General features: G+C 42.6%; 4 protein-coding genes across 17 annotated transcripts in view; 2 read left to right on the top strand and 2 right to left on the bottom strand.

The window, feature by feature from the left end:
• The window catches only part of LOC106602561 (sorbin and SH3 domain-containing protein 2), a 93,540-nt gene extending 81,340 nt beyond the window's left edge, over positions 1-12,200 (bottom strand). For 4 of the 12 annotated variants that reach the window (XM_082974224.1, XM_082974223.1, XM_082974225.1 and 1 more), the window contains exon 1: positions 11,596-12,199. The gene's annotated coding sequence lies outside the window, so the exon portion shown is untranslated. Of the gene's footprint in view, positions 116-11,595 lie in introns of those variants that run through there. The other 8 variants (XM_082974227.1, XM_082974229.1, XM_082974228.1 and 5 more) reach the window with 5 other exon arrangements.
• Positions 12,201-53,326: 41,126 nt separating this feature from the next.
• tlr3 (toll-like receptor 3) lies at positions 53,327-61,111 on the top strand. The gene is made up of 5 exons (XM_014195262.3): positions 53,327-53,636; positions 53,983-54,477; positions 54,789-54,986; positions 55,538-57,390; positions 58,387-61,111. The coding sequence occupies exons 2-5, from the start codon at positions 54,016-54,018 to the stop codon at positions 58,613-58,615; spliced, it is 2,742 nt and encodes a 913-aa protein (XP_014050737.3). The 5' UTR covers positions 53,327-53,636; positions 53,983-54,015; the 3' UTR covers positions 58,616-61,111.
• A 2,777-nt stretch (positions 61,112-63,888) lies between these two features.
• cyp4v2a (cytochrome P450, family 4, subfamily V, member 2a) lies at positions 63,889-78,516 on the top strand. Its single transcript, XM_014195260.3, has 11 exons — positions 63,889-64,165; positions 70,851-70,963; positions 71,700-71,785; positions 72,219-72,409; positions 72,577-72,646; positions 72,972-73,098; positions 73,363-73,536; positions 73,626-73,728; positions 75,527-75,661; positions 75,960-76,139; positions 76,533-78,516. The coding sequence occupies exons 1-11, from the start codon at positions 63,907-63,909 to the stop codon at positions 76,700-76,702; spliced, it is 1,608 nt and encodes a 535-aa protein (XP_014050735.1). The 5' UTR covers positions 63,889-63,906; the 3' UTR covers positions 76,703-78,516.
• On the bottom strand, positions 77,588-99,455 carry LOC106602558 (uncharacterized). 3 transcript variants are annotated; one of them, XM_082974234.1, is made up of 15 exons: positions 99,209-99,454; positions 98,965-99,022; positions 95,319-95,461; positions 94,131-94,244; positions 93,902-94,009; positions 93,149-93,581; positions 92,476-92,692; positions 90,524-92,294; positions 90,161-90,322; positions 89,799-89,972; positions 89,518-89,691; positions 81,901-82,074; positions 81,561-81,734; positions 81,400-81,446; positions 77,588-80,266 (listed from the first exon to the last, which is right to left on the bottom strand). In XM_082974234.1, the coding sequence occupies exons 3-15, from the start codon at positions 95,393-95,395 to the stop codon at positions 79,716-79,718; spliced, it is 4,176 nt and encodes a 1,391-aa protein (XP_082830360.1). In that variant the 5' UTR covers positions 95,396-95,461; positions 98,965-99,022; positions 99,209-99,454; the 3' UTR covers positions 77,588-79,715. The 3 variants fall into 3 exon arrangements, with proteins under 3 accessions (XP_082830360.1, XP_082830359.1, XP_082830361.1); XM_082974233.1 differs by having other exon boundaries at positions 98,965-99,043; XM_082974235.1 differs by having other exon boundaries at positions 95,328-95,461; positions 98,965-99,455.
• Between the last annotated feature and the right edge of the window lie 22,441 nt (positions 99,456-121,896).

The following is a 121,896-nucleotide window of genomic DNA, read 5'->3' on the forward strand; positions in this document are numbered from 1 at the left end:
TCCGCCTGGTCCCTGAGATGTTCATTAAGTTCCTTTAATGAACCCCTTTGGATGAGTCAAATTAAACTCACTGGTGGTCACTGATGAGGTAGCCAAGACTTATAAATTATTCAACATATTTAACAAAAGGAGTTAGTTATCGTGGACGAACCTCAATTCATTACCGCATTTCTCCGGCTCACACTCCAGTGCTCTCTCATAGGCTTCGTCCCAATATACTGTAAAACATGGCTTCATTTCCTACTTTCCAATTAAAACAGATGGATGACAAGACTGGATAGGTTTTCAATTACATTTTTTCATCAAGATGAGTAATTTCAAAATCAGTGGCAATGAAGGAAATGAGATGAGGAAATAGTGGGATAAAGAGAGGAGATTGATGTTTCACTTGTTACCATTTTGAGGCAGAGGCTTCCATAACAAACATGCCTACAGAAACTGCTGTGCCAACCACTCCCTTTTCGTGTGGATTTTGGGTGACTCCTACAATTGCCAACCACAAGAGCTACTTTGGCCATTTGGGGTGTAGCTTTGTGTGTTGAGGTCTGCCATGCATTTCTGCTGTTTACAGAAAGGCACATTGACGTACAGCACAGTGTCTATTATGGGGTTCCCACTGTGAACGTGCTAAGGGAAATGGAGAGTTTCATGTTTTTGGAGAGATGAGGACAATGCTATCCCTATCTGTGATGTGAAAGGAAAAATAAGTTGTATTTCATCCACTGCTAGAACTTCCTCTAGCGTTAAAATGGCTCCAATGGTCTGCATAGATTACTTCCGAACTTTACTTAACATCATGTATTAGTGAGCTATAAATATGGATGCCTCGCATGTGAATGTACCGTAGAATACATAGACTAATTTCATTTCACACAAAGTATATTTGTCTAACTGTAAAGTTAAGGTCATGCAACCTGAATTGCAAGTCTTTATCATCCACATGCTTTGAGTCACAGAAATCCCTGTTAATCGAATAGGTGTTTAAATGATTCTGATGCTAACTAACTAATGTGATGCTAACTAACTAATGTGATGCTAACTAATACCACATAGTTTCTAAACCCAGTAGCGCAACATCGCAAGACTTCCGGGAACATTTGTGAAGCCAACCAAGCAGACCAGGGTTCGTGGTTTGAGAAGTCAATGTGAGAAGTAGAAAATTCTTAAGTTGTTAATTTTCTCGAAATCTAAAAAGGCACAACCTAGATTGGGGCCAATGTCTTAAGTAGTCATACATGTTATTACTCCAACTTCATGAACGTGGCAAACAAGCACGTTTTTATTTTCGTCAAGTTCGGCGCGAGACGACCGTTAGACCCGATGACGTGTTTCTGCACATGAGCTTAGCTAGCCAATGTCACACTGAGAAGCAGTTACAGCCTGTCTTCATACTATGCAGTCTTTGCTCATACTTTCAACTAGTTAGCTTGATGCTAATGGATACTAACAACAAGATAACTTGCTAGCAACAAGTCAACCGCGAACTGTGCTAACAACAACAACAAACTAAGTCCTAGCAATAGAGCTACCGACAGTTGAGCCGCTACCGCTAGCTAGCTCAGTGCTAACAAGAAGGCCCAGAGAAACTCTCATCCACCTGCATGTCCAGCAACTATGCAGTGTGACAAAAAGGTAAATGGAGTATCGTTTCAGCCAGCTGCCCGTCCTGGATCAACACAGTCCGAGTCCCTCTGTCACCCTGCCAATGATGAAGTGGTAACGCTCAAATCCCCTCTAAAAAAGGTACCGACGGCCACCATGGAAATAAGCAGCGCTGACGACATGATAACATGTTTCCTGCCACTGAAGTAGTCCCATTCTAAGCCTGGCACCTTGAGGACCACGGCGATTGGGGCGTCAGCTGTCATGATTAAGCGGCAACTGGCAGCTCTAGCTGCGGTATCTCGACGAGCTGAGAATTGACATGTGCTTATGATGTAACCTTGGGGGGGAGATATTCAGACAGATCATGGACCTAAAAGGAACGGTCTGTCATTCTGTCTGTTATTCGGAGGGCCAGAAAGAGACATTTTCAGCCTGTTCCATTTCAGTTCTTGTCATGAAGAATGATAAAATGCGATGTTTTCATCCAACCTGGTACTGACCTGTCTTACGGCATTTAAACACAAATTGGGCATTGTCGCTGATTGCTGTTCAGGTAGAGACTTCAGTAATACATGATTGTTAAAGGGAGAAAATAATGAACCAAATATGTTGCACTAACAGCTCTGGAATGATCACATTAAAGTACCAGAGACGAAAAGCTGGCACACACACAAACCTATGAGCCAATCAGGACTAGACTGGGCACGTCAACATCGTCTCACCGGCCTGATTTCAACACCCAATCCATTATCAGCACCAATATGGGTCCAGCCATTCCCAGCTAAGTAAGTGACAGGTTATAAAAAGCAGAGAGGAGCAGGATAAACACAAATTACAGTGGCACAATGGCTGAGTCCCAAATTACACTATTCCCCATAGAGTGTACTACTTTTGAACAGGGACCCTATAGGGCTCTGGTCAAAGTAATGCACTATCCCTGGAATAGAGCGCCATTTGGGGCACATCTGAACTCAGTTTAGGGGTGGACCAGGAATATAAAAACGGGGCCCTAGGCCTATATTTCACCCCACTAGCCTCTATGGGCTAGGTGGGACGCTAGCGTGCCACCCGTGGTGCACTCCATCAACAGCAGGTGCATTTCAAGAGCGGCAAATTTGAATCCAAATAAATGTCAAAATTCAAATTTTTCAAACATACAACTATTTTACACCCTTTGAAAGATAAACATCTCCTTAATCTAACCACGTTTTACGATTTCAAAAAGGTTTTACGGCGAAAGCATAAATTTAGAGTATGTTAGGACAGTACATTTACAAGAGTTGTGTGTAATGTTTTGTCAATTCAAAGACAGGGTCACCAAAACCATAAAACCAGCTAAAATGATGCACTAACCTTTTACAATCTCCATAAGATGACACTCCTAGGACATTATGTTAGACAATGCATGCATTTTTAGTTCTATCAAGTTCATATTTATATCCAAAAACAGCGTTTTACTATGGCATTGATGTTGAGGAAATCGTTTCCCTCCAATAACCGGCAGTCAAGTCAGCGTCACAAATTAAATAATTAAAATTAGAAAACATTGGTAAAATATTATATTGTCATTTAAAGAATTATAGATTTACATCTCTTGAACGCAATCAACTTGCCAGATTTAAAAATAACCTTACTGGGAAATCACACTTTGCAATAATCTGAGCACTGCGCCCAGAAAAATACGCATTGCGATACAGACTAGACGTCATGTTAGGGAGATCTAAAATCGAAAATACTATGTAAATAATCCATTACCTTTGATTCTCTTCATCAGATGTCACTTCCAGGTATCACAGGTCCATAACGAATGTAGTTTTGTTCAAAAAAGCTCATCATTTATGTCCAAAAATCTCCGTCTTGTTAGCACATGATCTAAGCCAGCCGGACTTCTCGTCATGAACGAGGGGAAAAAAATATATTTACGTTCGTTCAAACATGTCAAACGTTGTATAGCATAAATCATTAGGGACTTTTTTAACCAGAACATGAATAATATTCAAGGTGGACGAATGCATACTCTTTTATAACGTATTGGAACGAGGGTACCCAACATGAACTCGCGCGCCAGGTGTCTAATGGGCCATCATCGTTCCATGGCTCTTGTTCGGTCAGATCTCCCTCCAGAAGACTCAAAACACTTTGTAAAGGCTGGTGACATCTAGTGGAAGCAATAGGAAGTGCCAAAATATTCCTCAGCCCCTGTGTTTTTCAATGGGATAGGTTTAAAGGTAATACAACACATCAGGTATCCACTTCCTGTCAGAAAATGTCTCAGGGTTTTGCCTGCCAAATGAGTTCTGTTATACTCACAGACACCATTCAAACAGTTTTAGAAAATTTAGGGTGTTTTCTATCCATATGTAATAAGTATATGCATATTCTAGTTACTGGGTAGGAGTGGTAACCAGATTAAATCGGGTATGTTTTTTTATCCAGCTGTGTCAATACTGCCCCCTAGCCCTAACAGGCTAGCAAACATCCCAGAAAATAACCGTAAGCCAGTGACAGTTTAATTTTTGGGTGGTTGGCTTCATACAAATATAATTACTCTATGGTTGGCTTAATGTATGTCACCTACGGATAACAAGGAACACTGTCCTAGTATGTTGATTATTTAAAACCTGTTATAATAGCCTATTTAAACTAGGCCTAAGTTAAATCATATAGATAACCTACTACTGTATACTGTAGCTAGGTGACCTTCGCCATGTAAAGGCTAGATACAGCCCTATAAGATTAATGACAAAATGGCCCCAAATAGAATTCAGAGTAGGCTATGGCTAAAGTTAACATAGCCTTCACATATAAAATAAACTGCATCCCACTGTTGAGCCTGAACCTTATCAAAAGTTTTGGGACGTGAAGTGTTTGGAGATCGATGTCACAAGTGGGAACATTATTCTCCTATGATAGAGTGCCGTAAGAACTTTATGAACATTATGACACGAGTCATCCATCAACCCTGCTCAACCTCTCCCAGACTCCCTCACACCTCTGTTCTGGGACCCACCGACGGGCCCATTTCCTACCACCTCGCCCAGCAGCCAATCGGGCACCCACGCTCACTACTTCCCTCGCATTCTGCCCGGTAACGGGATCCAAACTGTTGACGGCGGCGCCCAGGCATTTTGGCTTAGGACGTGTCAACCCCGGGATTTACACATACTTGACTGGTGCAGGGTTTAGAGACGGGAAGGCTTTCTTTAGCGCTATACCTCTCATCAAACCGGAGAGACAGAAGCAAGGGAGGGAAAGAGAGAGGTGGTGTGTGTGTGTGTAGCCCTTACTTCCTCTACATACCCCGACGCCAGTTACGCCATATGGGCACCTATTGCAGAGTCGTTGGCGCAAAACTACTCTCGCAGCTGGTGCACCGTCCGGTAGTGTATGTCATCGCGACAATAGAATACACAGAGAGAATGAGAGCGAGAGCGCGCGAGAGAGAGAAAAAGAGCGAAAGGGATGTAGGCTTGTCATTAATACTTTCCTCCTCCGTAATCCTTACCACTCATTTTCACAGCTTACCCCGGGCCCACAGAGGAACAAGCCTTGGGCCGGGGCCAGAGGGGCACCACCAAGCTCTCTCTGAAAAGGCACAGTGACCTTTGACCCCCATGAATCACTGCACACTTTTTCCACCGCTCGCAACAAACAGGACGTAAACAAATGGGACCCGGGAAGGGAGTAGCTGGTTTGACACTTTGAAAACATAATGGTCTTATAAAGAAACGTAGGCTTCGTTCATTCAATAACCTCAGAAAGAATTCCTACATTTGAAAACACTGCAGGCTTAAGCTTTCAGTACTTTATGTTGATATCTACAATATTCTACTGCGCCCTAAAGCGTTATAGAGGATTTGCTTAACTCAGCAATAGCCGTTTCTAGAGAGGGGGGGTCAATTGAAACCAACTGTAACTTTGTTACCCACTGAAGCACTTTAGAAAGGTACAATAGTCCTGCTACATGTCGAGAGAAAATAGCTTGTTTGTGTGTCCTCTTTCACACAGAGGATCTGTTGGTGTTCCGGTGACATCGACCCCTCTTGATGCTGTGAAAATAATGCCTGGCTCCCAAATGCCACCCTAACCCCTATATAGTGCACTACTTTCAACCATAGCCCGATGAATAGGGTGCCATTTGGGACACTCTACGTGTCATATCCCGCTGCCTAAGGGTAAAGATCAATGGGGTCCTTTGTCACAAGGAACTCAGCCGTGGGACTTCCTTACCCAGGTCATTTTCATGTAAAGGACCCATGAGCACCAACATGTGAAGTTCATAGGAGCATGTACAAGTGGGTGCCGAATGAAAGCTAAGAGTCTATGAAGGCATATACACTGAGGCACATTTACTGACCAGGTGAATCCAGGTGAACGCTATGACCCCTTATTGGTGTCACCTGTTAAAGCCACTTCAATCCGTGTAGATGAAGTGGAGGAGACGGGTTAAAGAAGGATTTTTAAGCCGAGACAATTGAGACGCGTTAGCAGTAAAGGGGCGGCAGCGTAGCCTAGTGGTTAGAGCATTGGACTAGTAACTGGAAGGTTGCAAGTTCAAATCCCTGAGCTGACAAGGTACAAATCTGTCGTTCTGCCCCTGAACAAGGCAGTTAACCCACTGTTCCTAGGCCGTCATTGAAAATAAGAATTTGTTCTTAACTGACTTGCCTAGTTAAATAAAGGTAAAAAAAAAAAAAGACACGGATAGTGTATGTGTGCCATTCAGAGGGTGAATGGGCAAGACAAAAGATTTAAGTGCCTTTGAACGGGGTAAGGTCGTAGTTGCCAGGCACACCGGTTTGAGTGTGTTAAGAACTGCAACGCTCCGGGTTTTTCACACTCAACAGTTTCCCATGTGTATCAAGAACAGTCCACCACCCAAAGGACATCCAGCCAATTTGACACAACTGTGGGAAGCACTGGAGTCAACATGGGTCAGCATCCTTGTGGAATGCTTTTGACACCTTGTAGAGTCCATGCCCCAAGGAATTGAGGCTGTTCTGAGGTCAAAAGGGAGTCCAACTCAATATTAGGAAGAAGTGGATACTTTTTATAGCTACTGTTTACAGGCCTCCTGGGCCGTATACAGCGTTCCTTATATCAGACCTTGTAGTCATGGCAGATAATATTGTAATTGTTGGCGACTTTAATATTCACATGGAAAAGTCCACGGACCCACTCCTAAAGGATTTCGGAGCTATTATTGACTCAGTGGGTTTTGTCCAACATGTCTCTGGACTTACTCATTGCCACAGTCATACCCTGGATCTAGTTTTGTCCCGTGGAATAAATATTGTGGATCTAAATGTTTTTCCTCATAATCCTGGACTTTTGGACCACCATTTTATTACGTTTGCAAATCTCAACAAATAATCTGTTCAGACCCCAATCAAGGATCATCAAAAGCTGTCCAATAAATTCTCAGACAACCCAACGATTCCTCGATGCCCTTCCAGACTACCTCCACCTACCCAAGGATGTCGGAGTATAAAAATAATTTAACCACCTAATTGAGAATCTTAATTGAACCTTGCGTAATACCCAAGATGCAGACGCACCACCAAAAACTAAAACATTTGTCACAAGAAATTTGCTCCCTGGTATACAGAAAATACCCGAGCCCTGAAGCAAGCTTCCAGAAAATTGGAAAAGAAATGGCGCAGAGCACGCTGACACGGTCCTCCGACACATAGGTGTGTCTGGCTTGGTTGTGTTGTGTTGTGTTTTGGAGGACGCGCGGCTCTCGACCTTCGTCTCTCCCGAATCCGTACGGGAGTCACAGCGATGGGACAATTGGATACCTCAATACTGGGGAGTTAAAAGGGGGCAAAAAAAGAAAAAAAAGAAGCTGATTGGATGGATCCCTGCTTCCTCTGTCATGCCACCTCAATTCACCTTTCTCAAATCCTAGCCTCCCATCTCCTTTTGGAATGGAATGCAGCCCACAGTCCGTTATGATTCTTATTTTGATTCCCATTAGCTGCTGAAGAAACGGCAGCCATTCTTCCTGGGGTCCACACAAAACACTAATGGAAAAGAACAGCAACACACATTTAAACTAAGAACACTCTGACTTAAGAACAATATGACTATTTAAAAACCAGACAAGAGACCATTCTCCACTGATCTAGCCTTGTGTGACTGTAATCCCACTATAGCTAAATCAGGCTAAGGGCAACTGAGCCGCTTACTATGAGGGAAGCCCTAAAGTCCACAGCATGCAACCTTCAACTTCACTTCATCATTTCGAACAATTAACAATTACCGTGATATGCAGTCGTTTTACTTCAGTTAAATTCACTGACTAAATCACTGTAAAATAAGAGTGTCTGCTAAATGACTAAAATGTCAATTTTAAACTGATGGCAAACGGTAGATAGTTGGAAGGGCTACTAAGATGAAAGTTTCTGTGGAAAACTGTCATGGGAAAACTACAGTATATCTGAATAAAATATAATTGAGTTGCTGTATTGGAGACCAGCAAATATCCTCCACAGCACTTTTATCAAAAGCGTTCTGAGAAACAGGTCAGGCAAGCTTTTCAAAGACAGACCACTTGAGCCATGACATCAGCTCTCTTCTAAAGCAGGAGAGAGAGAGAGAGAGAGAGAGACAAAGGAAGAGTGAATGGGCAAGCAAGGGAAATAGAAAGGAAGAGAGCTGGAGAGAAGAGGTAATAAAAGAGAGAAAGTGAGAGGGAGAGAGAGAATGTGTGACCCCTGTTCTGTACTTTCGAGAGAAACCGTATCGCATTCTCCAAATCCCAGATGGCCCGCCTAGATCCTGCACCACTCCCCTCAGTAACTCTAACTGGCAGGTAGCAGGTGCAGCCACATAGCTGTAGTGGCAGGACACTAACGCCATCCCTCCCTGGGAAATCAATCAAGTGAAAATGCGATGATTGTCCCATTAATGTATGGTTATATTTAAGCCATCCCTCTGGACTGTTTATTGGCTAGCTCGTCTTAGTGACATCCATTCAAACGCCAAGTTGCCAACTGTTGATTCCCATTATGAGATTCATCGGACTAGGTTGGATTTCTCTCTTGTTCACACACAAACACACGTTACAAAGTAGTTTCCAAACCCACACTTCCAGAATTACACACAAACTATCACTTCTGCAAACACGCACACACACACACCCCAGACTCGCTCTCAGGTACACGGTATGCGGTTCCCGTAGTGATAGCATTACACAGTATTCATTCACAACAAAACACATCGGAACTGAACAAGAAGAGGGGAAGGCATTAAAATGAGTGTGTGCGTCTAAATGACTAGACTGACAACAGGAAGTCACCACCGGCCTTTCACTTATTACATCATCCCTTTATTTGTGGGTGGGACCGAGTTACAGTAAAAAAAGGGATTCAATCCTCTTGAACATTTCCTGTCAGATCGCTGGGCATGGGTGAGCTCACTGAGTTACCGTATGTCAGACACAGTGGCTGTGAAAAGAGACTACCGTATCGTGTCCGACTTAAATAGCCTACATGACAGTTCAGCTGTTCTATGTGACAGCATTCATTTCACCAATTGAATGCGCCATGAAATGCCATCAACTTTCTTCAAAATAAAAAATTCTAATGTAAAACAAGTCATTTATTTTGGGCTACTGCATATAACAAATACAATGGATCAACTAATGTGATGCAAAACACCCTGAGGAAGGCACAGTGATGCCGAAACGTTGGTAAATACCCATTAAATTGCTGGGAGTTTATACATGGAGTGTGCGACTTTATTTTGATAGTTTATGCAAAACATAACCAACATCATATGATCACCTTCAGACTGATAATTATTATAATTTTAAGAATAATCAATAATTGCCTACTATGGCATATGTTAAGACTGATTGCCATTGTTGAAGGGCATAGCAGTGAGTGAAGGAAGTGAAACCCCAGTAATGCTGCAACAATTGGCCAGGGTAATCTTCTTAATGTGCACTAAGCCTTTTATGCCCATGCAGTGGGGATGGTGTAATGACACGAGACCATTCTGCTAGAGCCCAGTGAGTGAAGGGAGGATAATGAGCATTTGAATCCAAAGAAAAAGTGATTTTCTTCAGTGAAAGTGAATGGGTGACAACAATTTAAAATCCATTTCATCACTGTATTCATTGTAAAATGTTCAAAGCAAGAGGGAAGAAGAGGGCATTATTTGGAGGTATGAAAACTGGAGAAAACATAACTTAATTCACTCAATGTCTGGTTTTCCAAGTAGGTTATAATCGTTTCACTCAATATCTCCTACACAACTTACAAAGTAAACATGGATGGTGTTGATTGCTGGCTTGGCTAATGATCACCTAGTCCAAGGTTTCCCAAACTCAGGCCTGGGCACAGCCTGTGCATGGATTGGTTTTTGCCCTAGCACTAACACATCAGATTCAAATAACCAACTCATCATCAAGCTTTGGTAATATGGTGTTCAACAAGGGTTATTCTAATAGCTTTAAAGTTCTTTGAAGAACCTTAGGGTTCTTGGCACTGAAAATTGCCCCCAAAAGGTTCTTCCATGGGAGGTGAGGTTCATCGAGGAACCTCCTTAGTTGGTGGGGGTTCTTGCAGGAAACTAACACACCAGAGGATATACCCATTATATTAGGGGCTCTGCTGGGAGTTTACCTCATATTTGGATTTTTTCATTCTGCTTTGCCACTAAAATCATAATAAACACTGACAACTAAAATATGTTATTATGTATATTATTATTAAGGGGTAGTTAAAAAAATTAACCCAAAAAGGTTATTCGAGGAACCATTAAAAGGGGGTTCTTAAAAGGGGTTCCCCCAGTTTCAATTTGAAGAACCCATAAAGGATACTCCAGGCACCTTTTCTTTTTAGAGTTTAGGGCAAAAATCTAAAAGGTACACCCAGGGGCAACCTGGTCTCAGAGCATTTTGTAATATTCTGTATGTAAACCCGAGACCCTTCAATTAGTATATGTTACGTTTTGTATGGTATGTATTAATTTGTGGATGTCCATCCCCGATCACATATTTATATGTTACGAAATACAATTTGTATTATATGTTACGAATTTGCAAACGTATGATATCTTCAGAATTCTAGGTGGCTAACGTTAGCTAGCTGGCTAAAATTAGCTAGGCTAGAGTTAAGTTATACGCTCACCCATCTACCATACTTTCAATTTTCCCTAAGTAACCATCTGTTTTATGTAACCATAACAAAAAAACATATTACACTAATTTGAGTGTGCCGGATTTACATTTACTATGTTACGTCTAGTCTATGAGACCAGGCTGCCAGCGGGGGCACCGGGACCGAGTTTGGGAAACACACAAGCAAGAACAGTGCAACAATGTAATTGTTGTATTCAACAAGAAATCCACTTTTCTACTCACAACCCCCTGGGCCCGTCTCCACTAATGACAGTTTAATGATGGTCCTTGTCTAATTGTTATGTTAATTAACGTGGCCAAATATTGGCGCATCAACTCGAGCATCCTTTCTTGTTCAAGAAGGTCACGCTAGACTGGGTTACCGTAAACATTCTTATTCATTGCCAAGAACTGGCAACACCGGTCCATTGGAATGTGATCAAACCCACTTAGATCGAATATAAGTCGAGACGTGTTATCTAGAAGTTGACAAGGAGAAACTCACCATAATAAAAGCTCCAATTTGGTGTTCAAATTATGGTGAGTTTTATAAATATGCTACAGTATAGAAAATTAATTGGGATACGTAACAATAACCATTCCGCTATGGCAGAGGACATGTAGGCTAAGCATCAGCACTGTTGTTTTCGTGAATGCATTCCCAAATAAGCAAACCGCAAAACATGATGTTCAGTTAACGTTGCCTTAATTTGAACATTGGCAACATTGTAGACTTTTCTCAGGATATTGGATAATGTTTTGTCTATGATATGAAACTCTGTAGATAACCTAGCTAAAATATCGGATGTGCGCTAATTGCAGTAGCGGTAGCTTGCAGTGGCTGTTGCAACATTGCTTACCTCAAAGCGAACGCGGAGACATCTAAAGAAATTCGCTATGCAACAAAATACTGTATCAACCTCGTAGACAGGAGCCTGCTTGGCCGGAATTAAAGTCCATACACATCTGATATGAGACGGGAAAATGGACAGCTTATACGCTTTTGGCCAGCAGAATTACGAATGACACCGCACACCTGCTTTGACGTCCTCAATTGGCTCGGTCCAATTTCAAATAAGTAAACGCGCGTGGACGTTGCTACCGCGGTAGGCAAAAGCAAGGCAACACCCTTTCTCCCGGGTCACTTGCTCTCACTCGGAGCTATGGAGATAGCATTGCAGTAAAACTGTCCCTTTACTCCTGACAAAACGCCGTCTCACCACGACAACACCTCTTGACTGAAGAGGGGCTAGCTGAAGAGGAGGAGACGAGAGCTCACATTGTTCCCGCATGATCGGTGCCCGTAGCGACGCGGCTGGGTGCCGCCAATCTGACAGCCCAGGAACAGCTCGCGTTAATCAGATATCATCCAATGGCTCGAGCCTGCCTCCTTGTTTCCCAGGGAAAGGGCGGTTGTATGCGAGGATGATGCTATATGCTGTGTGCGCCTCCATGTGTAAAATGGCCTAGTGCAGTTCATTGGTCCCTCCCGTAGTCATGGCGACGACCCTGGTTCAATTATGTGCTCTTCTGGGAGGATGGGATGGAGATGAGAGATGTGCAGGTCACCTATAACAGGGCAAAATGTCATTCCCTTACCTCTGCATATAGTTTGCAAAAAGACCTTCACATGTGCTTACAATGCAGTGGCCTATATTGGAGCCTGTAGCCTATATGGCCTGTTTCTCTGTACTACTGGTTAGGATGCACAATGAGCCTGCAGTGTATGATCCATAGCTAGACAAATAGATAACTTATCTTCTGCAGGTGCTCTATCAAGATTTGCATTTTATCAGGCATTGCAAACACACACACACACACACACACACACACACACACACACACACACACACACACACACACACACACACACACACACATACATCCATATTGTATCACCATGGCCATCAAAGTATACCAACAATATTAGATGTTGTACACACAGTGAGTATTGAAAGCATGATGTAGCCTAACACACACACACACCACTGAATTATTCAGATGAAGTGTAAGGGGGTTGCCCATGACCCATATAGATGTCCTCTGTGGTTTCTGGTCATGGCAGGGGAAAGCACATTGCTTTGAGAGCAGGATTGACACATGCTGCATACACACAGTGGAAGCTTCATACTCACTACCATAACCTTGGTCACTGTCCAAATGTCTTTGAAAGCTATATGCTCTGAATTAAATTAGATACGATACTCCCTGTGAAACATTGGGCATAATTTGTGTGAAGTGTTTCACAAAATGAAATGACATTGTACATTTCAGAAAACATTTTTTTGGATACGAGTGTCTGTGACCAACCAGCTATCGAAACCCTGGCTCCCCAACCAGCTCAAGAAGGTAAGGTGACAACTTTAGCAGTCGCTATACTCTGCCAGCCTTCGATACATCACTCTGGGCCATTCAAGTGATAGAGATGACCTCAACTCCACAGTGATTATTATTTGACACTGGTGGTCATCTATGAACATTTGAAACATTTGAAGAACGATCTTGCCTTAATGGTAAGGTACTCTTATAATCTCCACCCGGCACAGCCAGAAAAGGACTGGCCACCCCTCAGAACCTGGTTCCTCTTTAGGTTTCTTCCTACACTGTAAAACTTTTCCCTGTAAATTTACAGCATTATACTGGCACCACAGTTGCCAGTTGAATACTGTAATTTTGCTTTACAGCAGTGATTCTGTAATAGTTTACCGTATTTTCCGTAATATAAAAAAATATTACAGCATTCCTGCTGTAAATTTACAGCAAGGATGCTGTAATATGTTTTACAGTAAGGAAAATCATGCTATAAACTATATTACAGCATCACTGCTGTAAAGCAAAATTACAGTATTAAACTGGCAACTGTGGTGCCAGTATAATACTGTTAATTTACAGGGAAATACATACAGTAATATACAATTATTTTACAGTACTAAGCAGCATTGCAGGTTGTCTTTAGAAGACAGCTCCCTGAAATGTAATATTGTAAGAAAAACAATACGTGTACAAATATATATTTATTCAATTTCATAACATGAATTTCACTTAAACCACAAAGAACAACATTTGAAAAGAGCAACATTAGTTGGGGAGAGAGAGATACAGTGATAAGAACATTGACAAATACTAGCAAATAATGTACTTCACCATACACAAACCAAGACATCAGAATAGGTCATTCTTGAAAATACAGGATTATGTAAGAAAAAAATACAATCTAAACAGATCAATGAAAAATAGGAAAACAACAGTTGAACAGGGAGACATTCTTACAAAAAACTATAACAAGAACTGCTTGCCTGCCTGTCTTTGAGAGAGAAACGAGAAAGAGATCGAGAAAGAAAGAGGCTGAGAGAGAAGGATGGATAGAGAGGAGCGAGCAGGGCTAGACTGGAGCCAGAGTAGCACGCTACCGCAAGCCAACACGGGCTCCGGGATGGCACAAGCAGATCATTTGCTGACCCAACCCACATGGCAGGATTTCTGAGAGATTGAAAGATGCAAACAAGTCTCAAATAAATCTCGGTGGCGTGCAGATTATCACCCCAATCTTCGAAACTCGGATCCTCCTTAGAGAGATTGGTATTAATATCACTACTACTATCAATACTACTACTATTACGATCACTACTACTATCAATACTACTACTACTATCAATACTACTACTATTACTACTACTACTATCAATACTACTATTACTATCAATACTACTACTATCACCACTACTATCAATACTACTACTATTACTATCACTACTACTATCAATACTACTACTACTATCACTACTACTATCAATAATACTACTACTACTACTATCACTACTACTATCAATAATACTACTACTACTACTACTACTACTACTACTACTATCACTACTACTATCAATACTACTGCTATCACTACCACTACTACTACTATTACTACCACTATCAATACTACTACTACTACTACTATCAATACTACTATCAATATCACTAATACTATCAATACTATTACTATCACTACTACTACTATTAATATCACTACTATCAATTCTACTACTATTACTATCACTACTACTATTACTATCACTACTACTATCAATACTACTACTACTACCACCAATACTACTACTATTATTATCACTACTACTACTACTATTACTATCAATACTACTACTATTACTATCACTACTACTATCAATAATACTACTACTACTATCACTACTACTACTATCAATACTACTACTATCAATACTACTACTATCAATACTACTATCGATACGGCTACTATTATTACTACTATCAATACTACTACTACTATTACTCGCTAGGTAAAAAGACAGATGACAACTGACAAATAAAGTTTGTGTTCATCAGGTGTGTGTGTTTGTGTACTTACATGTTGGAGTTTTTCCACTCAAACCCCGTCAGGTCTGCGAGAAAGCGTGTAACACGTGGGGTCAATTGGCAATGGCTACCTCTGAACGACCTTTCCGGTCTTCCGGATAACTCCTTCTTTCACTGTGTATTTGGTTCTTTCAGGGTTTATTCAAACCAGGAACCTGCACAACCCAACATAGAATATATTAAATCAGTTGAGGCATTGAAAAAATAACAATAATAAATATCATTGCAATCTAACAAACAAATGCTAAATGTATGTGTTGGATCAATGAATGTTCAATGCTTACCTCTGTATCAGCTCCAAGGTTGCAGAGGCCGACTCCTGGTATTCTATGTTAAAAACATAGAAAGTGCTGAAGAGCACAGAGAGGGCAGCAGCAAAGTTGGACTCACTGTCCAAAACAGACCACTCTCCCCTCGATCGACACAATCCATTTTGAGGAAACCAATAGAGTATTTCCTGAAATACACAAAAGTAAGGGTGTTAGTGTATACTTACTAGACATCTCTAGATAGGTACCACAATACTATACACAGTTGAAGTCGGAAGTTTACATACACCTTAGCCAAATACATTTAAACTCAGTTTTTCACAATTCCTGACATTTAATCCTAGTAAAACTTCCCTGTCTTAGGTCAGTTAGGATCACCACTTTATTTTGAGAATGTGAAATGTCAGAATAATAGTAGAGAGAATGATTTATTTCAGCTTTTATTTCTTTCATCACATTCCCAGTGGGTCAGAAGTTTACATACACTCAATTAGTATTTGGTAGCATTGCTTTTAAATTGTTTAACTTGGGTCAAATGTTCCGGGTAGCCTTCCACAAGCTTCCCACAATACGTTTGGTGAATTTTGGCCCATTCCTCCTGACAGAGCTGGTATAACTGAGTCAGGTTTGTAGGCCTCCTTGCTCACACACGCTTTTTCAGTTCTGTGCACACATTTTCTATAGGATTGAGGTCAGAGCTATGTGATGGCCACTCCAATACCTTGACATTGTTGTCCTTAAGCCATTTTGCCACAACTTTGGAAGTATGCTTGGGGTCATTGTCCATTTGGAAGACCCATTTGCAACCAAGCTTTAACTTCCTGACTGATGTCTTGAGATGTTGCTTCAATATATCCACATAATTTTCCTCCCTCATGATGCCATCAATTTTGTGAAGTGCACCAGTCCCTCCTGCAGCAAAGCACCCCCACAACATGATACTGCCACCCCGTGTTTCACGGTTGGGATGGTGTTCTTCGGCTTGTGCAGTTGCAAACCGTAGTGCAGTTGCAAACCGTAGTCTGGCTTTTTTTATGGCGGTTTTGGAGCAGTGGCTTCTTCCTTTCTGAGTGGCCTTCCAGATTATGTCGATATAGGACTCGTTTTACTGTGGATATAGATACTTTTTTACCTGTTTCCTCCAGCATTTTCACAAGGTCCTTTGCTGTTGTTCTAGGATAGATTTGCACTTTTCGCACCAAAGTACGTTCATCTCTAGGAGACAGAACGCGTCTCCTTCCTGAGCGGTATGACGGCTGAGTGGTCCCATGGTGTTTATACTTGCATACTATTGTTTGTACAGATGAACGTGGTACCTTCAGGTGTTTGGATATTGCTCCCAAAGATGAACTAGCCATGACATAATTTTCTGGAATTTTCCAAGTTGTTTAAAGGCACAGTCAACTTAGTGTATGTAAACTTCTGACCCACTGGAATTGTGATGATTTATTGGTGAATTATAGGTCAAATAATCTGTCTGTAAACAATTGTTGGAAAAATGACTTGTGTCATGCACAAAGTAGATGTCCTAACCGACTTGCCAAAACTATAGTTTGTTAACAAGAAATGTGTGGAGTGGTTGAAAAACGAGTTTAATTGACTCCTACCTAAGTGTATGTAAACTTCCGACTTCAACTGTACATATAAAGATATTCAAATCATGTGTAATAGTACAGTATAAACACCATTAATCATATAAACTTTATAAGTATAAAAACACTATTCCTTACATCTGCCAAGAGGAACAGAGATTCGTCCTTCTCTTTGAAGTGGGTCATCAACAAAAGAATGGCAGCAGTGGCTGTTGGATCGTCATTGCCTTTTATGTAACCGTCGATTTAATTCAGCAGGCACTGGAACTCTCTCCTCAACTTGGTCTTTTGGCTTTTAAAAAAGTTGACAATTGTCTTACCCTTGTTCAGGAGAGCTTGCGTCAGGTGACTGTCAATCACGAGTATTGAAGTGGTTGCAGAGCCATAACTTGGTGAAAAGGAAAGGCCACTGTTCCTGGAGGTCACTGATGCTTGGAGGAAAAAAAACAGGTGTCCTATCCATTGTTACAAATCCTATCCATTCTTCATTTTCTTTAAAAAAAATACAAAGAAAAAAACTGTTAGGCTATGCACTGCACTCCATATCAGCACAAGAGAACAAACAAACAATTCACAGAAACATTGGTATATTTCTGTACTTTTATGTATTTTTGTAATTTATGGCCTTTTTATTGCATATGCCTCGCTCCCTCAGCATAAACCATTTATTTTGAGGGCAAACAAACTAACTATTTACAGAACCTTTTTAACCTTGTGTGTGTGTACACTCTTAGAAAAAAGGGTTCCGAAAGGGTTCTTTGGCTGTCCCCGTAGGAGAACCCTTTTTGATTCCAGGTAGAACCCTTTTGGATTCCATGTAGAACCCTCTAGTGGAAAGGGTTCTCCATGGAACCCAGAAGAGTTCTACCTTGAACAAAAAGGGTTATACATGTACCTGGAATTAAAAAGGGATATTCAAAGGGTTCTCTTATGGGGACAGCCAAATAACAATTTTAGGTTCTAGATAGCACCTTTTTTCACAACAATGACATAAATATGTTACATTTATCAATCAAGATCACACCTCTTTGGTTGAAGGACTGAAGCAATTCCCGGCACTATATCGGCGTCAAATTGTATTTTATGTCCTCCGGCTGAACATATTCAAGGTCGTTAATATTCTCCACTCCAACATTTGCCCTCAGATGCTCCGACAAAGATCTCACCATCTCGGTCTCCAACTCGGGCAATTGGTGTTTAATGGCATCTTGAAGACCCTCCATGCCTTCACTGGTTTAAGGAGAACACACTGAGTGATGCAGGGAAACAACAGAGAAACCTGACAATTTATAAACTGGTAGTGGGTGAGTAATTATTAGACAATCTTCATTAACACACACATAATTAATCTGAGAATCTGGTATAAAATGAACCCCGTGATCGACCAGTGACACAGACAGATACACTCCAACAATTAAATGAACCTGTGATTCTGTGACCAGAATCGGTGAGATCTTTCCAAATGTGTATCCGTCATCATTTTCTCCCATTACAACAAGGCCTTTAGTGTAAGTTTTTACTTTGTAGAACATTTTTGACACCTCTGCAGTGCTTTGCTTTGTGAATCCTTTTGACTGTACAGCTCCCTGAATGGCGTTGTTATATAATTGCTCCTCACATTAATTCATGACACCAACAACTTCAATGCTATGTGGAAACAATTGACAGCTGCTTAAGTAAGATTGGAGTAACTGGTGGCACTCGGGCAAGTTTTCTGGCACACTCCTTGAAGTAGGAGTGCTTGCTCTCAAACCTCGGTGTCCACAAACAAATGCGTCGCCCAAATTGCAAGATGAGGTCAGGGTAGTGTAACAAGTAGTGAGCGTTGGTGCAAGGGCACTCTACCCCACAAGCAAAACTGTAGTTCGCCACATTGTTTTTTTTTTTTGCATGAGTAATGAACGCTTTAATATTTAGGAAACAGAAATTGCAGGATTTACACCTGTACATTCCCAATACAGCTACTTCCAGCTACCAGCCAGCCTGCAATATCAAAATTACACTACCCCCCAGCCACCAAATTTCATGGACACACGAAGAGAGCTATCAAGCTATACGTTACCATGCAACTCATGCCAACCACACAATCTAAAAAAAAATATTATAGACTACAAGGCTAAATAAAATATCAGTCTGTGCCTGATGTTTCAGAAATCATTAATTTAACGTTGCCTAATTAATGGTTGGATAAGGATCACTTCTGAAAGATTAGCAAAACCACATGGGAAAAGAAAATGCCAAGACCATCGTCCTGAATAATGCTAGCAAGCTAACCACACAATCTGAAGAAAACGAAAATTAAAAATAACTTGAATACCCTGCAGGGTAAAATATCAGTCTGTGCCTGTTGTTTCTGAATTAATTTAATGGACTAATAAGGGCAATAAAAGCATAGAGGGAATATTCCACTACACTTTTGCTAAATCACACGAAACCCGAGACTGAATAGAGTTGAAAAAAACAGAGATATTTAGAGAAAGGTGTCCAATGGAGTTCATCATCTCTGAGCTATAGCTAACGTTAGCAAGCACAATTCCCATTTCGTCTGAGAGCTTCCATTCCTCTCATTCCAACTACAGAATCACCCATCACCCAAAAAGCATACATCCCAATGCAACATGTCAGTCCGTGCCTGCTGACAAACTGAAGGCGTATTCAACAACGCTAAACTCTCGCTCCCTCTTGCTCCGAACTGTATTTTTGTCCGGTGAAGCTACGACCACTTTGCCACTAATACCATAGCGTTAGCACCATGTCACCCATGTCATGCACCCACCGGTTAAGTAGTAGGCTGAAAAGTAGTAGGCTGCTCCAGCCAGAGACAACATTACATATATTAAACATTATCAAGGATAAAATCACAACAAAGCTTGAAGGCTTATTTCCATTGTGGTCCTTTGAATGGTGTTGGTAGAAGTTGCCCCAACCCCTGATCTAGGGTCAGATGTTATCACCCCCCCTGATGGTTAAGGTTAGGATTAGGGTTCAGGGTAACTGATCCTAGATCTGTGGGTAAGGGTACATTGTATATGAAGCGTTTTGAAGCTTCCATACAGTTTGGTGTCCCCCGCCCCTCCCCCCACACAAGGTCAAAGATGGACAAATATAACCATTCGTTGATAGATGACCTTTGAGGGGTGGCAACAACATCAAAGAGTGTGTGTGTGCGCGCAGGCGTGTGTGTGTCCAAATATGTGTGTGTGTGAATATGTGTGTGTGTGTGTGTGTGTGTGTGTGTGTGGTCTGTTTAGTTTCTGCTACCATCTTGAAATAATATACTCATACTGCAAAATCCAAAAGCATCCTACTGTTGTCAAGTGGAGCCCTTATTTTGGGGGGGTGTTATCCGCAGGGCATAGTGGGCCCTTAAATAGCACCCTTATCCCGTCGACTCCAGGGGGACAGACATGGGACAGGCCCCTCGCTGGGTGTGGAGAGAGAGGGTGACGCTGCGGTGGCGTCTAGTATGCAGGGACCCGCCGGTGACAGGGACACAGGAAGATATACTTAGGGGTGACGGCTGGGGCCATTCCAATACACTGGCGGACTGGTGGTTCATGGAAAAAGCCAGCTAGTTTCATGGAGGTCAGGCTTGTCTGCTGGGTCTCTTGGCTTGATTTGCTTTTAGCTCATACCCAGTCAGGATTGGAACTAGGCCTCACTGAACCAAGGATTTAGAAACTGTAAAATGCATCTTTCTTTTCTTTCATGGGAATAATCACTGATAAGACATGACTGGATAGGTAAATACTTCCTATCTGACCCCAGAACTTGTCCAATCATCTCAGCCCAGTAGTCACTTCAATGTGGGGAGGAAAGAAGGAAATATGTATTTTCGAATTATTGGAACAAGGCCTGAGAGTCTAAGAATTAAATGTTTAGAAATAAACCCTTGGTTCTTGGGCATCCACAGACACCCTGCCTTCAAGGTGTCTGTGAATGTAGGAGCTAATAGCTGAAGGTTGATTCATAAACATAAGGGGTCCAGCACAGCAGTCAGTCTGGCAAAACTAAGGTGTGACATCTTTTGGCACTGCCCATCCCACCTCTCAAGTAGACGCCATCACAATGTGGCGTAGCGGTCTAAGGCACTGCATCTCAGTGCTAGAGGCATCACTACAGACCCTGGTTCGATTCCAGGCTGTATCACAACCGGTGATTGGGACTACCATAGGGCGATGCACAATTGACCCAGCGTCGTCCGGGTTAGGGCTTGGCCGTGGTAGGCCGTCATTGTAAATAAGAATTTGTTAACAGACTTGCCTAGTTAAAAAACAACCACAGTGTCTGTCTTTAATTTTAATTATCTCACGTCCGAGGGTTAAACATAGCGCCATGCCTCGTCTGTGGTCGTTCACACAGCCCACAATAAAAGAGCTAGAAAGGTCGACTCGACACTCCATAGGACAAAATAACTTCTTTATCTGAGATTTTCCTCTCACATGGCTGTTCCCTTCTGTTGGCTTCCAGAGGGGTACACATACCAAACATCCGATATTGTCTTTATCGGTGGCCTGGCGAGCATTAAGGGCACTGCCGTGTGGTGCTGAATGGATGGTTGGCAGGTATGCAGAGAAGGCACAGGCAGGGACATTGTTGGGACATTACACTATGTTGCCACTTCCACTGTAAATTCCAGACAGACATGTCTTTGATGATATTGCTTTGAGGGCTGGCCACGTCAAGTGCCTGACCAGAAATGTGATAGACCAAGGTTGCTGACGCAGGTCCTTTTAGGGTATTGTAATACAAATAATTAATGTACCCGATTTAGTATGACTCATTTGGAACACAGTTGATCGGGTCTAGGCATATCTAATATCTCCTGAATCGTCATGGAGTTGGTTGACCATGCTACGTTTTACCTTTAAATTAAGGACCTGTATTATACATTGTCCCTGTCATCTAGACCCTTTTATTTTCCTGTCAGACCCTAACCTCCCTCCTATACACTTCATTACCTGGTCCTAGTCAGACCTCCATCACTATTAAGAGGCATTGGCTCCTGCCAACATTTGATTAAAAACCATTAAAGCTGGCATCGATTTCCACCTCGCTCCGGTGGAGTGGAGGGGATAGAGATGCTGATTCTGTCACCCACCCACCTCCCTTGACCAGTCTAGCACAGATTATGCCCGCTATTCCTTTCCCCAAGCTCTACCCCCCTGCCTGCATTAATCCACACAGCGGGCACTGCCAGCTGAAAGTGCCAATCTAATACATGGCACTGCATTTCACATTAGGCCAGCTGGCGTTCTGGTGTTATTTGATGCACGTCAGTGGGGGACAGACAGAGTTCATAATGAGACAGAGACAGACAGTGAGGGAAAGAGAGAGGGAGGACAAGAGAGAGAGAGAGAGGGAAAGAGAGAGAGAGAGAGAGAGGTGGATGGATGGATGCCTTCGGATAATAGTGAGGATTTTGAAATGTGTCGTAACCACCACTTGTCAGCCATAGAGGGACATGCTTGTCAAGCCAAAAAAACACCTGACTGCAGCATTGTCCTACATCTCTGATATGCAAATGACAACATCCTTTTCTCAAAAGTAATTCGATTTTTTTTTAATAAATGCATTTAAGCATCAACTGCATGACATCCAGTTGTTAACTAAAGTTTACTAAAGCATTTCTGAAATGTTTATTCTCTATGGGCTAGGCGGGACGAATTCGTCCCACCTACGTAACAGCCAGTTGAATCCTGTGGCGCGATTTTCAAATACCTTCAAAATCCTATTACTTCAATTTCTCAAACATATGACTATTTTACAGCTATTTAAAGACAAGACTCTCGTTAATCTAACCACACTGTCCGATTTCAAAAAGGCTTTACAACGAAAGCAAAACATTAGATTATGTCAGCAGAGTACCAAGCCAGAAATAATCAGACACCCATTTTTCAAGCTAGCATATAATGTCACAAAAACCCAGAAGACAGCTAAATGCAGCACTAACCTTTGATGATCTTCATCAGATGACACACCTAGGACATTATGTTATACAATACATGCATGTTTTGTTCAATCAAGTTCATATTTATATCAAAAAACAGCTTTTTACATTAGCATGTGACGTTCAGAACTAGCATACCCCCCGCAAACTTCCGGCGAATTTACTAACAATTTACTAAATTACTCACGATAAACGTTCACAAAAAGCATAACAATTATTTTAAGAATTATAGATACATTACTCCTCTATGCACTCGATATGTCCGATTTTAAAATAGCTTTTCGGTGAAAGCACATTTTGCAATATTCTAAGTACATAGCCCGGCATCACAGGGCTAGCTATTTAGACACCCAGCAGGTTTAGCACTCACCAATATCAGATTTACTATAAGAAAAATGGTCTTACCTTTCCTGTTCTTCGTCAGAATGCACTCCCAGGACTTCTACTTCAATAACAAATGTAGGTTTGGTCCAAAATAATCCATAGTTATGTTCCAACAGCGAAGTTTTGTTTGTGCGTCCCAGACACTATCCCAATGGTAAATAACGGTCGTGCGCACGGCGCATTTCGTGACAAAAGATTTCTAAATATTTCATTACTGTACTTCGAAGCATGTCAACCGCTGTTTAAAATCAATTTTTATGCCATTTTTCTCGTAAAAAAGCGATAATATTCCGACCGGGAATCTGCAATTAGATAAACAGCCGAAGGAAAATATATCACTGGGTCGAATCGGGCACGCGCCTAATTCCATTGTCCTCTGATGGGCCACTTGGCAAAGGCGATTATGTGTTTCAGCCTGAGGCTGCCTCGTCATCGTTCAGGTTTTTCCCGGGCTCTGAGAGCCTATTGGAGCCCTAGGAAATGTCACGTTACAGCTAAGATCCTGACTCTTCAATAAACAGAAGCAAGAACAACAACACCTTGTCAGACAGGCCACTTCCTGCATGAAACCTTCTCAGGTTTTTGCCTGCCAAATGAGTTCTGTTATACTCACAGACACCATTCAAACAGTTTTAGAAACTTTAGGGTGTTTTCTATCCATATGTAATAAGTATATGCATATTCTAGTTACTGGGTAGGAGTGGTAACCAGATTAAATCGGGTACGTTTTTTATCCGGCGGTGTAAATACTGCCCCCTAGCCCTAACAGGTTTTAAGTACTTGTAACAAAGCCGTCACCCCGCCTCCATTTTGGTAAAAAGTGAAAGGAATGGGCCTGGAGAAATGTAACCACTCCCAAATTCATAAACAGAGCTATGGATGCAAGGGCTGACCATCCACTGTATAAAAAACAGCGATCACTGTTGCCCCTAGTGGCCGGTATCCACGTTATCTGCCGATGTCCTTAGAAATAAACTCAGCAAAAAAGAAATGTCCTCTCACTGTCAACTGCATTTATTTTCAGCAAACTTAAGGTGTAAATATTTGTATGACATAACAAGATTCAACAACTGAGACATAAACTGAACAAGTTTCACAGACAAGTAACTAACAGAAATTGAATAATGTGTCCCTGCACTAAGGGGGGGTCAAAATCAAAAGTAACAGTCAGTATCTGGTGTGGCCAGCAGCTGCATTAAGTACTGCAGTGCATCTCCTCCTCATGGACTGCACCAGATTTCCCAGTTCTTGCTGTGAGATGTTACCCCACTCTTCCACCAAGGCACCTGCAAGTTCCCAGACATTTCTGGGGGAATGGCCCAAGCCCTCACCCTCCGATCCAACAGGTCCCAGACGTGCTCAATGGGTTTGAGATACAGGCTCTTTGCTGGCCACTGACATTCCTGTCTTGCAGGAAATCACGCACAGAACGAGCAGTACGGCTGGTGGCATTGTCATGCTGGAGGGTCATGGCAGGATGAGCCTGCAGGAAGGGTACCACATGAGGGAGGAGGATGTCTTCCCTGTAATGCACAGTGTTGAGATTGACTGCAATGACAACAAGCTCAGTCCAATGATGCTGTGACACACCGCCCCAGACCATGACGGACCCTCCACCTCCAAATCGATCCCGCTCCAGAGTACAGGCCTTGGTGTAACGCTCATTCCTTCGACGATAAACGCGAATCCGACCATCACCCCTGGTGAGACAAAACCGCGACTCGTCATTAAAGAGCACTTTTTGCCAGTCCTGTCTGGTCCAGCAACCGTGGGTTTGTGCCCATAGGCGACGTTGTTGCCGGTGATGTCTGGTGAGAACCTGCCTTACAACAGGCCTACAAGCCCTCAGTCCAGCCTCTCTCAGCCTATTGCGGACAGTCTGAGCACTGATGGAGGGATTGTGCGTTTCTGGTGTAAGTCGGGCAGTTGTTTTTGCCATCCTGTACCTGTCCCGCAGGTGTGATGTTCGGATGTACCGATCCTGTGCAGGTGTTATTACACGTGGTCTGCCACTGGGAGGACAATCAGCTGTCCGTCCTGTCTCCCTGTATCGCTGTCTTAGGTGTCTCACAGTATGGACATTGCAATTTATTGCCCTTATCACATCTGCAGTCCCAATGCCTCCTTGCAGCATGCCTAAGAAACGTTCACACAGATGAGGGACCATGGGCATCTTTTGGTGTTTTTCAGAGTCAGTAGAAAAGCCTCTTTAGTATCCTACATTTTCATAACTGTGACCTTAATTGCCTACCGTCTGTAAGCTGTTAGTGTCTTAACGACCGTTCCATAGATGCATGTTCATTAATTGTTTATGGTTCATTGAACAAGCATGGGAAACAGTGTTTAAACCCTTTACAATGAAGATCTGTAAAGTTATTTGGATTTTTACAAATGATCTTTGAAAGACAGGGTCCTGAAAAAGGGACGATTCTTTTTTTGCTGAGTTTAGATGGACGTTGAATACTGACTTGTATCATGGGTGACCTGGCTGGTTTTCAGACTATTTAGTGTTTGTTTACAATTACATTCATTACTGTAACGGTCGTCGTATGTAATGGACCAAGGCGGAGCGGGTTGAGTGCTCATTTTAACGTTTATTAGAACACTGAAAAAACAAAACGAACGAACGAACGAACGAACAGTAATGCAGGCTACACACACAGCTATGCAAAAACAACTTCCCACAAAACACAAGTGAAAAAAGGGCTACCTAAGTATGACTCCCAATCAGCAACAACGATGTACAGCTGTTCCTGATTGAGAGCCATACCAGGCCAACAAAGAAATACACAACATAGAAAATCATAGAAATACAAAACATACCCCAAAAACCCCGGAACACATAAAACAAACACCCCTCTTACATAAGGACATATCCCAACAAACCCCGAACCACATAAAACAAACACCCCCTGCCACGTCCTGACCAAACTACAATAACAAATAACCCCTATACTGGTCAGGACGTGACAATTACAAACATTGGAGTAAAACAAGCTTATATTTTGGGTTCTGATACGGTATGACAGTTGAACTAAGCTCATGAGACATTTTCTAAGTTATATTCTTCAAGAATCAATGGGTATACCATTCATTTCTAGGTCCAAAAATGGATGTAGAAACTATATTAACGCACACTGTATAATATCTATGATATGAAGAACTGAATGTAGTGAAGAACTGAATAACATCCTTCCTCACATCTCTCAACACCAGCTCTTATGATAGCAGCCACACAACCACAGGCTCTCCAGGCATCAAAGCCGGTTTATATAAAATACAGTGACTTCATCCTGTATCCAGCCACTGTGAAAAGGCTTGTCCAAGCAGTTCTCAGAACAGCCTTATCAGGAATACTGGGATGTGCTGAGAGGGCTAGTGCCAGAGCCGAGGGAATGACCTGTGGAACCAGACATCACACCTACTGTAAAGGCTGTAATACACAAAATGTGACACGCACACACAATCACAAAAGTGCTTGTGCGCACATACAGGTGTAGGATCTTAATTTGAACATCCTACATCTGTACACAAAGGAGTACATGAACAAATGTGCACCAGCGTGCACACGCACACACATGCCCAAAGTCAGGCACGTGCGTACGCACACGCACACACACACACACACACACACACACACCGTATGTATTTTTGTGAAATTGTTAGATATTACTGTTGGAGGTAGAAACACAAGCATTTCGCTACACCCGCAATAACATCTGCTAAACACGTGTATTTGACCAATTTGATTTGACACACACAAACACCAGGTGCCATATTGTCAACTTCGTGCTCACCTTCCCCGAAATCACAAGTTCATAAAACACGTTTACTCTGACAGAATATCAAATGAAAAAGTCAACTCCCATTCCCACTGACAGGAAAGGTTGTACACTCGACCAATGACACCATTTCACCTTCATCACATTCACATGGTAATTTAGCTGCAGCCACTGTTTTAGCAATGTATATCTGCCTCTCACACCTCTACTCAGACAGAAATGGCTGGCTCAGTGTGTGTGTGTGAGAGAAAAGGAGAGAGAGGGAAAGAGAGAGCTTCTGTGTGTGTGTGTGTGTGTGTGTGTGTGTGTGTGTGTGTGTGTGTGTGTGTGTGTGTGTGTGTGTGTGTGTGTGTGTGTGTGTGTGTGTGTGTGTGTGTGTGTGTGTGTGTGTGTGTGTGTGTGTGTGTGTGTGTGCGCTAACCAAGGCTTTATTAGCCAGGACCAGTAAGCGTCACACATCACAACCAGGATGCTTCCACGTCTGTCTCAACCACTGTCTTTCTCTGTCTGGACCTTTTTCTCTCGATCTCTCCCTGTCTCTGATGGGAGATGGCATTTTGTCTGACAGCTGTGCCAGCAACCTGCCAGTCACTCCCCAGTAAAACAACAAAAGAAAAAGAGGACCTGTCTGGTTTGCGAAATTGCGACGCAACTGAAAATGCCAGAGGCAAACTTTTGACTAATGATTAAATATTAGATTCATAGCTCACATTGTCTCCATCCCTGGTGATACGCCTCATCCGTACCCCACCTACCTCATCACAGGTAATACCTAACTGTAGACAAGTATCTCCAATAACACACCACTCATCAGTAGCGTAGCGCAGTTTCGCGGGGCCCCCCGCAAGGTTTGAGCAAGGGCCCCCACCAAAGAAACTACATCAGGCCACAGTTAATATCCATTATTGCCAGATTTTTTCTTTTGAAACACTTTTTTGGGGAGTTTTAAATTGGGATCCTTTTTCTCCGGACAAGGACTTTTCCAGGCATAGAGCTGACATGGAAATGAATAATATTGAAAGTATTTTGAGGGGGTGTGTGCTATGCCAGTGTCACTCATACTTAACAAATTCACAACCCACCTAATACCTCTCGCTTTTCCTTAGGGGTGTAGGTTACACTTTATTAAGTAACATCCTCCTTCACATTTTCCCATGTTTTATTCAGCTTCAATAAGGTCCTGTTCATTCGGCATGGAACGTAAGAAAACTGAAAACAAAAACTGAAACAGGGAGGGACTACCTGGACTTGTCCAATTAGAGACTCAGATTGTCTTCTGTTGCAAAATGTTTTATGAAATAATTTCCCTAATGAACACAACCCAGGACTTCACACCAACACCCCTGCTAGATGGTGCACTGTAGTGTAGTTTAGTCACACGTCTAATTCTCAGCCAGGTCTCTTCAGTCTGATTGCTGGCTGGCTCGATAAGTGGGGGTTGGCTGAGAGGATGGGGCATACAGTGCCTTCGGAAAGTCTTCAGACCCCTTGACTTTTTCCACATATATATTTGTGGAGTTTCTCGCATTCTTCTCTGCAGATCCTCTCAAGCTCTGTCAGGTTGGATGGGGAGCGTCGCTGCACGGCTATTTTCAGGTCTCTCCATAGATGTTCGATCGGGTTCAAGTCCGGGCTCTGGCTGGACCACTCAATGACATTCAGAGACTTCTCCCGAAGCCAGCTGTGTGCTTAGGTTCGTTGTCCGGTTGGCAGGTGAACCTTTGCTCCAGTCTGACCGTAGGGATGGTAGGGATGGTGCCAGGTTTCCTCCAGACGTGACGCTTGGCATTTAGGCCAAAGAGTTCAATCTTGGTTTCATCAGACCAGAGAATCTTGTTTGTCATGGTCTGAGAGTCCTTTAGGTGCCTTTTAGCAAACTTGAAGTGGGCCGTCATCTGCCTTTTACTGAGGAGTGGCTTCTGTCTGTGGGACCTTATATAGACAGGTGTTTGCAATTCCAAATCATGTCCAATCAATTGAATTTACCGCAGGTGGACTCCAATCAAGTTGTAGAAACATCTCAAGGATGATCAATGGAAACAGGATGCACATGAGCTCAATTTCAAGTCTTATAGCAAAGGGTCTCAATACTTATTAAGAGAAGGTATATCTGTTTTTTTTATTGCTAATGGGGTGTTATGGGGTATTGTGTGTAGATTGCTGAGGAATTTTATGTATTTAATCAATTTTAGAATAAGGCTGTAACATAATATGTGGAAAACATCAAGGGGTCTGAAAACTTTCCGAAGGTACTGTAGCTCAACGATGCAAGGTCTGATATGTGATACCAAAAGAACAGTATTTTATCATGTTGTTGAAGGTATGGGGGGGAGAGAGAGAGAAAGAAAGAAAGAAAGAAAGAAAGAAAGAAAGAAAGAAAGAAAGAAAGAAAGAAAGAAAGAAAGAAAGAAAGAAAGGAGAGAGTGCGTGCGTGAGTGAGAGAGATAAAGTATCAACGAGAGAGACAGAGAGATATCAACGAGCGTGGCTGGTTCAGTAGTGTATCAGTTTGGCTCCCATGGCTGTTGGTTTACGTCTTGTGTCTTTCTCACTTTCACCACTTAGCGGGAACACATGCACACAACCACACACACACGCACACACACGCACACACACACACACACACACACACACACACACACACACACACACACACACACACACACACACACACACACACACACACACACACACACACACACACACACACACACACACACACACACACACACAGACAGTGCCTGTGATAAATACGTGGATGCCTGCTGTTGAATTTGGGATGGACAGCATGCCAGCAGTGCCAGGGCAGAACAGAATAGGGTGGCACAGATAGACCCAGAGGGCATTGGCATGGGGCATAAAACAAGCACAGGTTGGTGAGGGTACAACCTCAACAGCTGAAGTTGCTGACTAACTGCCTGGGCTTAGTCCTGTGCATTGGTGCTTTATTGAATCCAGTTTGATCCTGAGTGATTATAAGATCGGTCATGCTCTGTTGAGCAGACTGTCTGAAGGATGTGATGTCAAAGATAGGAATAGAATATTAGTCTCTCTCCCTCTCTCTCATTACCGGCTGTAGTAGAAGGCATTTCTATGGAAAATCAGCTTTAGCGATCGGCTTGATTTGGTCAGTAATTAAGTAATGGCTCAGTTAATCCTATCAAGCCAAGGCTGCCAGGGAGAGAGCAGCTCTATTCAGTTAGAACCAGAGGTACACTAGGGAACAAGCCAGGCATCGGCCTACAGTGGTGTTGGTACCAGGGTGAATTCTACATGGCTACACTTACTTTCGGGTATTTTGAAACTTTATTGAGACAGAATGGAAATCAGAATGGCGATACAGGCAGGTTGGAGAAACAGTGGGAAGGGTGGACGTGGGGATTTACCCCGGTCTTGTTACGTCCTGACCAGTAAAGAGGTTATTTTGTTATTATAGTATGGTCAGGGCGTGGCAGGGGGGTGTTTGTTTTGTGTGTTTTGGGATTTTGGGTTTGATCTATGTTATCTATTTCTATGTTTTCCTTTATAGTTCTTCTATTTCTATGTTGTGTATGTTTGGGTTGATCTCTAATTGGAGGCAGCTGATCCTCGTTGCCTCTGATTAGAGATCATATTTAAGTAGGGGTTTTTCGTCATGGGTTTTGTGGGTAGTTGTTTCCTTGTATAGTCAGTGCACCTTACGGGACTGTTATTCGTCGTTGTTTTTGTGTTTAAGTGTGGTTCTTTAATAAATACGAAGATGAGCACTTTATCCGCTGCATTTTGGTCTGATGATTCTTCCTCCTCAGACGACGAAGTATGTGACAGGTCTCTGGTGGGAAGCAGTATGTGTCGGGCCTGAAGTGTTACCACAGCTCTGCAAGGCAATGTCATTTTAAACCCTGATCTCTACCACTGACTGTGCAGCTTTGCAGGTGGATGAAGGTGATGAACAATGCAATTTAGTTTGTACTAAAGCACCTCAGGTCTGGTAATGCCTGGCTTTGGGGAATTAAAATGTACTCTAATAACCGACACGCGTTAAAGAATTTAAAATGACCCGGAGGCTTAACCTTATGTCAACTGGGAAAAGGGGGATGGGGGAGCAGAAGCAAGAGAGCTGGTGAGAAAAATAGAGAGTGGAGGGGGAGGTGAGGAGAGGGAGGGCGGAGAGAGAGAAAAAAGAAAAGACACTGGGTTAAGGGAGGGTAAGAGAGAGCGAGAGACGAAGATAAAAATATGTGAGAAGAGACAGGTGGTCAAAAGGTAAAGGAGGGAGAGAGACAAATACAAATATGATAGACAGAATAGGAGAGATGAAGAGGTATGAAATAAAACTGGTTAAAACACCCTCTGCAGACCCACCACAACCAATGTCTTCTGTGAGATTTTTGGGGACATTTGAGTCTTACAGCATACATTTTTAGGATGGAATTTCAAACATTGCTTTCTCCTCTCCTTTTTCTCCTTCTTTGGTATCAACATTCCCTCACTTAATTAAGAATAAAATCTACATCTGGAGATCAGTATTTGACTACATGACACAGGAAAGTAGGCGCACCATGACCAAAAAGGGCTGGATTCCCTGAAGCGGAATGAAAAGGAAGAAAAATGTTAAGAATGATGGATTTCTTCTCAGAACAAGCTTTCACATTCCGAACGGAATGAGCCGGAATCTGTTGGGAGGAACCCGATTTGACCGTTTTGGAAATTCCAGCACCTCATTTAAAAGGACTAAGACATTCAGAAAAGCTAACTGTTCTGACCCCACAGACTGATAAAAGAGAATAAATAGCTCTCCTCTTTTGCCTCCTCTGCTGAACGAATACCCCTCCTCCTCCTTTCAGAATGTTTTTATCCAACAGGCTTTGATAGAGCTTGATAGAATGTAATGGAGGTGGCATGATTAATCAATCTGAGACCTGAATAATTGTGTTAAATCCCAGGGCTAATGCCTAGGCTTTAGCTCAACGGGGTAACACTCTTGTGGTATGCAGGAGACCTGGGTTTGAACCCACACTCTTAGAACAAATGTGTTTAAAAAAATAAAAAAAAACAGATGTGTTGTTTTTTAACACATCCGTGTGTCTAGTTGGAGATGATGCATGTTGTGCTCATTTTCCAACACAGTGATCATGTTAAAAGAAACACAGCATGTGTTGTCCCTAACTAGACACAGGCCACCAGACACAGACGTCAGTTCTAGGTTTAGTTTTGATTTACACTTGGTAGAGTTTAACATAAAAAGTCGCCATGTCATTGAATTTAGGTTAAAAGTTGGGTGAAAAAAGACGAAATGCCCTTTACGTTGATTACTTTTATCAGATCCAATCAGTTTTCCGCGTTGATTCAACATCGTCGCTAGATTTGTTTGTGTTGAAATTACATGGAAACAATGTTGATTCAACCAGTTTTTGCCCAGTGGGAGGGGTGTGTCAAAAGATGTTTTATTTTTTTACACATTCTGTTATATTCCACTGTAAAACGATAGCTATTTATTCAATTAAAGTTAGACTCAGTGAAATGACGTTGCCACGAGCAGCATTGCAGATATTGGGGATGAGTGAGTCACACACAGTATCGGCCCATGTGCACGAGTTTGCTTGACGCTGGTCACAGCGTGGAAGCCAGGGAACCAAAACAGCAGAGAAGTTGAGCCTTTCTCTTTGTTGTTGTGGAAACTAACCCACTATGCTGTTTACTTTCTACATCTATGTCATATCACTGAGTACACATTTAATACAGTGTTCCACATACAGAATTTTACATGAAACACATTTTGTGCACGCAAAATATCCTTCTTGAAACATTTCAAACAATTTATTTATTCGATTTTAGCCAGTCAGATATGCTGTCCAGAGAAACCAACTGAGACAAATTTGTACCTGGGTTACAGGAGAATGGACTGAATTTGGATAGGATATGATATGTTGCAAACCCAGTACAGCTTGAAGTTTGTCAATAGCGCAGGTTCTCATCCTCCAGGGGAATGGCGACATTGTCGTCAGTGTTGCCAATTTAGCAACATTGTCACTATATTTAGCGACTCTTCAGACCCCTCCAGCGACTTTTATTGGTAAAAGAGGCTAGTGACAAATTCAGCTACTTTTCAGGCTGCCTTTGGGGAGTTTTGCCACTGAGGTTTTGTTAGCATTTTGAGACTTTTCCCACTCAATTCTGCCATAAACGAGAGTGGGAAAAGGTCACAGCAACGGCGCACACACAAGCAGCTCTGTTCCTTCTCATGTGGCTAGCTAACTACCAAGCTGAATATGTCCCAGTACCTTTAGACAAGAATGAAAGTAAAGTTATTAAAATACATTTACTGGGACGCCTCACAAATGCACACTTATTGAGAGAATTAACCAAGCTTTGTGTCAGCCTCACATTTATGAGAGTATATCGGTGTTGGTCGAACAGTCCAACCAAGCTAACTATCTAGCTAGCTATCTAACTTGACTAACCTAGCAGCAAGTGCAGGAAGAAACAGGATCAAACCCGTCTTAGACACCTAATATTTGTATAAATCAGGGCTAAAACTTTAGCAATTAAATGTTCACCTCATTGAGATGAAGAGAACGTTTTCCTTGTTTCATATTCCTCCTGCTGGCTGTCAGTTGAACTTTTCATAGTGTGCTGCTTGTGGGCCACAGTGTGGGGGCCTGGCACAGATGCACAAAGTCGGATTCAGAATGTGATTGGTCAATAATCTAACATATTTAGGGTGTTTTGTGTGGTTTTCAGCTTTTAACACATTAATATCTCAATAGCAGAAACTGGCACAAAATGTGTCTGAGTAATGAAATTGTGCTGTTCAACAACATATATTTTGTAATAGTCATGCTGGACAGATCTTCACAACGGAAGGCCAGGTCAGTGGAACAATCTGTCAGGTTTTGGCCATGTCTGCAGAAACAGGAAGACAACCATGCACTCGTGTGTTCAGAATAAGCAACTGCATGCCATTTTTTCAGTGAGTGACGAAGTCCACAGTGCGTGAACCCAGAGAGCAAGATGACATGTACTCTGTGCCAACCATGAGTCAGAAGTTTTGTTCTGCATCACAACTCTTACATAACCTCACAGAGGAAATGTGTGTGTTGACTATGGTTCCACTGCCAACAAACTCAACTGAATAGCCTCCTGGTTGACCAAACCAAAGGACATCAAAACAAATAGGAAAAGGGTGAGGGAAACAAATGTCATTCTAAACTTCACTCAATAATGACAGAGGCATATTGTTTTCACCTGTGCATCGCTTTATTATTCAAATGTCAGATCAGTGCAGACGTAGGAAAGGAGGTGAGGAAAGGAGGCCACTCTGCACTATTGAGACGCAGCCATTAATGTCACCAGGTTGACTGGAGCTGATGGAAAGCTTCCTTCCCCTCACTGCATCCCTAACAGCTGACTGAACATGTCAAGTCATGACTTGACCGGTGCTCAAATTACACATGGAAGTTTTTACCCATAGGGAGAATGGCAAAGGTCACCCTCGTGTCACTCTGTGTTGATTGAGAGAGTGTGTGTGTGTGTGTGTGTGTGTGTGTGTGTGTGTGTGTGTGTGTGTGTGTGTGTGTGTGTGTGTGTGTGTGTGTGTGTGTGTGTGTGTGTGTGTGTGTATGCAACTGGCATGCGTACGTATATGCATACATGGGGTGTGTGTGTGTGCTAGTGTGTGTTGATCAGTTATATAACGTGTTCTGTTGGACATGTTGTTTACCACTCTAGACAGACTTCTGTGTGTGCAGTCTGAAACACACAGCTCAGCATTACAAATGAACCAAGAAGTTCATCTTGACTTCTAGCCACTTAGCTAGCAAGTTAGCGAACCAAATGCCAGGCTAGAGCCCTGAGCTGGAGATAATTTCATAGGCACATCTTAGATATGTAACTTATACAGTTAACAAGGTTTTGGGCACCCCAACTTTTTTGTTGTTGATGGTATTGAAAATCATACCATCTGTATTTCAAAATACCCTGGTATACGGTATATACAGTATACTGCCCAAGCCTAGCTTGGGACACACAGATTGTCAAAACCATGGTAGTTAAACCGTAGCTTCCATTTCAAATTGCCTACTCTATTTGACTTGTAAAAACAAAACATTTCAGCAGTTTTTAAACATCATAATTTATATATTAACTGTAAAATGTGTAGTGTTTCAACTTGAAAACAATATTTCTTTTCACTGAGATAAAATGTGAAGTTATGTCAACTCGGGAAATCAAGCTGAGTTGACAGAACTAGGTAACAACATATGTGTTACATTGTAATGTACATGTTCGTACAACTGAAACAGATCTAATTTTACAGCATGCAGTGGAAAGCAAAATAATGTTGCAGTATAGTCAGTTATAGATTACTAGACCATTATCTCTGCCACAATGGGCATTTTATCTACAGGTTTAACAGGCCAACAGTTCATGTTTAATGACAGTCCCTGTCCATGATACAGTATTTGCATAATCAAATTCAAACACCAAAATGCAAATGGTTACGGCTGCTCTCATGACTCATCTCAGTACCTGACAGATAAGAGCGCCAAACATATTTTTCCTTGATATTTACAAACAGCACTATTCCTCTCCTATATAGCTCAGTAGAAGAGCATGGTGCTTCTGACATCAGGATCGTGGGTTCAATTCCCGCTGGCGCTACCCATAGAAAAATGTATGCAAGCACGACTTTGGATGTGTCTGCTAAATGGCATATTATTCCAAAAAATCTGTACAGGTTGGGATATTCTCATGTAACCCTGTCAATGACCAAGAAGTAAATCAACTGTATCACATGTATAATCATTAGTGGTGGTTTTGTCCAGGGCTTCCTCTTTTTGGCAGAGCAGATTTTTCCAATAATAAAATACTACAAAAGCAATGCACTATATAGGGAATAGGGTGTCATTTGACTTACAAATAACTTTGAAACACATATTCAGTATATTTGACCCATGAAGCAATGAAACCCACAACCCTGGTGTTACCACTCTCCATCACCATGCTCTAACTACCATCTGCCTACTCCAAGAGATGTCCATGCATCAAGCCCCAACCCAGCTGGTGGATAGACTCTGCCAGGCTGGCAGGCAAGCTAAGGGCACTAAAGATTATGATCTCTTTGGCTTTGGTGCACTAAAGCTGGGGTTGTCTGAGTGTAATCATCCCCTGATAAAGCCACTTGCACCATAGCTAGTTGCTTGGTGCTAATGCCCAGCACTCACTATCACCACCACCACCACTCACTATCACCACCACTACCACCACATCCACTCACTATCACCACCACCACCACCACCACTCACTATCACCATCACTACCACCACCACATCCCCTCACTATCACTATCACCACCACATCCACTCACTATCACCACCACCACCACCACTCACTATCACCACAACTCACTATCACCACCACATCCACTCACTATCACCACCACCACCACCACCACCACAACTCACTATCACCACCACATCCACTCACTATCACCACCACAACCACATCCACTCACTATTACCACCACATCCACTCACTATCACCACCACATCCACTCACTATCACCACCACCACCAGTCAGTATCACCACCACCACCACCACCACTCACTAACAGCACCAACACCACCACCACCAGCACTCACTATCACCACCACTATCACCACCACTACCACTCACTATCACCACCACCACAACTCACTATCACCACCACCACCACATCCACTCACTATCACCACCACCACCACTCACTATCACCACCACTACCACATCCACTCACTATCACCACCACCACCACTCACTATCACCACCACCACTCACTATCACCACCAGTCAGTATCACCACCACCAGTCAGTATCACCCCCACCACCACCAGTCAGTATCACCACCACCAATCAGTATCACCACCACCACCACCACCACCACTCACTATCAGCACCAACACCACCACCAGTCAGTATCACCACCACCACCACCACTCACTATCAGCACCAACACCACCACCAGTCAGTATCACCACCACCATTCACTATCAGCACCAACACCACCACCACCAGTCAGTATCACCACCACCAGTCAGTATCACCACCACCACCAGTCAGAATCACCACCACCCCCACCAGTCAGTATCACCACCACCAGTCAATATCACCACCACCAACACTCACTATCAGCACCAACACCACCACCACCAGTCAGTATCACCACCACCACCACTCACTATCACCACCACCACCACTCACTATCATCACCACCACCACCACTCACCACCACCACCACCACTCGCTATCACCACCACCACTCACTATCACCACCACCACTCACCACTCACTATCATCACCACCACTCACTGTCACCACCACCACTCACTATCACCACCACCACTCACTATCACCACCACCAGTCAGTGTCACCACCACCAGTCAGTATCACCATCACCACCACCACCAACAACAACACTCACTATCAGCACCAACACCACCACCACCAGTCAGTATCACCACCACCACCACTCACTAACAGCACCAACACCACCCCCACCAGTCGGTATCACCACCACCACCACCACCACTCACTAACAGCACCAACACCACCACCACCAGTCAGTATCACCACCACCACCACTCACTAACAGCACCAACACCACCACCACCAGTCAGTATCACCACCACCACCATCACCACTCACTATCAGCACCAACACCACCAGCACCAGTCAGTATCACCACCACCACCACCACCACTCACTATCAGCACCAACACCACCACCACCAGTCAGTATCACCACTACCAGTCAGTATCACCACCACCAACACTCACTATCAGCACCAACACCACCACCACCAGTCAGCATCACCACCACTACTCACTATCACCACCACCACCACTATCACCACCACCAACACTCACTAACAGCACCACCACCAGTCAGTATCACCACCACCACCACCACCAGTCAGAATCACCACCACCACCACCACCAGTCAGAATCACCACCACCACCACCAGTCAGTATCACCAGCACCACCACCACCACTCACTATCACCACCACCACCACTCACTATCATCACCACCACTCACTGTCACCACCACCACTCACCATCACCACCACCACCACCATTCACTATCATCACCACCACCACCACTCACTATCATCACCACCCCTCACTATCATCACCACCACTCACTATCACCACTCACCACCACCACTCACTAACACACCACCACTCACTATCACCACCAAGCCCACCTCTATCTGCCCAACAGACACAGCTCCCACAGCGGCAGCCAAGAGAGCCTAGGCTATGTACAGTGTGAGTGTATGTGTGTGCGTGAGTGTGTGTGTGTGGTGTATGTGAGGAAATATAGAAACATGCACGCACATTCACATGTACTTACTCACAAGCACACATGCACACACACATCTGTCAGAGCTCAGGGTTGGAGAGCCTGTGAGAGTGTGGAAAGGAGATTTTGACTTAGAGAGTGTGTTCCTTAGTCACACATACACCTACACACACATATGCACCCTAGCCTCACTGTGCATGTGATTCAGAGCAATGATCAATCAAATCAACTGGCCTTTTATCGTTTGATTTGTATATGCATCAAACTGTCATTTAAAAGGCCCTGCACACGGATTGACATTGAAGTTGTCTGCTCTCGGGCCTAATAGATCAACACTACTGATCCCAGTTCAGTATTAATGTCATTACATTACAGTACAGAGGAAAACACAGTGATGTAGATCCACGGCACTGATCCCAGTTCAGTATTGATGTCATGTAGCACCGATAGCAGATTGATTTGTCAACCATGGTTGGGCTCTCAATTAATTACATTATTACTTGCAATACACTACAGAGGGGAGATCCTAGTACTGCAGATCTACACTGCTGATCCCAGTTCAGTGTTGATGTCATCTTGTTACATTACATTACAGTGCAGTGCAGAGGGGAGAGCCTAGAGTAGCCCCGCTGCTGATCCCAGTTTAGTTATTGATGTTCTGTCGCCCCCCCAAGGCTTTAGATTGAGAAGAGACCTGACTCAGCACCCGGACAGAGATGGACTGATCATAGGGAAATTCTGGCAAATTCCAGATGGTCTGGTCCACATATAGCCCAGCAGGTCTGTCTAAGTTTGAGTTTCCATGCAGAAATAACATTATTTGGCTAATAATAGAGCCTCAAGGGAAAACAAAATGGGCAAGTGTGGGGCCCTCGAGAAAAAATATTGTGCCAGTGTTTTAGAAATGCCAGGGCCTATTTCTGGTCCCAGTCTGTCCCTGTTTACGAGCCAACAATGAGAAACACACACCATCAGCCATTGTTCAAAATCACTATGCCACTGACCTCATTGATAATAACAGCGCCTGCTGGCTACTGTATATGCAGTAGGGGCTCTTTGATTAGGGTTGATAGCGGATTGGCGGGAAATGATAATGAAGATGCAATACTTTGACCTTAAATGTAAGCTGTATGTGATGCAATAATGATGTATTGGAATTTTTTTAATCAAATTAGTCACAACTACACAGTATAAGAAATGGATGAACATGATTTCAGATTTTTGAATATTGAAAGTCACCATATAAGCATAAAAAGTTGTAATATTTGTATATGGCTATAATCCATTTTCCAGCATGTAATGCCCTTGTTGAGCCCTTGTCACTATGACTAATGGCTATGTCATGCAGTATGGCTCTGAGCACGACCATGTTTTTGTGTTTGGATGATTCCAAGATGTCCGCATACTTCCTATATAGTGCACACATTTTGAACAGTGGCCCATAGTGCACTGCTTTTGACCTGGTTGAAGGTAATGCATTACATAGAGACTAGGGTGTTATTTGGGACTCACTCTGTGTCCTTGACTTTCTGATCCAGTACTACCCAGACGGTGTCCCAAATGGATGCAATTGGGGATGCAAGCCCACTGTGTTCTGGATCCCACCGCTGCCACCTGCCTGAGTCAGACCTCTAAACATCATCTGTCAGCAAATGAGGAGGGGGAGATGTACTGCAGGGATTTTCCTTTTTTTACAAGGAGAGATAATGTAGTACTGCTGCCTTCTCCCTCCCCCTATCCCACTTCCTTTTTCTCTCACTCTGTCTCTGTTCCCATCTGTCTTTATATCTTTCGCTAGCCCTCTCTCTTTTCCTCTCCTCTTCTGCTTCACCTCTCCCTCGCTCCCCCTTCTATCTCTCTCTCGCTCTCCCACTCCCTCTTTCTCTCGTGCTAAGCTCTCCCCTCTGTCTCTACATTTTTCGATGTACCCCCTCTCTCTTCCTCTCTCTGTCTTTAAACTCTCCACACCCCTCTGTCTATCTTCCGTTCTCTATTTCTCGCGTTACTACTCTCTCTTTCCTTTCCTCTCCTGCTTGCTCTCTCTCTTCTCCCTCTTCCCTTCCACTCTCTACCCTCCTCCTTGACCAACACTTTGTGCATTCACTCTCTTTCCTCTGCTGCTTCTCCTCTGTTATCCCACCTCCCCTCTCTCTCCCTCTCTCCTCCCTCTCTCTCTCCCTGTCTCCTGTGAGCGGTCACAGAGTCCATTGCCCCAATAACCACTGGTCCAGGGTCAGATTGTTTGGTGTCCTCCTTATGGTTAAACATGATTTGGGGTTGGGAAATCTGTTGAAGGCTCTATCCTAGATCTGTTGAGGGCTCTAATTACCTCAGCTGTTCTGTTCAGTAGGAACCCTTGTTGCAACTGTCAGTTCAATTACCATGTTTACATAGAAAATATACTATATGCTAACATTATGTGACTTCCCATAAGAAGATAAGAGCACATGTGTCTTTTTGATTGCTATTTAACTAAATGTTCTTATCCGATGTAAATGTTCCTAATCCAATTGCAAAGATATTTTTCAGACACAGGTGTAGTATCTTAATTTAAGCCAGTTTGCTACAGCAGGAAAATAATCTTGCAGCAACAGGAAATGTGAATTATTATGTGGATTATAATTCATGGACATTTTTGTCAAGTCTGAAATCGATGTGGTAATTACAAACATCCGAAGCCTTTTTAAACCTCAAATACACTACAAATTTTTAAGTTCTCCCCGGCAACAGGGCGATCAAATTAATAACTACATCTGTAAGGTCCTCAGGAGGCAAATGAACGGAAACAAACAATAACAACGGTACTTGAAACAATCGTATCATCTAATTGAAATAACTATTGAACTGCAGGAAATCTTGCGGATTGTGCCTTTAAACTCAGGCAATGCACCATACAGTACATGTTATAAAGTGTTAGGTTGACCACAATGCAATTAGGAAAACAGCACTGAAATCAAAAGCCAATCACATCGCCCACAGTCGGAAGAGGAAACATGCAGAGACACATGTAAACATATAGATTCAACTGACTTACGACACAGAAACACAACCATATCACAGACACAGTGACACACACTGAGCACAAGACCAAGTGTGTTAAAAACACAAGAGAAGCAGAAGGTAAAACTTTGTCATTTGCGTGGTGTTCCAGCACCTGAGAGATGCAGTCGGCAACTGACAGAGTGGGGATTTGAACCAGTTTGGGGAGGTCAGGAGCGTGACACACACACACACACACACACACACACACACACACACACACACACACACACACACACACACACACACACACACACACACACACACACACACACACAAAATCAATGATGGATCCACCACTCCCTCAGTTTTCCCTTCTGCATGAGTGCACTCAAACATGCACAGACACACTTGCATGCACAAACACAAACACACACACGCGTGCACACACACACACAATCAATGATGGATCCACCACTCCCTCAGTTTTCCCTTCTGCATGAGTGCACTCAAACATGCACAGACACACTTGCATGCACAAACACAAACACACACACGCGTGCACACACACTAACCTCTCTTGCAGTATCTAGAACACATTGTGCCTGTCAGTAAGTACTACGATTGGGTGTACTCCTTTTCCCACAAGCCCCTGCTCACTGGCTCCAGTGCAAGTCGTTTCACTCCTGTGGGGATATCTGATCCGCATTGGAATCCTGTCAGTTTCCATCTCTCTCTCCCTCTCTCGACTCTTTTTTCCCCTCACTGTCAGTTTCTCTCTGTCTCTCTAACTTCCCCTCTCCACTGTCTCCTTTTCTGCTTCCCTCTCCTCTCTCCGTCTCCCTGTCTCCCTCTGTCTGTCTATCTTTCTAGGCATCTGCCTCCCTCTCTCCTCTTTGTCTCCCTATCTGCCTCTCTCTCTTCCTCTCTGGTCTCCCTTTCAGTATCTCTCTCACGCTCTCTCGCTATCTACCTCTAAATACTCACTCTCTTTTCTTCATATCTCTCTATTACTGCAACTATCTTGCACAGTTATAGAAACCTGTCTCAGGAGGCTAGTATTATAACAGCCAACCTCCGTTTCCAATAGCTGGGCCCCACTACTGCACCATGTCTACAAGGTACTGTTCTGTATCCACAGACGCTGTCCCAGGGTATGAGATGCTATGGGCCCCGGTCAAAAGTAGTGCACTATATAGGGAATTAGGGTATAATTTAGGATGCAACCATAAAGCGGCTCACTATAGACGGGCAATCCATCTTATTGTGGTTGTGGAGGCTGCTGAGGGGAGGACGCCTCTGTCACACCCTGATCTGTTTCACCTGTCCTTGTGATTGTCTCCACTCCCTCCAGGTGTCGCTTATTTTCCCCAGTGTATTTATCCTTGTGTTTCCTGTCTCTCTGTGCCAGTTCGTCTTGTATGTTTCCAAGTCAACCAGCGGTTTTCCCGTTCTCCTGATTTTTGCTTTCTCCTTTTTCTAATCCTCCCGGTTTTGACCCTTGCCTGTTTCTGGACTTTGTACCCGCCTGCCTGCCTTGACCACGAGCCTGTCTGCCACTCTGTACCTCCTGGACTCTGATCTGGTTTTGACCTTTTTGCCTGTCCACTACCATTCACTTGCCTACCCCTTTGGATTAATAAACATTGTAAGACTCCAACCATCTGCCTCCTGTGTCTGCATTTGGGTCTCACCTTGTGTCTTGATAGGCTCATAATAATGGCTGGAATGGAGTGTTGGGACTGGAATGGAGTGAATAGAATGGTATCAAACACACATAAATCGTGTTTGTTACCATTCCATTTGCTCCACTCCAGCCTCTATGAGCCGTCCTCCCCTCAGCAGCCTCCACTATATTGTGGCTAATGTGGATAGTGTAAGTGAGAGTGTTTGAAATTGTCATGCCTGCTCCCGCTCTTCTCCCCCCTGGCGCTCGAGGGCGCCAGGCTGCCCTGCACTCCCGCCACCATCATTACGCACACCTGTCTTCCCTCGTCACATGCATCAGCGATATTGCATTCACCTGGACTCAATCACCTGTTTATTACCTCCCCTGTATGTGTCAGTTCCCCAGCTCTGTTCCCCGCTGCTGCATTGATTGTCATCTGTCTTTGTGTTTCCCAGTTCTCACGCTGTTCCTGTCCTGTTGCATGTCTGTTCCAAATGAAATGTCAACTCCCCCTACCTGCTTCTCTTCTGCAGCGTCGTTCCTTACAGAGACATGCAATTAAACATTTTGAATGACATGAATTTTCCAACACATGTTGCTGTAATAACATTTCATTCACATTACACATCATGGAGGCAAATGTTAATTTGTACCGGAATCCTAGAAGGGTTCAAGAGGTGCACGTCTGACCATGGTTCTTAATAACCTTGAACCAATAAAATACAGTATTTACCCCAAGACCTGAAAATGTTCAGTATGTGTAAGTATGACGGTTAGAAATAAAAAAGACCAATAGAGGAACATCTGCATTGACCTATGGTCCCATTATGTTCTGCATTTCAGACACTCGCAGCATGGTTCATGCCATTTCAACTCAGTCACGGCAGGAAGTGCTGCAGCAAGAGTTGAAATAATATGAAACGATTCTACGAGAATGAGAATTAACTTCCTGAATGAACTGAATTGAAACGGAATTGAGCCAAACCCTGGTAGACTACAGTATACACCAGTACAGGCTACTACTCCAAAACCTCCAAGATATGTCCATCAGGTTGGATATAACTGCTTCAAATCACACAAAACATCCCTTAGAGAACCATTAGTGTGATTGTGTTGATGCTTTTCTGCTAGCCTGTACACCAAATTAGGCTACTACTTAATGACGTCAAATGTCAGTGATTATCTTGGATATAACTGCTTTTAATAACACAACCAAAATCCCTACAGAGAACCAACAGTTTGTGTGATTATGTTTATGCTTCTCCTTCACAGTAACATGACTCAAAGGTTTCTGAAAGAGAGAGCGAGAGAGAGAGTGTTTTGACAAAAGGTCACGGTAGGGTCACAGCTCTGAGTGAAAGGTCTCATGGGAGAGATGGAATGAAAGGGGGGATCATAAAGAGAGCGGGAACAAAAGCAGGTTCAGCTCTCCTGAGACAGACAGGCAGATCATTTTATCTGTTTAATAATGTAGCAAACAAGTGTGGCTGTACACATGAATAAGTGAGGGAACTTAGAAGCTGTTTCGGAAGGCACTTGAAGGGAGGTGTTCCTCTCATAGAAATTTCGAAAGGAATTATTTGTACAATAAATTATATAGAAATGCCTTTAATGTCAATAGCATTTCTCAAACTCAACTGAGATCTCTAATGGTCACGTAAAATAGTGATTATACTATTATACTATTGTTGGTTGTGCATGTATGGAATGTAATGCAATTTTGAATGAAGAACAAAGCGGCAACTACATGACTTGTTTATGTTTAATGAGTAAAGCGGATTACAGTAGTGTTACAGTAGTGTAATTACAGTAGCATACAGTACTAATAAGTATGGTGGATAACACTAGTGTTCTTGGTTTCAGCATACACACTAATAACAGATATACTGGAAGAGAAAGTTGAGCTATACACAACTAATAAGTCAAGCAACCATTGACTGTGAATGAACAGGGATTTCTGAATCCCACTGCAATATTGTTCATCTTCATGAAACGTTCACAAGCAAGCTACTGTTCGGCTCCTCCGTATCTTTTTAATAGGTACCTTGCCAGAATCTAATAACCACATTGCGATCAATAAATAAATCCAGAAACTCCGATCAAGTGCAATCCCGGGACATGGGGCTAATTGGACTTTTGCTTACAACAGCACTAACCTCATCCTTCGATCCAATATGCTTTAAAATTACAACCACCAAGTGTGTATTATAATAACAAAGATTCATTTTGTTTTCAGATTAGTATCGACAGAGAATGACTATGCGGTTATCATCATTTATTGGTGTTTACAGAGCCCTCTAAGCCTCATAGGAACCCCTTGTCTCTATAAAGAAGTAATTACATTGAATCTGTTGAAAATACAGTTTTAGTCGGGCAAAAACTTGAGTCCTTTTGTTCCGTACCTTATCCTAAAATGTATTACAGTAAGTTTATGGTAAAACTACCATAAACATAATGTAAATTGCCAATCATATTTAGCAAATAACAAATGACGTGTAAAAAGTGTATTATGTGAACTGTAAGACTTAAATTGTTAATTGGTAGCTTTCCACACACTTTGGATACATCTCCATTACAATCTAGGATGCTTTTAATCTCAATGGCATCAGTCATCCTATTATATCAATGAGGATTATATTGCTGAAATAAAACACAAATAGCAGTTCACAACAGTATGTCCAAAGCTATGGCTAATCACATAATATGTTATGTGTGCCTCCCCACCGGAGACCGGAGTTCCATCCCCTCTTGTTCCCGTTATGACTTTATCTCCCCTCCTACACTTCTAACCTGTCTCAATAAGGTATAAAAATACAACATGAGAGTGTAATTCCAATCTTACACGCTCTATAGCACCAGGCTAGCATATTGAACATCCTCTCCTCTGTCACTCGGTAGTACAGTAATCCATTAGACTGGAGAGATTCATACGGCCGAAGGATTGATCAGTGATCGGCCCTGCAGAAGAGCTGGAGTGGAAAGACTGCAGACTGACAGCACAGTTGGTGCCCCCCCCCACCCATTTACTTCCAGCAGCCACTGAGATCAATAGAGACAGAGAGAGATAGAGATGGGGGAGAAAGGGCAGAGTAAAGAGAGAGGAGGGAGGAGAGAGAGAGAGATAGAGACAGATTGAGAGAGAAAAAAGAAGGCCATTAGATGTAAGACTTTCTGAGGAAATGATACTCGTAGACACAATCAGAGCATGCAGACTGATCCCTTCACCTTCCCCATCATTCCCGCTGGACATGATCAACTCATTCTCCAATTACCAAAGATTCAAAGTGAGTTGTAATGAATTTCATCCTCATCATTACAGACTTCATATTCCGAATATCAACAAAGGAAAGTGATAATCAGTTCTAGTTTGAGCAAATTGAGCCCCACAGTTTCCTCATCCTCTTATGTATTCTCAGGAATGGTAAAGCGCGCTCTGTCAATTAGTTATTTCCGCACAGTTCCTGTCACCGCAGCCCTCTTCCTGCTGTTGTTGCCAGGTAACGACACAACTGCGAATCAGAGGGCTGTAATTTCACACGGGAAGCTCCCAGACAGCTCTGCAATTAACACGTTTCAAAGTAATTTAGTGCCAGACTGGAACTGTTCCGATTTACACACTTAAAGGGGAAATCTGAATTTCATACAATAACAAAGTGCCACAACTGAGGAATGAGGCAGGATAAATGTAAGTACTCTCAAATTCATATGGACACAAGGACTGACCATCCATGAGATCACAGTTATACCATGTTTTGAAGATTTACAATTACATTGTTTACAAACAGTACAGTTAAACAGGCTTACATTTTGGCAGTGGTGGAAAAAGTACCATACTTTTGTAAATTGTCATACTTGAGTAAAAGTAAATATATCTTAATAGAAAATGACTCAAGTCAAAGTGAAAGTCACCCAGTAAAATCCTATTTGAGTAAAAGTCTAAAAGTATTTGGTTTTAAATATACTTAAGTATCAAAAGTAAATGTAATTGCTAAAATATACTTAAGTATCAAAAGTAAAAGTATAAATCATTTCAAATCCCTTATATTAGGCAAACCAGATGACACCATTTCTTTATTTTTTTTTAAGTTACGGATAGCCAGGGGCACGCTCCAACACTCAGACATCCTTTACAAAGGAAGCATGTGTTAAGTGAGTCTGCCAGATCAGAGGCAGTAAGGAAGACCAGGAATGTTCTCTTGATAAGTGTGTGAATTAGACCACTTTTGTCACGACTTCCGCCGAAGTCGGTCCCTCTCCTTGTTCGGGCGACGTTCGGCGGTCGACGTCACTGGCCTTCTAGCCATCGCCGTTCCACTTTTCATTTTCCATTTGTTTTGTCTGAATCTTACACACCTGGTTTCAATTCCCCAATTACTTGTTCATTGTTTAACCCTCTGTTCCCCCATGTTTGTTTGTGAGTGATTGTTTGTTGTATGTACGGTCCGTATTGTGGGCTAGGTATATTCAAATTGTATTTGTATATCTTGAGTAAAATGATGTGTCTTACTCATCTCTGCTGTCCTGCGCCTGACTCCTCTGCACAAGCTACACCAAGACCTATTACAACTTTCCAATCCTGCCAAGCATTCATAACGTAACGAGTACTTTTGGGTGTCAGGGAAAATGTATGGAGTAGAAAGTACATAATTTTCTTTAGCAATGTAGTGAAGTAAAAGTAAAAGTTGTCAAAAATATAAATAGTAAAGTACAGATATCCAAAAAAACTACTTAAGTAGTAGTTTCAAATATTTTTATTTAAGTACTTTACACCACTGTGCTTTGGGTTCTAATGCGGTAGGCAGTTTAATAACTAAGACCATGAGACATTTGTAAGTTATATTCCTCAAGAATCAATGGGTGTATATCCAAAAGTTGATGTTTCAATCAAGTTATCGTATGGTAGATATGGTAGGTATGGGTCCTTTCCCTATTTATCTTGTTTCTGAGGCAACGATGCGATGAGTAAATAAGTGAATCAATACAGTCTAGAATCTATATATCTACGTCTCTGTGGCAATGGTTTTCAACATGGTTTCCACATTTTTGTTCCAGACTAGCACTGTTAGAGCCGATTCAGACATATTTGTATTAAAGACAGAACATACAGAGCTCCATGTATGTATTTGTAAATATATGAAATATGAATGTATGTGAAAAAATATATTAAGTAGGTACCTTTATGATCTGTATTTACCTGATTGAGATATATTCCTTTGGCATTACTGTACCTTAGTTTTTGGCTCCCCCTCTTGCACATTCATTGTAAAGGCAGGAAGTTGGGCCTTCGGGGGCGGAGGTACTGTAGTCCAAGCTAGACTCGGGAGCAGTATAGTCTGTTGGCCATACATAAATAAACCATATTATTTATTTTCATTTCAAGTAATCTATGCTTTAAATTGATTGGAGAATAATTTTTTGTTATATACACTGCTCAAAAAAATTAAGGGAACACTTAAACAACACAATGTAACTCCAAGTCAATCACACTTCTGTGAAATCAAACTGTCCACTTAGGAAGCAACACTGATTGACAATAAATTTCACATGCTGTTGTGCAAATGGAATAGACAACAGGTGGAAATTATAGGCAATTAGCAAGACACCCCCAATAAAGGAGTGGTTCTGCAGGTGGGGACCACAGACCACTTCTCAGTTCCTATGCTTCCTGGCTGATGTTTTGGTTACTTTTGAATGCTGGCGGTGTTTTCACTCTAGTGGTAGCATGAGACGGAGTCTACAACCCACACAAGTGGCTCAGGTAGTGCAGCTCATCCAGGATGGCACATCAATGCGAGCTGTGGCAAGAAGGTTTGCTGTGTCTGTCAGCGTAGTGTCCAGAGCATGGAGGCACTACCAGGAGACAGGCCAGTACATCAGGAGACGTGGAGGAGGCCGTAGGAGGGCAACAACCCAGCAGCAGGACCGCTACCTCCGCCTTTGTGCAAGGAGAAGCACTGCCAGAGCCCTGCAAAATGACCTCCAGCAGGCCACAAATGTGCATGTGTCTGCTCAAACGGTCAGAAACAGACTCCATGAGGGTGGTATGAGGGCCCGACGTCCACAGGTGGGGGTTGTGCTTACAGCCCAACACCGTGCAGGACGTTTGGCATTTGCCAGAGAACACCAAGATTGGCAAATTCGCCACTGGCGCCCTGTGCTCTTCACAGATGAAAGCAGGTTCACACTGAGCACATGTGACAGACGTGACAGAGTCTGGAGACGCCGTGGAGAACGTTCTGCTGCCTGCAACATCCTCCAGCATGACCGGTTTGGCGGTGGGTCAGTCATGGTGTGGGGTGGAATTTCTTTGGGGGGCCGCACAGCCCTCCATGTGCTCGCCAGAGGTAGCCTGACTACCATTAGGTACCGAGATGAGATCCTCAGACCCCTTTGAGACCATATGCTGGTGCGGTTGTCCCTGGGTTCCTCCTAACGCAAGACAATGCTAGACCTCATGTGGCTGGAGTGTGTCAGCAGTTCCTGCACGAGGAAGGCATTGATGCTATGGACTGGCCCGCCCGTTCCCCAGACCTGAATCCAATTGAGCACATCTGGGACATCATGTCTCGCTCCATCCACCAACGCCTCGTTGCACCACAGACTGTCCAGGAGTTGGCGGATGTTTTAGCCCAGGTCTGGGAGGAGATCCCTCAGGAGACCATCCGCCACCTCATCAGGAGCATGCCCAGGCGTTGTAGGGAGGTCATACAGGCACGTGGAGGCCACACACACTTCTGAGCCTCATTTTGACTTGTTTTAAAGACATTACATCAAAGTTGGATCAGCCTGTAGTGTGGTTTTCCACTTAAATTTTGAGTGTGACTCCAAATCCAGACCTCCATGGGTTGATAAATTGGATTTCTATTGATTATTTTTGTGTGATTTTGTTGTCAGCACATTCAACTATGTAAAGAAAAAAGTATTTAATATGATTATTTCTTTCATTCAGATCTAGGATGTGTTGTTTAAGTGTTCCCTTTATTTTTTTGAGCAGTATATATATAAGAAGAAGAAACCTTTTTTTGTTGTTGCACCATATCCCCGGATCTCATTGAATGTTTTGCCGTTTGGCTTTTGGGAACTTCGAATGTGGACTGTATGCGTCTGAAACAGCCACATTTCAGGCTTGGGCAGTGGCTATGGTCAATTGGTAAGGAAGCCACTACAAGCACTAGCAGTTCGGGGGGGGGGGCAGTGCCCCTGTGACAACAATTTTGGACCCCCTTGTGGCCCCCCTAAATGTGGAGTATGAAATAATTTTTACATAACAAATTTTTGCTATCGTTCTTTTTTTACATCCGTTATTAGACAGTGGCAACGCAGAACATGGTCTTATGCCTGCTAATGCCTGCAATGCAGTGAAGAAAACGATGTGACAACAATAACGTCTAATGTCACTGGCCCCTCTAACAGTACAACTGGCCCCAGCTTGGCCCCCCCAGTTGAAATGGTCTAGAACCGCCACTGACTACAAGTGCTAACACTCCTAACATACCTAATTCAAAAAGTCAGGGACTTGGTGATTACTTGAACCAGGTGTGTTTGTGCTGGACTATAACAAAAATGTCACTATTTGAGATTTGAATGCCAATGTTTCAGAATGGATAGGGCTGAAAACCACTTGCCTATAGAATCTTGGTGATTAAAGCTCTAAGACAGGCAAATTGGAGGTGTGCTCCCCAGTGTTGCCAACTAATTTTCAGGGTAAGTTGCTAGATTTTTCAGGTTGATTTGTTGCTAAAAGTTGTTAAATGACGTTGTGATGTCATTGCGTGATAACGTAAAACATCATTATGTAGAATACACAATAACGTTACTCAAATTGACTGGCCATCTCGGCGAAAAATATGATTTGACATTTGTTCAGGTACAGACTCTTTTCTGTACTTCTGGCTGTACAATTTTGATTGAGACATGTTGATTGATGTTGTAAGTTCTGTTCAAGATCAAACATTCGTGACCAACTATATTCATTGGGTTTGGCTCGTCGAACCCGTACTACTGCTGCTGCAGTCAGCCAACAATGCACTTTTGCAGCCAGGCACGTGTGTTGTGACTGAGTGTGTGACAGAGAAAATCATTTTTGTGTCATTTAGAGAGAAAATGCATTTTAGCATTTGAGTCACTTTTCAAAAGTTGCTAAAAGTTCCAAATACATTTTTAAAAGTAGCTAAATTTGTTTCTAGGTGCTGTTTGAAAAAAAAGTTGCCAGGGTAGTCTGAAAAGTTGCTAAATCTAGCAACAAAATTGCTAAATTGACATCACTGGTGCTCCCTTCGTCAATTGAGTAAACCTGTGCTGAGAAGTGGATAGCATAGTTGACTCCCCTGTCAATCATTAGATTTGACACAAACCTGTGGGATTTCCTAGAGACGGGGGAACGGATTAGTTTGAGGATTGAGATTGTATTGCTTCTTGTCGACACAATTCCTCTGATTCAGATGGTAATAAAAAAACATTGGGTTCTGTAAATTCACAATGTGGTCTACTTTCACTTCCTGGTCAGCAATAGAGAAGGAAATCCAGAACGTTTGGTAGCCAAACGAACCCCTCACATGTAAGTTTGTGTAAATTCAACTGAAATAACTTTATTCATATTAGTCAGTGTGAATGGGGATGTAAAAGTACCACAGAGAAGTTAGAAATCTCAGACTATGACAAAGCAGAAATTAGAGTTATGTTTACTTACCGAACTATTTTATACTACTTAGATTCAGATGAATTCATAGCCATGATGATTTTGGAATAAATTGTGGAATTTTGTCTTACTCTTTGCCTTACTCTACTCTTCAAAGGGATAAACTGCTATTTTAGGGACTGGAAGAGGATGGACCAAAAAGGGAAATGAAAATAGACATAAGGAAATGGTAGATTGTTGTAATGGAACAGTTTATCTTGTTTCCACAATTCATTTGAGGTTCTCTATTTAAGTAGATTTTTTTGTTGGTATCTGTACTTTACTATTTATAATTTACTACTTTTACTACATTCTTAAAAAAACAATGTACTTTTTACTCCATGCATTTTCCCTGACACCCAAAAGTACTGGTTACATTTTGAATGCTTAGCAGGACAGTAAAATCACTTATCAAGAGAACATCACTGGTCATCCCTACTGCCTCTGATCTGGTGGACTCACTAAACACACATACTTAGTTTGTAAATGATGTCTAAGTGTTGGAGTGTGCCTCTGTAAATGAAAAGAACAAGAAAAGGGTGTTGTCTGGTTTGCTTAATGTAAGGAATTTGAAATTATTTTTACTTTTGATATTTAAAACCAAATACTTTTAGACTTTCACTCAAATAGTGTTTTACTGGGTGACTTTGACTTGAGTCATTTTCTATCACGCAACCTACTTATTTTATTCATTTATTTACACATTTTCCAATTAACTTTTTGCTTGATCACTATCGCCATCTCCTGGACAACAGCCAGTAATGTTTAGAAATGGTATGTTTTTGTAATCTTTATTTAACGAGGCAAGTCAGTTAAGAACAAATTCTTATTTACAATGAAGGTCTACCGTTAACTGCCTTGTTCAGGGGTAAAATGACAGATTTTTACCTTGTCAGCTCGGGGATTCAATCCAGCAACCTTTCGGATACAGGCCTAGTGCTCTAACCACTAGGCTACCTGCAGCCCCTGTTTAGTGAGCTTTGCAGTTATCACAAGGCTGAACAAGTCATTGACATTAAGTTAATCAAATAATATTAAAACTGCAGTCTGCAATTGGTCCATTTTTGGACTTAGAATTAATAATAGCCATTATATTTTGGGTTCAGTTGAACTAAGGTCATTTGGCATTTACATATTATATTCTTCAAGAATCAATATATCATTAGTTTAAAAGTAAACAAATTGATGCACCAATCGCAGACTATAGCTTTAATTTATGTATAGTTTTTTTTTTAAATCAAAAGGCAAAAATCTAGGCTAGTGAGGGAAGTCTGTGAAAGTGGCCCCTAGACAGTTTATCAATTTCACCAAGACTGTTGTGTAATTGGATGGGCAATGAAAGCGATGCACATGTTTCACTATAGGCTTACTTCAAGTGTCCTAACAGTGAGCAAAAAAAAAATACACATTTATGGAAAACTATCTTCTAAACATAATTCATATTTTCTATGACGGAAAATTGCATGTCTATTAAAGTATATTAGCATAACCTACACAGACCCGGACATGAACCAGAAACTTTCAAAGGTGATGCCTTTAAAAGGTTTGCACAGTTGTTTGGGTCATCTTTCCAATGCCATCACGTCAACAACGATAGTGGCCGCCAAAGATCCAAATGTACCCACAAACCTTGTCTCCTTGCCAGTTTCGTTTTTGAAGAAACTGAAAATCGTCTGTGCCAGCACGTAGCCTGACGGAACAGCGCACTGCTATAGATATGCGGATCCGTGACATTTCACTTCCACAACACTCCGCAGCCCCCTACACGGCAGCTGTTCATGTCTCAAAGCTTTCTATGCTTCCTCGGATTTACTGTGTATATAACTCTGCAACTTTTACGTTCAAAATGACTGACGATCACCACTCTCCGTCTCAATAAACGACAGCTGGTATGTTCTGTTTTCTTCTTTCAAATGTTAGAATCGAATAGGTTTCTGTAGCCAATGTGTAGCTTATTTTGTTCTGCAGAGTTTTACAGCAGTTGTCAGTTTAACTGTTTCAATTGATCAAAATGTAGATTGTGATTATCTTGTGTGCAAGATGACACAATGGCTCTGATAGTGCAACTGTATACTATATGGGAGAAGCTATGTATGTTTTCTCTCTCGGATGACTCATGATAAATCACCATATAAAAGACGTTGCCAAACCTGTCCACAAATATTCATTGCCAGATAATTGAACTCTTTATATAGCTCTGCTTACTTACTATATACCTATCCATTTCTTTTGCAGTTTTTATAAAAAGCTGTTAAACCACCTGAAGCTATGAATTGGCCAGATATAATCCTCATTCTATTGGCTGTCAATCTGGGTGACCTCATCACTGGCCCTACCCTATGCCACGCCTCTCAAAAGCATCAGAAATCCGAATGCCAGGTGCGAAACGGCTGGGCCGACTGCAGACACCTCCGCCTCAAGGAGATCCCTCCTAACCTGCCCTGGAATATCACCGGCCTGGATGTCTCCCACAACAGGCTGGTGGAGCTACCCCCAGCATCGCTGGCCACGTACCCAGGGCTTGTGCACCTGGACGTGGGCTTCAACAGCCTCACCAAGCTGGAGGACAGCCTGTGTCAGACCCTGGGCCTGCTGAGGACACTGACCGTGCAGCACAACGAGGTACATGGGCTGACGGAGGAGGACCTGAGCAACTGCACCAATCTGACAGAGCTTAACCTGGCTGGCAACAGGTTGAAGCTACGGGGAGACCCCTTTGCTGCCCTACAGGTAGGGATCTGCCTGGTGTCATGGTGAAGACAATGATGGCAGGGGTTGTGGATGTGTTGATAATGATGATATACAGTACTAGATGATGATGATGATACAGATGAGAGAGCGGGGGATGTTCTTGACTCTTCAGGACAATATTTTGTGAGCATTTTTTGTTTGTTTCTTTCATTTACCATCCATTGAACTGGATTTGGGTTATTCTCTTTCAAGCCTAAGCCTAAACCATAGACAAATTATGATTTGATTGCAGTTGTCTCAGTTACATTTTCTCTCAAACCCTCTTAGAATATCTTTCCATTTTTCACCAGAGTCTGACACTGCTGGACGTGTCCAAAAATGACCTGAAGACAGCCAAGTTGGGCACCCGCCTTCAGCTTCCCAGCCTGGTGACTCTCATCTTGTCTAGCAACAGCATATCAACCATCAAAAAGGATGACTTCTCTTTTCTCAGAAATTCCTCATCCCTACGAGTCCTTCACCTGTCGGATCTAATAACTCAAGCAAAGGTACGAAAGAACCTGTGAAAATGGAAATAAAAGGATGTTAATGCTTTCAGCTGCTGACACTAGGAATAAGAACCATGCTCAACCAATCACACCTTTTTTATGTTGTCAAGTTCCCTTCAGTGTTTCCTCTCTTATTTTCTAGGCGTAGTGCAAAGCCACCAAATTAACATCTAGGGCATTTTGAACCAACATTTTCATATTAAACTAATTGATGCCAAATTAGGCAAAAGAGGAACAGAGCAAGGCAGGGTCCCGACAAATACAATGGTAGTGAAAACTGGATCACTCAACGCCTCACTTGAAAGGTTGTAATAATGCGACAGCTCACTTGCCAAAGACGTCAATTCAGCGTTTATTCCACGTTGGTTCAATGTAATTTAGTTGAAATTACATGGAAACAACATTGATTGAACCAGTTTGTGCCCAATAGGATACTATAAATAAGTAGGAAGTAGTAGGTTCAAGGTCTTTTGACAACGTATCTACAGTCTATGGCAGCATCTTGTCCAGCATCTAATCAGCAACTAATCAGTGTTTTTTTCCCCTTGCAGTTTGAGCCTGATTGCTTGAAGCCCATTGCAAGCATATATGAGTTAGTCATGAATGGGAGCAAACTTGGCCCTTCACTCACATCTAAACTTTGCACAGAGCTTTCTGGGACAGCGATCCGCAGCCTCTCCCTCCAGAAGACACAGCTAGTTACACTAGACAACACCACCTTCAAAGGCCTGGGGAAGACCCACCTCACTACTTTGGATCTATCCCACAACAGCATAGCTAAGATCGGGGACGGTTCTTTCCAGTGGCTGCCCATGCTGGAAGTTCTTTCTCTAGAGCAGAACAACCTCAAGCACCTGACTAAGAACACTTTCCACGGGCTGGGGAATCTGACACGGCTCAACCTGAATATGGCGCTGGTGAAGAGTCGCACTTCTTCTTACCCTATTATCGATGACTTCTCCTTCCAGCCACTAGGAGCACTGGAGAGCCTGAGCATGGAGAATACTGCCTTTCGAAACATCTCAGTGTTCACCTTTGCGGGTTTGATGAGTCTCCGCCAACTCCACCTGAGCGGGACCAGCTGCATGGCGCTCAGAATCATCACCAACCAGACCTTTGTGTCCCTCGCAGATTCACCACTTCTTACGCTAAAGCTTACACGCACAGCAATCTCCCGTCTAGACCCTGGAGCCTTCTCCAGCCTGGGCAATCTCACCACCCTTCTGCTGGGCAACAACTCCATCTCCCAGACCCTGACGGGGAAAGAGTTCCAGGGTTTGGGCCAGCTACAGGAGATCTACCTCTCTAACGGCAACCAGAAGCTCATCCTCAGCCCTATGTCCTTCGTCCATGTGCCCGCTCTCAGGACTCTGATGCTGGGGAGAGCTCTGACCAGCACCCAGTATATGAATACCTCTCCTTTCAAGCCTCTGTCCAACCTCACCATCCTGGACCTCAGCAACAACAACATCGCCAACATCAAAATTGATCTTCTGGACGGACTAGAGAATCTGAAGGTGCTGAAGCTTCAGCACAACAACTTGGCCCGGCTGTGGAAGAGTGCCAACCCGGGTGGGCCGGTGCTGTTTCTTAGGGGGCTCCGCAGCCTTGTTGCCCTGGAGATGGACTTCAACGGTCTGGATGAGATCCCTGAGGAGGCCCTTCATGGATTAACCAACCTTCAAGAGCTCAGCCTCAGTGGGAACATCCTGAACCAACTCAAGGACTCAGTCTTCAACGACTTGGGGTCACTCCGGGTGCTTCGGCTCCAGAAGAACCTAATCACGTCAGTGAGGAAGGAAGTGTTTGGGCCGGCATTGGCCAACCTCAGCCAGCTGGTCATGGAGAAGAACCCGTTCGACTGCACCTGCGAGAGCATCCTGTGGTTTGTGGCGTGGCTGAACGGAACAAACGCCAGTGTGCCGGGCATCAGGGATGAGTATGTGTGCAACACGCCGCAAGCCTACTACAACCGCTCGATCATGGAGTTCGACAGGCTCTCCTGCCTGGACATGACACCATTCCAGGCGCTCTACGTGCTCACCAGCACTGCGGTCCTGACCTTAATGGTGACCTCACTCCTAGTGCGCTTCCAGGGTTGGAGGATTCAGTTCTACTGGAACGTTCTGATCAACCGTACGCTCGGATTGAGCGATGCCAGTTCCAGGGAGGGGAGAGAGTTCAACTATGACGCGTTCGTCATTCATGCTGCAAAGGATAAAACCTGGGTGGAACGAAGCTTGCTCCCCATAGAGGACGAACAGGGGTATAGATTTTATTTGCTGGATCGAGATGCAGTGCCAGGTGATTTGCGACTGGAGTCCATTGTGGAGAATATGAGAAGGTCCAGGAAAATACTATTTGTGGTCACCGAAACTCTTCTCGAAGACTCCATGTGTCGACAGTAAGTAAAATGAACATTGTTATATTTTTTCTAACATGCACGTTACATAAGCTTTGGTAGAGCATGTGTGGTCACTGATCATGGAAAAGAGAACATTAAGGACAGTGGTTGGAAAATCTGCAGGAGTCTTTATTTCAGGAAATGAAAGTAAATCATGTCGTTTTTAATGTGTTATGATAGTAATAATACCATGATGTTTCTGTTTTAAAATTAAACTGAACAAGTTTTACTCAAACAGGGAAGTGAGTTTAGGCAATTCTGGAAGAAGATATGAAACCCAAACAAGCAGTAAAAAAAACATTTTACACAGAAAATTCTCTTAGCGTCTGGATAACCATTTCTTCATCGGAAAAATAATAATATTTGAGTTCAATAATGATTCAAAAGATTCTATAATGTGTAAACTATGTAAGTACACCCACAACTCAAGTCGCTGTGGATAAGAGTGTCTGCTAAATTACATAAATGTAAAATGCAATTATTCTGAACTCATGACCCTTTTTTTGGCTATGGACCATAATGCACAAAGAATGTCTAAGTGAAGAATGTATATTTAAAGTATCCCCACAGCACTGATCCAAGGCAGGTGTTTCTGTCTAAATCCTTGAAGTGTTGAGGTTATTGGCTTAATCTGTGTTCTTGGAAGCTGCTCTAACAGTACAGTATAAACCAGTGTTAAATGTTGCCATTCATTGATTATTATTTGATTAAACTTTGATTGTATTTTATTGTAGCACTTTTCACGTTTCACCCTTTTGATTTGATTGCACATCTCTCTGGATAAGTGTCAATTACATGTATATGATTGAGATCTGAAATGTTATTCCTGTTATGCTTCTGTACTTCGAGCCTCTTTTACTTGCCCTATCTGACAAATGCCCTCTTCTGTCTCTCTGCGTTTCTCCCCTTTCCCTTCCCCTCCTCTCCCCGAAAACCACTTCCTCCCATTTCCTTTCCCTCCCCTCACCTCCCACCATTCTCTCCCTTTCCCCCCAGGTTCATGGCCCACCATGCCCTGCACCAGGTGATTGAGGACAGCCGGGACTCGGTGGTGCTGGTCTTCCTGGAGGACGTGCAGGACTACAAGTTGTCTCGCTGTCTGCTCCTGCGCAGGGGCATGCTTCGTCCACATTGCCTCCTCAACTGGCCACTGCAAAGGGAGAGGGTGCCCGCCTTCCACCAGAGGCTCCGCATCGCCCTGGGCACCACCAACCGAGTGCAGTAACTTTCTCCATGCCATTATGCTTAGAAGTGTACTGAAAATTTGACTTAAGCCAAATCAGATATATTGGTCACGTACTCATTTTCCAGATGTTATCACAGGTTCAGCAAAATGCTTATGTTTCTAGCTCCAACAGTGCAGTAATACCTAGCAATACAAACTAATCCCCAAAATGTAAAGAAAGAAATGTCAGAGTTTGGAATATGAATATATACTGTATGTATTTGATGGTGTGTATAGACAGTATGGACACTATATGAATAGAAAAGGTGTGCACAGCAGTAGTTCTATTGGATAAGCCTTGACTTGAATACAGTGTGTACTATACATATGAAGTGTGTAAAACAGGATGTAAACATTATCATAGCAACCAGTGTACAATTACTTTGTACATATGGCGGTAGCCTGCTAGTAACAGTGACTAAAGTTCAGGGCGGGGTACTGGGCTGAGGACGGCTAGTGGTGACTGTTTAACAGTCTGAAGGCATGGAGATAGAAGCTGTTTATCAGTCTCTCGGTTTTGATGCACCTGTACTGTCTCTGCCTTCTAGATGGTAGAGGGGTGAACAGGCCGTGGCTCGGGTGGCTGAGGTCCTTGATGATCTTCTTGGCCTTCCTGTGACACCAGGTGCTGTAGATGTCCTGTAGGGCAGGCAGTGTGCCCCCCAGGACATCTGACCGCACCACCCTCTGGAGAGCCCTGCGCTTGCGGACGGTGTTATTACGTTTATGTAATACGTGGCTATATTTCTTAAATAATGACAGTGGGTGTAAGGGTGTGGAAAGTGTGCAAAACTGTTGCTCTCATTGTATGGTTCAGAGTAAAGTTAACGGGGTGCACTACTGTTGCTTTCATTCAGTGGCTAAGATTTTAAGGAAGTGTACTTGAAAGTACAATACTGTAGGTTTCAAACAATGGTCGAGGATACAAGGAAGTGTACACTAGAAAGTGTGCAATATTGCAAGTCTCATTTAACCGCTGAACGACAAAGTGGACCTGATGGGCTAAGTGGCACAGTTTCAGTAGCCGAGTGACGTGAAAAAAGTAAAATCTAAGCAAGCCAAAATATCTTATAATACTGAGTGATTGATAAAACATTTTGGGTTTTTTCTTACCAAGCTAAATTATCAAACTTCATTTAGCTTGGTAAGAGAAAACACATATCACTAATTGTAAGTGAATTATCAGTCAATATAAGATATTTAGGCTTGCTTAGATTGAACTTTTTGCAGTGTGGATTTGGAAATGAGACATATCTTAGACCTAGCGCTCATTTGTACAGGTGACATTTGACTAAATGGACCCAGCATGTTTTTGCACTATACTGTACAGTACATGGTGTCTCTTGCCACACTGTTTCATGGAATTGTATGTTTGTTGTAACTACCGTTTTTATAGCACAGTCTATTTTTAACCCTTGAATTTGGTTATATGATCGTCAAGCCCATTCAAAAGATTAGGGGACAGGACCAGGAAGTATGACGTAGGACAATGTCACTTGTACAGCGTATTGGCAGTTAAAAATTGGGTAAGCACAGAAACTCTTGGTTCATTTGATGTAGAACAGGGGTAGGCAACTAGATCGGGGGGCCGGAACATACAGTAATTATAATGTATACACTGCAAATTGACCACATCTAAGCCCAAAAAGTGATTTGTATTTGAAAAGAACAATTTTATATGTTGATTACATTGAGACACGATCAGGTCTCTTTTTAAAAAAAATATTCATAGGAATACTTGGGAACAGATTTCCTAAATTAAACACATGTTTAGCTGAATTCTTGACTTCAGTCTTTTTTGACCGAAAACAAAAAAATTACAACTTTGGGGGACCCCAAAAAAAACACTTCAAGGACGGTTTTTGCTCGCGGGTTGTCTATTGCCGACCCCGATGTAGAAGGTATTGGCCATGTTTGAGAGCATCAATTCTGCTCAGTCGCTGATCATTGACTGATCTACAAATCATAATGAGTAGTTATTTACAAGGTAATTTGCAGATCACTGACAGAGTAGATCACTGACTTAACAAAATGCTTTAAAATGTGGTTTCATGGTCAATTACAGTAGGGTTATTTTACAGCATTACTTTAGTATTGCTAGCAGGAGTATTACAACTACACTGTAAAATAACCCACTATTGCACACATTAACCATGTAATGTTCTCTTCATAACTGAAATGTCAGATTAATTTAGAACTTTAACAAACCTACATATTCTTATTTTTCCACTGTGGGAACTGCTTTAATTAGGTCATTTCAGGTTAAGGGTTTGGGACAACTCTATATTAAATATTTGTTTCAGGACTTTTGTACACTTACTTGAAAGTTAGAATTTTGTTTAATAGTGTATGGTTCAACAAAAATGTCTGTATTTGTCTCATGACACCTAGTGTTGATTTGAGTAAACTGCAAGTATATTTGAACACATTCTGTTTTTTCCATCAGTATGCTGTTCAGCATGTCTTTAAAGTTTTCAGTAAAGTTGGATTCTGACATTCGTATTGTTAGTCTTTACTTCAAAACTTTGTGAAAAAATAAACAAATGAACTGAAATCCTAAATCCTCTGCCCTCAAGTGGTCGAGGAAAAAGCTAGGTTTTAAATGTGACATTCTCCCATTTTCTTTTTATTTCGAGGAATAACTTAAAAAATAAAAAAGCATTCCAAAAACTAGCCAGCTTCTGGCCACATCCTTAAAACTGACTTCTAACCAACGGCACAGGAACTATGGGACCCTGAAAGTAAGCTGTTGGCATTTGGGTCACTTAAAACATTCCTTAACTTGAATTTTTTTTAAAGGAAAGGAATAACTAAACATTGCTCATTTTAAAGAAAGAAGGAGGCTTACTTCAAGGGTTTGTGGATTAAGAAAGGAAGGAAAAAGGGATAAACACAACCTTTCTCACGCATTTATATTAGCAACAACCTCATTCACAGGCTAATTGCTACTGAGATACAGCTGGTAAATTAACCTTCTCCCCTGGTTCAATTGATAATGAACACTCCCACTGGGCACAAACATAATTTTAAAATCTAGTTTTGATTTACAATTGGTTGAGTTGTCAACGTCAAATCAACAAAAACAATTCACCATGTCATTGGATTTAGGTTCAAATTTGGGTGGAAAAAAATGAATCCAAACAGTTTTCCACATTGATTCAACGTCATCACATAGCTTTTTGGTGTCGAAATGACGTGGAAACAACATTGATTCAACCAGTTTTTGACCAGTGGGTTATTAGTTACACGATCATATTTTCATTCATAAGCAGCCAGTAATTCATCAGTTCTGTATTATACTCTATGTGATATTACCCTATTTGTATATGCTTGGGGACACACATTGGACTATGCTTATTTATTCAGATCTCTTTTAGCCCACCAAGGGCTAGTCTTGCCAGAGTCCTTTATGTGTGTCAGAAATGTTTGGAAATAGTATAGAGCAGGGGTCATCAACTCTTACCCCACGAGATCCGGAGCCTGATGGTATTCTGTTCTACATGATAATTCATTGTGCACACCTGGTGTCCCAGGTCTAAATCAGTCTCTGATTAGAAGGGAACAATGAATTAAATCCAGTGGAACTGGCTTCCAGGTCCAGAGTTGAGTTGGCGTGGTATATAGTATGGAAATGTACTATTGATAAAAATACATCCTAAGAATGTAATGTTCCCTTGTGTGATAAAGTACTTCCAAGAGGTCTGGACCTTAAGACCTTAGAGGCCCAAATGACGCTTACGCTGCCGGGCTGCTAGATCAAGCCCAAACCCCATCCCTCCTTGGATTCCAAGTGTCCAAGGCTTTCATTGGAAGTCCAACACCCAACCTATTTGTTTTGGGGATTGCAAGTGGGCCCCTTTTCCCGATTTATACTTTTTCAAGCTTCTATCATAGCTCTTCCCCCTTCATTCGCTACAAAAGTAACACCCCTTTTTTTAAGGGCATCTCACTGTGGCTTGCCAAGGGCGCCTGCATCCTAAACAAGTTGACTGTATAAGTAGCCTGCTATTGTGGATCACTTCAGGGGTACTCGTAGGGGTAGCCTACCCGATTCTGACCAAGGAGCATTACATGGTCAGTGATTGGACATCTTTCCATAATTACACAGAACCTTTTGTTTGCTATTGTGAAAGAATGAGACCCTGAAGCAAATGTACATGTATGAGTCAATATTGGACCACCACCTAACTAACCAAGATGACTGTGGATATCGGTGCTGATTGGTTCGATCTTTTTGGTCTTACTCGTGACCATATTGACCGGCGTCTTCACCTGGCAGTTCCTCAACAGCTCTCTGCACAGATGGACCCAGATGAAGCCAGTACCAGGGATAAGTCAAACCTACCCGTTACTGGGCAGTGCTCTGTCATTTAAAGGTAATGCGAGAGGTTAGGTGTATATATATATTTTTTTATATAAGAATATTGAGTATTTTGAAGAGGGTGTGCTTTTTATCAATTTAACATTGGGAACTTCTAACCATAAAGACTTAAATTATGCCATCCATAAAATCTTTAGGAAATACTTTGTAGAATTAAAGAAAGAAAATAAATCAATTGATTCAAAAGATATGTGAATACAATATCCAATTTGAACGGTGAATCACGTTAATCTGTTTGTCCCAAATGTCCTAGAAATTAGGCTGTTCTCATTAACACAATATATTGTCTGTATTGTTGCTGTATGGAGATTCGTTGCACGGCAACTTCTTCAGACCTGGTGTGACTGTTAAATATTTTGGAGGGCCCCCCAATTGAAAGATGCAATCTGCAGTTCATACAACAACAAAGCGGTCAAGCTGCCACTGTTTTGGTAAAAAGCTGATTGGGCTGGAAAATGTAACCACTCAACTTTATAGACATAGCTATGAATTCAAGGACTGACCATCCATGATATAAAAATGATAGTTTTAACCATGTTTTGGTTTATAACTGGCTTGAATAAAACGTTGCTGTGTTATGATAGGGAGTTATCATCTGAGTGTGTATGTGTGCGCATGAAACAAATGTGTGTGTGCACGTGTGTCTATACCTGTCTGTGTGCATGTTTACATTTGTATTTTACATTTTAGTCCTTTAGCAGAACGACTTACAATAAATAGCGAGTGCAGACATTTTCATACTTTTTTTGTCCTGTGTACCCCATGTGCGTGCATGACAGTACAAAATACTATCCCTTGATGAACATCCAGGTTTACCTCTTACCCCCTCCCTACTGGTTAATCATTCATAACTAGAGGCCGGGATATCAGGGAAAAGTGGGGAACAGGTCAGGATTAAAGTCCACCTGATATGAGGTGTAGCCAGCAGGTCTCAGACATTCATTCGGAGGTTGTTAAGGCCACGTACTACCCAGAGATGGCGATAGTTTTGGGGGCTTACACGTTGGGGCTGCTGGGGTTGAGCCTCTTCATTTCAATACTGACCTACGCCACCTACCAGCTACTCAGCAGTTATCTGTATAAATGGAGGGAGATGAAGCCCATACCAGAGATTGAAGGCACATACCCCCTCATAGGGAACGCATTGCAGTTCAAATCCAACGCCGGAGGTGAGAGGGTTATGAGGGGGGAAAAAAGGAGACGAGAAGGGTATTTTGAAGAGGGGTTGCTTTTATTAGTTTAACATTTGGGTTCTAACCATGATGACATAAATGATGCCAGCCTTTCCATAATAACTTTAAGAAGTATTTGTTAACAAATGAGAGAAAATAAATCCATTGATTCAAAAGATTTGTGAATCAAATATCCCATTTGAACGGTGAATCATGTTAATCTGTCCTAGAAATGAGACTATAAACCCAATATATTGTCTGCATTGTTGCTGTACTGAGACTCGTGTAAATGTGACAGTCTTCACAATCCATGCGGCGCATCACAACAATGATCACGCTACACATTAGCAACTTCTGTGGTTTATCTACTTCCGTTCCTGATACCGCACGGCAAAGCAATGCACAAGTTTGAAAAACTCCAATGCATACAACACTGCACTGCAGTGACAGGCACTGCATCCTAGTCTGGCAGATGAGTCGCAACTGTGCGAATTTGCCTCCCATTGGAATGAATGGACTTCTGCCGGAACACATACAGTTTGACACAACTGGTGTGCACAAGGCTTGTAAGCCTCATTCACATTATATCTGAGCAGTCCGTTGCGTTGCGCCCGATGTCATTCATTTCAATGGGGACCGTCCGCCATGGAGTGGTATCACAGCAGCAACATTGTGCTATCTCAGCGCCCCCTTACGTTGAAGGCTCTGTTGCGAAACGGATTCCGCATACGATTATTTGTTTTCCAACTTTGTGCCGTCTTTAGCGCAGCCAGAGTCTGTCAATAGAACAGGAAATTACCAAACCACAGAAGAAGATGAAAATATGTGGTTTTCGGTGATGGCTTTATGGGATAGCTAGCAACTTGTAAACAATTACCCATTCCTATAAGTGAATACTATTTTAATAGTAATGTTAAATAATACACAGTGGCTGTTAACCAATTATATTACATGACTTTTGCCTCTCATTTAAGTTTATTGTGATGGTACTAATGTTTGTTTTTGATAATTATTAGGTGGAGGTTGCTAAATACAGTATCGTCAACCTAGCCTTGCTTTTAGCTAGCTAGCTAATCTGTACGCTAACGTGACTTGCTAGAAGTTAGAGAAACAAGTTGAGAAAAAGTAACTTGACAAAACATGTTTTATTATCACCTGAAACAATATGTTTATCCTGTCTTGAATGAAAAGGTCATATTTTGCAATCTCCCAAAATAAATGCGATCTCTGACGAGAGACTAGCCTCCATCTTGTCTTGCGTTGTGAAACCCTATGCTCTCCGTCCAGTAGCAGGACGAGATTGCGTGAAAATGAAGTATGGAATAATGAGATGTATACGGGGCATTAGACCTTGTGACTGTGAAATACATTAGAGGGCCCAACTTTACGGGCAAGGAATGGGCGACCAACTATTAAAGCTATGGTTTGAAAAGCTACAATTAAAAAGCTACTATTAAAGCTATGTTTTTTTCTTCTTCTATAACTTCATAAAGAGGAAGCATCGATCTAGATTCTAGAGAATTATAAATGTGCAGGGCAGCATTGTAAGCAACATCTAAAATGATTCTTTCCAAGTGAAACATCACAAATGTATTCAATATGTCAGTATGTGTGTGTTTGTTTGCATATTTAAGTGTTTCTGTGTGTATGCGTGTGCATGACAAAAATAGTATCCCTTAATAAACATCCATGTTTACCTCATCCCCCCTCGCTATTAGTTAATCATTAATCATAACTAGCAGGCGGAATGACAGGGAAATCTGGGGAACAGGTCAGAATTAAAGTCCACCTGACATTAGGTGAAGCCAGCAGGTCTCAGACATCCAGTTGGAGGATGTTTATGCCCCGTACTACCCAGAGATGGTGATCGTTTTGGGGGCTTGCAATTTGGAGCTGCTGGGGGTGAGCCTCTTCTTTGCAATGCTGACCTACATAACCTACCAGCTACTCAGCAGTTACCTGTATACATGGAGGGAGATGAAGTCCATATAGGAGATTGAAGGCACATACCCCCTCATAGAGATCACACTGCAGTTCAATGCCGGAATTGAGCGAGGAGAGGAGACGTGAGAAGAGAGGAGCGAGGAGAAGGGAAGAGAGAGGAGAGGACAGTAGTTTAGGGAGGGGAGCTTCGAACACTCACTCAATCATTCAGTTATTCATTGCTCTCCCAATCTACCGACATACAGTTGAAGTCGGAAGTTTACATACACCATAGCCAAATACATTTAAACTCAGTTTTTCACAATTCCTGATTTTTAATCCAGGTAAAAAATCCCTGTCTTAGGTCAGTTAGGATCACCACTTTATTTGAAAATGTGAAATGTCAGAATAATAGTAGAGAGAATTATTTCTTTCAACTTTTATTTCTTTCATCACATTCCCAGTGGGTCAGAAGTTTACATACACCCAATTAGTATTTGGTAGCATTGCCTTTCTTGGGCAGCGTCCCACCCACGGTTCACACTATTCAACAGCCAGTGAAAAATCAGAGCGCCAAATTCAAAACCACAAAATGTCATAATTCAAAGTTCTCAAACACACCATTTTAAAGATACACGTCTCCTTAATGTAACCACGTTGTCCGATTTCAAAAAGGCTTTACGGCGAAAGCATAAAGTTAGATTATGTTAGGACAGCTCCAACACAAGAAAAACCACACAGCCATTTTCCTAGCAAGGACAGGCGTCACAAATACCAGAAATTCAGCTAAAATTATGCACTAACCTTTGACGATCTTCATCAGATGACACTCCTAGGACATCATGTTACACAATACATGCATTTTTTGTTCGATCAAGTTCATATGTATATCCAAAAACAGCCTTTTACATTGGCGCGTGATGTTCAGAAAATATTTAGCCTCCAATACTGCCGGTGAATCAGCACAACAATTTACAAAAATACTCATCCTAAACGTTGATAAAATATTAAACTGTTATTCAAAGAATTATAGATGAACATCTCCTTTATGCAACCGCTGTGACAGATTTCAAAAAAGCTTCACGGGGAAAGCACACTTTGCAATAATCTGAGTACTGCGCTCAGAAAAATACACTAGGCAATACAAATACCCGCCATTTTGGAGTCATCTAAAATCATAAATAGCATTAGAAATATTCACTTACCTTTGATGATCTTCATCAGATGGCACTTCCAGGAATCCCAGGTCCACAATAAATGTTGTTTTGTTTGATAAAGTCCATAATTTATGTCCAAATAACTCCTTGTTGTTTCCGCGTTCAGTAAGCTACTCCAAGTGTAGGAAGCGCGCCGAAAATTTCACGACAAAAAGTCAAAAAAAGTTATATTTACGTTCGTTCAAATATGTCAAACGTTGTATAGCATCAATCTTTAGGGCCTTTTTAACTTAGAACTTCAATAATATTCCAACTGGACGATTCCAGTGTCTTGAAAAACGTTTTGGAACACAGCTAACTCTCACGTGAACGTGCGCCAATGAACTAATTTGCTTTCCTGAGTCAACAACTTCCAACTTCCTCTGTTCGCTCTCTGTTCATCATAGATGCCTCAAACAACTTTCTAAAGACTGTTGACATCTAGTGGAAGCCTTAGGAAGTGCAAAATTAACCCTAAGTCACTGTGTGTTTGATAGGCAATGACTAGAAAGGACTACAAGCCCCAGACTTCCCACTTCCTGGTTAGATTCTTCTCAGGTTTTTGCCTGCCATATGAGTTCTGTTATACTCACAGACACCATTCAAACAGTTTTAGAAACTTCAGAGTGTTTTCTATCCAAATCTACTAATAATAAGCATATTCTAGTTCCTGGGTCCAAGTAGTAGGTCGTTTAATTTGGGTACGTTTTTCATCCGGCCGTGAAAATACTGCCCCCTACCCTAGAGAAGTTAAATTGTTTAACTTGGGTCAAACATTTCGGGTAGCCTTCCACAAGCTTCCCACAATAGGTTGGGTGAATTTTGGCCCATTCCTCCTGACAGAGCTGGTGTAACTGAGTCAGGTTTGTAGGCCTCCTTGCTCGCACACATTTTTTCAGTTCTGCCCACATATTTTCTATAGGATTGAGGTCAGGGCTTTGTGATGGCCACTCCAATACCTTGACTTTGTTGTCCTTAAGCCATTTTGCCACAACTTTGGAAGTATGCTTGGGGTCATTGTCCATTTGGAGTTTCATCAGACCTGAGGACATTTCTCCAAAATGTATGATCTTTGTCCCCATGTGCAGTTGCAAACCATAGTCTGGCTTTTTTATGGCGGTTTGGGAGCAGTGGCTTCTTCCTTGCTGAGAGGCCTTTCAGGTTATGTCGATATTGGACTCGTTTTACTGTGGATATACAGTGAGGGAAAAAAGTATTTGATCCCCTGCTGATTTTGTACGTTTGCCCACTGACAAAGAAATGATCAGTCTATAATTTTAATGGTAGGTTTATTTGAACAGTGAGAGACAGAATAACAACAGAAAAATCCAGAAAAATTAATGTAAAAAAAATTATAAATTGATTTGCATTTTAATGAGGGAAATAAGTATTTCACCCCCTCTCAATCAGAAAGATTTCTGGCTCCCGGGTGTCTTTTATACAGGTAATGAGCTGAGATTAGGAGCACACTCTTAAAGGGAGTGCTCCTTATCTCAGCTTGTTACCTGTATAAAAGACACCTGTCCACAGAAGCAATCAATCAAATCAGATTCCAAACTCTCCACCATGGCCAAGACCAAAGAGCTCTCCAAGGATGTCAGGGATAAGATTGTAGACCTACACAAGGCTGGAATGGGCTACAAGACCATCGCCAAGCAGCTTGGTGAGAAGGTGACAACAGTTGGTGCGATTATTCTCAAATGGAAAAAACACAAAAGAACTGTCAATCTCCCCCGGCCTGGGGCTCCATGCAAGATCTCACCTTGTGGAGTTGCAATGATCATGAGAACGGTGAGGAATCAGCCCAGAACTACACGGGAGGATCTTGTCAATGATCTCAAGGCAGCTGGGACCATAGTCACCAAGAAAACAATTGGTAAGACACTACGCCGTGAAGGACTGAAATCCTGCAGCGCCCGCAAGGTCCCCCTGCTCAAGAAAGCACATATACATGCCCGTCTGAAGTTTGCCAATGAACATCTGAATGATTCAGAGGACAACTGGGTGAAAGTGTTGTGGTCAGATGAGACCAAAATGGAGCTCTTTGGCATCAACTCAACTCGCCGTGTTTGGAGGAGGAGGAATGCTGCCTATGACCCCAAGAACACCATCCCCACCGTCAAACATGGAACATTATGCTTTGGGGGTGTTTTTCTGCTCAGGGGACAGTACAACTTCACCGCATCAAAGGGACGATGGACGGGGCCGTGTACCGTCAAATCTTGGGTGAGAACCTCCTTCCCTCAGCCAGGGCATTGAAAATGGGTCGTGGATGGGTATTCCAGCATGACAATGACCCAAAACACACGGCCAAGGCAACAAAGGAGTGGCTCAAGAAGAAGCACATTAAGGTCCTGGAGTAGCCTAGCCAGTCTCCAGACCTTAATCCTATAGAAAATCTGTGGAGGGAGCTGAAGGTTCGAGTTGCCAAACGTCAGCCTCGAAACCTTAATGACTTGGAGAAGATCTGCAAAGAGGAGTGGGACAAAATCCCTCCTGAGATGTGTGCAAACCTGGTGGCCAACTACAAGAAACGTCTGACCTCTGTGATTGCCAACAAGGGTTTTGCCACCAAAGTACTAAGTCATGTTTTGCAGAGGGGTCAAATACTTATTTCCCTCATTAAAATGCAAATCAATTTATAACATTTTTGACATGTGTTTTTCTGGATTTTTTAGTTGTTATTCTGTCTCTCACTGTTCAAATAAACCTACCATTAAAATTATAGACTGATCATTTCTTTGTAAGTGGGCAAATGTACTAAATCAGCAGGGGATCAAATACTTTTTTCCCTCACTGTAGATACTTTTGTACCTGTTTCCTCCAGCATCTTCACAATGTCCTTTGCTGTTGTTCTGGGATTGATTTGCACATTTCGCACCAAAGTACATTCATTTCTAGGAGACAGATTGCGTCTCCTTCCTGATCGGTATGACGGCTGCGTGGTCCAATGGTGTTTACACTTGCGTACTATTGTTTGTACAGATGAACGTGGTACCTTCAGGCGTTTGGAAATTTCTCCCAATGATGAACCAGACTTGTGGAGTTCTACCATTTTTTTCTGAGGTCTTGGCTGATTTCTTTTGATTTTCCCATGATTTCAAGCAAAGAGGCACTGAGTTTGAAGGTAGGCTTTGAAATACATCCACAGGTACACCTCCAATTGACTCAAATCATGTCAATTTGCCTATCAGAAGCTTCTAAAGCCATGACATCATTTTCTGGAATTTTACAAGCTTTTTAAAGGCACAGTCAACTTAGTGTATGTAAACTTCTGACCCACTGGAATTGTGATACAGTGAATTATAAGTCAAATATTCTGTCTGTAAACAATTGTTGGAAAAATGACTTGTGTCATGCACAAAGTAGATGTCCTAACTGACTTGCCAAAATTATAGTTTGTTAACAAGAAATTTCTGTAGTGGTTGAAAAACGATTTTTAATGACTCCAACCTAAGTGTATGTAAACTTCTGACTTCAACTGTATGTATCTACTGTCTACCTCAGATAGTCAGAAGCTTGAACTAGTGAATGACTTCAGAGTTCTCTTTCTTTGGTTTCAGATTTCTTCCGTCAAATCATTGGCTACACAGAGCAGTTCAGGGACTCCCCACTGTTGAAGATTTGGATCGGACCAGTACCCTTCCTCGTGCTGTTCCATGCAGAAACCATTGAGGTAGGCTTATTAATCAAAGAATTGACTTGAATCAACTTGATTCATAACACCTGTATGTTTTGCAAAGTGTTTAAATATGGTGAAACATACAAGTTAGTGTCACACTTGTTTTGAAACCTCAACATTTCGGCCTACTGAACACTACATCGTTTCACTCCGGAGATGGAAATCCACTCTCCATAAATAAGGTAGTAATTACACCACATACAGGTAGCCTGACAAACAATATATTGTTACTGCTATCAAATATCAAAACCCATTCTGGCCTGCTGTTTTGGGTTTAAGCGTGCCAATGCAAACATAGACTGTATTGAATACTAAATCAAATCAACGTATTTGTCACGTGCGCCGAATACAACAGGTGTAGACCTTACAATGAAATGCTTACTTACAAGCCCTTAACCAACAATGCAGTTTTAAGAAAATACCCCCCAAAAAAGTAAGAGAGAAGAATAACAAATAATTACTGATCAGCAGTAAATAACAATAGCGTGGCTATACTAGAGGAAGAGTTGAATTTTCCATAAAAACATAATTTACTAAAGCAAAAATAATGAACTTTAACAATTATTTTTATGTAGTTGGGGTTTTAAGTTTTTATGTATTGCTGTTAACTGTCTGTTGATGATGCCATGCCAATGACCAACGTTCCCTCAGAGAAATAAATCAACTATATTCTATTATATTGTCTGTTTGATTGTCTATTTGATTCTATTTATTCTATTCGATTCTGTAGACGGTTCTTAACAACCCTGTTCATATGGACAAGGCCTATGCTTACAAGTTCCTGCACCCTTGGCTCGGCACTGGTCTACTAACCAGGTGGGTGTTTCAAAACAGATCTCATTTGAGAAAGATCAAACGTATATATGCATTTGAGGCAACAGAAAATATGTATTATAACTCAAGATAGGAACGTGGAATTCTTAGATAAGCCTTTGACAATTCTTGGGAAAACACTTCCTTTTTTTTATGACAAAGAACAATACATTCTGAGAAACGTCAATACTTTCCAATCAACACATTCCCTCCATATTTTCTGAACTCCATCGTTTGTCTCTCTCTCACATGGTCTCTCTCTGTGTCACTTGTTCTGCATCTCCCTCTCTCTGCTTCCCCTCCCTTTATTTGTCTGTCTGTCTCACTCTTTCTTTGTCACCCTCCCTCTCTTTCTCTCTCTGTCCCCCTCACCCCTCTGTCTCTCTCTTCCTCTATTTCTCCCCCCTTCCCTCGCTCCCCACCTCCCTCTCCCCAGCACGGGGGACAAGTGGCGGCGGCGGCGGAAGTTGCTCACCCCCACCTTCCACTTCTCCATCCTGACGGAGTTCCTGGAGGTGATGAACGAGCAGGCCGAGGTGCTGGTGGAGAAGCTGGACAAGGAGGCAGGCAAGGGCCCCTTCAACTGCTTCAACCATGTCACCCTCTGTGCCCTCGACATCATCTGTGGTGGGTCCGGGTCTGGGTCTGGATGTGTTTTTTTTTTAGTTGGTCCAAAGGCTCAGTGGGTTAAAAAGATTTCCCATTCTTGTGGCCATTTCAAATCAACTAAAAAGATATATCCAAATTGCTACCAATCTTGCAATAAATATCTCTGCATATGATTTTCCTTTCAGAGACTGCAATGGGGAAGAAAATCTACGCTCAGAGTAACTATGACTCAGAGTATGTCCGATGTGTGTACAAGTGAGTCCTCGTATTGAATGCAACAGACAATGTTGTCATGCCCGGTTTTGTTTGGAAGTAGAGGGTATTGACGGCCAACCATTGCTCACTGTCCCTGCATCTCTCTCTGTCTCTTTCTCTCTCTCTCTCTCTCCTTCTGTCTGCACTGTTGGTAGTTGGTTGCAAGTAGTAGCCACCTTGTACCACACATGTTATACTCTGTAAGTGCTACAAATAAACAGACGTTTGGGGATAATATTAATTGCAGGAAATGTAATAGAGTGGAATCAAATTGCATCAAATGAATATAATTTTCTCTACCTTGCATCCCTCCTACTGTCCCCAGGATGAGTGATATCATCACACGGCGACAGAGAATGCCGTGGTTCTGGCCTGACTTGTTTTACAACTACTTTGGCGAGGGCTGGGAGCACAACAGGAGCCTCAAGGTCCTCCACTCCTTCACCTCCAATGTGAGTCATCAGTCAACCTAAAAGGGGCTTTTGACTATTTAGCTGCACCCAGGGAAATAAGCTGTCATCCATCAGACCACATCCATCCAGCCAAGGGCCTGTTCAGAAGGATGACCATTACAGAATGTTCAGATAGAAATGTATTGTGTAGAGCATAAATGATTGTCTGTACGATGGAATAAGAAATCCTGTCAGCTCTATTCATTATATTTCTATCTGCAACGTTCAGAAACATGTCAAATGTTTTCACTGAAAACACCCCAGGTCATCTACGAGAGGGCGGAATACATCGCCTACATCGAGTCGGACAGCGAATCGGACCAGGGAATGAGGAAGAGGCGGGCCTTCCTGGACATGCTGCTGAAGACCACGGACGAGGAGGGCAACAAGCTCACCCACCAGGACATCCAGGAGGAAGTGGACACCTTCATGTTCAGGGTTAGAGGTCAAAACCACTATCACACGCTCCATGTAGAATGTGTTCCAGATTTATCATTGGTGTTATTTTTATTGCCCCCGTCTTGCAGGGTCATGACACTACAGCCGCAGCCATGAATTGGGCCATTCACCTGCTGGGCTCCCATCCAGAGGTTCAGAGGAAGGTTCAACAAGAGCTTCAGGAGGTGTTCGGTAATCCCCCCCTCTTTTTAACCCTTTATTTTTTCAACCCTTTACTGCCTGCTGTTGCCATATGACAACATATAATTTCTCTTCACCCCTTGCTTCCCTGAATGAAAAATTGCAACACCATTGCTTTTTACAGAAGAGGGGTGGTGTAGAATAGCCAATTATGTGCTTTCGTAGTCACATGACATGCACCAACATGGGGCTTCCTTTCCCAGACACATACATGCCATTCACCATGTTCTCATAAAACAATCATTTTAACATTTCCCCTGCAATTAAAAATGTAAACTCAATCTCATGTTAGTTAAGAGGTGATATTAAACATTAAATCCAATTTCCCTAGATTTTGTTATTGGGAAATGAACCAAATGCATTTGTTGGCAAACTGCAACACTGTGCGATAGGGGAACTGCAATTCAGGTGAGGGGTCAAGCAAAACAAAGTGAAATCATAATTTTCTGTATTTTTTGGGTAATATTCACATGACTAATTTGATTTGAACTTATTTTTGTAAAGATAACATATTTTCTATATATGGGCATATAAAACAATTCTGTTAAATTTGAATAACATTATAATAATCTTATTTTCTTAAAAATAAATATGGCCAGAGTATATTATTTTTACAAGAACAAAATCAATATGATATTGTGAAGGAATAAAAACAATCAAATTATAATTCAAACACCTCATTTATATAAGACATTTTTTTTTGTATGTTATCAATAGTTTTTTTACAGTACAAATTAAAAAATATATATTTTTACCGTTGTCGCAGTGTTGCCATGCGGCAAAAAATCCTCAAATGACACTTAAAAAACACACAAAAAAATATTTTACATTTGCCTATTTGTGGCCATTTTAAGTTAAAAAAAACAAATCCAACATTTTATTGCATGGTTCTATCCTAATGCATGCAGTAGAGTCAAACGCATTCCACGGAGGGCCTAGTTTCTGCAGGTTTTTGGTTTTTCCTTTCAGTTAAGCCATAAACAGCCAGGTACAGTATGAGGAGTTCCTCATCAATCAAGTACAAGGGAAAACCCACTGCCACTCGGCCCTCCGTGGAATGACTTTGACACCTGTGCAGTAGAGGGTCAAAGTGTTTTATTGCACTTGATTTAGACAATGGTGACTGGTAAGTGGAAGAGACAGGAGGAGAAGACGCTGGGATTGAACCCTGGTCTCGGAAAAGTATTTAGAGAAGCTCGACGCATTACCGCTAGACCATGGGCTCGGCAGGAAGTACTTGGTAATTCTAATCCCCTAGTCTCCTGTCACTATACTCGCTTCTCTTATCACATGACATCACTTTTGGTTCTTATCCGCGTTGACTCTCGTTCAAATCCTTCTCTCACAGGTCAAAGTGAGTTCAAGCACAGTGGGAAAGTGTGGAAAGTCTCACCAAAGCAAAATGATTTAATGAACTGAATTAGGTTCTGTGGCATATCAAAATTGGCTGTTGTATACAGTAATAGCCTGATTTGTGACACGTTTATTTTTTGGAATGTCTTCCATTCCTGCCATGGCAGACCTGGCATTCAAATATTACCATGACGAGTATCTCTTTGACAGTAGATGCAGGTTCGGTGTAGTTACCATGATCGATGACAGAAGAACATAACATCCATTCCTGTACCTCCATTCGTAGCTCTGTCCGATTTCCCCATCACCACAGAACATTCATAATACGGTGTAACATACATTTTTGGCCCCCTATTCATAGCTATGTCCGATTGCCCCATCACCACAGAACATATATCATGGGATGTACCATGCATTCTTGTACCCCCGTGCTCAGGTGTGTCCGACCGGCCAATAAACACAGAGGATCTGAAGAAGCTGCGCTACCTGGAGTGTGTCATCAAAGAGTCCCTGCGCCTGTTCCCCTCCGTCCCGTTCTTCGCCCGCAGCATCTGTGAAGACTGCCACATCAGTGAGTGACATGAATGACACATTCTTAACCATTAAAGTTTATTTCAGTCTGTCATTCATTTTCTAACTGATTTAAATTTACAGGATTAGCTATACACTACTTTTAATTAATGTACATATTCACAATGGGTGGCCTGTGCCATATGGAAGATGAACCTACAACCATGGTTTATCCAGCGCCGTTCCATTCCAGTCATCTAGTTTAATATTTTTTGTGGTTGTGTTAATTGGTTCATTTATTCACATGTACATTTTGTGGACCTAATAACCTAACTTGTTTCACATTGTTGCACCTGTAGATGGTTTCAAGGTTCCCAAAGGTGCCAATGCCATCATCATGCCCTACTCCCTTCACCGCGACCCGCGCCACTTCCCCCAGCCTGAAGAGTTCCGCCCGGAACGCTTCATGCCGGAAAACTGCGTTGGGAGACATCCGTATGCCTTCATCCCCTTCTCTGCTGGACTCCGCAATTGCATCGGTGAGAACAGGAAACATTCAAGACATTCAACTGAATAGCTCTTAAAGTACAAACATTTTTAGAACATTTGTAAGTCAACATCATTCCATTTGAGATCAACGACATAAGATTTGTCACGTTGTTGTAGAATATCACTTGTATTTATCAATCTCAGGCTATCTTTTATCATCTTGGAACATAGACTTTTTACTACAGTGGGCCTCTAAACGTGGGCCTCTAAACGTGTGTCCGATGAGAATGTCACCCTCATATGCTCTCGCTACTTTAATCATGGTTACAGATTAAGGTTGAAGACAATAAGGCATTTGAAATGGTGAAAACAAAATGGACGATTAAAAGTGTGTCCGATGAGGATGTCATCCTCACATGCTTTGGTTACATCCCTACCCCCAGGTCAGCGATTTGCCGTGATGGAGGAGAAGGTGATCCTGGCGTCCATCTTGCGCTACTTCAACGTGGAGGCGTGTCAGAAGCGCGAGGACCTCCGTCCACTAGGGGAGCTCATTCTTCGCCCCGAGAAAGGCATCTGGATCAAACTTGAGAAGAGGAAGCAGCAGCACTAGATAATCTAGGGAACTGTTTGAATACTTTAAAACTGATCTAACACTACTTGATAGGTATAAGTAAATAGTTATAGCACAATACTGTAGGTTTCAACTATCCAGGCAGGAAGGAAGGAAACATTCTTAAAGTATTTAAACAGGGCCGAATAAAACCCTTAGCCCTTATCCCCATAGGCTTACATTGCATTTGTGTTCTCTCTGTATTACAGGAAAATCTAAAACTCGAGACTGCAAAACTCGCAGAAAGTTCTTGTAATCGTCATAAACAGGTTTCTGATATCCACAATTGTTTGAGCTTCGAAGTGAAAAATACGAGTGTGAAACTAGGAGAACATTTATTTTCCCAACATTGACTTCAGATAGGTATTTTTATTTTATTTATGGAGGCTGGTGGGAGGAGCTATAGGAGGACGGGCTCATTGTAATGGCTGGAATGGAATACATGGAACAGAGTCAAAGGTGGTTTCCATGGTTTTGTGTTTGATACCGTTCCATTTAATCTACTCCAGCCATTACAATGAGCCCTTCCTCCTATAGCTCCTCCCACCAGCCTCCACCGCTTCTGAGGTACAGACCATATTAACACAATTATACCACCAAGAATACCTACCCTATCTGATAACACTTTACCACAACTTTCATTTATAAGGCATGTGTTAACTTGAAAATGTGTTGCTACTTTAACATGTCAACATTTTCATCAACATCAAAGCTGTTTCACTTGTTTTTCAAGCTCTTTGGATAGTATATTTTAATAAGACTTTTCTTATTTGTTAGGTTGGGGGTTTGAATTATAACATAGCCGAACTATGCCACTTTTTATATCATAGTGTCAGGTCCTCGAAGCTAAAGTCAGGGAAGGAGCATGGTAACGAACAGGCCTGATATCGTACAAAATCGGCTTTTATTTACAATTAGAAACCTTTTCTTGCAAACATGAATGTGTCTGGGTAGACAAGCATAGCCTTGGGAAGAATGTTTTGAGTTGAAATTCCCTATAATCGCATTATAAAATGCATCTATAATCACATTTGCATAGTGGCATACAGTTGAGCAGAGGGTTTTTTAGGATTTCCACCCAAAAAATCAGGTTCTGGAGAAAAAAAGAAATGCAATTCTATGTAATTTACATGATAATTTTTTCGTTTTGTTAATGTCTTCTAATACCAGAAAAACGACCGAAATGAGTGGCTACTCTGACAGTGAAACAGAGCAATAAAAACAACCTGGACTTGAATGCAAACCAATAGCCCAGGCCAATGAACAAACATACAGATTGTACAATATTAAGAGGAATATATACATTGAGTGCACAAAACATTAGGAACACCTTCCTAATATAGTTGCACCAGCTTTCACCTTCTGCATGACACACTTACACAATCCATGTCTCAATTGTCTGAAGGCTTAGAAATCCTTCTATATCCGGTCTTGTCCACTTCATCTACACTGGTTGAGGTGGATTTAACAAGTGACATTAATAAGGGATCATAGCTTCCTCCTGGATTCATCTGGTCAGTCTATTTCATGGAAAGAGCAGGTGTTCCTTTATGTTTTGTACACATTGTGTCTTTTATACAGGTAACAAACTGAGATTAGGAGCACTCCCTTTAAGAGTGTGCTCCTAATCTCAGCTCGTTACCTGTATAAAAGACACCTGGGAGCCAGAAATCTTTCTGATTGAGAGGGAGTCAAATACTTATTTCCCTCATTAAAATGCAAATCAATTTATAAAATTTTTGACATGCGTTTTTCTGGATTTTTTGGTTGTTATTCTGTCTCTCACTGTTCAAATAAACCTACCATTAAAATTATAGACTGATCATTTCTTTGTCAGTGGGCAAATGTACAAAATCAGCAGGGGATCAAATACTTTTTCCCCTCACTGTATGTATGTGTTCCTGAGAGTATTAGCTTTCAGTGATAGGGTCATAATGTTTTGTAGCTTAAACTGTTAAGTTAGATCCACATTTCTAGGAATAAAAAAATAAAAACCATATTTTGTGACTACAGGAGGTTACTCAGGTAACCCCGGTTCTATGAACGAAGTGCAATTTTATAATCAGGCGACCCCCAAGTTTGGGAAACACTGCAATAGCTTGTCTCAAGATAAGCTACTTTGAAAAACAGTGCTGTTCGTTCAGAAATAGCTCAAAAGCTGTTTTGTATCTTCTACAGACAGAGTAGTCTTCTATTTTCAGCAGTAGGCATTTGATTTCCAAATGGTATGTTTTTTTGTCGCTATTATATTTAAAAAAATTGTTTAAGGCAAATTGACAGCCGCAACCAACCATAGAATTATAATCCATTGATGGCAGTCCCATTGACAACGTCATTTTTTAAATTGAACCTTTATTTAACTAGGCAAGTCAGTTAAGAACAAATTCTTACTTACAATGACGTCCTAGGAACAGTGGGTTAACTGCCTTGTTCAGGGGCAGAACAACAGATTTTTACCTTGTCAGCTCAGGGATTCGATTTAGCAACCTTTCGGTTACTGGCCCAATGCTCTAACCACTAGGCTACCTGCCACCCCATAACAAGCTGTTCTATATTTGCTGGGTGTGCTGCATAAATTGCAGCCTTCCTGACTGGAAGTGCTTATGATAAAATCCACAGCTAACTTTCTAGATGCTTTTAATCCTCTGATTTTTTTCTCTCTGGTTTAGTATTTTTAATGAGTTTTATTGGTCTGTTCAGACAGGATAAATATAATTTGGGTAATATTTTTACTTATATACTATAACTTTTTTGAAAATGATTTATATTTATCAGCGATAGCTGCAGCACCCCTACTTATGTATGTAACAGTGTAGGTTCCGTCCCTCTCTTCGCCCCAACCTGGGCTCGAACCAGGGACCCTTGCACACATCAACAACTGACACCCACGAAGCATCGTTACCCAACGCGCCACAAAAGCCGCGGCCCTTGCAACGCAAGGGGAAACCCTACTTCAAGTCTCAGAGCGAGTGACGTCACTGATTGAAATGCTATTAGCGCGCACCACCGCTAACTAACTAGCCATTTCACATCGGTTACATGTAGACAAGGAAGAGTCTGGATAAATCCAAAACCCAGGATAGAGGGGCTCAGTGAATGTGGTGTAGAATGTGTGAAGATGTTTCTGTTTACCAAAGGACACACTATAGAAGGACAACGTACCAGCTGGCCAGTCAAGATACACACCAACTCTGTGCAAAACAGGACCGCGGATGAATGTGATATTCTCTCCTGCATTGTAAAAGTAATAGTAACCTTTACCAGCGCAGTTCAAACTCCAGGACTTGGTATTTTGTCCAATCCAACTGTCAGACCCCCATCCCATCCGACTCATTCCTTTGTAAGTCACTCCAATGTCAGGCTCTCCACTATCCCACATCACCTCCCAGTAATATCGAGATCCAGATAAGCCTTCTCCGCAGAGAACTTGGGGATGCCATTTAAATCTGTCTGGATGGTCTTCATAATGCTGCTCCTTGTCCACCCGTGTCACCTTCCTGTTCTCCTCAGAGAGTAACAGGTGTGTGTTTGCTGTATTTGGGTCCATGGTGAGCTGACAGGCATCTGTAGACAATGGGGACACATTATCATATTCATTATCTCCAGCACCCTACCAGTGTCTACATAAGTGAAACTAGTCATTTTCTATGTTCTGTAGTCAAACTAAGTGCATTACTCTCAATGATGTAATCAGAAGTATAAAAAAATTGTTTTATATTTTGCAGTAACATGGTGAGCAGGCAAACACCCTCCTACTGGCTGGAGACTTTGTGTAGTTTTTGACAATCAGTTTTTTTATTACCCCAATGACATCAAGAGTTATTTTTTACTACAGCGTTTGAGGTAAACCCAGAACCAGAGTTCTTTGAGGTTCTACTTTCATGTATACACTGGTATGGTTAAAAGGGCAATCTGCAGTTGCTACATACATTTTTTGAACTTTTAAATTAGCGATATACACTGAGTATACAAAACATTAGGAACACCTGCTCTTTCCACGACCGACTGACCAGGTGAATCCAGCTGAAAGCTATGATCCCTTATTGATGTCACCTGTTAAATCCACTTCAATCAGTGTAGATGAAGGGGAGGAGACGGGTTAAAGAAGGATTTTTAAGCCTTGAGACATGGATTGTGTGTGTGTGCCGACTCAATATTAGGAAGGTGTTCCTAATGTTTGGTATACTCAGTGTATATTATATATCCATTGATTACTGAAGAATATAACTAATAAATGACTCATGAGCTCAGTTTAATGGTTGTACCCCATCAGAACCCAAAATATAAGCTTGTTTTACTCCAATGTTTGTGAACAACATAATTGTACACAAACACTGTATAGCCTCAAAACATGGTAAAAACTATAACTTTGATCTCATTGATTGTCAGTCCTTGCACCCATAGCTCTATGAATTTGAAAGTGGTTACATTTCTCCGGCCCCATCCCTCAGCTGTTTACCAAAAACGATGGTGGGGTGACCACCTTGCTGTCTTTTGAACTGCACATTACCCCTTCAATTAAGATTTCTTACACTGGTAAGAAATACTGAATGACATAAAAAAAAAAATAGGTAAATTGTTTGTTCAACAACAAAAAAACGAAATCGTATAAAATGCTATTTTGTATGTGGACGTATGTATTAGTTACTACATCTGTAGTTCTGAAGATGCAGTTGATTACAATTGAAGGGACTTACATTTTCTCAGCCCGGATACCAGCCTGCACTCTGCACCGTGATCCACACTGTAGCAAAAACAACACGGTTATTACGTAACACGGAACACACATGCATACTTATGTGATAGAAAAGATCCTCACACTACCAGGTCTTACTGTCCGCATAATTTTTTTTCTTACCTCAGCTTCATCAGTTTGCATGTGGGATCCCCTTGACCAGCTGAAAGCAGTCCCCCTGCAGAGTCTCCTGGGTGATTGTAGCTCAGGTCCAGCTCTCTCAGGTGGGAGGGGTTTGACCTCAGAGCCGAAGCCAGAGCAGCACAGCCCTCCTCTGTGACTTCACAGCCAGACAGTCTACAGAGGGACAGACACAACAGCTGTGTAGGTTGGTGTGATGATCTACCATGTGGCATCTACAGTATACGTTTGTCCATGACACAATCAAAACCAGACTTTGACAGACAATAATGATAACAGAAATAATTCACAACATCGTTCTTCTTTAAACAGCTGTACTTACCCTAGTGTCTGCAGTTCACAGTTTGGATCCGCCAGGCCATCAGAAAGCAGTGTAACTCCTGAGTCCTGCAGGTCGTTGTCTCTCAGCTCCAGTTGTTTCAGTTGCGAGTTGGGTGCCCTCAGGACTGAGGCCAGATCTGAACAGCAACCCTCTGTCAGACCACATTGACCTAGACTGCAGCATGGGTTCACAAGAGTATGTTGAGGATGCATTCATGATAATTACAGATAACACACACACACACACACACACACACACACACACACACACACACGTTGCATTCGGAATGTATTCAGACCGCTTCCCTTTATCCACATTTTGTTATGTTACAGCCTTATTCTACAATGGATTAAATAAAAACTTTCCTCAATCTACACACAATACCCCATAATGCAAAAACTGATTTTTAGAAACATTTGCAAATGTTCAGACCCTTTGCTATGAGACTCGAAATTCAGCTCAGGTGCATCCTGTTTCCATTGATCATCCTTGTGTTGTTTCTATAACTTGATTGGAGTCCACCTGTGGTAAATTAAATGAATTGGACATGATTTGGAAAGGCACACACTTGTCTATAATGTCCCACAGTTGACCGTGTATGCCAGAACAAAAACCAAGCCACAAGGTCAACGGAATTGTCCGTAGAGTTCAGAGACAGTATTGTGTCAAGGCACAGATCTGGGGAAGGGTACCAAAACATTTCTGTAGCATTGAAGGTCCCCAAGAACACAATGGCCTCCATTATTCTTAAATAGAAGAAGTTTGGTACCACCCAGACTTTTTCTAGAGCTGGCCCCCCGGCCAAACTGAGCAATCGGGGGAGAAGGGCCTTGGTCAGGGAGGTGACCAAGAACCCGATGGTCACTCTGACAGAGCTCCAGGGTTCCTCTGTGGAGATGGGAAAACCTTCCAGAAGGACAACCATCTCTCAGCACTCCACCAATCAGGCCTTTATGGTAGAGTAGGCAGATGGAAGCCACTCCTCAGTAAAAGGCACATGACAGTCTGCTTGGAGTTTGCCAAAAGACACCTAAAGGATTCTCAGACCATGAGAAACAAGATTCTCTTGTCTGATGAAACCAAGATTGAACTCTTTGGTCTGAATGCCAAGCATCACGTCTGGAGGATACCTGGCACCACCCTACGATGAAGCATGGAGGCAGCATCATGCTGTGGGGATTTTGGGAGACTAGTCAGGATTGAGGGTAGGTGAACAGAGCAAAGTACAGAGAGATCCTTGATGAAAACCTGCTCCAGAGCGCTCAGGACCTCAGACTGGGGCGAAGGTTCACTTTCCAACAGGACAATGCACCTAAGCACACAGCCAAGACAACGCAGGAGTGGCTTCGGGACAAGTCTCTGAATGTCCTTGAGTGGCCCAGCCAGAGCCCAATCTAACATCTCTGGAGAGACCTGAAAATAGCTGTGCAGCGACACTCCACATCCAACCTGACAGACCCTGAGAAGACCTGCAGAGAAGAATGGGAGAAACGCCCCAGATACAGGTGTGCCAAGCTTGTAGCGTCATACCCAATAAGACTTGAGGCTGTAATCGCTGCCAAAGGTGCTTCAAAGTACTGAGTAAACGGTCTGAATATTTAGTTTTTTATTTGTAATACATTTGCAAAAATGTCTAAAAACCTGTTTTTGCTTTGTACTTATGGGGTATTGTGTGTAGATTGATGAGGGAAAAAAAACAATTCCATCCATTTTAGAATAAGGCAGTAACATTATAAAATGTGGAAAAAGTGAAGGGGTCTGAATACATTCCGACTGCACGTACGTATGTATGTATGTATGTATGTATGTATATAGATATATTTAGACAAAAAAAAGAGCAAAAGAAACACACTAGGACTGCATGATATGGGCAAAAAATGTAATTGCGATTTGATTTGCGATATACAATAGATCAAAATACTTGTGTGGATTTTTTCAATCATAGAAATGTAAATTAAGAAGCAGTTTTTAAAGCAGCATCATTCTTGTTTGGAGCAATCGGTTGACTGCATTTGAATTAACAGAACAGCATGCAAACATATCTAAAAGTGGGGAAGAGGCTTTATGTGTGTGGGAAGCAGCCGCGAGAGAGAGAGACGACAAACAGAGTAAACTATAAAAACGGACGTTACATGCAGCTGAGTGGCGTATCAAAATATTGCAATATGGATGTCTCTTGTGATATGGATATTGCACATGTCAATATCGCAATTTCGATGTGAATTAGATGAATTGCGCAGCCCTAGTGTTGTCATGACACCAGAATTTTGACTTCGATTACCGATACCAGGTTTAGTATTACCACACTCGATTCCATCACGATTCCATGGCAAAAAAAGAAGGCACATTAGCCAAAGTCACAGAATGGCACTTGATCCAGACAGATATACTACTGCTCTGTTCAATCGTCAGGCATCTTTTGAGTCCAATATCATTACATTTGAAAATGTTTACATCAACATTTTTCAGAGACAGCCCTGCATGCATTAACGAATCGATTATACAGTTATCCAATCAATTTGACTTTGTTTTTACCAATCTAATTACATAACAACAACATGGTAATCATTTATTTGAATGGTAAATCTCTATTGATAAACTGGGTAAATCAAGATGTAGCCTAGACCTATTCACCATACAGGTGAATGCATATTCAATAGGAGTGTGTGCATGCATTGAATTATTGAGCTTGTTTTGGCTGATAGCATGGGGCTACAGATGACAAACAATCTGTTTCCGTTCCATTTTGGACGAGGCAAAATGTGCCCTATTCTCTCTCCCACACACACACACACACACACACACACACACACACACACACACACACACACACACACACACACACACACACACACACACACACACACACACACACACACACACACACACACACACACACACACACACACACACACACACACACACACACACACACACACACACACACACTTAGTCCGCTGAGGCAATAGATCATATTTGGGAGAGAAGTGAGATTAAGTACATTAATAAACTTTTGGTGGCAATCAGCTTTGAAATCAGCATATTTAGCTTTATTGTTCATCAAAAACAAAGTACTAAGGTAGTGAATTGATCTTATCTTCAGCTGTAAGCGAGCAAGGAAAGTTAGCCTACAAAAGCTGGAAGCTACCAGTCTCTTCTTGTATTGTAAAGTGTTCTAGTCTGTATGTATGGACATTGTTTTGCAAACAGTAGTTAAGAGATGGGACCAAGTCACAATTTGTAAGTCCTAAGCGAGTCTCAAGTCTTAACCTTCGAGTCTCGAGTCAAGTCCCAAGTTATAATGGGTAAGTCCCAAGTTCCACAGCTCAGGTCGAGTCATGTCACAAGTTCCTAATTTTGGGTTTCGAGTCCTCAAGTCAATGGTTAAGTGTTTTAATGCCAGTTTCTTTGAAATTGCAATGCATCAGTGGTTTTGGACCCACATGTTTTACAAACTGGATCCATTTTTTCCCACTACCACATAGTCCTTGAAACCGAATACAACCATTTTTGGGACCGATGAGGCCCTGATGCTGAGGTAGCACCACAGGTTCCAGAGTGGTGCGGCAAATTGTTTTCCCCAGAGCTTTTCCTATTCTGGTAACCTAATCATGTATATATTCAGGACCCTATAGGGTATGACAGTGATTCATCAGTTGTAAAAACATTTTTTCTATGGGCAATGATGGGAGCGGGACCAGAGATTTTCTAATCAGGTCACATGGTTTAAAAAAATGATCTGTAAAAACTTCTGGCCCTAGGGAGGATGTCAAACTGCAGCAACCTTGTACATGTTCATATGAATTATACACTGCTCAAAAAAATAAAGGGAACACTTAAACAACACATCCTAGATCTGAATGAAAGAAATAATCTTATTAAATACTTTTTTCTTTACATAGTTGAATGTGCTGACAACAAAATCACACAAAAATAATCAATGGAAATCCAATTTATCATGGAGGTCTGAATTTGGAGTCACACTCAAAATTAAAGTGGAAAACCACACTACAGGCTGATCCAACTTTGATGTAATGTCCTTAAAACAAGTCAAAATGAGGCTCAGTAGTGTGTGTGGCCTCCACGTGCCTGTATGACCTCCCTACAACGCCTGGGCATGCTCCTGATGAGGTGGCGGATGGTCTCCTGAGGGATCTCCTCCCAGACCTGGACTAAAGCATCCACCAACTCCTGGACAGTCTGTGGTGCAACGTGGCGTTGGTGGATGGAGCGAGACATGATGTCCCAGATGTGCTCAATTGGATTCAGGTCTGGGGAACGGGCGGGCCAGTCCATAGCATCAATGCCTTCCTCTTGCAGGAACTGCTGACACACTCCAGTCACATGAGGTCTAGCATTGTCTTGCATTAGGAGGAACCCAGGGCCAACCGCACCAGCATATGGTCTCACAAGGGGTCTGAGGATCTCATCTCGGTACCTAATGGCAGTCAGGCTACCTCTGGCGAGCACATGGAGGGCTCTGCGGCCCCCCAAAGAAATGCCACCCCACACCATGACTGACCCACCGCCAAACCGGTCATGCTGGAGGATGTTGCAGGCAGCAGAACGTTCTCCACGGCGTCTCCAGACTCTGTCATGTCTGTCACGTGCTCAGTGTGAACCTGCTTTCATCTGTGAAGAGCACCGGGCGCCAGTGGCGAATTTGCCAATCTTGGTGTTCTCTGGCAAATGCCAAACGTCCTGCACGGTGTTGGGCTGTAAGCACAACCCCCACCTGTGGACGTCGGGCCCTCATACCACCCTCATGGAGTCTGTTTCTGACCGTTTTAGCAGACACATGCACATTTGTGGCCTGCTGGAGGTCATTTTGCAGGGCTCTGGCAGTGCTCCTCCTGCTCCTCCTTGCACAAAGGCGGAGGTAGCGGTCCTGCTGCTGGGTTGTTGCCCTCCTACGGCCTCCTCCATGTCTCCTGATGTACTGGCCTGTCTCCTGGTAGCTTCTCCATGCTCTGGACACTACACTGACAGACACAGCAAACCTTCTTGCCACAGCTCGCATTGATGTGCCATCCTGGATGAGCTGCACTACCTGAGCCACTTGTGTGGGTTGTAGACTCCGTTTCATGCTACCACTAGAGTGAAAGCACCGGCAGCATTCAAAAGTGACCAAAACACCAGCCAGGAAGCATAGGAACTGAGAAGTGGTCTGTGGTCACCACCTGCTGAACCACTCCTTTATTGGGGGTGTCTTGCTTATTGCCTATAATTTCCACCTGTTGTCTATTCCATTTGCACAACAGCATGTGAAATTTCTTGTCAATCAGTGTTGCTTCCTAAGTAGACAGTTTGATTTCACAGAAGTGTGATTGACTTGGAGTTACATTGTGTTGTTTAAGTGTTCCCTTTATTTTTTTTAGCAGTATATTTTAAAACTAGACTAACAGAGGTTTCCTTTACACAGAGACAACCATTGCAATTGGACAATAGAACTAAGAGGGCTGAGCCTTTGCATATGTAATTCAAAAGTAACTCACACAGTCTATGTAATCAGTATTGTGTTTGATTAATTTCAGTTAATAATTTTGAATTGAAAAAGTCAAGGAGGCCTAGCCAGCCCAAGTTTGAATATAGACCAAACCAAATTTGATCTCGTTCACATTTTCTCCTAACACAGATAAATGGGCTATAAATAGGCTACATAACATTCCCACTTTGTTTACCCCAGCCAGAGCGCAAGAAGGGACAGGGAGCTGTAGCCTGCAGCTGAAGAAAATCATATTCCCATATTGATCAGGTGTAGGCTGCTGCAACATTTCTGTGAAGAGTTCTTTCTTGTGTCTGTCGGGAGTGATGTGTTATCAATTTCGCGAAATAAATCCCGGAAGACAGTGGAGAGGGGCACACGCTTTGCGCTTTGATAGACTACGTGCTTTGTGTCCAGCCTGCAGGACCTGTGATTTCAGTGAATCTGATTGGTCAAGGCACAGAACAGAAAGCACAGAACCTGCACAGAACAGAAAGCACAGAACCAGTCCAAGTCAAGTCACGCATCATAGATGCTCAAGTCGAAGTCGAGTGGCAAATGTTTGCTCTTTTACCAAGTCAAGTCTCAAGTTGCAAAATTTGCGACTGGAGTAGTATTTGAGTCCAAGTGATGTGATTCTTGTCCACATCTCTGGTAATAGTTTCAATGCTGTGTTGCATTATTCAAGTGTGTTTTCTGAGCAGCATGAGTGGGGCGCTAACATGATGCAGCCCAGTGCAGGCTAAGTGGGGAGCTAACATGATGCAGCCCAGTGCAGGCTAAGTGGGGAGCTAACATGAGTCTAGTGCAGGCTAAGTGGGGAGCTAACATGATGCAGTCTAGTGCAGGCTAAGTGGGGAGCTAACATGATGCAGTCTAGTGCAGGCTAAGTGGAGAGCTAACATGATGCAGTCTAGTGCAGGCTAAGTGGGGAGCTAACATGATGCAGTCTAGTGCAGGTTAAGTGGGGAGCTAACATGATGCAGTCTAGTGCAGGCTAAGTGAGGAGCTAACATGATGCAGCCCAGTGCAGGCTAAGTGGGGAGCTAACATGATGCAGCCCAGTGCAGGCTAAGTGGGGAGCTAACATGATCCAGGCTAAGTGGGGAGCTAACATGATGCAGGTTAAGTGGGGAGCTAACATAATGCAGCCCAGTGCAGGCTAAGTGAGGAGCTAACATGATGCAGCCCAGTGCAGATTAAGTTGGGAGCTAACATGATGCAGCCCGGTGCAGGCTAAGTGGGGAGCTAACATGATGCAGCCCAGTGCAGGCTAAGTGGGGAGCTAACATGATGCAGGCTAAGTGGGGAGCTAACATGATGCAGGTTAAGTGGGGAGCTAACATGATGCAGCCCAGTGCAGGCTAAGTGGGAAGCTAACATGATGCAGGTTAAGTGGGGAGCTAACATGATGCAGCCCAGTGCAGGCTAAGTGGGGAGCTAACATGATGCAGCCCAGTGCAGGCTAAGTGGGGAGCTAACATGATGCAGCCCAGTGTAGATTAAGTGGGGAGCTAACATGATGCAGCCCAGTGCAGGCTAAGTGGGGAGCTAACATGATGCAGGTTAAGTGGGGAGCTAACATTATGCAGCCCAGTGCAGGCTAAGTGGGGAGCTAACATGATGCAGCCCAGTGTAGGCTAAGTGGGGAGCTAACATGATGCAGGTTAAGTGGGGAGCTAACATGATGCAGGCTAAGTTGGGAGCTAACATGATGCAGGCTAAGTGGGGAGCTAAGATGATGCAGGCTAAGTGGGGAGCTAACATGATGCAGGTTAAGTGGGGAGCTAACATGATGCAGCCCAGTGCAGGCTAAGTGGGGAGCTAACATGATGCAGGTTAAGTGGGGAGCTAACATGATGCAGGCTAAGTGGGGAGCTAACATGATGCAGGTTAAGTGGGGAGCTAACATGATGCAGGTTAAGTGGGGAGCTAACATGATGCAGGTTAAGTGGGGAGCTAGCCTGCACTGTGCTGCATCATGTTAAGTGGGGCAGGCCGGAGGAAAGTAAAGTAAAAAAGTAAATATAATTATAGTACAGAACCATTTTTCATGTTAAGTATCGAAAAATCACCTACATTTGGTATACCGTGCAACACTAGCTCTAACACACACGTGCATGCACACTTACCCTAGTTTCTGTAGTTTACAGTTTGGATCTGCCAGGCCATCAGAAAGCAGTGTAACTCCTGAGTCCTGCAGGTCGTTGTCTCTCAGCTCCAGTTGTTTCAGTTGTGAGTTGGTTGAACACAGGACTGAGGCCAGATCTGAACAGCAACCCTCTGTCAGACCACACTGACTTAGGCTGGAGGGAGTAGAGGAACATTGTGTTGTCTATACAATCTTACTCACACACACACATAGTACATGAACATAAACAAACATGTGCATGCAGTGCGCACACACACTTACCCTAGTGTCTGCAGTTTGCAGTTTGGATCCTTCAGTCCAGCACACAGCAGTGTAACTCCTGAGTCCTGCAGGTTGTTGTATCTCAGCTCCAGTTGTTTCAGTTGTGAGTTGGGTGCCCTCAGGACTGAGGCCAGATGTAAACAGCAACCCTCTGTCAGACCACATGGACCTAGACTATAGTGGAGAAGAAGACACACTTGAACATTACACATTACCTATTCTCTCTCACTCACTCACACACACACACACACACACACACACACACACACACACACACACACACACACACACACACACACACACACACACACACACACACACACACACACACACACACACACACACACACACACGATGCTCACATAAGTGTCTGTATGTTGTGGAGTCCGGCACAGAGCAGCTTCACTCCTCTGTCTCCCAGGTCATTGTAGCTGAGGTCTAGCTCTGTCAGGGGGCAGTTTGGTGTCTGCAGGGCTGAGGCCAGTGTCCGACAGGATGTATATGTGAGGTCACAGCCAGCAAGTCTAAAGAGATGTATTACACTTTTAGATATTCCAAACCTTAATAATAATAATAATATGGCATACATAAACACAATGAAAAAGGAGTCTCTTACTTCAAAACAAATGCAATGTTTAGAGTAGCTCAGATGATGGTCAATCCAGACCTATATTTTCTGAGTTTAATGTCGGGTGTCCGACAACTCATTATACAACACAACTTACGATGCTTTCTTGCAGGTTTTCACTACTGGCAGCAACCTCAGACGACCTTCCACTGATGTGTTATACGTCTTCAGGTGAAACTCATCCAGCACCCCCTCTGACATCATTAACACAAAGGCCAGGGCTGAACATTGGTGAGGTTGGAGCTTTGTTTCTGAAAGAGTTCCTGATCGCAGGGAGGTCTGGATCTCTTCAACTACAGAGTTATCCCCAAGTTCATTCAGACAGTGGAACAAGTTGATGATCCTTTCTGGTGAGGATTCCATCTTAATCTTGTCCGAAAGGTACTTGAATGTTTCCTCAATGCTCGGTGTTTGACCTCCTCTCCTTGTCAGAAGGCCCTTTAAGAGATTCTGACTGGACTCCAGTGAGAGGCCCAGAAGAAATCGAAGGAACAGGTCCAGGTGTCCATTTTTACTCTGCAAGGCTTTGTCCACCGCACTCATGTGTAAGTCAGACAACTTGTCACACTTGAATGATTCATCAAACACATTTTCAGACTTCCCCAGCCATGACTCTAAAGCATATAGTGCTGCCAGAAACTCTTGAATGCTCAGATGCACAAAGCTGAAGACCTTGTCTTGGTATAGCCCACATTCATCTTTAAACATTTCTGTACACAAGGCTGAGTACTCTGATGCCTCTGTGACATCGATGCCACACTCTGTCAGGTCTTCCTCATAGAAGATAAGGTTACCCTTCTGCAACTGTTGGAAAGCCAGTTTTCCAAGTTTAAGGATCATGACTTTGTCTAACTGAGACAGTTTCTTAGGGTTTTTCTCTGTGGCTTTGTTGTACTTTTTGTTTTTCACACTGGTTTGGATGAGCAGGAAGTGAGTGTTCATCTGTGTCAGAGATTTGGGGACTTTGACATTCTTTGTTTCTTTTAGCATTGTTTCAAGGACAGTGGCTGATATCCAACAGAAGACTGGCATGTGGCACATGATGTAGAGGCTTTTTGATGTCTTCATCTGTGTGATGATTCTGCTGGCCAGGTCCTCATCACCAATTATCTTCCTGAAGTACTCCTCCTTCTGTGGGTCACTGAAACCTTTTACTTCTGTCACCTGGTCAACACACTCAAAGGGTATCTGATTGGCTGCTGCTGGTCGTGTGGTTATCCAGAGATGAGAAGAGGGAAGCAGATTCCCTTTGATGAGGTTTGTCAGCAGCACATCCACTGAGGTTGGCTCTGTGATGTCATACAAGTCCTCATTGTTCTGGAAATTTAGAGGATGTCGACACTCATCCAGACCGTCAAAAATGAAAAGAGTTTTGATTTCACCACACTGAATGCTGTCAATATCTTTAAGATCTGGGCAGTAGTATTGCAGAAGTTGCATCAGACTATATTGACCCTTTTTCAGGTTAAGGTCACGGAAAGGAAGAGGAAATATGAAATGAATATCTTGATTTGCTTTTCCCTCTGCCCAGTCAAGGATGAACTTCTGCACAGAAACTGTTTTTCCAATGCCAGCGATTCCTTTGGTCAGCACAGTCCTGATAGGTTTTCTTTGTCCAGGTAACCTTTTGAAGATGTTGTTGCATTTGATTGCGGTCTTTTGTGTGGTTTGTTCCTTAGAAACCGTCTCGATATGTCTCACCTCATGTTCATTATTGACCTCTCCACTTCCACCTTCTGTGATGTAGAGCTCCGTGTATATGTCATTTAAGAGAGTTTGCTTTCCATTGTGTCCAATTCCTTCAAATATTTGTTGAAACTTCTGCCCCAGTTTAGTTTTAATTTCTCTGGCTTTCCAAAGAGTTTTATCTAGGAAAAGAATATGATTGATATTAGTTACCACAAAACAAGAAGATACAGTAGTTAAAAAGTGAAACTAGATTATCAAGACACTACTCATTAGAAGTGATTTCGATAAATGGAGGTTGAAGAAGTATAAGAGATGGTGGTTGTAACCCCCTTTGATCCTTTGTCTGAAATGCAGTCTTACTTCGTATGTCTAGAAAGTTCAGTGTGATCTTCAAGGCACCCTCGGTTCCAAAACTCTCCAGCATCTTCTCAACCAAATCTTGAACATCTTCATTGTCCAGCTGGGTCTCAAAGCACTCTGGGTAACAATGGATCAGATGATTTTTGAAGAGATTCAAATCACTCATGTTTTTCAGTGACTGACCTAGTAGAGATGAAGTGTCCAACAACATGGGGATCTACAAAAAAGGCAGATATCACTTACTGAGAGCATTCTACAAGAAGAAAGCAATCTTGTGAAAAAGCTGTCACTATATAAACAAGACCGCAAGATAAGAGAAAGATTAAAAAGTTGTTCAGCCTACAAGGCTAGATCCCACTGGGCACAGACGTCAGTTCTAGGTCTAGTTTTGATTTACATTTGGTTGAGTTGTCAACTAACATCAATTTAACAAAACATGTCAACATGTCATTGGATTTAAGTTAATATTTGGGTGAAAAAAAGACAAAATGCTTTTACGTTGATGACTTTTAAAATCCAGTCAGTTTTCCACGTTGACTCAACGTCGTCACATTTATTTTGTTGGTGTTCAAATAACGTGGAAACAACGTTGATTCAAAAAAAAATCCCAGTGGGATGGTTATTCAATGTTGTGTTCCTCTAGTAAGAATAGATACAGAACATTATTTCTTACCTCTATGTAGCGCTTTCTGTGGCCTCTATGGTCCTCCACGGCACACATATTACAGATGAGTATCTGGTCGGTCTTACAGAAGACTTCCAGAGCTTTATGGTGCAGCTGGCAGAGTTTCTGCTCCAGGTTTCCTGTCACCTCCACCAGGGTGTGTTTTTGCAGTGCTGCTACTGTGTAATGCTGCCTTACGTGGCTCTCACAATAGGAGGCAGTGCAGATCAGACAGGACTTCACAGCTTTGAGCTTTTTCTCAGTGCAGAGATCACAGGCCACATCTCCAGGTCCAGCATAGTAGTGACTTGACTCTGCGTGTTGATGTTGGAGAGGTTTAGGTGAGACCAAGACGCTTATACACTGCTTGCAGTAACTGTGTCCACAGGGGATGGATACTTGATCCTTTGGCCCTCTTTCACACAGGTCTATTGTTATCCCACTAAAGAGATGAGGAAGGGAAAACAGTTTATATGTCTTTCTCAACCTGCTTGTTCAATGCAAATGAACCACAAGGCATAAATGAGCCATACGTTGAGTGTTATTGCAATGCATTGTCATATTCACTTTATTTATGTCCTGACAAGTCATGAGATGCATGTTGCTGTTTACCTCTCAAAAATAGTGTTTTTATTAGGCATTTCTTACGACCGTACAGTGAGTTGCGATAAACCGTTTTATTCAAGAACTACAGCAATAGTGTTCTGGACATTGTTCTATTATGCCGTAGTTATTTCATTTGTGAGCTTATGTCTTTCAAACCTTTTGTCATTTAGGGGGTGCTGGTTGAAAGTAGGTGGAAGAAACATTGAGTTGTCACTCTTCATTGATAACAGGCTGGATGTAGGTGACTCTGCTCTCTTTCTGACTCTGGAGAGAAAGCCATGGAAACATTAACATGTGACTTCCAGTTTCATCAATTAACCATCCTCTACCCAAGCTTCATCAATTACCCATCCTCTACGAAAGCGTAGCTTATATCTTAGCATACCCTTTGTCAACTGTTTGTGTTTCCTGGTTGAAAGTAGGTGGAAGAAACATTGAGTTGTCACTCTTCATTGATAACAGGCTGGGTGTAGGTGACTCTGCTCGGTGCTGCTGGACACTAAACAAAACAGGGAGACAGATCACCTCAACAACTACGTTTCAACAGTTGCATAACTGTAACTCAGAATGCATACATCTTTTGGACATAGGAGCAATCTTGAGGGAATCCTATTTGAGTCAGAAAAGGATGTTCATATGATAAGTAAGATATACAAAACCTTGCAGAGAGCATATCCAACTGACAATCTCTTAGTTAAAAAATATAACTATTGGAACAAGACTTAAAAATAACTGATATTGGCACAAGATGGAGGGAATGTTGGGAACAAAATTAGTTAATGAAAATGTATGCTTAATCCTGTATGAATTAATGTATGGAATTTATAAGACAAATTTCGCAAATTCTATAGCACAACGGCAACATCATGTCTTAAGTGTAAAACTAACAATGGCTCAATAATTCATGCTTTCTGGGAATGCTATAAAGTTCAAAAGTTAACGGCAGAGTTAGAAAGTTGGCTGTAAGAAGTATTACAATGTAAATGTACTTTTAATCTGTCTGTCTGCATATTTTAAGCCATGTTATATTTATTTTTTTATCTTTATTTAACTAGGCAAGTCAGTTAAGAACAAATTCTTATTTACAATGATGCCTAGAAACAGTGGGTTAACTGCCTTGTTCAGGGGCAGAACGACAGATTTTTACCTTGTCAGCTCAGCGATTCGATCTTGCAACCTTTCGGTTACTAGTCCAACGCTCTAACCACTAGGCTACTTGCCGCCCCAAAATATGAGGGTGCAGTGAGCTACCCGATGGGTTGGACGATACTCTTCTCGTCAATCATCTTGAAAAAACGTATACTTAAATACCATCGTTAAGACAATGGAAAAATCACATGCTTCATTATCTAAATATTGAAAGAGTGTGGGTGACGGAGAGAAACAAAATGGTACAATTTGAGGACTTGTGGTGGAGAGTAATGCAGGTATTGAAGATAGGGGTGAGAACAGGTGGGTCTGGGCAGGTGTGATGTTGTTGATGTTTGTGTATGTTGTCTTTGTACGTGTATGTATGTATTGTTTAAAAAATATGACATAAAAGAAAATGTATATTTCAGAATGAATGTTATACCTCTCAGACCTGATGTCTTGAGGGAGGCTCATTTTAGAGGCAGTGGTCCCCTCCTTTTTCTCCCCAGGGCGGCTCATTGTAGAGGCAGTGGTCCCCTCCTCTCTCTCCCCAGAGAGACTCCTTTTAGAGGCAGTGGGTCACACCTACAGACAGCACAGATCAACGGGAAATACACTTATCAACCAACAATGAACAACAGTGCTTTCCATAAGTGCCGGCTGTTGGCCATATAGCCGATTAAGTTCTTTGTGATGGAAGTTTGTTGGTGGTGGTGTATATCAATGCTAAACAGCATCAAAAAGGTGCTCAAACTCAAGCAGGTATGTAAAAGTGTGGTTGATAGTAGAATGCCGGATAAAACCGGACGGCAGTGAGTCAAGGGAGTTCCAGAAATAGCTAACATTGAATAAATAAAAGGACCACTTGAAGGGAATGCTCTCTCAATGAAGCAAAGCACCTCCAGATGACACGAGATGGGAAGAAGGTGGATAGCCTGTCAGTGCTACTAAACTTTGAGGGTCTGGTACTGCCAGGAAAAGTTAGGATTGGGTATATGAGTTACTATGTACGAGCTTATGTTCAGAAACCACTGCGTTGCTATAATTGTCAAAGGTTTGGGCACAGTGTGTAAAGGCAAAAGGAGATGTGTTACGTGTGGGGGAGAACATGCATATGAGCAATGTGGAGATGGGGTCCAGTTAAAGTGCTGTAACTTTGGGGGTGCCCATAGTGTGGCATATCGGAGTTGTGCAGTGATGAAAAGACAGGTGGAAGTGCAGCAGGTGAGAAGTGAGTGTAACATCTCGTATGCAGAAGCAGTGAAGGTAGTTCAGACAGAGACAAGCTGGGCACCTAGAAGAATAGGTATTCCGGTCAACTGTAAGTGCTGTTAGTGTGAAGTGGAAACACCTAGGGGCAACGAGCTCAGCCGCGAAGTGGTAGGCCCCACAAGCTCACAGAACGGGACCGCCGAGTGCTGAAGCATGTAAAAATCATCTGTCCTCGGTTGCAACACTCACTACCGAGTTCCAAACTGCCTCTGGAAGCAAGGTCAGCGCAAGAAGTATTAGTCGGGAGCTTGATGAAATGGGTTTCCATGGCCGAGCAGCCGCACACAAGTCTAAAATCACCATGTGCAATACCAAGCGTCAGCTGGAGTGGTGTAAAGCTCACCGCCATTGGACTCTGGAGCAGTGGAAACGCCTTCTCTGGAGTGATGACTCACGCATCACCATCTGGCAGTCCGACAAACTAATCTGTGTTTGGCGGATGCCAGGAGAACGCTCCCTGCTAGAATGCATAGTGCCAACTGTAAAGTTTGGTGGAGGAGGAATAATGGTCTGGGGATGTTTTTCATGGTTCGGGCTAGGTCCCTTAATTCGAGTGAAGGGACATCTTCACTCTAGAGCATACAATGACATTCTAGATGATTCTGTGCTTCCAACTATTTGGCAACAGTTTGGGGAAGGCCCTTTCCTGTTTCAGTATGACAATGCCTCTGTGCACAAAGCGAGGTCCTTACAGAAATGGTTTGTCGAGATCGGTGTGGAAGAACTTGACAGGCCTGCACAGAGCCCTGTCCTCAACCCCATCGAACACCTTTGGGATGAATTGGAACGCCGACTGCGAGCCAGGTAAAATTGCCCCACATCAGTGCCCGACCTCACTAATGCTCTTGTGGCTGAATAGAAGCAATTCCCCGCAGCAATGTTCCATCTAATGGAAAGCCTTCCCAGAAGAATGGAGGCTGTTATAGCAGCAAAAGGGGGACCAACTCCATATTAAGGCCCATGATTTTGGAATGAGATGTTCGACGAGCAGGTGTCCACATACTTTTGGTAATGTAGTGTACCTCAGCCCAGACCTACAATGCCACTGTCAGTGGGAATTCTTTTAACATCCCTCAACTCCTTCCGTGTCAACAGATATCCCCCAAACCCCCCTGACTCTCGAAAAATGAGTGTACAACTGGTAAATAGTCGCTGATATTTCAGTCAGATGTCTAGCTAGCTAGTTACCTCAAGGACTCTGGCTATTAGCCAGGTAGCTAGCTATAACTAGGTGGCTAGAAGGATGACGTTAGAAGCTAACGTTGAACAGAGCCTGACCTCAGCAGGAGCAGTTGACTGAAATTAAGCTAGCTATAAATCAAAAGATGGGCTACTATAAGTTCTCATAACAAAATAGCTTTTCTTTATAGAGAGTAGTGAGACAGACAGTGGTGAATCAGGCTGCAATGAAGGAGGAAAATAGATACACAGAGAAGAAGCATTGAAGCAAGCAGGGAGAGAGGTCAGTAGTACAGTGGTTCCCAAACCTAGGGTCCAGGACCCATATGGGGTCCCCTAAAATGTAAATAGGGCCCCCTGAGAGAGTCTTTAATCTTATCAAGCACATTAATAACTTGTTTCTCTTCAAATCAGTATAGAATACAACATTTTAGAGTCAACTAAGGGCCTTTTACACTGTCAGAATTCTCTTTCATGTCATAATGTGTTGGGACAGCCTGTAGGACCTAAAATTGAGTATAGTATAAAGACAATTGAATATTATGTACACTGAACAAAAATATAAATGCAACATGCAAACATGTCAGAGATTTTACTGAGTTACAATTCATATAAGGAACTCAGTCAACATCAGTCCTGACTTACCACTCATGTACGTAGTAAATAAGTAGTGAAACACGTATTATTAAGTACAACTTGTAAGGTAGTGATCTATAAGTACCAATCCAAAAATGTAAATCACCAATCCACAAATGTAAATCACTTTCCACAAATGTAAATCACTATCCACAAATGCAATTCACTATCCACAAACAAACACCTTTTGATTTGTATTTGTAAATCGATATATTGCATTACAATTGTTTTATAACTGCAGATATGCAGGTCATTTCCAAGGGCCTTAAGTAAAATGACTTCCATAAAGATTTGCACATAGCAGAGATATGCGGATTGGTGATTTACATTTGTGGATTGGTACTTATTTGTACAGATCATGATACACGAATACAAAATGCATGCTGTGAGTTCACAATACATTTGGCATGATATTGATCCCATACCTGCGCGCTCTTGCTGAATGCAGATGATATTCCCCTGAAACTGGGCAATGTGTACGGCGCGCATGCGAATATATTTCACGTGTTTTGCGATTGTGTAGGCTACTTTGTGCATGATTTCACTGTTGTACTACATAATTGATCATTCATATACCTCCACTAAACGACTTTGATATACATCAGTGGGGATTAAGAAGTGAGATTACGCAATGCCCACTGAAAAAAAGTGGGTATAAGGCTTATACCTGCGCATAGCATCCACTACACCACTGGCCCTTTGTGTTTTACAAAAAGTGCACTCCTACACGAGTCCTCACTGTCTGAGACCGAGTACGACTGTGTCCGACCCCGAGACAAGACCGAGACACTCAAAATGTAGTCTCGAGACCGAGTACTACAACAATGTCTGCTACATACATATAGCTAAAAAGCAAAACAACAAGGCCAGACACTCTTAAAATCAGCTAATTTTAATTGAATTACAATATATTGGTCTACCACCACAGTAGGCTTTTATATGGCAATTATTTAACAATTATACACATCATTAAATCAAATACAAAAAACAACAACACTAACCTTAGATGCCAACACCCAGCAGCATGTCCTCCGCCTGGTAGTTTAGCAGTCAGATCCTCTGCGTCATTCAAAAGATTTACTTTCGATTTCAACAAAAAAGTATTTGTTGCAGAAACCCGAAACCGTTTACACTACAATCAACCGATTAAAAGGTGGAAATCATCATACCAAGCACACCATTCACGTGGTGAATTTGGTACGCGTTACTTTCGAATTGTGATTCAGAACCATACATTGTACTTACTGTAGTTATTGTAGTTCTTCTATGTTATATTAGCGATCGCACAATTTAATGTGCATTCGGCCACCTACTGTGCGGGATGCAAACAAGATTCCCAAAAAAGGAACAAAATACCAAAACAACTACCAAACTATCAAAAAATAAATAAATGAACTAAACTAACTCAAACAACTTTTATATAAAAAATAAAACAGATCTGATCCCTAAACTGGCTCAATGGGAACGTGGGAGGGCGGGTCTTCGAGCACCAGTACCCCTTGCAAGTAGGGTTGCAAACAGTGTTGCCAACTCCTCAGTAAGGAAAGTAGCTATTGGCTGTCCTAAAAGTCGCTAGAAGTCGCTAAAGACGCCATCACCTACTTTGCATAATTAGCCATGTGCATGTAATTGTGATAGACGCTGTAGGAGAGAGGAATACTGTCGTGGGAGAGGCAAAAAGTGAGTGAAAAACACCCTACATATGTTTAGAACTACAAATGAACTTTCTTCTGTCGATTCTTGTTTTTTTAATGTCACAATTCCAACCCTCCTCCCTTATCCGGCTTGGGACCGGCAAAGGTGACCCAAAAGAGACACTCTGGCGGAGTTACTTATTTATTTATTTTTGATTTTGTTTATTAGTTTAGTTTTCTTCATTTGGTTTGGTTTTTAACCTTATGGTCCACTTAGGAGCCTACAACAAGTCACAATAAAGCATGAACATTTTTAACCATAACATGACATTTTTTTTTGTATACAATCTACATTAACAATCTAAATGTACCAAAAAGAGACAATAGAAAAAACTGTCAATGGCAATGTGAGAAAATTATGGTAACTAGTCTGGCCCTAATTCAGGTTAATATATATTTTTTAATGTAAGCCAGGGTGGGATCAGCCAGCGGCGACTTCCCACATGCGCGATTCATTTGCAGTCTGGACGCGGAGGGGTGAACATCTCCCAACTGCAGCTGGGAGGGACTACTGCGCAAGGACTGGGCCACCTGTGAGTGCTTTGGGACGGGGGTGGGACAGGGGTGGCATCCGCTACTCGTTGAGAAGAGTAAGAACGATACGTGCTTTCACGTCAGAGTCTCCAAAAGTCTCCTATAACACCAGAAAAAGTCGCTAGATTTGTCGTTAGTCACTTTTTTGAAAATGTGTCGCTAGAGGGGTCTGAATACTTGCTAAATGAAGTGACAAAATCGCTAAGTTGGCAACACTGGTTGCAAAGGGTTGGTAACTTTCTGGAAATTTTTCATGGAAAGTTAAGCCCGGGTATTTGGGGAATTTTGCTTAAATTCCTCAAAAAAGTAGGATACACATAAGGCAATTCTAGGTCTTGTGGCATATGTTGGTTATCCCAAATTCAATGGAATTGCAACCCTCTGCATGCACAGTACATTCTTCCATTACATGTGCAGTGCACTCTTCCATCACATGTACAGCTGATTCTCAAAATCTTGCACACTAATGAGATGCAATTGAGCCCACTCTACTACACTGTCTGAGTCAAGGACTACATGCTTCTGTTAAGTTTTGATTACAATACTGGGTGGGGTGAATATCTTTTATATGACATACATGATTTATTATTAACTAGTAAATAGTAGCCTACAGCAAAGTGTGTTTAAATCATTTCTAACTTGTTAACAATTTCTGCTACTTAGTTTTTGCTACCATGTGGGTTTTAGCTTGCTTGAGCCTGCTAACTGAGGAGTGTTAATTGAACTGTTTCCATACATGCTTCATTTTAAAACATGTATCTTACAAAGGAGTAGTTTAATCTAAATGCTTAACTATTTATCTGTACATCAAATTGTATTTGTTGTTTTTTTACTTTTTCTTCTTCTAATCATTACAGGAAAATGCCACAGGCACTATCTGATGTGTGGAGACATTTCACTGCAGCTAATGTAGAAGGAAAATCTGTGTACATTTGCAAATATGGTGCCAAATCATATGTGAAGACTGCAACAAAGATGCAGAATCATCTGGCCAAGTGCATAAAGTTCCCTCAACGCTCACAACAAGAAACCTCTGACAAAAGTCCCTCTACTTCTATTCGAAGTGAAAATGATGAATCAGACACCTTATCGATAGAAACAGCTCATGGTCCTCCTGGAATCAGATATTTGTTTGACTCAATGGAGGAACGTGCTTCCGGGTTTGGAGGGGGTAGTCGCACTTCGCTTCGCTCCACAGGTAATATTACATTTCATTACATTACAACGGTTTGATTTGTTTGATCTGAGCAATTTTTTCTTAGCTAGCTACATAGCCGTCTTTGTATCAAAGATAATTGTGTAGTTTAGAGTTTAGAGTAATTATCGAGGTTAGCTAGCCAGCCAGCTGTTTTCGTCCTCCTAACTTAGTCAACACTGCTAGCTAGCCAACTAGCCAACTTCTACCGACTAGCAGCACTGTAGAAACTATTACATTACAACGGAACGACTTGATTAGTCTAGTGCTAGCTAGCTACATAGCTGTCTTTGCTGTATTTGTATCTAAGATAATTGTGTAGTTTAGAGTAATTTATCGAGGTTAGCTAGCCAGCCGCGCCGCGACGCCATTGTCCAGACTTAGTCAACACACCTAGCCATCATCAAACCCACTGCTAGCTAGCCAACCTTTACTGACTAGCAGCACTGTAGAAACGAATACACTACAACGGAACGATTTGACTAGTGCAGTGTTAGTTGTCTTTGTCATAGTTTGATAATTGTGTAGTTTAGAGGTATCGAGGTTAGCTAGCCAGCCGCGACGCGACGCCGTTGTCCAGACTTAGTCAACACACCTAGTCATCATCAAACCCACTGCTAGCTAGCCAACCTTTACTGACTAGCAGCACTGTAGAAACTAATACACTACAACGGAACGATTTGACTAGTGCAGTGTTAGTTGTCTTTGTCATAGTTTGATAACTGTGTAGTTTAGAGTAATTATCGAGGTTAGCTAGCCAGCTATTTTCGTCCCCCGCGACGCCATAGTTGCTTTTGTATCATGATAAGGTGTAGTACTGAAACAATCGAGGTTACCTAGCCAGCTACACGTTCAAACAAAGTCAACAACGCAGCCACTGCTAGCTAGCCTACTTCACCAGCCAGCAGTACTGTATCATCTTCGTCATTTTAGTCAATAACATTTTTGCAACGTAAGCTTAACTTTCTGAACATTCGAGAAGTGTAGTCCACTTGTCATTCCAATCTCCTTTGCATTAGCGTAGCCTCTTCTGTAGCCTGTCAACTATGTGTCTGTCTATCCCTGTTCTCTCCCCTCTGCACAGGCCACACAAACGCTTCACACCGCGTGGCCGCTGCCACTCTAACCTGGTGGTCCCAGCGCGCACGACCCACGTGGAGTTCCAGGTCTCCGGCAGCCTCTGGAACTGCCGGTCTGCGGCCAACAAGGCAGAGTTCATCTCAGCCTATCCTACCCTCCAGCACCTCGACTTCTTGGCACTGACGGAAACATGGATTACCACAGATAACACTGCTACTCCTACTGCTCTCTCCTCGTCTGCCCACGTGTTCTCGCATACCCCGAGAGCATCTGGCCAGCGGGGTGGTGGCACTGGAATCCTCATCTCTCCCAAGTGGACATTCTCTCTTTCTCCCCTGACCCATCTGTCTATCTCCTCATTTGAATTCCATGCTGTCACAGTTACCAGCCCTTTCAAGCTTAACATCCTTATCATTTATCGCCCTCCAGGTTCCCTTGGAGAGTTCATCAATGAGCTTGACGCCTTGATAAGTTCCTTTCCTGAGGATGGCTCACCTCTCACAGTTCTGGGTGACTTTAACCTCCCCACGTCTACCTTTGACTCATTCCTCTCTGCCTCCTTCTTTCCACTCCTCTCCTTTTTTGACCTCACCCTCTCACCTTCCCCCCCTACTCACAAGGCAGGCAATACGCTTGACCTCATCTTTACTAGATGCTGTTCGTCCACTAATCTCATTGCAACTCCCCTCCAAGTCTCTGACCACTACCTTGTATCCTTTTCCCTCTCGCTCTCATCCAACACTTCTCACTCTGCCCTTACTCGGATGGTACTGCGCCGTCCCAACCTTCGCTCTCTCTCTCCCGCTACTCTCTCCTCTTCCATCCTATCATCTCTTCCCTCTGCTCAAACCTTCTCCAACCTATCCCCTGATTCTGCCTCCTCAACCCTCCTCTCCTCCCTTTCTGCATCCTTTGATTCTCTATGTCCCCTATCCTCCAGGCCGGCTCGGTCCTCCCCTCCTGCTCCGTGGCTCGATGACTCATTGCGACCTCACAGAACAGGGCTCCGGGCAGCCGAGCGGAAATGGAGGAAAACTCGCCTCCCTGCGGACCTGGCATCCTTTCACTCCCTCCTCTCTACATTTTCCTCTTCTGTCTCTGCTGCTAAAGCCACTTTCTACCACTCTAAATTCCAAGCATCTGCCTCTAACCCTAGGGAGCTCTTTGCCACCTTCTCCTCCCTCCTGAATCCTCCTCCCCCTCCCCCCCTCCTCCCTCTCTGCGGATGACTTCGTCAACCATTTTGAAAAGAAGGTCGACGACATCCGAGCCTCGTTTGCTAAGTCAAACGACACCGCTGGTCCTGCTCACACTGCCCTACCCTGTGCTTTGACCTCTTTCTCCCCTCTCTCTCCAGATGAAATCTCGCGTCTTGTGACGGCCGGCCGCCCAACAACCTGTCCGCTTGACCCTATCCCCTCCTCTCTTCTCCAGACCATTTCCGGAGACCTTCTCCCTTACCTCACCTCGCTCATCAACTCATCCTTGACCGCTGGCTATGTCCCTCCCGTCTTCAAGAGAGCGAGAGTTGCACCCCTTCTGAAAAAACCTACACTCGATCCCTCCGATGTCAACAACTACAGACCAGTATCCCTTCTTTCTTTTCTCTCGAAAACTCTTGAACGTGCCGTCCTTGGCCAGCTCTCCTGCTATCTCTCTCAGAATGACCTTCTCGATCCAAATCAGTCAGGTTTCAAGACTGGTCATTCAACTGAGACTGCTCTTCTCTGTGTCACGGAGGCTCTCCGCACTGCTAAAGCCAACTCTCTCTCCTCTGCTCTCATCCTCCTAGACCTATCTGCTGCCTTTGATACGGTGAACCATCAGATCCTCCTCTCCACCCTCTCCGAGTTGGGCATCTCCGGCGCGGCCCACGCTTGGATTGCGTCCTACCTGACAGGTCGCTCCTACCAGGTGGCGTGGCGAGAATCTGTCTCCGCACCACGTGCTCTCACCACTGGTGTCCCCCAGGGCTCTGTTCTAGGCCCTCTCCTATTCTCGCTATACACCAAGTCACTTGGCTCTGTCATATCCTCACATGGTCTCTCCTACCATTGCTATGCAGACGACACACAATTAATCTTCTCCTTTCCCCCTTCTGATAACCAGGTGGCGAATCGCATCTCTGCATGTCTGGCAGACATATCAGTGTGGATGACGGATCACCACCTCAAGCTGAACCTCGGCAAGACGGAGCTGCTCTTCCTCCCGGGGAAACTCGGCCCATTCCATGATCTTGCCATCACGGTTGACAACTCCATTGTGTCCTCCTCCCAGAGTGCTAAGAACCTTGGAGTGATCCTGGACAACACCCTGTCGTTCTCTACTAACATCAAGGCGGTGACCCGATCCTGTAGGTTCATGCTCTACAACATTCGCAGAGTACGACCCTGCCTCACACAGAAAGCGGCGCAGGTCCTAATCCAGGCACTTGTCATCTCCCGTCTGGATTACTGCAACTCGCTGTTGGCTGGGCTCCCTGCCTGTGCCATTAAACCCCTACAACTCATCCAGAACGCCGCAGCCCGTCTGGTGTTCAACCTTCCCAAGTTCTCTCACGTCACCCCGCTCCTCCGCTCTCTCCACTGGCTTCCTGTTGAAGCTCGCATCCGCTACAAGACCATGGTGCTTGCCTACGGAGCTGTGAAGGGAACGGCACCTCCGTACCTTCAGGCTCTGATCAGTCCCTACACCCAAACAAGGGCACTGCGTTCATCCACCTCTGGCCTGCTCGCCTCCCTACCTCTGAGGAAACACAGTTCCCGCTCAGCCCAGTCAAAACTGTTCGCTGCTCTGGCACCCCAATGGTGGAACAAGCTCCCTCACGACGCCAGGACAGCGGAGTCAATCACCACCTTCCGGAGACACCTGAAACCCCACCTCTTTAAGGAATACCTAGGATAGGATAAAGTAATCCTTCTAACCCCCCCCCCCCCTAAAGATTTAGATGCACTATTGTAAAGTGGTTGTTCCACTGGATATCATAAGGTGAATCCACCAATTTGTAAGTCGCTCTGGATAAGAGCGTCTGCTAAATGACTTAAATGTAAATGTTAAATGTAGTCAGAGAAATGCTGATGAATGTCTTGCTCGAGCTGTGTATGCAACTGGTTCACCTCTGATGCTCACAGGCAATGTGTATTGGAATCGATTTCTGAATGTTCTTCGCCCAGCATACACCCCTCCAACCAGACATGCTTTATCTACTAATTTGCTGGATGCAGAGTTCAACAGAGTTCAAGAGAAGGTCAAGCAAATCATAGAGAAAGCAGACTGTACTGCAATCATCAGTTCGTGGGCAAGGACTAATTAACTACATCATCTCCATCCCTCAACCAGGATTCTACAAGAGCACAGACACAAAGGATAACAGACACACCAGTCTCTACATTGCATATGAGCTGAAGGCAGTCATCAATGACCTTCGACCACAGAAGGTATTTGCACTAGTGACAGACAATACTGCGAACATGAAGGCTGCTTGGTCTAAAGTGGAGGAGTCCTACCCTCACATCACACCCATTGGGTGTGCTGCTCATGCATTGAATCTGCTCCTCAAGGACATCATAGCACTGAAAACAATGGATACACTCTACAAGAGAGCCAAGAAAATGGTTAGGTATGTGAAGGGTTATCAAGTTATAGCAGCAATCTACCTCACCAAGAAAAGTGAGAAGAATAAGAGCACCACATTGAAGCTGCTGTCATAATGTTTGACAGTCTCCTGGAGGGGAAGGAATCTCTTCCAAGAAATGGCCATATAAGTCTGCCGATATGGACAGCCCCATCAAGAGGATCCTCATGGATGATGTATTTTGGGAGAGAGTGGTAAGCAGCCTGAAACTCCTGAAACCTATAGCCATTGCATGGATTGAGGGAGACAATGCCATCCTGTCTGATGTTCAGACTCTGCTTGCAGATGTAAGAGAATAAATCCGTACTGCCCTGCCCACTTCGCTGTTGCTCCAAGCAGAGCAAACTGCAGTTCTGAAATACATCAAAAACCGTGAAGACTTCTGCCTGAAGTCCATACATGTCGCAGCATGGCAAGAGCATCCTGTCGGCAACAAGGCCTATGGTGTCGTCACTACCGTGTCTCAACACCTTGGCCTAGATGAAAAATTGGTGGCCATCTGGGCAAATTTCAGGCTTTTTGATCCTGACAATGAGCCATCCTCAACAAGGTTGGAAAGTGACAGTGAAGATGAGGCCTCATAGAGTCTGATGTTCAAGAGGTGGACATTGAGGAGTTCCAGGGAGAAGACATGGAAGCCTGAGAGGAAGACAACCAAAGCTTTAGTTTCTAGACTCATTGAAAACGTTTTAGGGATGCGATGGATCATTGGGGATCATTCAATATTCCCTTTCTTTTGTTGTTCAGTGAAATCATCCCATATGAAGAGTCAGCTCATTTAATTAAAGTTCAAAGTTCGTAACTAAATTGTTTTTTAAATTTCTATTGGAAGGATTTAATCATTTGCAATTATGTCTACTTATGATAAGGTTTCTGTTTCTGTCTCCATATGATATGGTAAATATGTGCAATGCAAAAACAATCTATATTTAAATGGTATTAATATTAATTCCCATATATTCCCGTTAATTCCCATATATTCCCGTTAATTGCCACGGAAAGTTTCCACCTCTGAATATTTCCCAAAATGTGCAACCCTACTTAATAGTCTTCAGATGTAAAATCCTTAAGTCCCAAAAACTTTTCTGCGCAGCCACAATAATGTCCAGTTCCTTAGATTTATTTTAGACTTGTGCCTTACAGTTTGAAACTGACAATGAATGCCACAAAATCCACCTTTGTACCACACAGGGTATCTTTTACCTGGTAGAAAACATTTACTACAGGCTGCGTCCACTACCATATCTTCACTAGCATCACTTGTTTTCTCAATTATTTGAATCGCCTCCACATAGGAGATTCAATTAACCGCTCTAAATTTTGCTACCTCAATTTCCTTCACCCTTACAGGGCACTCCAGGAACTCAGGATCATGATCCCCACCACAATTGCAACACCGTCAGTCTATCTAAAAAACTGGAGGCCCCTTACACTTCAATGTTGTGATGCAAAAATACTAGCGAAATGCATAGCACTCAGAATGAAAAGGGTTTTTACCAGGTATTGTTCATCCTGATCAGACAGGTTTTTTACATGGACGATACATTGGAGATAGTATACGACAACTACTAGAAATAATAGAACATCATGAAATATCTATGAAGCCAGGCCTGGTATTTATAGCAGATTTTGAAAAGGCATTTGATAAAGTAAGACTAGATTGTATTTATAAATGCCTGGATTTTTTTCAATTTCAGTAATTCTATTATAAAATGACTAAAAATAATGTTTTGCAACCCCAGGTGTAAAATAGTAAATAACGGCTACTTCTCAGAGAGTTTTGAATTGTCAAGAGGAGTTAACCTCTCTTGGGTAGGGGGCAGTATTTTCACAGCCGGATGAAAAACTTACCCAAATTAAATGGCCTACTACTCGGGCCCAGGAACTAGAATATGCATATTATTAGTAGATGTGGATAGAAAACACTCTGACGTTTCTAAAACTGTTTGAATGATGTCTGTGAGTATAACAGAACTCATATGGCAGGCAAAAACGATGGACTTTATCAAACAAAACAACATTTATTGTGGACCTGGGATTCCTGGAAATGCCTTCTGATGAAGATCATCAAAGGTAAGTGAATATTTCTAATGCTATTTATGATTTTAGATGACTCCAAAATGGCGGGTATCTGTATTGCTTGATGTCTTTTTCTGAGCGCAGTACTCAGATTATTGCAAAGTGTGAATTCCCCATGAAGATTTTTGGAATCTGTCACAGCAGTTGCATAAAGGAGATGTTCATCTATAATTCTTTGAATAACAGTTTAATATTTTATCAACGTTTATGATGAGTATTTTTGTGCTGATTCACCGGCAGTATTGGAGGCAAATATTTTCTGAACATCATGCGGCAATGTAAAATGCTGTTTTTGGATAGAAATATGAACTTGATCGAACAAAAAATGCATATATTGTCTAACATGATGTCCTAGGAGTGTCATCTGATGAAGATCGTCAAAGGTTAGTGCATAATTTTAGCTGGTTTTCTGGTTTTTGTGATGCCTGTCCTTGCTAGGAAAATGGCTGTGTGGTTTTTCTTGTGTTGGAGCTGTCCTAACATAATCTAACTTTATGCTTTCGCCGTAAAGCCTTTTTGAAATCGGACAACGTGGTTACATTAAGGAGACGTGTATCTTTAAAATAGTGTAAAATAGTCGTATGTTTGAGAACTTTGAATTATGACATTTTGTGGTTTTGAATTTGGCACTCTGATTTTTCACTGGCTGTTGAATAGTGTGAACCGTGGGTGGCGTCCCACCTCCCCAAGAGTTAAACAAGGGTGTCCGCTGTCACCATATCTATTCTTTATGGCCCTCGAAATGCTAGCTATTAAAATCAGATCCAATAACAACATTAGAGGATTAGAAATCCAAGGCTTAAAAACAAAGGTGTCCATGTATGCTGATGACTCAAGTTTTATATTGTCTGCAAGCTAGATCCCTGCAAAGTGTACAATTTTAAGTATTGAATCTTTAAAAATTACAACTTTTACATTACCCTGCAGTTTACCTATAAAATGGGCTGATGGTGAAGTAGACATACTTGGTATTCATATCACAAAATATATAAATAAGCTCTCCACAATGAATTTCAATAGAAAACCTGTAACAATAGACAAGATCCTGCAACCATGAAGAGGTAAGTTCCTGTCTATTTATGGAAAAAAATGCCCTGATTAACTCCTTAGTCATATCTCAGTTCACTCACCTTCTTATGGCGCTGCCTACTCCTGATGATTCTTTTTTCAAATCATATGAGCAAAAAATATTTTGCTTTATCTGGGATGCTAAACCAGACAAAATAAAACGTGCCTATCTATATAATGAATATGAATTGGGTGGGATGAGATTTTTAAATATAAAAGCACTAAACCTCTCTCTAAAAGCTTCACTTATTCAAAAGTTGTACTTGAACCCTAAATGGTTCTCAAGTAGATTACTAAGAAAAGCTCATCCATTGTTAAAAAATTGCCTTTTTGCCTTTGTGCAGATTGCCATGTCTTGTGCAGATTGCCATTTGTGCAGATTGCCATTTTCAATTAATTGAAAATGATACTTTTTCCAAAGTATCTCTCTTTTTCAAACAAGCATTGCAGGCTACCATTTCAATTTTACCCCCCTCAAAAGATAGAACATATATTACAACAAATATTATGGCTGAACTCAAATGTGCTGGTTGATAAAATACCTGTATTTATGGGAAAGATGTTTGAAAAGGTTATTTTGTTCTTAAATTATATTGTAAATTGGAATGGTAGAGTTATTTCTTTCATGGCGTTATCAGAATTGTACGGGAAGGTCTGCTCAATCCAAGAGTACAACCAATTGATTACAGCATTACCCCAAAAATGGAGGAGGCAGGTGGCAGCGGGAGGAGGTAGGGAATTGGTCTGTCTGCACAATATAAAGGATCAAATCTGGCGGAGGAATAAAAATAACATAAATAGGAAAGTATACCAGTTTCATGTTGACAACTACAGATTGCAAAATAGTTGGGGGGAGATTTTTGATGTACCGATTCTATAGTACAGGGTGCATGAGTGGATATATAAAACAACGCAAGATTCAAGACTTCATGCTTTTCAGCTAAAATTATTATATAGAATTCTTGCCACCAACAAAATGTTGAATATTTGGGGCACAACAACATCGAAGCTCTGCAGATTCTGTTGTGAGGATACAGAATCCATAGACCATTTATTTTGGTATTGCTCTAAGGTAGCCTGTATCTGGTCTCAGGTTCAGGAATGGCTGAAAATGCATAGCATTGATCTAAAATTGACCCTAGAAATAGTACTGTTAGGAGATCTGGAGAGACCAGGTCAGTCTATTACTAATATACTAATAGTCTTAGTAAAAGTATTTATCTTCAACGCGCAATCTGTGGATTCTATTCGATTAGATAGATTGAAATTGTACGTTAAACATCACAGGATAGTTGAAAGATATGTGTTGCGTAGAAACCCGAAGTGGGATGAAGCTGAGGGTTGGGATGTGGAATTGGAGACAAGTGGGAGTGGAGTTGCTGTGCGAGATATAGAATGATGGTCAAAGGTTTGCCTGAGGCTGATGCCATGCAGGTGTTTGTACAAACACTCTCATTCAAATAAACGCATACAAGAACACACACATACATGTAATAGTGCTAGACATGCACACAAACATATACAGTTGGCATTGCTGTTATTATTTTAGTTGTCCTTGATGTCCTTTGTTTTAAATGTATTTTTATTTGTAATTTTTTTGCATTGTTGTTTGCTGTTTTTGCTGTCTTTTTATTTTTTCTCTTTAGTTCATTATCTTGGTTGTTTGTGCATTGGGTGGGGAATGGAATTCATTTTATTTTTTATTTGATTATTTTCTTCTGGGGGGGACTGTGGGAGGGGTCTCGAATGGTTGAGGGACAGCTATTGGGGAACTGTGGGGGGATCTTGGAGGGTTTGGGTTCATAATTTTTGGCCTGGTGGGAGATCTGTTAACATGCCCTTGAGCAGGGCATTGACCCGGGATGCTTCTGTGTGCCGCTCTAAATGGGAGTCTGTTGGATGACTGGTATGATGTAGTTGTTGAGCGGCTTAACTGCAAGTATATTGTATGTTTCGGATATTCAATATAAAAAATACAAAATACACACAAAAAAAACGCCATCCTTCTACACACCGTTCTTAAATATACTCTGTCTGTCTGCACACACTTGAAACATGGCAATTACAATTCTTACACTGCAATGATTTGGGGACGAAAGCTCTTACAGTGCATATTATATAACCAAGCTTCACATGCGTAGGTATTTGCTCTTTATCAAAAAACAACAGGACTGACAAACCTTCTTATTTTTCTCCGTTCACCCAACGGGTCAGATGCCGGGCACCAATCACACCAGGAATTCTCTTCAGGCATTAAATCTGAACATCCGTCATCACCCCTGAGATGACTCCTTTGACTAATGTGCTACTCCGAAGTTCAAAACACAAAACTTCTGTTGTCCAGATTCTTTTGAGGCTCACCGCAATCTTCCTCAGTTCTTCGGAAATACAATGAATCAAAATACTCTGGCAGACTCCACTCCAGTGCATACTTCACCATTTTCAACACCTCAAAGGGGTCTCCCACATATGTATCCTTTCTCAACAAACTCATCCCAACAAGAAGTGATTCATATTCATTCATAGAAGTATCCACTTGTCTATCCAGGCTGTATCACAACCGGCCGTGATTGGGAGTCCCATAGGGCGGTGCAAAATTGGACCAGCGTCGTCCGGGTTTGGCCGGTGTAGGCCGTCATTGTAAATAAAAAAAATTCATAACTGGCTTGCCAAGTTAAATAAAGGTTAAATTGAAATAAAATAAAACATTTAAAAAATCCTCCACTGCAATTTTTGGCGATTTCCTTTTTGTTCAAGGTTTTGATACGACTCGTTACATTTTGAATGCTTAGTAGGACAAGACAAGGGTCCAATTCACACACTTATCAAGAGAACATCCCTGGTCATCCCTACTGCCTCTGATCTGGACTCACTAAACACAATTTCTTCATTTGTAAAGGATATCTAAGTGTTGGAGTGTGCCATTGGCTATCCGTAAATGTAAAAAAAAACATGAAAATGTTGTCGTCTGGAGTATAAAAGAATATATTTTAAATGATTTATACTTTTACTTTTGACACTTAAGTATATTTAAAACCCAATACTTTTACACTTTTACTCAATTAGTATTTTACTGGGTGACTAACTTTTACATTTTCTATAAGGTATTTTTACTTTTACTCAAGTATGACAATTGGGTACTTTTTCTACCACTATTTATTATTATGTTTTTATTTTTTGCATTACTAGGCTTCCATTTGCTGTCCTGGCGATATGGGGTAAGGGGTTGGGATGTATTTATTATTGTTTTGTTTTTTTGCGGACCGCAACCCCAAAAGGTGTGTTGAAGCCACCTACTGGATGCGGTGATTCCAAGTGAATACATCCTAAATCAGGCTTCTCACACTGACGGCCTGGGGGCCGAATTTGGCACGCAGGGGTTTTATTTGGCACCCCAAGTTTTCGGAGCAATTTATTTTATATATACAGTGCCAGTCAGTAGTTTGGACACACCTACTCATTCAAGGGTTTTTCTTTATTTTTACTATTTTCTACATTGTTGAATAATAGTGAAGACATCAAAATGATGAAATAACACTTATGGAATCATGCAGTAACCAAAAAAGTGTAAAACAAATCAAAATATGTTTTATATTTGAGATTATTCAAAGTAGCCAGCCTTGGCCTTGATGACAGTTTTGTAAACTATTGGCATTCTCTCAACCAGCTTCATGAGGTAGTCACCTGGAATGCATTTCAATTAACAGGTGTGCCTTCTTAAAAGTTAATTTGTCGAATTGCTTTCCTTCTTAATGCGTTTGAGCCAATCAGTTGTCTTGTGACAAGGTAATGGTTATATACAAAAGAAAACCCTATTTGGTAAAAGACCAAGTCCATATTATGGCAAGAACAGCTTAAATAAGCAAAGAGAAATGACAGTCCATCATTACTTTAAGACATGAAGGTCAGTCAGTCAGGAATATTTCAAAAACTTTGAAGGTTTCTTCAAATGCAGTAACAAAAATCATTAAGCGCTATGATGAAATTGGCTCTCATGAGGACTGCTACAGGAAAGGAAGACCCAGAGTTACCTCTGCTGCAGAGGATAAGTTCATTAGAGTTACCAGCCTCAGAAATTGCAGGCCAAAAAATTGCTTCACAGAGTTCAAGTAACAGACAGGTCTCTTCATGAACTGTTCAGAGGAAACCGCGTGAATCTGGCCTTCATGGCCGAAATACTGCAAAGAATCCACTACTAAAGGACACTAATAATAAGAAGAGACTCGCTTCGGCCAAGAAACATGAGCAATGGGCATTAGACTGGTGGAAATCTGTCCTTTGGTCTGATGAGTCCAAATTTGGATTTTTGGTTCCAACCGCCGTGTCTTTGTGAGACACAGAGTAGGTGAATGGATGGTCTCCACAAGTATGGTTCCCACTGTGAGGCATGGAGGAGGTAGTGTGATGGTGTGGGGGTGCTTTGCTGGTGACACTGTGATTTATTTTGAATTCAAGGCACACTTAACTAGCATGGCTACCACAGCATTCTGCAGCGATACACCATTCCATCTGGGACCATCATTTCTTTTTCAACAGGACAAAGACCCAAAACACACCACCAGGCTATTTGTCCATGAAGGAGAGTGATAGAGTGCTGCATCAGATGACCTGGCTTCCACAATCACCAGACCTCCATCCAATTGAGATGGTTTGGGATTAGTTGGACCGCGGCGTGAAGGAAAAACAGCCAACAAGTGGGAACTCCTTCAAGACTGTTGGAAAAGCATTCCTAATGAATCTGGATGAGAAAATACCAAAAGTGTGCAAAGCTGTCATCAAGGCAAAAGGTGGCTACTTTGAAGAATATAAAATCTAAAATATATTTTGATTTGTTTAGTACTGTATTGGTTACTACATGATTCCATATCTGTTATTTCATAGTTGTGTCTTCACTATTATTCTATAATGTAGAACATTTAAAAAAATTAAGAAAAATCCTTGATTGAGTAGGTGTGTCCAATCTTTTGACTGGTAATTGTAAGTATTCAGACCCTTCACTCAGTACTTTGTTGAAGCACTTCTGGCAGCGATTACAGCCTCGAGTCTTCATGGGTATGACGCTACAAGCTTGGCACACCTGTATTTGGGGAGTTTCTCCCATTCTTCTCTGCAGATCCTCTCATGTTCTGTCAGGTTGGATGGGGAGCATCGTTGCACAGCTATTTTCAGGTCTTTCCAGAGATGTTCGATCGGGTTCAAGTCCGGGCTCTGGCTGGGCCACTCATGGACATTCAGAGACCTGTCCCGAAGCCACTCCTGCTTTGTCTTTGCTGTGTGCTTAGGGTCATTGTCCTGTTGGAAGGTGAACCTTTGCCCCAGTCTGAGATCCTGAGCACTCTGGAGCAGGTTTTCATCAAGGATCTCTCTGTACTTTGCTCTGTTCATCTTTCCCTCAATCCTGACTAGTCTCCCAGTCCCTGCCACTGAAAAACATCCCCACAGCATGATTCTGCCACCACCATGCTTCACTGTAGGGATGGTGCCAGGTTTCCTCCAGACAGGATGCTTGGCATTCAGGCCAAAGAGTTAAATCTTGGTTTCATCAGATCAGGCTGTCATGTGCCTTTTGCTGAGTGATTGGTCAGTTTGGCTAAGTGGCCAGCTCTAGGAAGAGTCTTGGTGGTTCCAAACTTCTTTAATTTAAGAATGATGGAGTCCACTGTGTTCTTGGGGACCTTCAATACTGCAGAAATGTTTGGTAACCTTCCCCAGATCTGTGCCTCGACACAATCCCGTCTCTGAGCTCTATGGACAAATCCTTCGACCTCATTGCTTGGCACTGTCAACTGTGGGACCTTATATAGACAGGTGTGTGCCTTTCCAAATTATGTCCAATAAATTGAATTGACCCCAAGTGAACTCCAATCAAGTTGTAGAAACATCTCAAGGATGATCAGTGGAAACAGGATGCACTTGAGCTCAATGTTGAATCTCAAAGCAAAGGTTCTGAATATTTATGTAAATAAGGCATTTCTGTAACAAAATGTGGAAAAAGTCAAGCGGTCTGAATACTTTCCGAATGCACTGTATTTTGGGTAACATTCCACTCAATAGGAGTAAAATGGGTGGATAGGCCTTACTAATGTTGGATATGGTAAGTCACATTTTAGAAAGGTGTTACTGTCCAGTGTTACAAAGGGCAGAAATGTCTTTATACAATAATATAATTCACCCACACTTATGTGGATGATGTCGCCATAGTCTAGGACCGGAAGGCAAGTTGACTGAATGATCTGATTCTACTACTTAGTGAGAGGCATTTTTCCTGCTGCTCCTATGAGCCGTTCTGGCTCCCACAAGCCAAGGCTCCTGCAAGGCTTCTTCTTACTTACCTACATGGAGGTATTGGAACCATGAGGTACACTCCACCACACTTTTTGCTTTATCTGGTGATATGTGAGTTATTGTAGATCATCATCTACAGCCCATAAGTTAACATCCTAAATGATCAATTTGAGAAACATACAGTTTAAAGTAATTTACCAATGGATTGGGAAAGGAAGATGCTACATCCATTGCTGTTTTGTTAGACTTCAGTGTGGCTTTGTCATTATTGATCATAGTCTGCTGCTGGAAAAACATATTTGTTATGGCTTTACACCACCCTGCTATATTGGATAAAGAGTTACCTATCTAACAGAACACAGAGGGTGTTCTTTAATGAAAGCCTTTCCAACATAATCCATGTAGAATCAGGAATCCCCAGGGCTGCTGTCTAGGACCCTTACATTTTTCAATCTTTACTAACGGCATACCAAAGGCTTTGAGTAAAGGCTTTGAGCCAGTGTGTCTATGTATCCGGATGACTCAGCACTATACACGTCAGCTACTACAGCTACTGAAATTACTGCAACACTTAACAAAGAGCTGCAGTTAGTTTCAGAATGGGTGGCAAGGGATAAATTAGTTCTAAATATAAAAAAACTAAAAGGATTGTATTTAGGACAAATAATTCACTAAACCCTAAACCTCAACTAAATCTTGTAAAGAATAATGTGGAAATTGAGCAAGTTGAGGTGACTAAACTGCTTGGAGTAACCCTGGCTTGTAAACTGTCATGGTCAAAACATATTCTGGGATACTGTAAAGTCCATAGAGAATAAGAGCACCTCCTCCCAGCTGTCCACTGCGCTGAGGCTAGGAAACACTGTCACCACTGCAAAATCCATGATAATTGAGAATTTCAATAAGCATTTCTCTACGGCTGGCCATGCTTTCCACCTGGCTACCTCCACCCCGGTCAACAGCTCAGCACCCCCCCACAGCAACTTGCCCAAGCCTCCCCATTTCTCCTTCACCCAAATCCAGATAGCTGATATTCTGAAAGAGCTGCAAAATCTGGACCCCTACAAGTCAGCCGGGCTAGACAATCTGGACCCTCTCTAAAATTATCCGCCGCAATTGTTGCAACCCCTATTACTAGCCTGTTCAACCTCTCTTTCGTATCATCTGAGATCCCCAAAGATTGGAAAGCTGCCTTGGTCATCCCCCTCTTCAAAGGGGGAGACACTCTAGACCCAAACTGTTACAGACCTATATCTATCTTACCCTGCCTTTCTAAGGTCTTCGAAAGCCAAGTTAACAAACAGATTACTGACCATTTCGAATCCCACCGTACCTTCTCCGCTATGCAATCTGGTTTCCGAGCTGGTCATGGGTGCACCTCAGTCACGCTCAAGATCCTAATCGATATCATAACCGCCATCGATAAAAGACAATACTGTGCAGCAGTATATTCATCGACCTGGCCATGGCTTTTGACTCTGTCAATCACAGCATTCTTATCGGCAGACTCAACAGCCTTGGTTTCTCATATGACTGCCTCGCTTGGTTCACCAACTACTTCTCAGACAGAGTTCAGGGTTAAATTCTCGGGCCGACTCTTTTCTCTGTATACATCAAAGATGTCGCTATTGCTGTTGTTGATTCTCTGATCCACCTCTACGCAGACGACACCATTCTGTATACTTGTGTTAACTAACCTCCAGACGAGCTTCAATGCCATACAACTCTCCTTCCGTGGCTTCCAACTGCTCTTAAAATGCAAGTGAAACTAAATGCATGCTCTTCAACTGATCGCTGCCCGCACCTACCCGCCCGTCTAGCATCACTACTCTGGACGGTTCCGACTTAGAATATGTGGACAACTACAAATACCTAGGTGTCTGGTTAGAGGTTATCGACTGTTCAGAAATGTTCTCTCAGACACAGCTTCTGTTCCTAACTACTCTTGAGTACCCTCCCAGAAGTTACCCCAGCACTCCCAACACTCAGAAGGTGAGCTAGTGTTCTTAATACATATAACAATTAACACACATTGACATACAACAATTACCACACATTGACTTATACATGAGAGAATTCTCAAGAGAATTCGAGAGAATTCTCAAGAGATTTCGAGAGAATTCTCAAGAGATTTCAAGAGAATTCTCAAGAGATTTCAAGAGAATTCTCTTCGATCATAATCACAGTCGTATATATTCCCCCCAAGCAGACACATCGACCGCCCTGAAAGAACTTCATTCGACTCAATGTAAACTGGAAACCACATATCCTGAGGCTGCATTTATTGTAGCTGGGGATTTTAACAAGGCTAATCTGAAAACAAGGCTCCCTAAATTCTATCAGCATATCGATTGTGCGACCCGAGCTGGCAAAACCCTGGATCATTGTTATTCTAACTTCTGCGACGCATATAAGGCCCTCCCCGCCCTCCTTTCGGAAAAGCTGACCACGACTCAATTTTGATGCTCCCAGCCTATAGACAGAAATTAAAACAGGAAGCACCCGCCCTCAGGTCTGTTCAACGCTGGTCTGACCAATCGGATTCCATGCTTCAAGATTGCTTCGATCACGTGGACTGGGATATGTTCCGCATAGCGTCGAACAACAACATTGATGAATACGCTGATTCGGTGAGCGAGTTTATTAGCAAGTGCATCGGTGATGTTGTACCCACAGCATCTATTAAAACATTCCCCAACCAGAAACCGTGGATTGATGGCAGCATTCGCGCAAAACTTAAAGCACGAACCACAGCTTTTAATCATGGCAATGTGACCGGAAACATTACCGAATACAAACAGTGCAGCTATTCCCTCCGCAAGGCAATCAAACAAGCAAAGCATCAGTATAGAGACAAAGTAGAGTCGCAATTCAACGGCTCAAACACGAGGTGTATGTGGCAGGGTCTACAGTCAATCACGGATTACAAAAAGAAAACCAGTCCTGTTGCGGACATCGACGTCTTGCTCTCAGACAAATTAAACAACTTCTTTGCTCGCTTTGAGGACAATACAGTGCCACTGACACCGCCCGCTACCAAAGCCTGTGGGCTCTCCTTCTCTGTGGCCAACGTGAGTAAAACATTTAAACGTGTTGACCCTCGCAAGGCTGCCGGCCCAGACGACATCCCACGCCTCGTGTTCAGAGCATGTGCAGACCAGCTGGTTGGTATGTTAATGTGCATATTCAACCAATCCCTATCCCAGTCTGTTGTCCCAACATGCTTCAAGATGGCACCCATTGTTCCTGTTCCCAAGAAAGCTAAGGTAATTGAACTAAATGACTATTGTCCCATTGCACTCATCATGAATTGCTTTGAGAGATTAGTCAAGGATCATACCACCTCCACCCTACCTGATACCCTAGATCCACTCCAATTTGCTTACCGCCCCAATAGGTCCACTGACGATGCAATCGCCATCACAATGCACACTGCCCTATCCCATCTGGACAAGAGGAATACCTATGTAAGAATGTTGTTCATTAACTACAGCTCAGCATATAACACCGTAGTACCCTCCAAACTCATCATTAAGATCCCCTGCGTTTCGATCCCACCCTGTGCAACTGGGTCCTGGACTTTCTGATGGGCCGCACCCAGGTGGTGAAGGTAGGAAACAACATCTCCACCCCGCTGATCCTCAACACTGGGGCCCCACAAGGGTGCGTTCTCAGCCCTCTCCTGTACTCCCTGTTCACCCATGACTGCATGGCCATGCACTCTTCCAACTCAATCATCAAGTTTGCAGACGACACTGCAGTGGTAGGCCTGATTACCAACAATGAGGAGATGGCCTACGTGGAGGAGGTGAGGGCCCTCGCAGTGTGGTGTCAGGAAAATAACCTCACTCAACATCAACAAAGCAAAGGAGATGATTGTGGACTTCAGGAAACAGCAGAGGGAGCACCCCCCCCATCCACATCGACGGGACAGTAGTCACGGACAAACTGAAATGGTCCACCCACACAGACAGCGTGGGGAAGGAGGCGCATTAGCGCCTCTTAAACCTCAGGAGGCTGAAGAAATTTGGCTTGTCATCTAAAACACTCACAAACTTTTACAGATGCACAATCGAGAGCATCCTGTCAGGCTGTATCACCGCCTGGTACGGCAATTGCACCGCTCTCAACCACAAGGCTCTCCAGAGGGTGGTGTGGTCTGCACAACGCATCACCGGGGGCAAACTACCTACTCTCCAGGACACCTACAGCACCTGATGTCACAGGAAGGCCAAAAAGATAATCAAGGACAACAACCACCCGAGCCACTGCCTGTGTATCCCGCTATCATCCAGAAGGTGAGGTCAGTACAGGTGCATCAAAGCTGGGACCGAGAGACTGAAAAACAGCTCCTATCTCAAATACATCAGGCTGTTAAACAGCCATCACTAACACAGAGAGTCTGCTGCCAACATACAGACTCAAATCTCTGGCCACTTAAATAAATGGACTTAGTAAAGGTATCACTATTCACTTTAAATAATTCCTCTTTAATAATGTTTACATATAGGTATCAGTAGAACATCTAGGCCATGTGCTGTTATAATCTCCACCTGGCACAGCCAGAAGAGGACTGGCCACCCCTCATAGCCTGGTTCCTCTCTAGGTTTCTTCCTAGGTTTTGGCCTTTCTAGGGAGTTTTTCCTAGCCACCGTGCTTCTACACCTGCATTGCTGGCTGTTTGGGGTTTTAGGCTGGGTTTCTGTACAGCACTTTGTGATATCAGCTGATGTAAGAAGGGCTATATAAATAAATTTGATTTGATTTGATTTAGTCACTTTAAATAATGCCACATTAATAATGTTTACATATCCTACATTACTCATCTCATATGTATATACTGTATTCTACACCATCTACTGCATCTTGCCTATGCCGCACGCCATCGCTCAACCATATATACTGCTCAAAAAAATAAAGGGAACACTAAAATAACACATCCTAGATCTGAATGAATGAAATAATCTTATTAAATACTTTTTTCTTTACATAGTTGAATGTGCTGACAACAAAATCACACAAAAATAATCAATGGAAATCCAATTTATCAACCCATGGAGGTCTGGATTTGGAGTCACACTCAAAATTAAAGTGGAAAACCACACTACAGGCTGACCCAACTTTGATGTAATGTCCTTAAAACAAGTCAAAATGAGGCTCAGTAGTGTGTGTGGCCTCCACGTGCCTGTATGACCTCCCTACAACGCCTGGGCATGCTCCTGATGAGGTGGCGGATGGTCTCCTGAGGGATCTCCTCCCAGACCTGGACTAAAGCATCCGCCAACTCCTGGACAGTCTGTGGTGCAACGTGGCGTTGGTGGATGGAGCGAGACATGATGTCCCAGATGTGCTCAATTGGATTCAGGTCTGGGGAACGGGCGGGCCAGTCCATAGCATCAATGCCTTCCTCTTGCAGGAACTGCTGACACACTCCAGCCACATGAGGTCTAGCATTGTCTTGCGTTAGGAGGAACCCAGGGACAACCGCACCAGCATATGGTCTCAAAGGGGTCTGAGGATCTCATCTCGGTACCTAATGGTAGTCAGGCTACCTCTGGCGAGCACATGGAGGGCTTTGCGGGCCCCCAAAGAAATGCCACCCCACACCATGACTGACCCACCGCCAAACCGGTCATGCTGGAGGATGTTGCAGGCAGCAGAACGTTCTCCACGACGTCTCCAGACTCTGTCACGTCTGTCACATGTGCTCAGTGTGAACCTGCTTCATCTGTGAAGAGCACAGGGCGCCAGTGGCGAATTTGCCAATCTTGGTGTTCTCTGGCAAATGCCAAACCTCCTGCACGGTGTTGGGCTGTAAGCACAACCCCCACCTGTGGACGTCGGGCCCTCATACCACCCTCATGGAGTCTGTTTCTGACCATTTGAGCAGACACATGCACATTTGTGGCCTGCTGGAGGTCCTTTTGCAGGGCTCTGGCAGTGCTCCTCCTGCTCCTCCTTGCACAAAGGCGGAGGTAGCGGTCCTGCTGCTGGGTTGTTGCCCTCCTACGGCCTCCTCCACGTTTCCTGATGTACTGGCCTGTCTCCTGGTAGTGCCTCCATGCTCTGGACACTACGCTGACAGACACAGCAAACCTTCTTGCCACAGCTCGCATTGATGTGCCATCCTGGATGAGCTGCACTACCTGAGCCACTTGTGTGGGTTGTAGACTCCGTCTCATGCTACCACTAGAGTGAAAGCACCGCCAGCATTCAAAAGTGACCAAAACATCAGCCAGGAAGCATAAGAACTGAGAAGTGGTCTGTGGTCACCACCTGCCGAACCACTCCTTTATTGGGGGTGTCTTGCTAATTGCCTATAATTTCCACCTGTTGTCTATTCAATTTGCACAAGAGCATGTGA

This window comes from Salmo salar, chromosome 04, assembly GCF_965601325.2.
Source record: "Salmo salar chromosome 04, fSalSal1, whole genome shotgun sequence".
Lineage (NCBI taxonomy): Eukaryota > Metazoa > Chordata > Actinopteri > Salmoniformes > Salmonidae > Salmo > Salmo salar.

Excerpts from the sequence above, each read along its gene's own strand:
- cyp4v2a (XM_014195260.3), top strand. The coding sequence starts at position 63,907 with ATGAGGTGTAGCCAGCAGGTCTCAGACATTCATTCGGAGGTTGTTAAG. Across the intron at positions 64,166-70,850 it reads GTTCAAATCCAACGCCGGAG|ATTTCTTCCGTCAAATCATT; the intron begins GTGAGAGGGTTA and ends CTTTGGTTTCAG. Across the intron at positions 72,647-72,971 it reads TATGTCCGATGTGTGTACAA|GATGAGTGATATCATCACAC; the intron begins GTGAGTCCTCGT and ends TACTGTCCCCAG.
- tlr3 (XM_014195262.3), top strand. The coding sequence starts at position 54,016 with ATGAATTGGCCAGATATAATCCTCATTCTATTGGCTGTCAATCTGGGT. Across the intron at positions 54,478-54,788 it reads ACCCCTTTGCTGCCCTACAG|AGTCTGACACTGCTGGACGT; the intron begins GTAGGGATCTGC and ends ATTTTTCACCAG. Across the intron at positions 57,391-58,386 it reads GAAGACTCCATGTGTCGACA|GTTCATGGCCCACCATGCCC; the intron begins GTAAGTAAAATG and ends CTTTCCCCCCAG.
- LOC106602558 (XM_082974234.1), bottom strand. The coding sequence starts at position 95,395 with ATGAGCCGCCCTGGGGAGAAAAAGGAGGGGACCACTGCCTCTAAAATG. Across the intron at positions 94,010-94,130 it reads ACACAAACAGTTGACAAAGG|AGTCAGAAAGAGAGCAGAGT; the intron begins GTATGCTAAGAT and ends CTTTCTCTCCAG. Across the intron at positions 81,447-81,560 it reads TGCAAACTGATGAAGCTGAG|TGTGGATCACGGTGCAGAGT; the intron begins GTAAGAAAAAAA and ends TTTTTGCTACAG.